This window comes from Bos mutus, chromosome 10 (assembly GCF_027580195.1).
Source record: "Bos mutus isolate GX-2022 chromosome 10, NWIPB_WYAK_1.1, whole genome shotgun sequence".
NCBI lineage: Eukaryota > Metazoa > Chordata > Mammalia > Artiodactyla > Bovidae > Bos > Bos mutus.
In genome coordinates this window covers 22,544,064-22,646,206 of record NC_091626.1, presented here as the reverse complement: position 1 = coordinate 22,646,206, position 102,143 = coordinate 22,544,064, and the positions used below count along the sequence as shown (strand labels likewise).

At 45.9% G+C, this 102,143-nt stretch overlaps 3 protein-coding genes across 7 annotated transcripts; 1 reads left to right on the top strand and 2 right to left on the bottom strand.

The window, feature by feature from the left end:
- Positions 1-22,026: 22,026 nt before the first annotated feature.
- PROX2 (prospero homeobox 2) lies at positions 22,027-52,229 on the bottom strand. The gene is made up of 5 exons (XM_005900982.2): positions 52,092-52,229; positions 29,989-31,442; positions 25,793-25,900; positions 24,535-24,729; positions 22,027-23,062 (listed from the first exon to the last, which is right to left on the bottom strand). Exons 2-5 carry the CDS (start codon positions 31,276-31,278, stop codon positions 22,877-22,879), a joined length of 1,779 nt encoding a protein of 592 aa, XP_005901044.1. The 5' UTR covers positions 31,279-31,442; positions 52,092-52,229; the 3' UTR covers positions 22,027-22,876.
- DLST (dihydrolipoamide S-succinyltransferase) lies at positions 50,714-69,938 on the top strand. Of its 2 annotated transcripts, none has more exons than XM_070377512.1 (15): positions 50,714-50,968; positions 52,191-52,224; positions 55,149-55,197; positions 57,706-57,761; positions 57,897-57,971; positions 58,210-58,265; positions 58,767-58,878; positions 60,391-60,546; positions 60,915-60,991; positions 61,869-61,966; positions 65,234-65,364; positions 66,766-66,839; positions 67,142-67,225; positions 67,622-67,789; positions 68,776-69,938. In XM_070377512.1, exons 1-15 carry the CDS (start codon positions 50,924-50,926, stop codon positions 68,908-68,910), a joined length of 1,350 nt encoding a protein of 449 aa, XP_070233613.1. In that variant the 5' UTR covers positions 50,714-50,923; the 3' UTR covers positions 68,911-69,938. The 2 variants fall into 2 exon arrangements, with proteins under 2 accessions (XP_070233613.1, XP_070233612.1); XM_070377511.1 differs by lacking the exon at positions 50,714-50,968 and adding an exon at positions 51,475-51,597.
- Positions 69,939-71,475: 1,537 nt separating this feature from the next.
- On the bottom strand, positions 71,476-87,369 carry RPS6KL1 (ribosomal protein S6 kinase like 1). Of its 4 annotated transcripts, none has more exons than XM_005900995.3 (11): positions 87,248-87,369; positions 85,578-85,862; positions 84,154-84,278; positions 83,129-83,221; positions 77,557-77,604; positions 77,037-77,169; positions 75,513-76,121; positions 74,997-75,086; positions 74,746-74,828; positions 73,261-73,356; positions 71,476-73,005 (listed from the first exon to the last, which is right to left on the bottom strand). In XM_005900995.3, exons 2-11 carry the CDS (start codon positions 85,840-85,842, stop codon positions 72,895-72,897), a joined length of 1,653 nt encoding a protein of 550 aa, XP_005901057.2. In that variant the 5' UTR covers positions 85,843-85,862; positions 87,248-87,369; the 3' UTR covers positions 71,476-72,894. The 4 variants fall into 4 exon arrangements, 2 of the variants coding, with proteins under 2 accessions (XP_005901057.2, XP_070233611.1); XM_070377510.1 differs by having other exon boundaries at positions 72,906-73,038; XR_011465591.1 differs by having other exon boundaries at positions 72,953-73,005; positions 73,261-74,598.
- Positions 87,370-102,143: the final 14,774 nt, after the last annotated feature.

Sequence of the window (102,143 nt, the reverse complement as noted above, 5' to 3'; positions counted from 1 at the left end):
ACTGGGTTCATGTCCCTTGTGAAAATTCTGATTATTGATTGACCACATCAAAGTAAGCTCCGTTTCATTTGGAGACTAAGTATTACATTCTGAATTGGAGTGACTAAAAATTTATTTCTTTGAAGGCACCTCCACTTCTTTTGTAAAGTATTTTATCTTCTAGCTACGCAAGGTGCAGATATTTTGGTAATAATAGACATCTGGAGTCAGCTTACTACTAGGACTGTAAAAGTAGCAGGTTGTCAGCTATAAAGAGACCATTCAGATGTTTCAGACTGGATTTTAGAATTCAGAGTAACCAAAACTGAGATGAATTTTACTAGGCTAAAGAAAAATGATTCCTCATTTCTAGCCTTGACCGGTCCTAATACACATTCAGGTTCCTTTCTTGAAAGCTGTATGATCTTAAGTTATTAATCAAGTTAGAAAGTAAAAATCAACGAAACTCACTTATCAAAGGTCTCTGTGAGGAGCAAACCAGATAATGCTTATAAAACTGCTTGGCACAGCACCAGGCTCAAAAATTGGTAACTGGCCATCAATCATTATTTTTTTGACTTGTTCTTTCATGTGTGCTTTTAAAATTAAAACTTTTCACTTGGCTTGAAGGTAACTGTCACCTTTTATAGTTAGCTACCGTAACTGAGCTAGGCCATATGAAATAGTGTGGTGAGTGTAGGTTGGAAGAGTAATAATTTAGAAGCATTTTCAGGTAGCCACTGAAACTGATCTTCAGAATCAGTATGGAGATTTGTTTAAAGGAATCACTGAGGTGCAAAGGCTCATTAGTAAGTACCCAGGAGGAAAGTGAAAGTGTAAGTCACTCAGTTGTGTCCAACTCTCCCCAACCCCATGGACCGTACAGTCCATGGATTTCTCCAGGCCAGAGTACTGGAGTGGGTAGCCTTTTCCTTCTCCAGGGGATCGTTCCAACCCAGAAAGGGATGAGTACTAATGGAAAGCTGTTGCCAGACCACACGTGTGAACAAAGGTGAAGGCGCTGAAGCGTTGATTTGCCTTGTCACATATTCAAAAAGCAAATAGTAATTTTTATGAATAAGTAATACAGTCATATGACATAAAATCCAGAAGGTTTAACATCTTTCCATCCCCGTCCTCAGCCTCCCACTATCCTGTCTACAGAGACAACCAATGTTGACTTTCTTTTGTGTCCTTTCAGAAAAATTCTGTGGATAAGCAGTTAATTTCGCTTTACCCAAATGGCAGGGTGCTGCCCGCGCTGCCGTGCCGTTTCTGTTACAGTGTCCAGGAGGGCTTCTGGTCACACGGGAACAGTCCCATTCTCATTCGGCTCCTACTCTCCTCTCCCCCTTCTCCCTCTCTTCCCTTTCTCCTCCTCAATCTTCCAAAGGTACCTTCTAATTATAAGGAGCTTCACTGACAATTTTTAGAAATTTACCTGTATTTCTGTTCTCTACAGGTAAATGGCACAGAATATGTAATTATTGTATGGATCTGTCTGTATACATTTTTATCACATGTAGGTTTTTATATCGACCCCTGTCTTTCTCTGACTCCTGCCGCCGCCTCTGACCCTAGGCAACCACTAATCTGTTCTCCATTTCTGTAATTTTATCATTTAAAGAATGTTCTATAAATGAAATCATATAGTAGGTAACCTTTGGGGATTGGTTTTTTTGGCCTTTTTCACTTGCTGTAATTCCCTTGACGTTTATCCAGGTTGTTATGTGTGTTATCAGTAGTTTGTTCTGTTTATTGCTAGCATTCATAAATGCTGTTAATGGGTGGAATCAATAGCATTCCATCCCATTCTCTTTTCTAGCTGTAGAATGTTTTATGTCTTTATCGTAATGTAGCTCACCAGGTCTCTGTTGATGGATTTAAGCTGTCTTTTGCTGTTATAAATTGTGACTTTTATATACTGTTATCATTACACCACTCCTGTACTTGCCTGATTTCTAGCAATGAAGGAGCACTAGTTACAGCATCATTTACATAGGCATCCTTGAGGGTGACAGGTGCTTAAGAGCCAGCACAGCACATCACAGCGATGAACTGTCAAGGGAACTGACAGTAACGAAATGAAAAAGGCAAATCCTGTTTCCTGGAAAATCCTACAGTATAGAGTTCTGACAGAGTAAAGAACCCCAGTGGGTCTTTGAGGGCTTAGAGTGGCCAGAGACTGATGGGTTCCCGGTCCACACATAACAGAGTTTAGACCTTAGTTCACTCTCTTTTTACCTAGTTATTTATGCTTCTGCATCTCCATGGCTGATCTGAACTCAGTTCTCGGCTCTATTGCCTTCACATCAGACTGTAGTCAGGGAGCATCCTCAGGACTGAGTTATGGACAGCCCTCGGTCTGCCAGCAGGAATTTGCACTTGTGATACTAGGAAAATCCATAGACTTAATGGTTTACTTTGTAGTTGACGAGACTTGACTTTGACTCCTATACCCAAGTTTGAATTTTCTACCAGAGATTCACATTCTTAGGTTTGACAGTACTGATGTAGATTATAGCTCCCTTTCCTATGATATCTGAAGAATTAAAATAATTTCTTCCACTATGACTTGAAATCCCACTCGCAGGTCTATTGTTTCTGACTGAGTTCCTACTTCTTGGCATGTCTAATTTTTTTTTTTTTTTCTTTTACAGCATCTAGCTCAGTACATGGCTCATTTATCTGTAGAGTGAATAAATAGAGGGGATATCTCCTATCTGTATGGCAGTGGTCACTCATTCAGAGTCGGACAGGTAACAGATGTGTGAGGCAGAGGGTGGAGATTGTGGCAAACTGGAGAACAAGGTAGGTCCTGTTACAGGGTACACAGTACCTGCTCGGCCACAGACTGGCCATCTGGGGATTTGGGTCTTGTGTTGCCAGATTTTTCTAGGATTTCCAGAGAAGTGAGAAAACTGGATTTTTTGTGAGATCTTCAATATATTAGCACCAGAAAATTTTGTTTCTTGTTTGGTTTTTTGGTAAGTGCTTCAGCCCACACTGCCTACCTGTCATTTCATACTTGAAGGCTGCCAAGTTGAAATTGTTGATATTTAGATAAGAGGTTGAAGAGGCCTTAAAAGTTCATTCTTGTCAAGTTCCTTCATTTTACAGATGAGGTTTCTGAGGCTGAAAGAAGAGAAGTGACTTGCTCAGTTACTTGATGGCAAAAGAAGGCTAAATCTTAGTTTTCCTGGTCTGTTTCTTATAGGAGTAAGTATGTTTTCTGTACTTTATAATTGCTTACGTAAGGCAACTAGCCTATTTGCTTTGGCTCCGATGACAAGTGTTATTCCTTCACTGAGAAGTTCCCTATTACCTGCCTTATTACGGACAGATGCATTCAGCTTGGCAATGAAGTCTGTCAACAACATCGTCCAAACTACCTCTTTGGCTTCCTTTTCCACTTCTCTTGCCACATGCGCAATAACGGCAGGTGCATTGTGTGGCTTACCCTCAACACTCCGTAAAAATTCTTGGTTTACTGCCTCCTTTTTATCTTATCTTTTAGAAATTGTACCTGTCTTAAGGCCCAGCACACATGCCGCCTTCTTCCTGAAGCTTTCCTGTCTTGCTCCCTCCAGCTCTCATAGGGCTTTGCTTCTGTTGATATTTGTTCTGTGATCTTCTCTTACTTTGCCTTTCTAGGAGAGTAACTTATATACTTCTCTATTCCATTTCCCCCATCTGTTCCCACTCCCAAATGCAAGCTCCTTGAGGGTAAGAGCTGTTTTATTCATCTTCATCCTTATAACACTGAATATGCAGTACCTGTTAGGTATAGTTGGTACTCAGCAAGCATATTTATTTATTTTTTCAGTTAACATATTTAGAATTGATAGCATGGTATATTTTAAATATGAAGTTAATTCAGTAAAAATTTATGTAATTCACAAAACTCCAATTTTTGTTTGCTTCTTCACTGCTTCTCTATCTTTTGGTTGATGACATATGCATAAGTATTATATAAATCAGACATCAGATATTCAAATGCCTACTATGGACAGGAAGATACCATAAGTGAGAGAATTGGCCAATAGTTTCATAGTGGCATGCTAAGTTCTATTCTTTCATCCGAAACACACTGTTTTGTTATTGGACCTGTCAAAATATTCTTATAGAAAAATATCCTCTTTCCCATTTTTCTTGAAACATCGGACATTCTGTATCATTAGCTTTCCCACATTTGGTAGGAATGTAAGTACAAGTATTTTCTTCCTAACCCTATTATGACAAAACCAGCAATGGAAGCAGAGCACTGTGGGCAGCTGACTCTCAGCCTTAGTACTGAAGAGGCAGTAGGGCATGGTGGGGCCTAGGATGTTGCAGAGTGCTTTCCCTGTCTCACTGCGATAGTTCTTCCCCAGCCATGGTTGCCATGAAGTAAGGTAGACCCAGTGTTGCCAGATGAAGGGGAAGTGGAAATCTGGATCTTTGTGTGAAGTAGTCTTTGCAAAGTACCATGAGGACAATACAGTAGATGTAAAACAAATCACATCTGGAAGTGACATACTTCAGCCATCATTTTGGGACATATACCATAAGGGATGGTGAATCCTGGCACTAAAGAAGATATCTATAGGAAAGGAAACATCAAGTTATATCACATAGATGGCATAAAAATATTTTGACAAACACCTTTTGACTGATATTTTGGAGTGAGCAGTTCTGTTTTCCTTGAGCCAGATGGTAACACATACATAATGTACTGATGCTGAATTTGCAGTGGGTTGATTTTTATCCATTTCTTGCTTTGACGTGGAAGCATGTGAATTGCCCCTCTCCTTGGCTAACATCCTTCCAATGACTCCATTTATCAAGATGCAGGTAAGCACCTTATGTGTGCACAGTTAAATAGTGGGCACACACTCCTGTCCCAGAGAAAGAAGATAGCAAGAATTCCCTTTGGTTAAGTGAAACTGCTAAGCAGCCATACTTGGATGCAAATTTGAACCAGAATGTTTTCTTAATTCTCCATTGTGTTCTGTTATTTCCACTGAGGAAAGAGGATGCATGTCATTACAGCTTCTTTGGCACCTATCCATGTCAAGGTGGGTATACTTTTGATATATTTGATTTCTTAAGTATGTTTTGGGGCATTATCTTTTCCAAATTCTCTTCAGCCATAAAATATAAGCTCATTATTTTTAAAAGTGTATCAGAGATAATACTAAAACCCTCCATTGAGCAACAAACACCTTAAAGTCTTAGAAGTAGTTACTGTTATCATTTTGGAATGTGGCTTTCCAAACCATTTTCTGTGCATCTTAATGACCCAGATAACCACGATGGTGTGGTCACTCACCTAGAGCCAGACACCCTGGAATGTGAAGTCAACTGGGCCTTAGGAAGCAATACTGTAAACAAAAAACTAGTGGAGGTGATGGAATTCTAGCTGAGCTATTTCAAGTCCTAAAGATGATGGTGTTAAAGTGCTGCTCTCAGTTTGTCAACAAATTTGGAAAACTCAGCAGTGGCCATAGGACTGGAAAAGGTCAGTTTTCATTCCAGTCCCAAAGAAGAGCAGTGCCAAAGAATGTTCAAACCACTGTACAATTGCGCTCATTTCACATGCTAGCAAGCTAATGCTCAAAATCCTTCAAACTAGGCTTCAACAGTATGTGAACTGAGACCTTCCAGATGTATAAGCTGGATTTAGAAAAGGCAGAGGAACCAGAGATCAAATTGCCAACACCTGTTGAATCATAGAAAAAGCAAGATAATTCCAAAAAAAAAAGTCTACATCTGCATCATTGACTATCCTAGTATTTGACGGTGTGGGTCACAACAAACTGGAAAATTCTTTAAAGAGATGGGAATACCAGGTCCTTCCTTGTCTCCTGAAGAACCTGTATGGGTCAAGAAGCAAGAGTAAGAATCAGACATGGAACAACGGATTGGTTCCAAATTGGGAAAGGTGTACAACAAGGCTATATATGGTCACCCTGCTTATTTAACTTACATGCACAGTACATTGTGAAATGCTGGGCTGGATGAATCACAAGCTGGAATCAAGACTGCTGGAAGAAATATCAAAAACCTCAGATATGCAGATGATTCCACTCTAATGACAGAAAGTGAAGAGGAACTGAAGAGCTTCTTGATGAGGGTGAAAGGAGAGTGAAAAGGCTGGCTTGAAATTCAACATTCAAAAAACTAAGATCATGGCATCCAGCCCCATCACTTCATGGCAGATAAAAGGGGCAAAAGTAGAAGCAGTGACAGATTTTATTTTCTTGGGTTCCGAAATCACTGTGGACAGTGATTGCAGCCATGAAGTTAAAAGACGCCTGCTTCTTGGAAGGAAAGCTATGACAAATCTAGACAGCATATTAAAAGGCAAAGACATCACTTTACTGACAAAGGCCCATATCATCAAAGCTACAGTTTTTCCAGTAGTCCAGTACAGATGTGAGAGTTGGGCCATAAAGAAGGCTGAGCACCAAAGAATTGATGCTTTCAAATTGTAGTGCTGGAGAAGACTCTTGAGAGTCCCTTGACATGCAAGGAGATCAAACCAGTCAATCCTAAATGAAATCAAACCCTGAATATTCATCAGAAGGACTGATGCTGAAGCTGAAACTCCAATATTTGGCCACCTGATGTGAAGAGCCAATTCATCGCAAAAGACCCTGATGCTGGGAAAGATTGAAGGCAAAAGGAGAAGAGGCGGCAGACCCTGAATATTCATCGGAAGGACTGATGCTGAAGCTGAAATTCCAATATTTGGCCACCTGATGTGAAGAGCCAACCCATCGCAAAAGACCCTGATGCTGGGAAAGATTGAAGGCAAAAGGAGAAGAGGCGGCAGAGGATGAGATGGTTAGATAGCATAACCAACTCAATGGACATGAATCTGAGCAAACTCCAGGAGATAGTGTAGGATAGAGGAGCCTGCCTTGCTGCAGTCCATGGGGTTGCAAACAATCAGACATGAATTATTGACTGAACAACAACAAATATACGTGTATCTATAAGGATATATTTTTATTTTTTCAGTGAGTGATATTCTTTACACATTGTTTTGCAGACCCACCTTGTCATATACATGTACACACTTTATGTATGTGTATATCCTATTACATGTATATAACAGATTATTGTATTTTCCCTTATTTGTGACAGTTTTTACTGTCATAACAATGTTGCATTGAACATCCTTGTAAATGCCCATTTCGGGGGTATAATTTCCTATTTTCCAGATAAAAAAGTAATTGAATTACTGGGCTACAAGGAAACAATCTCTTTTTTAATGTCCTCCTAATAATTATATATATGTATGTGTTTTAGAGAAAGTCCTAATTTAATGTCCAGGGTTTCAAAAGAAATGCTTTTGAGGGGTATTTTAGAATTCTAGTTTTATATTACTACTCTCATTTGATGTCTGACTTTTGAATCAATTTGAAATTGATACAGGTAAGCAAAATAGGCTCTAGGAAGTAGCCATGTTCAAAATTAGTAAGCTTTTGAGTGACGTGTTTCAATGGTGGGGAAATGAAATTTTCAATTGAGAAAATAATCTTCCTTAATCATGAAGTTCTTTTTTCCAAATCTTTTTCTGCTCCCTTGGGAATTACAACAACTGGATCCATAGGAGGTGTGAAAATATTTTTTCACATCACACATTTTTAAAAATACTAGTTTGAATAATCCTGGAAAGTGTAGGTTTTTATACTGTGCCCTTACAAATCTTTTTAAAAGAATGTTCTTTAATACAAATTACTAATACCAGAAATGAAAGAGATTCAATGGACATTAAAAGGATAACAAAGGAATACTGTGAACAACCCTTTGCCCACAGGTTTGACATCTAGATGAAACAGATCAATCACTTGAAAGGCACAATCAGCTAAAACTCACACAAGAAGGTATAAATTTGAATAGACCTGTGCAGTATCTATTGGTTTGTCCAAAAAGTTTGTTTGGGTTTTTCCACATGATTGTGCAGAAAAACCCAAAGGAACTTTTTGGCCAACCAGTATTCTAAAAATCAATAAGTATTAGCCTTCCAAACCAGAAAGCACTGGGTTCAGATGAATTCACTGGAAATTTTGTCAAACACTTAAGAAAGAAATTACATCAATTCCTTACGATCTCTTCCAGATGATAGAAACAGAGGGAATGCTTAACATTATGAGGCCAGTTATTCTAATATCAAAACAAAAAACATTACAAGAAAACTGCAGACTACAGCCCTCTCACATGAAATACAGAAATCCTCAACAAAACATTGAGGATCCAACAATGTAGGAAAATAATTATATACTATGACCAAGTGGGAAATATAGCAGCTATGCAAGGCTGGTTCAACACATATGAATAGATGTGGTAGAAGCATCTAACAGAATCCAACACCCATTTAAGATAAAACCCTCAGTTAACAAGGGATAGAGGGAACTTCCTTAACTTTATAAAGAATGTGAAAACCCTACAAACTAACATGTTTCATCGTACTTAATGATGAGAGACTTGAGGCTTTCCCACTAAGATCATGAGCAAGACAAGGATGTCCCCTCATACCAGCACTTTTCAATGTTGTATCTGATGTCCTAGTTAATGCAGTAAGGCAAGGAAACAAAATGTATATACATTGGGAAGGAAGAAAGAAAACTTTGTGTATAGAAGATGTGGTTATTTCTGTAGAAAATCTGAATCAACAAACTCCTGGAACTAAGAAGCAATTATAGCAAGGTTGCAGGGTACACAAGATTGATACATAAAAGTCAGTTGCTTTCCTGTGTACCAGCAATAAACAAGTAGAATTTGAAATTTAAAACAATACCATTTACATTAGCACCCCCCCCCAATGAAGTACGTGGTATAAATCTGATATGACATGTACAAGATCTATATGAAGAAAATGAACTCTGATAAATAAATGCTGATATTCCATGTTCATGGATAGAAAGAGTCAATATTGTCAAGATGTCAATTCTTGGACTTCCCTGTTGTCCAGTGGTTAAGAATCTGCCTGTCAATCCTGGGGACACAGATTTGATCCCTGATCTAGGAAGATTCCACATGTTGTGGGGCAACTAAGCATGTGTGTCTCCAATACTGAGCTGGTGCTCCGGAGCCCGTGAGCCACAACTGCTGAGCCTGTGTACCCTCGAGCCAGTGCTCCGTGAGAAGAGAAGCCTCTGCACTGAGAAGCCCGTGTACTCTTGAGCCAGTGCTCTGCAAGAAGAGAAGCCTCTGCACTGAGAAGCTTGTATACCACACCTAGAGAGTAGCCCCTGCTGCCTGCAACTAGAGAAAAAAGCCTGCTCACAGCAGTGAAGACCTAGTATAGCCAAAAATGAAGAAAAAAATTTTTAATGGATGTCAGTTCTTTCCAAATTGATCTATAGATTCAATGCAATCCCAATCAGAATTCAGCAAATTTTTTTGTGGATGTCAACAAACTGATTCTAAAGTTTATATGGAGAGGCAAAAGATCTAGAATAGCTAACAGTATTGAACAAAAACTCAAGGACTAGTCCTACTTACTTGAAGCTGAACTTCAAGACAGTGTGGTATTTATGAAGGAACAGACAAAAATAAATACATGGAACAGAATTGAGAGCCCTAAGTAGACCCACATGAATATATAATCAGCTGATCTTTGACAAAGGAGCAAAGGCAATGTAACAGAGCAAAGATGGTATTTTCAGCAGACAGTGCTGAAACAGCGTTGACATGCAAATAAGTAAATAGATACAGACTTAAGCCCTTCACAAAAATTAACTCCAAGTGGATCACAGACCTAGTTGTAAAACACAAAACCATAATTCTTCTAGAAGCGAACATAGGAGAAAAGGTAGATGGTCTTGGCTTTGGTGATGACATTTTAGATGAAAGGCATAACCCACAAAAGAAAGAATCAATAAATTAGACTTCATTCAAATTAAAATTTCTGTGAAAGACATGGTCAAGGGAATAAAAAGGCCATAGACTAGTAGAAAATACTTGCAAACTGCATATATCTGATAAAGAACTATTATCCAAAATCAGAAAGAACTTAAAACTCAACAATAAGAAAACAACCCAATTTAAAAATGGACCAAAAACCTTGGCACCTCACCAAAGAAGATAAACATGATAAGCATATGAAAAGATGTTTTACATCTTGTGTCTAGGGAATGCAGGTTACAACAATGAGGTATGTGGGTCAAGAAACAACAATTAGAACCAGACATGGTTCCAAATTGGGAAAGGAGTACAAGGCTGTATATTGTCACCCTGCTTATTTAACTTACATGCGGAGTACATCATAGGAAAAGCCAGAATGAATGAATCACAAGCTGAAATCAGGATTGCCAGGAGAAATATCAACAATCTCAGATACACAGATGATACCACTCTAATGACAGAAAGTGAAGAACTAAAGAGCCTCTTGATGAGGGTGAAAGAGGAGATTAAAAAACTGGCTTGAAGATGATAGTATCTGGTCCCATCACTTCATGGCAACTAGGAGGGGAAAAAGTGGAGCAGTGACAGATTTTATTTTTTTCGGCTCCAGAATCACTGCAGACAGTGACTGCAGCCATGAAATTAAAAGGTGCCTGCTCCTTGAAAGGAAAGCTATGACAAACCTAGAAAGAGTATTATTAATAAAAAGCAGAGATTTTGCTTTGCCAACATAGGTCCATATAGTCAAAGCTCTGGTTTTTCCATAGTGCTATACAGATGTGAGAGTTGAACCATAAAGAAGGGTGAGCACCAAAGAACTGATGCTTTCAAGTCCTGGTGCTGGAGAGTCCCTTGACTGCAAGATCAAACCAGTCAATTCTAAAGAAATCAAACCCTGAATACTCATTTGAAGGACCGTTGCTGAAGCTGAAGCTCCAATACTTTGGCCACCTGATGCTAAGAGCCAACTCCCTGGGACAGACCCTGGGAAAGATCGAAGGCAAAAGGAGACTGGGTGCCAGAGGATGAGATGATTAGAAAGCATCGCTGATGCAATGGACATGAATTTGAGCAAGCTCCAGGAGATAGTGGGGGACAGAGGAACCTGGTGTGCTATAATCCCTGGGGTCGCAAACACGTGTCGCAGACACGTCTTAGTGACTGAAGAACATTCAACAGCACAACTACACATCTATTAGAATGGCCAAAATGGAGAACATTGACAGTATCGAGTGCTGGCAAAGACGTGGAGCAACAGGAACTCTCATTGCTGGTAGCAATGCAAAATGGTATAGCCACTTAGGAAGACCGTTTGGCAGTCTCTTACAAAAGTCAGCATGTTCTTAACCATGCAGTCTAGCAATCACACTCCTTGGTATTTACCCAAAGGAGTTGAAAACTGACCACACAATAATCTTCACATGGTTGTTTATAGCAGTTCTGTTCTATAATTGTCAGAATTTGGGAGCAACCAGATAACTTTCTGTAGGTGAAGGGATAAATAAACTGTGGTACATACGGACAATGGAATGTTGTTTAGCAGTAAAAAGAATTTATCAACCCATCAAAAGACATGGAGGAAACTTAAATGCATATTGCTAATTGAAACAAGCCGGTCTAAAATGCCACACACTGTATTAGTCCAACTATATGACATTCTCAAAAAGGTAAAATTATGGAGGTACTAAAGATAAATGTGATTGCTAGGGGTTAATGGGAAGGGAGGGATTTTTAGGGCAGCAAGACTATTTTGTATGATACAATAATGGTGGATACATGTCATTATATGCTTGTCCAAACCCATGAGATGTACAACACCAAGAGAACGCTTATTAGACTATAATGCAGATACATCAGTGTAGATTCATCATTTGTAACAAATGCACCACCCTGGTGGGAATGTTGATAATGGATATTGAAGCCTGTACTTACATGGAGGTAGGGAGTATATATGGGAAATCTCTGTACCTTCTGCTCTATTTTTCTGTGAGCTCAAAATGGCTTGAAAAAATAAAGTATGTACATATATAGAGTGAGGGATTTCCTAATTTTCATATGAGCCTTCTGCTCATTAGATATGGATCTGAGTGTGGTCAGTAGGGCCTCTAACAAGATCCAAAAGGCAGTCCCAAAGTTTATTGTCAAGGAAGGGTATTGACAATGGAGGCCCTAACCCAAGAATTGGTATGGTTCAAGTTGAATAATTGATAATTGCTTATATTCCATGACCACTGAAGCATATGATTACTCTTTTCGTTATGCATGTTTGGAAGAATGATGAAATATGAGAAGTGTTCTGTGTGAAGAGTTGTGTGCTAAAAGCAGTAGTTACCAAACTGCATGTAAGAATTACCCTAGGGATCTGTTAAAACTCTCGAAGTTCAGGCTAAAGTTCACCAGGTAGTTCCAGTGGGTAGCCAAGTTTGAGAACTGGTGGGCCAAAGGAGATTTTAAACTTTATCTCTGTCTGAAGATAGTTTTATTAATCACAATTCCGAAAGGCCCTTGTCATAACTTTGCAAGTGTGGAAGGATTTGGAGGTGTAGGAATGCCATTTGTTAATAACAAACTCCTAAAGCGAAAAATAAAACCCACCTAGCCTGAAAGAGTTAATGTAGTTTCCAAAAGTGCTTGATACAGCCAAGGAACAGCTTAGGCACAGGAAGAATCTGGCTTATACTGGGAGTAAATAAAGCCAGTGTTTAAAATGTGTTTTAATCTAAAACACATATGTGCCCCTGGGCCTGAAAACAAGCCAAGACTTTCACAGTTGTGGTGAAGGTTCCTAACAACAGATAGAAATGAGTTGCTGTACAGTGTTACTTAAACTTGAAAGTTTAGAGGGGAAATCTGATCTGTGGAGGGGTGTTGTAGACAGGGGCCTCCCAGGTGGCTCAGATGGTAAAGAATCTGCCTACAAGGCAGGAGACCCGAGTAGAGGAGTGAGGTGGGCACGCAGGACAGGTTGTTATTTTGTGACTTCTTTCTGATCCCAAAGAGAACAGAACTAGCTGATAGTTCTAATTATCTGTGTACTCAGAACAAAACCAAATAAACCCTAACAAAATGAAAATTGTGTCCTTTTAGAAGCACTCCAATCTGTGCTGGGTATGAACTTTTATATGTGTCTTCTTTAGAGTATATTACTTCTTCAATAGAACCCTTTCTTAAAGATTCTGATTCTATGTAGTTTTTTTTAAGAATTATATAGATTCATAGGAAGTTAAAAAAAAAAAACGCACAGCGAAGCCCTCATGCATCCTTTACCCAGTCTCCACTATGATAACATCTTACATAAGCAGAGTTTATGTGTCAGAACCAAGAAATCAGCGTTGATATACTCCATGGGGGTTGTTCAGACTTCACCAGTTTTGTAAGCACTCAAGTGCGTAGGTGTACGTAACTCTGCAGTTTTTCAGGTGTAGCTTTGTGTAACACTACCATAGTCATGATATAATACTTCACAAGGGATTCTGAAGAACTGCTAAGGGCTATGGAACGAGTCACTTTGCTCGTAGTCCCATCCCCCACTTGAGTTCAGAACTTTGTATTGCTGGGGGCTGCTACATAGCTTTTGAAACCTCAGATGGCTTTTGGTCTTTTTTTTTTTTTCCCCATGGGATCATCAGTACAGATGTGTCTCAGTTACTGTGCTTTGAGGAGGTAAATTGTGATCACTTTTATTTAAAGAGAGTGAACTGATAAGTATACCCCAAAGCATAAAAATCTGCTAATGATCTTCATTTTGGAGGCAAATTCAACAATTCTGGCACAACAAATGACTGAATGTTTGGAAGTTCTTTTCCTGCCAATTTTTAGAACATGTGAGATTTGCTCAATAAATAGTGTCTTTCTAATTCTTAAAACAGAAGACTGTCTACCTCCCAGAGAAATGCCGGGATATATTTGAAGTGAATAGGCATGATTCTATAACACGTGAAAACTGTCACTTAACAGCATATTCTCAGCATTGTCAAACATATTAAACTCTGCCTCACATTGTTTAGGTAATTACTGTCTCCAGAGCTGAATGATACATAATCATATTTACCATTTACATGGTATGGGAATTTTAATTATCTTTGCATCCAGTATGGCAAAACTAAGGTGTTTAGGAATTTAAGTCCAGTGTTAAGCTTTCTGTTCCCAGGATTTGCAGATAAATCTACAATCTAGCAAAAACTGTTTACATGTGTGCTCTGCACCACATTGTCTTCCATAGAAACTCTTATTTCTGACACTCTTTGGCAAGAGTTCCATAGGAGAGAATAATTCTGGAGTTTGTTCTAGTTGGTTCAGTCAGTGAGCTCAGCCCTGATGAAGTAATGGGATGTATGATGAGGGATGAAGTATCTAAACACCAAGATAGTCATCTTGAATAAAAGCAGCTTTGGGGTATTTATAAAGAATATATTCTGCCCTATAAAATTGTGGGATATTTGTTAGGGATTTGATAGACTGTGAGTTCAGCAAAGCATCAAGTTGATAATCCTGTTGTCATAGAGAAAGCAAGAGAATTCCAGAAAAATACCTACTTTTGGTTCATTGACTATGCTAAAGCCTTTGACTGTGTGGATCACAATAAACTGGAAAATTCTTAAAAGAGATGGGAATATGAGACCCCCTTACCTGTCTCCTGAGAAACCTGTATGTAGGTCAAGAAGCAATAGTTAGAACCTTACATGGAATAACTGGTTCAAAATTGGGAAAGGAGTGCAGCAAGCCTGTATATTGTCACCCTGCTTATTTAACTTAAATGCAGAGCACATCGTGTGAAATGCTGGGCTGGATGAGTCCGAAGCCGGAATTGATTGCTAGGAGACATATCAACAAACTCAGATATGCAGATGATATCACTCTGATGGCAGAAAGTGAAGAGGAACTAAGGGACTTCTTGAAGACGGTAAAAGAGGAGAGTGAAAAAGCTTGGCTAGAAACTCAACATTCAAGAAACTAAGATCATGGCATCCAGTCCCAGCACTTCATGGCCAGTAGATAGGGAGAGGGGGAAGCAATGGCCGATCTTTGGGGGGAAAGGAGGGCTCCAAAATCACTGTGGACAGTGACTGCAGTCATGAAATTAAAAGACACCTGCTTCTTGAAGGAAAACTATGACAAACCTAGACAGTGTATTAGAAAGCAAAGACATCACTTTGCAGACAAGGTCCGTATAGTCAAAGGTGTGGTTTTTCTAGTCACAGATGGGCGAGTTGGACCATAAAAATGGCTGAGCACTGAAGAATTGATGCTTTTGAATCCTGGTGCTGGAGAAGACTCGAGAGTCTGTTGGACTGTAAGGAGATCAAAGCAGTCAATCCTAAAGGAAATCAACCCTGAATAATCATTGGAAGGACTGATGCTGAAGCTGAAGTTCCAATACTTTGCCACCTGATGCAAAAGGCTGACTCTGGAAAAGACCCTGATTCTGGGAAAGAGTGACAGCAAAAGGAGGAGAGGGCAACAGAGGATGAGATGGTTAGATAGCATCACCGACTCAATGGACGTGAACTTGAGCGAACTCCAGGAGATAGTGAAGGACAGAGAAGCCTGGTGTGCTACAGTCCATGGGGTCGCAAAGAGTCAAACATGACTTAGCGACTGAACGACAATAAATTCTCTCATAAAGCTAGATTTGAAAGTCAGTTTATTTAGAAACAGTAGGCAAAAAACATCTAGAGTCTTAAATATTCTGAAAAAAGTAAGCACCAACCCACATTCATAAAAGAGCAGAGGAAGAAAATAATCAAATTTAATGACTAAAATGAGACGTCGGATTATTTTTAATAAAGCAAGCTTATCTTTGTGGAAATGTAGATTTTAAATATTAAGAGAGGAAATATTAAAGAAATATTAATTTCCTCTCAAATACTGAGAGGAAAGCTAGGGTTATGTCAGTAAATGCTCCCTGAACCCACCCACCCAATCAAGAAAGCAGTGAGACAGCCTCTTTAACAAGTGGAACAATTCAAAGATGTTTTGAATAACTGCACAGAAGTTAATTCATAAAATATCAAGCCAAGAACTGTCCAGTGGACACTGATACAGCTTTTAAAAGCAGTTGCTAAAGACAGCAAGTAGGATAATTTTAGAAATGCTATCAGTACATCAGTCACAAAGTTTATGGTTAAAAGGATGTCAAAAAAACAATGTATTGGCCTATAAAAAAGAAAAGCTGGTTGGTGTATTAGCAACCAACTAGCAAATGGCAATGATTGTGTCATATGTCTAGAAAGCAGCACGTCAACATGCAATTTTTACAAAGAGTAAATGAGGATGCATATAAAGTTCATAGCACAAAGCTCTCCTGGAAGAGCTGTTTATTTTTAATTGAAATATAATCAACATAGTGTATTAGTTTCAGATGTATGTCAGAGTGATTTGATATTTGTTAGGTGTTGTGAAATGACCACCATAGTAAGTCTAGGTAACATCCATCACCATACAGTTACACAGTTGTTTCTTATGATAAGAACTTTTAAGATCTATTTTCTTAGCACTTTTCAAATATTCAATATAGTATTATTAATTATAGTCCCCATGCTATACATTACATCTCCGTGACTTACTGTGTAACTGGAAGTTTCTACTGTTTGATCATCTTTACTCATTTTGCCTACCCCAAGTCCTCCATTTTTGGCAACTATCTGTCTGTATCTGTAAGTTAATTGTTTTTGTTTCTGTTTTTTATAGATCGGTTGTTATCCACATATAAGTGAGCATATGGCAAATTGTGTTTCTTTGACAGACATTGCACTTAGCATGATGCCTTCAAGGTCCATCTGCGTTGTCACAAATGCCAAAAAAAAAAAAAAAAAAAAAATAAGTCTGAACAAAAGGATGAAACTTCAGGAAGGGAGACTGGTCTATTCCACACCCAAAGGCAGACACAACTCTACTTCCAGAGGGTGCTCAGTGTGTGCCTGAGGAATAGATCGGTAGCATTGCCCCGGGGAAGTTGTTCTCTGTAATTTTTCTGCAGGACTGGATGGAGGGCCGAGTTCCCCCTTGCCAGGCTCCCCTCAGTGTTCCCCTCCACTGCCCCTGAGGCCTCTTGTGGGGACAGAACTGTCCTTCATGCGGTGAAGTGCATGGGGTCTGAAGGCAGCCTGCCTCTGCCATTTATGCACTTTCCAGCCACGACCATGTGACAAGTCAGTTTCCTCATCTGTAAAATGGGAGTAATAATAGCATCGCCTCTTAAAAAAAAAAAAAAAATAAAGCTGGGTTTTGTTTACCTCTCAGGAGATGCCGCTTTAAAGCTATGTTTTATGCTGTCGTCCCCTAAATCAGTGCGTGTTACTGCATGGTTGTAGTGAAAAGAAAATTTAGAATATGTTTTGTATCACTAATGTCACACATCAGGGCCATTCTTAAGAAATAATTATTTTTCACTGGTGGGAGTACAGATTCATGATTTTGCCAACAGTTTATGACTGCTGAGTAAGAACATAGCTACTGAGCACCTACTGAACACTCGGAGTGTGCCGAGAATTTCATGTGTATGACTTTACCTAAAACTCAGAACAGTTTTACTGAGGTAGTTACTTTTTTATTATCTCTGTTCTACAAATGGGAAAGCTGAAGCCAAGGGAATAAACAGTTTGCAGAGATCATAGCTGGTAGGTGCTTGAGCCAGAAAGGAAAGACACTCTAGAACTCATGCCCCTAACCACAGTACTCTTCTTCAGAAAGGTGTTGGTTGAGGGGGAAAGTGAAGGTAGGGAAACTGCAGATCAGATCACTGGGAATAAAGTGGAGAAAAACGAGACATTCTGACCTTAGACTGCTTTTCTAGCCTAAGCTACCCAGTGCTTGCTTACTTTTCAAACTTAGTTAAGGAGAAGCAGTGATCAAGGAGATAGGAGTCTGGGTGGAAGAAATACGAGGAGAACAATATGAGGGCACAGTAAAGGACAGAAATGGTATAGACCTAACAGAAGCAGAAGATACTAAGAAGAGGTAGCAGGAATACACAGAAGAACTGTACAAAAAAGATCTTTTTCATGACCCGGATAACCAAGATGGTGTGATCACTCCTCTAGAGCCAGACATCCTGGAATGCAAAGTCAAGTGGACCTTAGGAAGCATCCCTACGAACAAAGCTGGTGGAGGTGATGGAATTCCAGTTGAGCTGTTTCAAATCCTTAAAGATGATGCTGCACTCAATATGCCAGCAAATTTGGAAAACTCAGCAGTGGCCACAGGACTGGAAAAGGTCAGTTTTCATTCCAATCCCAAAGAAAGGCAATGCCAAAGAATGCTCAAACTACCTCACAGTTGCACTCATCTCACATGATAGCAAAGTAAAGCTCAAAGTTCTCCAAGCCAGGTTTCAACAGTACGTAAACCGTGAACTTCCAGATGGTCAAGCTGGTTTTAGAAAAGCGAGGAACCAGAGATCAAAGTGCCAACATCCATTGGATCATCAAAAAAGCAAGAGAATACCAGAAAAACAGCTATTTCTGCTTTACTGACTATGCCAAAGCCTTTGACTGTGTGGATCACAACAAACTGGAAAATTCTTAGAGAGATGGGAATACCAGACCACTTGACCTGCCACCTGAGAAATCTGTATGCAGGTCAAAACGCAACAGTTAGAACTGAACATGGAACAACAGACTGATTCCAAATCAGTCAAGGCTATATATTGTCACCCTGCTTATTTAACTTCTATGCAGAGTACATCATGAGAAATGCTGGGCTGGATGAAGCACAAGCTGGAATCAAAATTACCAGGAGAAATATCAATAACCTCAGATATGCAGATAACACCACCCTTATGGCAGAAGGCAAAGAAGAACTAAAGAGCCTCTTGATGAAAGTGAAAGAGGAGAGTAAAAATGTTGGCTTAAAGCTCAACATTCAGAAAACTAAGATCATGGCATCTGGTCCCATCACTTTATGGCAAATAGATGGGGAACAGTGGAAACAGTGTCAGACTTTATTTTTGGGGGGCTCCAAAATCACTGCAGATTGTGACTGCAGCCATGAAATTAAAAGACGCTTGTTCCTTGGAAGAAAAACTATGACCAACCTAGACAGCATATTAAAAAGCAGAGACACTACTTTGCCAACAAAGGTTCATCTAGTTAAAGCTATGGTTTTTCCAGTAGTCATGTAAGGATGTAAGAGTTGGACTATAAAGAAAGCTGAGCCTGAAGAATTGATGCTTTGGAACTGTGGTGTTGGAGAAGACTCTTGAGAGTCCCTTGGACAGCAAGGAGATCCAACCAGTCCATCTTAAAGGAAATCAATCCTGAATAGTCATTGGAAGGACTGATGTTGAAGCTGAAACTCCAATAGTTTGGCCACCTGATGCGAAGAAGTGACTCATTTGAAAAGACCCTGATGCTGGGAAAGATTGAAGGCAGGAGGAGAAGGGGACAAGAGAGGATGAGATGGTTGGATGGCATCATCAACTTGATGGACATGAGTTTGAATAAGCTCCAGGAGTTGGTGATAGGTAGGCCTGGCGTGCTGCAGTTCATGGGGTCGCAAAGAGTTGGACATGACTGAGCGACTGAACTGAAGGAAAGACTAGGATCTGACATTTAAGGGGTGAGTCTGGAGAATTCCAAAGAGGCAAAGCAAGAGTTTATGAGTATGAAGGATAAGATTGTGGGAAACAACCCCAGGGGACTTGGTGAAAGCGAAGGCAGATTCCTCAGGGAATGTATGAACATGTGAAACTGGTGGAGTTTGGAGGTGGGTGGGTGGGTGTTCCTGTACTGTTTTCATTATCTATACCTGTCCTCAGCATTTCCTCAGACATTCCCTTCCTTCTCTGGGGCCTCACATCTGATTTTCTAAAACAACATGATTGAGCATCAACTCCTGGGTACTTGGTTGTACTATTTAAGTTTATATAATCTGAAAGAGCTCCTTCTGGTCTGTAGGAATTGTCTGCCCTTTAGAAATGCCTTTTTCATGAATTATCTTATTCTACAACTGAGCACTTAGTACATCTTTTTAAGTATAGGTACCATGATCGACCTCAGAGATACGGCACACGTTATCAATAATCAATCTCAAATAGGTAACCAGAGCTCATCCCTTACAGTGTGTGTTGTATATACTTAAATCTGACCAGGAGTAATTTGCTGTACACCAGAAACTAACAAACATCAACTATATTTCACTTTTAAAAAGAGATTATGAACAATTTAGAATACACCTCATCTGGGAAACTGATCACCAAAATTTCAGCAAATATTTTAAGGATTTGACTTAAAAAAGATGTATTTTCGTAAAGGTACATGTAAAATTATGGAAGCCTTATTTTAAATTATTAATTTCTCTTAAGATTCTACATCATTGAAAACAAAGACACGTTTTAAAAAGTAGACCTATGTACCTCCATGGGTCTGGGGTATGCAACTTTATTAAAGAGTGGTGTGCTATATCTGCCAGTATGCACTTTCTCTGATGGAAAGAAAATGGTTCAGGTCCCCCTTATATACCTAGGAGATGCCTTTGGCCTCTTTACTGTATGAATCTGGTTTGGAGCTGTGTATACTAAATGCAACCATGTTTGAAATAAAGGGTCCTAATGAACCTCTTTCTGCATGAAATGCCAATTAACTGCCTGCTTTTAATTGATAATTGGACATTAATCCCTAAGTAGTGCCATCATCTTAAACCTTAGTCCAGCCCCTACTGTCCATCAATGAAGGATTGGACAGTTATGCAGTATTTGACTAGACACTGGGCATGTTTACTTTGGGAGAGAATAGTACCCATGTGTACCTTAATGGGAAGAAAAAGGTGAATAGACAATTGACCTTTGACAATATTATGACTGCTAAAAGAACACAATAACCAGCTCAGCTTACAGTCCGAATGTGTTCCCTCCATTCTTGGTAGAAACAGAAAAATATAATAAAACAGAAAATTCTTCTGTTGGCAGAGAATATGTATTTATACATTCTTGTGTGTTTAGCTCAGTGGTTAGAGAACACTTCCTGGAAAGATTGCAGTACACAAGTGTTTTCAATTTGAACTTGTACATTTCAAGGTTCACTGCCCTGGAGGTGGCTTGGCTCAGTGTTTAAAACACACTAATGAATTTCAGGTTTGGGACAGAAAGTGGCTGTTCCACATTGGACAATCATGTGAACTTGGAATTGCTTTCCATGAATGTCTTAAATAACTGTGTAATGTCACTCTGGACAGCAGGTTCTTCTCCTGTCTCCAAACAGATAACTGATTGCCTTTGCTCAGGATACTCAGTGCTTGCTTGCTTTTAAAACGTAGATTTGGCAGAGTCTTTCATGTTTGTAACGGGAACATTGTGGGAGAAAATAGGGCAAAGATCATCTGAGTGCAGTTGGATGTACTGAAGGACACTTACAAATAACCTTGAAACAACCCCAAAAGACTGGTTCAGGCTGAATATTTTTCTTTTTCTTTCTCTCTCTCTCTCTTTTTTTTTTTTAATTTTGTGTTTCCTCTTGGCTGTTTGGAGTAAGAGAAAATTCAAAAGAAGGTCACCTTTCCTACCTTTTTGTGTTGATACATCTATCAATAATTTAGGAACTTCATCCTATCTGATCCAGCTGACGTGAAATGTCAAGGAAGTAGGCTAGTTGGTATAGTAATTTCTGTAGAGGAGAAAGCAGTAAGCTACTGAAATCACAGACACCCCTTAGTCAGAATGAGCTCTGAGTGATGCCCGCCCTGGCCTGTGCACTTTTGGCATGCTTTCAAAGACTTGATTTTCTGACTAGCTGGGCTGCTGCAATTACCCAGCATTCCAGAGGTCTCGCTTATATGCTCAGAGCAAGTCACTGTTTGTGTTGGACCAGCAGGGGGAAAAGAAAAAAAAAGTTGATTTCCTGAATTCCTTTATCTGTGAAAGATTGACCATGGGCGGTAAGGTCCTTATGGAGCAGGGGAGTTTCCATTTCTGTGTGATGCCGTATTTGTCTCAGTTATGCCATTCATCATCTGAGAGGCTGTGTACAAACCTCCCGTCTGAGTTGCAGTTTCCTCCTTTAAGCAAGCTGGGCCAGATGAGCCCCTCAGGCCCTTTCTAGCTTTCATGGCCTGAAGTTCAGTTTCTTCATCACATAGGAGCTTGGGACATTCATTACATTGGTCGACTAGAGACAGTTTGGGTTATTTAACTGCTGATAAACTTCAGCAGATTAACTGTGAATGTATAACAACACTCAAATCCTGCAGAAAGTTTGTGTTGGCTTTGCTGAAAGGATCGGTGGACATCCGGGTAACAAAGCACTCCTAAGTGCCAGGCAAGGGTTGTCAGAAGACAGTGCCCATCAGTGCTGATGCTCACCGGGGACAGTGGCCTGTTTGAGAGCATGGGTGGCAACACAAGGTGGTCCCCATGCAGCCTGGCATCAGAAGGTCGTGGGTGCCTCCATGCTCCTGACCACCCCTCCCAACCCAAATGCCCTGGCTTCATAGCCTTTGGCGACTTACCTCACAGTTCTAAGATTCTGTTTGGTTATTTTTAAAATGAAGATAATATCTACTTTTCAGGATAAATAGCTTAAAGGTAATGTATTTGAAAGTGTCTTGCAAATCAGTAAAATTTGATAAATAGATAACTAAAAACAGCAATTTGTAAAAAAGACTCCAAATAAGATAACTTTATCTGAAAGCTGAAGGGGGGGAAAAAAACATTTGTGTAGTGAGTAATAAACATTTCACAGAGTACTCTCAGACGTATCTCTTTATCCTTACAACCTCGTTTTACAGATGCAGGGATACCTGCAGGTTCCCAGGGTCATGATACCTGAAAACAGTGGAGTGGAGATTCTTCTGGTTCCAAACCGTTGTGTTCCTTTTACAGTATTTTATAGTTAATGTTAAACCTCTGGTAATTCTGGAAAAGGAAATAAATGATCAAAAAGTGGTCATTGTACCTATTTGAGGGATTTCTCCTTATGCCCTCATTATATGACTACAGCTGTACTGACTGCCATTTGAGAACCAAACCCAGGAAAGCCAGACCAGTCACTCCTCACTTTGTGGGATCTTAATTCCGAAACAGTTCCTGGGGATAGCTGGAAGATTTGAATATCTCTGGGATGTCACTGTCCAGTTTTGAAATAATTTTATAAATGGGTTTCTTCCAGGAAGGATCTGCGTCTTTGCCTGAGGAGACAGCCTTGAAGAACTCCTGTAAAGTCAAGCTGGCGATTTCCAAGAAGCAGTCTGGGACCTGCATTCCCAAAGAGACCCACGAGAAAGAAAAAACGTGAGGCCGTGAAGCCTGGCGCCATCCAGACCTCATTGTCTGATGCTGCCATTTCCTTGGGTTGCAGGCTGATCGGAGCACCCCCACTCTACTGGCCCCTGACTTTTGAAGCCCCAGGAATCCCTTGCTCCCTCATCAAATACGGACCTTAAAATGATGATCCTGATGAGACAGCCCTGGGAAAAAACGGATTAGGGACACTTCCTCTGTAGGAGTAGTTGATTCCGTTAATGGGTGACATTTTCAGCAAGTGGGAAATTCTGACTGGTTGAAATGAAATCTGTGGTTCGAAAGAGGTTTTTGGTATTCTTTTCCTTAGTGCCTCACTTGGAAAGAACCACCCCCAAGCTTATGACTGTCGTACCTCATTCCACCTTTTTTGGGGACTAGATTCAAAGGACTTGGAATCACTCCTGCTTCGAAAGCCAACCATTTGGCTTGGGGGTGGAGAGGGCTCAAGACTATGTTCCAGGACCTCACCCAGACTGGCAACATTAATGATGAGACATCCCGCAGGGCCTCCAGATCCAGCCTGGCTGGGGGCTTGCCCCCACTGCCTGCCAGATGACCACCTCCACATGGAAAGACGCAGTGCTGCCCCCCACCCACATGCCTGGACCCCCCACATGTAGGCTTAGGTTTCTAAACATATTCCGATGGGGCATCTGAACAGTGGATGCCAGCAGTTCTTTGCTTCCTTGGAGGTGTCCATACACTGCTCTTCGTGACCGCACAGTCAAGTGAGAAATGTGAGAAGAGCTCGTGACCAGACACACAGGACACCTGCAGAACAAGATGCCAGCCGAACAGAGCTGTTGGCCACACACAAGGAAGATCGCAAGCTCTCACCGCTGACACTTGGGCCACGTGCCCACCCCTCACCGATGCTTGACCTCTAAGGCGCCACCAGTGTGCGTTCACAGGGATCCCCAAGGACTGAGCAGCTTAAGTATCATGTATTACTTCCAGAAAGGGTTTAAGATGACTTGCCATGGAAGGCGCACAGATAAAACTGTTCAAGGGAGAATAAAGGTAAGAACCAAATGATGAACAGCAACTGGTGTAAAGAAAACCTTGGCCAAGAACTAGTGCTGCAGCTAGAGCCCGGCGTTTATCCTGGGCCTCCTGGTGCAAAGGCGAGAAGGTTTTCAGGGTGTACAACCCGGTCATTACAGAGTATTGTCTAAAATGGCCTAACACCTGACCTCTGCCCGTGTTTCTGAATAAAGACTGCCTGGAGATTCAGTTTGGTATCTACCTGTTGCCTACGAGAAGATGCGGAGGCCGTCATCTTTGTGGATGGTACAGAGATGGGTCCCAGGCTGCCCTGCTCTCAGTGATGTAAGGACAGACATGGAAGGGGATCTTTCCTAAAACTGCAATCACAAAGGGAAGGCGCTCATCAGACCTCCTGGGACCCGAGTGCATGGTCTTACCTCAAAGTCGTTTCCCTTGTTATAGTGCATATTGAGAGCTCGAAAAAGTTCTGAGTCACGGAGAATCACCAGCATTTTGGGATTTGTGACACCATCTGAAATCGCTTGCCGGGCAAATTTCTCCATCTGTATGTAATAAAACTCACGGAAGTTGCTGAACCACTTGATCATCTGGGAGGTGATGCAGCGGTTGAACTGTGCAAACAACAGGATCCATGAAGTCAGACGTTTGCCTCGAGGTGCTCAGAGTCAGAACTGCCAGCTTCCAATTCAACACAGGGGTTAGCAAGAGTGGCTTCAATTCACACTAAACAGGGCTTTCTTTAAAAAAGAAGTCACAGCTATTTTCTAAGCCTATACAGTTATACATGGAAAAATCTGAATTAGCTGTAATGCCCAGTAGAAAACAAATGTATTTTATAGCCTAGACTTATAAAGGTTTTTCACTCCTTAAGTGTGACTTTGGGAGGGCCCAAGGTCAAGATCAGTGTGGTTCCAGTGTCTGCAGCACCCAGGTAGATTACATCACAGCCCCAGTGCCCTCTGCCAGGTAGAGCCAAGGGAAGGGGTAATGGTATAGATCAGAGAACTATGTATTGGCAACTCAGAGTTGCAGAATGAATCAAAAATGAGAACTTGGATCAGGGAAGAAGCAAGGGACTGGGTATGAGGGAAATAGCTCAAAAAAAAAAAAAAAAAAAAAAAAAAAAACAAAGGATGATTGAGATACAAAGGATACAAAGTATTAACAGCCCCTAACCCAACACCCAGGGTAAAGGAGGCCCTCTGAAACCATGGAAACTTCCAAGGCCTGGTTCCAACCATTAGAGCTTGATTTTTCTCATTGTCACACTGATTTGTATGGTCCTTCACTCAATTTTGAAACAAAAAAGTTCAAAGGTAAATTTAACAGCCACAGTGTCCAACTCTTGATATATTCTTTCTTTTTTATAGTGTCCCCAGCAAAGACAGAACACTAGGCTAAAGGTGCTGTTTACTCTTGGTTCTGTAAGCCCGCCTCCTTCCCCAAGTGTTTCTGGGTCCTAGCTATAGCTCAGAAGCTTACGTTCAGAGACCCGACCTTCCTTCCCCCAAAGTTACCCCTGTTTGTTCAGTCTCTCAGCCCAGGACAAAAATCCCACAACAAGAAGAGGGGCTAAAGTGCACAGATGATGACCTAGGGTTTGACTCGACGTGGGAAATACCTAGGGCCCCTGGGGAGTTTTGCAGAGACTGAAACTCAGTTGAAGGACTTTACCTGAACATCAGGGAAATAAGCCTTCAGGAGGCTGGAGCTGGGGTAGCGTGTGAAGAAAAACATTAGTTTGGCCTTCTTCAAGTGACCAGGATTGAGGCCCTCCTGGATTTGGCCCAGGGTCAAGGAAAACTAAGACCAGTTTATCAAATGATTTTGTCAAATTATCCAAATGCTAAATTGCCCTGTTCCTTATGGTTTCTATTTAATTTTTTTCCGGTTGAATGATGTATTTGCTTCATTTTTCTGTCTCTAGCAAGTATGATCAGATAAACTTCTTTCTTTCCAGATGCTGAATACCATCTATGTACAGTCAAGTTGCAGAGTTTAAAAAACATTTTGATATGTTAAAGATCTATTGCATATGTGATAGCAAATACAATTTGTTGTACTCAGTGTGAGTGTGCGCGCTTTCACAATAGGGTGGGAAGAGATGGCAGCTGTCCCCCAGATAAACTATGTTAAATCCCCAAGTAGAGACTTGCTTCTCTCTGTCTCAGTTTCCTCGTCTGTAAAATGAGAGGAGTCAACTAGATGGTCCCCTTTCTGGCCCTCATCGTTGAGTTTGTGGTGTTGATGCCAGCAAGCACCTAACCTGACTGAGTACCAGATCATGGTACTCAGTGATCTGGCTTTGGCTCAAGAAGCTTGAATTGCCAGGCTGCACTTCTCTCTGTTTGCCTGGCAGAAGTTCCCCCTCACCCTCCCCATCTCAACTCAGATGCCCCCTCTGCTGTGAAACGCTTCCTTGCCGAGGTAGGCCCTCCTTACCCTGGCTACCAGCGTTCTTTGTATAAGCTGTTTTTGTAAGAATGACGTGATTGGGATCTTTAGTGCACGTTTGTCTCCCCATTTAGACTGTGAGCTCCTTGAGAGCAAGGGCCTTACCCTTTCATCTTTGTATTCCACGTGCCTAGCCCGGTGCTAGGAGCAGAGTAGGTGCTCAATAAATGTTTGGTGAATGAAAGAATGAATGAATTGTCAACTTTAATCCACGATTAACTATGGCGATTCTATTCCAACCCATGCCTCTCACTCTGGGAACAGATCCCTTCCCCTTTAATAAGAGCAGGGGGTTGTGGCCTGAAAACTTAGCACCAGGGTGGTAGGGAAATAAAGAGTCTTACGCTAGAACACTTAGCATTCCCAGGAACAATCCTAGGGCTGAGTGGGAAACGTGCAGGGTAACCTTGGAGCTGAGGCTGAGAGCTGTAGCTTTAGGACAATGAAGACTTCTTAGTAGGACAGGTCAGTTTACCCAAAGGAAACCAGACAACTGATTACAACTATAGCTGGCCCAGGCACCCAGGCCACTGTCCAGGAGGCCCCTGCCCCTTGCCTCATTAGCCCTACTTCTTATCCTTTATAAGTGCTGTGGAAAGAATCCTGGATTGGGAGTTCAAAGACCCAGCTTCAGATAATAGATTTTGCCACCTAGTCGCTATGTGACCCTGGGCAAGCCGCTTACCTTCTCTGGGCCCCATTTCTAAATTGTGGAGTGTAGTGGTTGAAACTTGTGCTTGGAAGTCAGATGCTGGCTTTGAATCCTGGCTCTGCATGTGTTTGTCTTTGAGCAAGTTAGTCTGCTTCTCTGTCCTTCTCAGATACTGATCTAGAGTGGATACTTGAGGGTGGTGAGGTAACTCGGGCTCACAACCCCTTATCTGAAACAGTGGGCCAAATGGACACCAGGTTTCAGAATTTATTTTATCAAGGCAATATGGTGCGTGTATGATGTGTTAGTTACTGCCCACAGCAGGGTCTGTGGCAGCTGTCCAATCAGATAAAGTTGCAACGGCAAAATCAATGACTAATTGTGCTAAGTGAGATAGTCTATAAGAGGCCTCCTATCAGCACAGGGAGGGCTTCCCAGATGCTGCTGGTGGTAAAGAACCTGCCTGCCAATGCAGGAGACACAGGAGATGTGGGTTCCATCCCTGGGTCAGGAAGATCCCCTGGAGGAGGGCATTGCAACTCACTCCAGTATTCTTGCCTGGAGAGTCCCCATGGACACAGGAACCTGGCGGGCTATAGTCCATGGGGTTGCAAGGAGTCGGACACGACTGAAGCAACTTAGCACACGGCACAGGTCAGGTTTTGCAACCAAGAGAATTTCCCATCGACCTTAGGAGAAAGAAATCATAGAGCTTTTCAGAGCATTTTGAGTTTCAGAACTGTGTCTAGGTGGCAGTGCACAGGGGCACTGTCAGTCCCAATGCCCGCTGCCCAGGAGGTGTGCGGTCACCCATCATTGTCTCGTCATCGTACCCTCTCCACCTGTTCACAGGGTGTCATGTGAATGGAAAGTTCATTTATACTTAAGCATCTTGCTCTTCTGGGCTTTGAAGGCCCAGAAGAACAAATTTATAATTCTAGAATGAGGGAATAATTGGGGCCAAGATGCTGCCTGGGGGCCCCAAATCGTTCCAAAGGTAGCCAACTGCATGACCAGGGCAGCCAGGCCCTGTGGGTGGCCCCTGAAAACTCCTGAAGTTCTCGGAGCCCAAGCCTCATTTCACAAGGCAGGGCCAGGCATACAGGAGGTGCTTTTCTGAAACAGCAGAATACCCTTCCCAGGGGAAGATCAGTGGAGAATCTTTGGGGACTGAGTTCTTGAGGTTCTTCCACAATCTGACAGGGAGACTTAACCAGTGGCCTCTTATCAAAGACCCAGACAGATAGCTTCTCTCACAGAGGGCTTTCATCTGACAAGAAAATCTGTCTATGGTGATATCTCCGTGTCTACTGCCTGAAAGGTGTACTGGTGGCCGTCGAGATGCTCTCCGCATTGGGTTTGTTTGTGGCTGTTGCTCCCTGCCTGCTAGGAAAAGAACCCAGGGGTGTCCAAGCTTGGGCAGTGTTGCCAACACTTGTGACCAGCAGGTGGCGCTCATAGCACTTAGGACACAAGAGCCAGCCTGGTGTGGCCGTGAGCTGGTTCCACCCCATCCTGCCGCCTTCACCACAGCCTGCCAGGTAGAAGGGGCAAGACTATTCAACCCTGCTTGTGTGACTCCACAGAACCCAGGAGATGCAATTTAAGGCTGTTCCTGAGAAGCAGCAGCGTGAGCTTGGCTCACTAAAAAAGCCACATCCAAAATATGTTCTCAGGAGCTTTAATCTCATAAGATGCTGGTTGAAAGAGGGTTCTTTGGTTTTATGCGTGTGGGACCGCATACATTCTCCTCTTAGCATTTTTCATCGGACTTCATGTTAAAAAGGCTCTGAGAAGTCCCACAGAAATGGAATTAACCCAGTGTTTACCCAAGCAACTTCTTCTCTTGCTTCAACAACTTTTACATTCCTGAGGGAGGGTTACTCTGGAGAAATGCCTGTTTCTGAGTGGGATCTCCCTACGGCTTGCAGAGGTGATGCAGTAAGATTCAGACCCCCTGCAGACCAGCCTGGGCCCCACAGCCTGCTCGGCAGGGGCCCCCCACCCTGCTCCACACACACACAGCACCCAGCTCTTTCCTCAGCTGCAGCCTAGAAGCTAGTCCTTAAACTGAAGTCTTCTTACCCCTTTCACCTGGCCTCAGGTATTGTCCCTGAAGAAAATCTCCCCTTTTCCCATGGGCCCCACAAGTTTCTGGCCCCTCATGTATTGCCCATGAGTTATCTAGTGTGCAGGTAGAGGGGCATGACTATTCCCCCTGCTAGTGTGACTCCACAGACACAAGGAGATGCAATTTAATGAGATGTCTCAATGAAGCAGATGTCTCTTTTTGCCTGAAGAGACAAGAGGTTCCGGGAGCCACGCCTCAGGTAAGGGCATTCCTTTGACCTGTTCTGCCGAGGTGTCTGAGCAGCTGACGTCTCAGTGATGGGGTTCTTCCTTCCACAAGCTGTTTTTGTCATATTTTGGGAGCCCATTTGGGTTTAAAAATAAACAAAACCCTTCCAGACCCAAAGGACTAAGTCAGTAGTGATAGAATCTATGTTACAGAAGAAGGTAAAGGAACTCTCCCAGACCCTTAGATCTCAGAACGTGGTCACCACTTTCTCAGGAACCTACTAGCTATGAGCCACAGGGGAAGGAAGCCCCAGAACGAACATTAAGAAGACCCGCTCTCCTCTGGAAGGGCAGAGCGGTTCCCTGTGCCAAGCAGTTATTTGTCCCCTAACCTCCCCTCAGCGTCCAGAGTTTCTGTCTCTCTGGGCTGGGACAAACGAGAACCCCGATTGCCCAAAAAGGATATGTGGGCCGCAGAGAAAGGAAGCGCGTCCATGCCGGCCTGCCGGCCACCCGGCTCCATTTTCACCGGGGAAACGAGGGGCAGTCTTTCCAAACAGGTGGACGTGAAGGGCCAGGGGCACTGCTGCTGGCCCAAGGCCAGAGGTCGCAGTTTGGCAGCTCCCCAAGGTCGCAGGGCCACCTTGGAGGAGGGCTGGCTCGGGGCAGATGGGTCCTGAGGAAGATCGCCCCTCCAGCGGCCACCGGGCCCGTGGCCCAGTAGCTGGCCGAGAATCCACTCCTCCTGGATGTGGGCAGGTGTAACCGCCAAGGGACAGTCTGCTGGGGGAGCCTGATAGGGTTTGGGGATCATTCTCGGAGAGACGGGGTACCTGGGAGAATCTAGAGGCTTGGCCAGCGATAAGCTTCCCAGCGGAGCCTCCCCTGGTGGCTGGGCCCGCCTGGGCAAGGCTGCCAGAGGTAGTGGATCTTTACGGGCACTGCCCTCGGGAGGCAAGGGCTCACTTCTCCCGTCTGGCACTGGCCCCTGGAATCTCCCACCCAGCTGAGTCAGGTGCCCCGATGGATCCACCAGTACCTTTTGTAACACCGAGTCCACAGCCTGGGATATGGCCCCCGTCAGTTCTTTCTTCAGACTCTCCAGCAAGGCCCGTGCTCCAGCGGGAAGAAACCTGGGCCCCTCAGACAGGTACTGGACCTCAGACACTCTGTGTTTCTCCACCCTGGAGAGGTCCCCGATGGACCCTTGGCTGTGGTCGCTGTCCGCCCCCCAGGGCCCAGACCTAGAGCCATTCCTCTGGTCTGCCGTTGGAGGGCCCTGAGCTGCGGCCCTGGGCTCCACGGCCCGCAGGATGCGCTGCTGCAGGTGTCTCATCTGCTGCCTCAGCAGGTGGAGCTGTCCTCTCACCCGAGGGCCCCCCTTCCTGCCGCCGCCCCGGTTCCCGGCGGGGCCTGCCTCCAGGGGGTCTTGCTGCATTGGAAGGCTCTGCTTCCTCTTCCGCCCCTGGGCCTTCTCTGGGCGGCTAGGGCTGTCCCCAGTGGGGGCCCTGCCTGGCCCCAGAGAGGTTGGGGAGAGGAACATGCCTTGGACAATGGTCTCTACTCTGGCCCTCTTTGCCTGGATGTGCTCATCCCCAAAGCAGTCAGGGTCGGAGAAGCTGGAGCTGGGGACCTGACTCCAGGCAAAGGGGGAGCATCTGCTCTGCTCTCTGGGGGACAGGCTTCTTCCACCTTCCATACAAGGTTCTGTCGGATACTGGGCTGGTCCCAAAAGCAAGCTGGAGTTTGGATCCATCTCTTGGCTCCACAGATGCCGTAGTCAGGGTTCCGCAAGACAGTTCCTCCTCTGGAGGCTCTCAGCTGGACATGCACCTCCAGGGAGCTGGGGATTTCTCCTCTCCACTTAGAGGAAGGATTCAGACTCTGGGATTCCAGGCGCTCACCCACCACCTGGGCACTCTGAAAATAGAGATGAGAGAAAACAGGACCTGTGACTTTGAGTGGTTCCTTTCAAACTTGACCAGCAGACGAATCAGCTTGAATCTTGTTAAAATGTAGATTCTTAGTCAGCAGGTCTGGTGTGGGGCAGCGATTGAATCTGTATCCCCAGCCAGCTCCCAGGTAATGCCGCTGGTCCTGACCACAGTTTGAAGACATTCCCAAGAACAGGCCTCCCGAGAGAAAGTTCTTGTCCTGCCAGGATATAACAATAAAATAATCCATAATAAAGATTGTGGCAGCCAGTTGCATAACCAGCATTGTGCCAATAACTTTACACCCATTACCTGATGTAATTCTCTTAACAGCTCCGTGGGAATGCTGGCAGTCCTATTTTACAGATAAAGGAAACAGGCTCAGAGGAATTAAGAAGTTACCTCCCTAAGGTCATATAGTTAGTGTCAGACTGGAGTCAGAATAAGATTTATCTTGATTTAGAATGACTTTCTGCAATAGAATCACCCTGGGCACTTGTTAAAAATAGCAGATCCAGTAGGTCGGCCAGTCCTGTTTAACCAGAAGTCCTTGGTGCTGTGTTAGGGCACCTGCCTTTGAAACAAGCAAACTGAAGTCTGAGAACGTGCTGTTTGACCACTATGCAGTCCTGCTCCCGGAAGAGTTGGATCATAATCTTTCAATGTTCTCACCGCTGCTTTTTAAGCATCTACTGTACATCAAGACTTCTTCTGGATGCTTGGAGAGTCTGTAGTGAATAAAGCAGCATAGTCTTGCTCTCATAGAGCAGGACATATAGCAGGGGAAGAGAGAATAAATAAGTACATTTTCAGGTCATGATAACTTCTATGAAGAAAAAAGACAATAAGGGACTGGGATGAAGGTATGGGAGAATGAGGGAGCAATGTTAGAAAAGGCTGCATAAAGCTGTTTTATTCCCATGAATATCAAAGTACACTGCATTTGAACCAGGAGGTAATTCAGGTAGCAGGTATAAGGCACTTCAAGTTTATGAAACATTCATATGTGTAGTCATTACGTCTCGCACCAAACTTGACAGTTGGTGTAATTCTCCCATTTTGTTGATGAGGAAACTGAGGCTCATCAAGGTTAAGAATGGCTCTCGGTTACTAAGATTCCAGTCTTCTAATGCAAACACACTTCAGGTCCTTCCTCAAAGAAGACCTGCATAAGAGACTGACTTCTCTGCCTGTTAAGCAGATTCATCCTTTCTTAGAAAATTTAAATGAATTTGTTTTTTCTCTACAGATTTCCACTCTTGATTGCTTCTCTAGTACAAATGCTGGTGGGAGAGACTTTGCTTTCTTCCCATTTTCCTCTTGAAGCTTGCTTGGAATTCTCTGCTTCAGGAAATCCCAGATCTTCTGCAGCTAATGGATTCTAGTTGGAGACTTGACCACAGCTTCCACCTGGAGCTGGCTGGCAGCTGGCAGACACACAACACAAGCTCTCTGAGGGCAACTTCATGCCAGCACTAGAGTGAAGGGTAGGAGGAAATGGCAACTGCATGCCATTTTGAGGGAAATGCCACTGAAAGAAGGCTAGGATCTCAGGTCAATTAGAAGAGTCTGGTTTTGAATAAGTAAAACATTTGTAAATTACTAAAAATAAAAATCAATGACTTGCCAAATTAATATAAATGAAAGAATTTGCTATTGCCAAGTTTTACCAATAGTTTGGATAGTTTACTGCCTCTTGGAGAGAGAAACATTTAACTTCCTGTGATCATGGCAATGAATATACACTATTTGTATAATATGAAAAAATTATTTTAAAATCATATCATCTAATAAGCATAACTGGATCATTGCATATACATTAGCTGCTTTCTAACCAATAATGATCACTACACTGGCACAATTGATATTTTAACTTAGAGGGAGTAAATAACAATAGTACAAACCATGTATATTTTCAGTTAAAATATACATGGTATATTTCCTGGTAGCTCAGCTGGTAAAGAATCTGCCTGCAATGCAGGAGACCCTGGTTTGATTCCTCGGTTGGGAAGATCCCCTGGAGAAGGGATGGGCTACCTACTCCAGTATTCTTGGGCTTCCCTGGTGGTTCAAACGGTAAAGAATCTGTGCGCAATGCAAGAGACCTGGCTTCAATCCCTGGGTTGGGAAGATCCCCTGGAGGAGGGCATGGCAATCCACTCCAGTATTCTTGCCTAGAGAATCCCCATGGACAGAGGAGCCTGGTGGGCTACAGTCCACGCGGTCGCAGAGTTGGACATGACTCTTTCTTCCCATTTTCCTCTTGAAGCTTGCTTGGAATTCTCTGCTCTGCTCAAGAGTGGAATTCTCTGCTCAAGAGTGGAAAGAGTTGGAAGCCCCTCACAGCTTCCAAACAGAAGAAGGGTTTGGTTAATAGTTATTCTTAGTGACCATTTCCTAAACTCAACATTTTCAAACCCAGACTCTATGGCTGCCCTCTGCCTTACCTCTCTGCCACCTATCTTCTTGTTCAGTCCAGAAGCTGGAGAGCCCCTTTGACCCCTGCCCATCTTCTTATCCTCAACATGTGGCCACTATGGCTGGTAAATTTTGGGAAAAAATGACTCTGAACTGCATTCTGCCATATTGTTCCCATTATGTTTTCCTGACTCCGCATCTCATAATTTTTCACCTGGGCAATTCTAATACCTCATGACTGGTCCCCATCCTCTAGCCTCTTCTCACTCTGGTCCTTTTTCTACATTCATTCATTTATCCATTCAAGAAATATGGGCTGAGTAGTGACAACCAAGAAAATCCTCTGCCCAAGTGGAGCAAACAATCATGCAAATGGAGACAGATGTAATAACTTAGTAAGGAATGGAAGGCCAATATACAGGGCCTTGTTGATAACTGTGAAAATATTGGCCTTCACTCTGAAGGCCAGTAAACGAGGACCCAATGGAAGGCTATGTGCAAAGGTGACCTGACTTAGTTTTAAAAGGCTCGTTCTTTACTGGGTGAGTAATAAACTAGGGGTGGCAAGCAAGGGTTGAAAGGAGAGATGGCTTAGGAGGCTCTGGAGATCATCTAGATGATAATAATTCAGATGAGATGGCTTGCACCAGGGTGACAGCAACAGAAGCGGGAAGTGGTGTCAGATCCTGGATATATGTCAAAGTTGAAACCAGTGAGGTTTACTATTGATAACAGATTGGATGTGAGGCCCAAGAGAAAAAGAAGCATCACTGATGATGGCTCCAAAGTGTTCGGCCTGGAAGGATGGAGTTGCATGAACTGAGATGGGGAGGGCTACAGAAGAAGCAGACTTGGGGAGGAATATCAGGAGCCCAGTTTTGAAAGTGATAAATGTGAAATAATGATCAGGCATCTCAACGAGGATGCTGAGAAAGGAGTTGGATAACTAGGCCTTGGGCTCAATGGGGAGATCTGGGCTAGAAATATACAATTGAGAGTTGCTGGTAAATAGATGGATGTTCTCATCAAGAAGTGAATGTAGACAGAGAGGAGCAGGGGGCTGAAGTCTGAGTCCTGGGACTTAATAGCATGAAGAGGCGGGGCAAGAGGGGACCCAAACAGGAAACACAAAGAACAATCAGTGAAGCAGGAAGAAGTTTAGTCTAGTCTGGTCCAGGGGTGTGTGAGGTCCTGAGAGCCCAGTGAAGGAAGTGTTTCTAGGAGACCGGAGAGGTCAAGTCACATAAGGATTGTGAATTGACCGTTCAAGTTAGTAATTCTAGATGTTACTCAGAGTCACTTGGGGTGTTTATCAGAGCAGTTTTGGTGGAGTGGAGGGCAGGGGAAGCCTGGTTGGACTGAATTTTAAGGAGAGGACAAGAAGAGGAATTGGTGACGTTGACTGTGACAACTTTTTCAAGGTGTTTTGTAAGGAAGAGAGAAATGGGAAAGTAGCTGGAAAGAGAAGTGGGGTCAGAGAGGGTTTCTCAAAGGAACCCTCCCACGCCATTGGTGGGAATGGAAATTGGCACAGCCACTGTGGAAAACAGCAGGGAGGTTCCTAAAAATAGTTACCGTATGATCCAGCAATCCCACTCCTGGGCCTATATCAGCAGAAAACTCTAACTCAAAAAGATACATGCAGGGAATTCCCTCCAGTGGTTAGGGCTCCAAGCTTCCACTGCAGGGGGCACAGATCCCATCCTTGAGTGGGGAACTAAGATCCTGCTTGCTGTGTGGAAAAAAAGATACATGCACCCCTCCCCCCACATCTGTATTACTTACAGTAGCCAAGATATGGAAGCAACCTAAATGTCTATCAACAGATGAATGAATAAAGAGTATGTGGTCCATACATACAATGGAATACAATGAATAAAGAGTATGTGGTCCATACATACAATGGAATACTACTCAGCCATACAAGAGAATGAAATAGTGCCATTTTCAGCAACATGGATGGGCCTGGAGATGATCATACTAAGGGAAGTAAGTCAGAGAAAGACAAATATATGGTATCACTTATAAGTGAAATCTAAAAAAACGATACAAATGAACTTTTTTACGAAACAGAAATAGACTCACAGACATAGAAAGCAAATTTATGATTACCAAAGGGGAGATGGAGGGAGGGATAAATTCGGAGTTTGGGAGTAACATATACACACTACTACATACAAAGCAATTGAGAAACAACAAGGATTTACTACATAGCGTAGGGAACTGTATTCAATATCTTGTAATAACCTATAATGCAAAAGAAGCTGAAAAGGAATAGTCTATACGTATAACTGTACATCAGAAACTAAGACCACATTGTAAATTAATTATACTCCAATAAAAATTAAATTTAAAAAAAGATACTTTCTTGGGATAGGAGGTATCACAGGATGTTTGTAGGCTAATAGCAATGATGTAGTAGACAGATAATGTTTGTTAATATAGGCAAGAGGGGGAGAATTTCTGGAGCTTTGTCTTTGGGTAGGAAGGAGGGGGTGTGATGTGGTGCAGACGAGGAGGGCTGACTTCAGGGAGGAGAACCCTCAGTTCATTGGTGGTAGCATGAGAAAGGCAGGTACGTGGGCAGTGCTGGCAGGTGGGTAGATGCGGTGATGGGAGCTCGGTGGGGGAAGTCCCTTTTGACGGTTTCAGTTTTCTCAGCAACATCGTCATTGACATTAATTTTCTAAAATGTAGGTCTGCTTATGCCCCTCCATGGAATCAAAGCCTTTGCTAGCTTCCTATTTACGGTAAGGTGCAGCTGTCTTGGCTCCTGGTAACCACGGTCTTACTCTAACTCCTCTGGAGCCCCTACCCTCAACCGTTACCTGTGTTGTACTCTCCTGGGCTGTGTTTCCTGAGCTCACCGAACTGCTTCATGTTCCAGATCTTCACACCTGCTGCTCCCTCCACCTGGGAGGCCCTTCTGCTTTCTCACCTGATGAGCCTCTACTCCTCTTTTAAAACTGAACTGAAACGCCTGCTCCTTTCTGAAGCAGTCAGCGTGTCTCCCCCGCACTTCACGCTCTGAGTTCTCCAAGTCGTGCCTGCTCACCAATTGTCACCAAACAGGTTTGTGCTCACATATTCTCTCAGCACTTTATTTGGACTGACTTTTGTCTCCTCATTAGAGGTGCGGTATTTCAGATCCCTCCAACGCCAAGCGCAGAGCCTTGTGCATGAAACAAAACCAACACAGCCAGACCGAGAGACAGAAACAGACAGACAGAAGAGCATAGAGCCACCAACTGCCAAATCTCCCTTGTGGGTTACCGAAGGTATTGTTTCTGGTGTTCGGTGTAGTCCACGTGCCCTGGACGGCACAACCACCAGAGTAAAGGACAGGACTCAGTCTATCTGATGAAGCAAAGATCAGCAAGAATGTTTTGATGTCAGAAACTGGAAGTCCAGCCAGACACTGCCGTGGCCGGTTGCCCAGAGATGGCCACGCCCATCTCTGTAGGACAGCCATGGAAACTCTGCATCCGGGCAGCCAAGAAACAGGAAACCTCTAATGCTGGGCCAGCCTGCTGCCCCAGCCTGCTGCCCCAGCCTGCTGCCCCAGTCCCGGATCTGGGTGTGGCTTGAAGCAGCGATGCTGTCTGTTTGAAAATTAACTAGCAGCACTCTCACACTCACCGATAGAAGTGACCATTGTCACAGCCCTTTAAAAATAGGTTTACTGCTTTTCTTGAAAAGTGAAAGTCATGAAAGTAATACAGGATCATTTTACTTCCCAAATACAGAAATGTGTTAATAGGAGAAGAAAGACACTTATAATGCTGCCTCCCAGAAAAAAAAAAATCACAGCCAACATATTGATGTTCATCATTTTTTCTGTAATTTTTCTCTGTGTATAAAGCTCCATAATTTTCATAATTCTATTTATTTAAAAAATAAAATGGAATCATAAATACATAGTTCTGTAGCTTTCCATTGTTCCTTTTTTGTGTCAAAGAATATTAATCTACAGCAACATTGTAAAAGCCAATAGTAGTCCATTGTATGGATGGACCATAACTTATTTGGTAAATTCTCTTTCTGTGTGTATATGCTTAGTTGCTCAGTCCTGTCCAACTCTTTGCAATCCCATGGACAGTAGCCCACCAGGCTTCTCTGCCCCTTTCTAGGGACAGTTAGGTTCCTTCCTCTGTTTTCATTGTTATAGCTGTAGAGAGGAGTTGAAAGCATGGACCCTGGAGTCTGCTTGGATTTTTTTTTTTTTTTAACTTTTTGCTGGTTGACTTTCCACTTGGTGCCAGGCACAGAGTTATGGGGTGTCGGGAAGGTTCTTGTGTGGCTTGAATAGTAAAGAAGGAGATCCTCTTAACTTCCTTTTTGGCATTCTGCTGCTTTGATATTAAAGAATGGAGCTGCTTCTGCTGGCTACTGCCTGTGAAGTCTTGAGGTGGGGAGCTGGGGGAAGGGGAGGGGTGGGGCAGGGCTCTTAGTGCCTAGAGCCTTGGAAGGAAGCCTGGTGGCTGGAGGTGGCCACTCTGGACGGGGGCCTGGCATTGGTTTTGTTGGGCTGGCCAACAGGCTGCTGCTTCCTCATGGTTTTCCAAGCCAGGTCATGGGTGACCATGCAGTTGGACGCTGGGGGACTGAGGACTTCAACACTGTGGCCATGAATAGGGGTGTGGACTTCTTGAAAAAGAATGTGGCCCATCAGTGCCCAAGTTGACCTTGAGGGGACTGGGGTAGTAGGGGCTGGTGTCCCCAGGGTACTGGGCACCTCTGCAAAAGTTGTTACTGAAAGTGAAACCCAGGGAGCCCTTGTGGTCATGGGTGGCCACCAGCCGAGCTGCTGGAGCGGCTGGCTGCCTTGCTCTTGCTTGTGGGCTGGTGGGAACCTCGACAGAAACCCATGGTCACAGCTGGCAGGGATGAGGGCACTTGATGATGGAGCTCATTTGCAGAGGAGACCACGAGTGGCCACTCCGTGACCCAGACATAGGGCTGCCTGCCCAGATTGAATCCCTAGAGCCACTTACTAGCTTTGGGACCTCTTGGTCCTCAGCCTTCCTCTCACTAAACCAGGAATAACCATAGTGTGCACTGTTATCATAGGGCTGTTGTAAGGATCCAATGAGTTAATGTATGTCGTGGATTTAGAACAGTTCCTGGTACATAGTCAGTTGCTGATGTGTTAGCTATTTTCATTATTATTATTGAGATGGTATTGAGATGAACACTCCTATCTATATCCTTGGAAACATATTATTTTCTTATGTTACATTTCTGGAAGTGGAAATTCTGGGTCAAAAACTAGGTATATGTTAAACTTTCATACTTGTCATCCACCTGCTCTCCAGAAATGTACCAACTGATTGGAAGTAAAGATGAGGGTCTGAAGGAGAATTTTTCATTTTAACTGTATATTTCTGTATTAATTGAAGTTTCATCAGAAGGTACTCATGCATTACTTGTACATATACTTTTAAATAGTTTGCTCTCTTACCAACATATCTTTAAAAGAACACATATGATCTCATCCTCACCAACACTGAGCATGTCAGTTCTTTGTCAGTGTCAGCCTTTTAAATCTTCGCCAACATGATAGGTGAAAATGTTATCTCATAATTTGTATCTCTTGCTCATTTTTCATATATTTGGGGAGAAATAGTTATGTTGCATATATTATGAAACTTAAACATGTTTATGCCATTTGGGTCAATGACTCTACATCTAAGAAGTAAAATCAAGACATTATTAAAAAAATATATATATTTTTAAAACTTAAAAAAGAAAATTGATGTGATACCCACAGATTTATGTAACAATGATTACCTTATTATTATTTATAAGACTAGAGAATGGTTAAATAAATTATAAAGTATGGTATCATCTATGTGATGCTATGTCATGCAGTCATTTAAAAAATCATGTTTAAGAAGAGTTTGTAGGATATTACTTTATAATAAATAGGGGGAGAGAAAAATCACATTAAAAATACAAAGAAAAAAAGCATGAGAAGGAAATATATTAAATTGTTAGCAATACTTCTTTGGGGGTGATGGAACCTTAGGTAATTTTTTTCTCAATTTCTTTTTTTTTTAACTTTTCTGTATTTTCCATATTTTTAATGAGTATGTTCTCACTCTTGTAATTTAAAAAAGGATCCCTTGCCTTGAATAATTAAAAACTTGCATTTATAGGGGATGCTGTGAATATTTAGGGGCAGAGAATATATAGGAAATCTCCGTACTTTCTGGTTAATTTGCCAGGAACCTAAAACTGCTCTAAAAAATAGGATCTATTAAAACAAACAAACAAAACAGGCATTTTTCTTTCCCAGACATACATTTCTGGGCACCAGACAGGAAAAGCCCCACTGGAGAAGCAAATTCAGCCACAAACACAAGCACAGAACTCAGGCCTCATAAGATCACTGCAAAGTTATATAGGATCTTATAACTAGAAAGGGTGAAATGCGGGCGAGGTTGAATTTCAAGTAAATAACAGACATAAGAAAGAAGCTCTGTGTCATTTCTTTTCAGTTGAAGTGTTTGAGGTCATGGGCACCAGCTGAAAAGTCAGTGTCTGGGGTATTCTCAATTACACAGATCACCTCCTGACCTGAGAACCTTTCTCCCTGTGAGTTTGTGCCCTTCCGTGGAATCGCTCTCGAGATCTCCCAAAAGCTCTTCCCCAAGAGGACAAAGGGGAAGAGCTGCCCACAAGGTGGGCTAGGGTGAGACCAGCAGCTCACAGGCTATGTCTCTCCTTCTGTGATGTGTCCACACTTGGCGGAACAGCAAACACTTCTTACAGACTCCAGCAGGGCCACTGAGAACCAGTCAATAAAACAAGGTTGGCCATGGGGAGTCCTTAGATAAGAGGCACCATGTGAAGCCCAAGAGACACTGACTCATTCTCATCCCTGTGACTGATGCTCAGCCCAAGGTTTAGACGAGGTTTATTGTTACTTCCTTGATAATGTTCCTGCCAAGTTTGGGTTGGGAAAATGTAGTGTTTGTCTTTGCAGGATTTTGTTCATTCACTTCCTAGACTCAATTGGATTTCGACTGGACCAGCCTAGTAGATCACTGCCCCAAGATGGTTGGAGAAATATGGAAGGAAGTGCCTTATCCTGAAACAGCCTCTCCTGAGCAGATTATCATGAGATCTAAGGGCCCACCACCAGTGCTTCACAGTAACGATCACTTAATCACACGTTTATATACAAATGCATTTTCGCCTGACCTATGGTATTTCTGAACAGCTTTCCATCCAAGTCCTTAGCAGGCTCAGCAAGCTTTAGCTGCCACCTAAGACCTGTGCTAGGTGGTATATCTCAAGGACATACAGTGTTTTTATATTCTACTAAGGTGTTTTCACACATGACCTCACCTCTCTTCATCTTCTTGGGGCCCCCTGCGTTAGTCTCCTGTGGCTGTGGGCAGGAGCAGAGGCGCCCGTTCATCTCTGGTCCAGCCCTGAGTAGCTCTCCCTGCTGCACTGGCCGATAGTGGAAATGGTGAGAGGAGGTCAGACTGATGGCCCAGTAGGCACAGCCCTGACCATTGACAGACTGAGATACAATCACTTCAGAAGCCCTGGTGGTCCGTGTGACTAGTGCTCATGAATTATGGAGTCATCTACTGGTGCTGGATTCACCAGCTCTCATGCAAGTTAACTTTGCCTCTTTCCTTAGTTTCTTTGTCTGTGAAATGGCGTTGATAACAATGCCATTTCCTAGGGGTTTTGCAGATGTTAACACATGCCCAGTGCCTGAACTTACACTCTCTAGCACTGATCATAGGTGTTTCTTAAATTGAAGCTTCCTTTCCCCCTAGGGCAGGTCTGGGAGGCCCCATAGTCTTAGCACTTTAGCACTGGAATGGGCTTAGGGATGCCCTGGCACAGTGTTTCCAGACTTTTAGATTTCAATCATTAATAAAGTAATAATTAAAAAAAGGATCAGCCTGAGAGTTGCTGACACTTTATTTGCAGGTAAGGGCACAAAAAATAAGTGTACAAAGACTGAAATCTACTCTCATTTTATTTCATAAAAAAAGAATCTTAACCACCCTGTTTTAAAAAAAGAGGACTGGCATAATATCCAGCTTCATTAAAACACACACACACACACACACAACTCTTTACATTGTATTTTCTGAAAATCAGTGAAAACATCACTGACGATCCGTGATCGTCAAGCCAGGCCTTTGCTTTATGGATGAGGCCACTGAAGCCCAGAGAGGTGGCATGACATGCCCAAGGTTACACAGTGGCTGCCATGTGTCAGTGCTGTCTAGAACGACACAGCTCAGCGGGAGAGTCCCTTTCTTGTGGCTGAGATGGGTGCGCTGAGCTGACGGTCAGTAGGTCTGGGCTCCACTCCCAGCCATTTGCCCTCAAGCCACATTTTCTGCCTTGTCTGCTTCTCTAAAATAGGGATGGTCATCACTCCCTCACTCAAGACTGTCTGAGAATCTAATGAAAGAAGTGCTTCAAACCTGCTCGAAGGGACTTTCCTGGTGGTCCAGTGGTTAAGACTTCACTTTCTAATGCAGGGTGTGTGGGTTCGATCCATGGTTGGGAAGCTGAGATCCCACATGCCTCGGGGCCAAAAAACCAAACCATAAAGAAGAAGAAATGTCTTAACAAACTCTAGACTTCCACATCAACAAATCTTAAAAAAATGAAAAAACAAACCCGCTTGGAGATGCATTCCAGGGTATTAGAGAATGAGGTATTAGGAGTGAAAAGTTTCAGGGTCTGTGATTTGCTTAAAAGTGTTTCAGCCAACAAAAGGAGATGAAGCAAATACGGCAACATGTGAACAATGATTAATCTAGGTGAAGGGTGTATAGATGGGTATAGTTACCCTTATCTCTACACTTTTCTGAATACTTGAAATTTTTCATAGCAAGCATTCCATAGTCATCCAAAAAAGTACTTGAGCAAGGTAAACAGAAGAGAGGGTGTTACTCACGGAGAAGATGCCCTCGGGGAGGTCCAGTCCTAGGCTCTTCAGCCAGGTGGGGTTCACCATCCAAGGAGCTGCAGCAGCCCACCCTTTACCAGCCTTGGGCACAGAGCCATGGTCAGGAAGTGATTTTGGTTTCCCTGCTTCCTCCCCAGGCAGGCCAGGTGCCTGTGGCTGGGTGAGGGAAGCCTCCCACCTCTTCTCAGGGCAAGGCACTATCTGACAGACCCAGCTCCGAAGCCAAAGCAGCCGAAGCAGCCGCAGGCACTGGGGACAGTGGGGGCTGACTAGCACAGCCAACCAGTGTGGGGGGGTGGGAGGGGCTGATGAATATGCAGATAGAGGCCGGAGCTGGTTGGCTGCCCCCTGCCATCTCCCATTCCCACCCTAACTCAGATGCGCAGAAGAGCCAGCTCAGAGAGGACCTTCTTGAAATGCCATCTCTTCTGCTGTTGCCTAAGGATCCACAGAGCCTCTTGAAATTTTGAGACTGAATTATCCAGCTTCTCCCATTACATAGCGCTCCCGACCTCTGCTTCCAGGTTCTCCAGGGAGTCAGCACCAAAGGGATCATTTTTCTCCCTGTCCTCAAGTTTCTTGAGGATATGGAAACCAGCTCAGCACCAAAAACATGGCATCTCAGCTCTGCAGGAAAGCTATGTGACTTCTCCCTCCAGCAGAGGTCTGGAAACCGTAGGGGAGGTCATTTGCTGGGCCCAAAGCCCCCTTCTCTGGCAGAGCTGGGGAGAACTCACTGACCAAATCACTTCCCCCAAACATCACTTGAATTTTAGCAACTTCTCCTTCAGTTTGGGAAGTAAAGTGAATGTTGTGAAACGCAGCAATGAAAATCGATGAGCTTAAAGCTCAATTCACCATGGATAAGTCCTCAAAACATAATGTTGAGTGAAAGACTTAAGTCACAGAATGATACAGGTACTGTGATTCCATTTATATTGCATTTAAAAATAGACCAAAATGTCTAGATTATTGCTGAGTACTTATCTATCCATTATTTTTAATTACAAATGAATGAAGAGATAGATGGATGGAATCTGGGTATCATGAGAATACAAAGAGAATATAGATACAGTCTCTATGGACCCCAGGCTCTAGCCCCATCTACCATCTGGTAAATATTAGGAAAAATGTAAGAAAGGATGCGAGTGTGAAGTTCAGGCCACACTTATGAATACTGGAGGATTTCAGTTAAAGAAAAATTAGACTGTGTGTATTATTTAGGCTGAGCTGCCCTCTTTGTGGGGCTTCCCAAGTGGCACAGTGGTAAAGAATCTGCCTATTGATGCAGGAAGACATAGGTTCAATTGCAAAGACCCAACACAACTGAGCATGCATGCACATGTCCTCTCTGCGGTGTTTTTTTTCTTTTTTTAATTAACTGAGCCATTTATTCTTCCTAGAAATACATACTTTTTTCTTGTACAATTTGAAAGTAGATACATGTTTTCCTCAGTTTAAAGAGCCAAAAACATGTACTGAAACTGCGATGAAAACGAGATGGTTAATATATAGTCCAGTATAGCAGGGGTTAACTCTGGGATGACCAGCAAGGAGGGTCACACAGGGCTTTGTCATTTCTTAAGTTGCATGGTGAGCATGGGTATTCTTTTTTATTCCTTTCCTTTAAATCACACACATGTATTTTATATGCCATTTTGAATATATATTTTACCATAAAAATTTAAAAATTTTCTTAGGACCCCTGCCATAAACACAAGTTTATGAACTTGTAGTCATCAACTCCTGTCCCAATAGATGATGCTGTGTCCTGGGAGGCTTTAAATACAGAAGGTGTAAGCTGATTGGGGTGGACCTTGGGCTCCACGGGAGCTTATATGAGAATTTCAAGAAAATTAGTTTCTACCTTTATCCTGTGAGATAAACTTTACATGTTACCACATACGTGTGTACACACACATGTACACTCCTACATGTGTGCAGTATCTGATACTGTAACATCTAATTAACTTGGGTGATGACTGAAACTCCAGGAGAAATGCTTTGCCACATTGTCCAGGCCTGAGCTTCTAATCTGTCAATGAGAATCTCAAAAACTAATTATTGAAAACTGCAAAAATTAAGTAGCTATTAAGAAATATTAACAGCTACCCCTGCAAAGATTGCCACGACTCCTGATTACTGTTTTTGGATTCTTTAGCTGCATCCATCAGTGTTGTCAGCATGGCAGTATGTATTCATTCCATTTGTATTTATTGAGTACCTATGGAATACCAGAGACTGCATCCTGTGCAGAGCATTCAGGAAAACACAGTCAACTCTTTCCTCCTGCTACTCTTCCCAGTTGAGGAGACAGACAGGTAAAAATGTTATTACATTGCAATGTAGAGACACAGGCACATGCTTTGGAAAAACAGAAAAGATGTTAATTCTGCTACATGGGATTCAGAAGGGATTCAAAAGGTATTTAGAGGATGATTAGGAGTGCCTAGGAAAAGGCAATGGCACCCCACTCCAGTACTCTTGCCTGGAAAATCCCATGGACGGAGGAGCTTGGTAGACTGCAGTCCATGGGGTCGCTAAGAGTCGGCCACGACTGAGTGACTTTGCTTTCCCTTTTCACTTTCATGCATTGGAGAAGGAAATGGCAACCCACTCCAGTGTTCTTGCCTGGACAATCCCAGGGACGAGGGAGCCTGGTGGGCTGCCGTCTATGGGGTTGCACAGAGTTGGACACGACTGAAGCAACGCAGCAGCAGCAGCAGCAAGGGAACAGGAGTTGGGAACAGCCCAGGCAAAGGTGTGAAGGAGTGCAATAAAGCTATTAAAGCTCAGAAGCCGTGAGAATGGGGGTGTGCAAGTAGGGAGAGCATTGCAGTATAGCCAGTCAGTTCAGTTCAGTCGCTCAGTCGTGTCTGACTCCTTGCGACCCCCTGAATCACAGCACGCCAGGCCTCCCTGTCCATCACCAACTCCCGGAGTTCACTCAGGCTCACGTCCATCGAGTCAGTGATGCCATCCAGCCATCCATCCTCTGTCCTCCCCTTTTCCTCCTGCCCCCAATCCCTCCCAGCATCACAGTCTTTTCCAATGAGTCAACTCTTTGCATGAGGTGGCCAAAGTACTGGAGTTTCAGCTTTAGCATCATTCCCTCCAAAGAACACCCAGGACTGATCTCCTTTAGAATGGACTGGTTGGATCTCCTTGCAGTCCAAGGAACTCTCAAGAGTTTTCTCCAACACCACAGTTCAAAAGCATCAATTCTTCGGCGCTCAGCCTTCTTCACAGTCCAACTCTCACAGCCATACATGACCACAGGAAAAACCATAGCCTTGACTAGACGGACCTTTGTTGGCAAAGTAATGTCTCTGCTTTTCAGTATGCTATCTAGGTTGGTCATAACTCTCCTTCCAAGGAGTAAGCGTCTTTTAATTTCATGGCTGCAGTCACCATCTGCAGTGATTTTGGAGCCCACAAAAATAAAATCTGACACTGTTTCCACTGTTTCCCCATCTATTTCCCATGAAGTGATGGGACCGGATGCCATGATTTTCGTTTTCTGAATGTTGAGCTTTAAGCCAACTTTTTCACTCTCCACTTTCACTTTCATCAAGAGGCCTTTTAGTTCCTCTTCACTTTCTGCCATAACGGTGGTGTCATCTGCATATCTGAGGTTATTGATATTTCTCCTGGCAATCTTGATTCCAGCTTGTGTTTCTTCCAGCCCAGCGTTTCTCATGATGTACTCTGCATATAAGTTAAATAAGCAGAGTGACAATATACAGCCTTGACGTACTCCTTTTCCTATTTGGAACCAGTCTGTTGTTCCATGTCCAGTCCTAACTGTTGCTTCCTGACCTGCATACAGGTTTCTCAAGAGGCAGGTCAGGTGGTCTGGTATTCCCATCTCTTTCAGAATTTTCCACAGTTTACTGTGATCCACACAGTCAAAGGCTTTGGCATAGTCAATAAAGCAGACATAGATGTTTTTGTGGAGCTCTCTTGCTTTTTCCATGATCCAGCAGATGTTGGCAATTTGATCTCTGGTTCCTCTGCCTTTTCTAAAACCAGCTTGAGCATCAGGAAGTTCATGGTTCACGTATTGGTGAAGCCTGGCTTGGAGAATTTTGAGCATTACTTTACTAGCATGTGAGATGAGTGCAATTGTGTGGTAGTTTGAGCATTCTTTGGCATTGCCTTTCTTTGGGACTGGAATGAAAACTGACCTTTTCCAGTCCTGTGGCCACTGCTGAGTTTTCCAAATTTGTTGGAAATCCTCTCTACTCTAATCTGAACAGGAGATGGCAAGACATTCTAGGAATCAGCAAACTAAAATGGACTGGAATGGGTGAATTTAACTCAGATGACCATCATATCTACTACTACGGGCAGGAATCCCTTAGAAGAAATGGAGTAGCCATCATGGTCAACAAAAGAGTCCGAAATGCAGTACTTGGATGCAGTCTCAAAAATGACAGAATGATCTCTGTTCGTTTCCAAGGCAAACCATTCAATATCACAGTAATCCAAGTCTATGCCCCAACCAGTAACGCTAAAGAAGCTGAAATTGAACAGTTCTATGAAGACCTACAAGACCTTTTAGAACTAACACTCAAAAAAATGTCCTTTTCATTATAGGGGACTGGAATGCAAAAGTAGGAAGTCAAGAAACACCTGGAGTAACAGGCAAATTTGGTCTTGGAGTATGGAATGAAGCAGGGCAAAGGCTAATAGAGTTTTACTAAGAGAACCCACTGGTCATAGCAAACACCCTCTTCCAACAACACAAGAGAAGACTCTACACATGGACATTACCAGATGGTCAATACCGAAATCAGATTGATTATATTCTTTGCAGCCAGAGATGGAGAAGCTCTATACAGTCATCAAAAACAAGACCGAGAGCTGACTGTGGCTCAGATCATGAACTCCTTATTGCCAAATTCAGACTTAAATTGAAGAAAGTAGGGGAAACCACTAGACCATTCAGGTATGACCTAAATCAAATTCCTTATGATTATACAATGGAAGTGAGAAATAGATTTAAGGGACCAGATCTGATAGATAGAGTGCCTGATGAACTATGGACTGAGGTTTGTGACATTGTGTACAGGAGACAGGGATCAAGACTATCCCCATGGAAAAGAAATCCAAAAAAGAAAAATGGCTGTCTGGGGAGGCCTTACAAATAGCTGTGAAAAGAAGAGAAGCGAAAAGCAAAGGAGAAAAGGAAAGATAAAATCATCTGCATGCAGAGTTCCAAAGAATAACAAGAAGAGATAAGAAAGCCTTCCTCAGCGATCAATGCAAAGAAATAGAGGAAAACAACAGAATGGGAAAGACTAGAGATCTCTTCAAGAAAATTAGAGATATCAAGGGAACATTTCATGCAAAGATGGGCTCAATAAAGGACAGAAATGGTATGGACCTAACAGAAGCAGAAGATATTAAGAAGAGGTGGCAAGAATACACAGAAGAACTATACAAAAAAGATCTTCACAACCCAGATAATCACGATGGTGTGATCACTGACCTAGAGCCAGACATCCTGGAATGTGAAGTTAAGTGGGCCTTAGAAAGCATCACTACGAACAAAGCTAGTGGTGGTGATGGAATTCCAGTTGAGCTATTTCAAATGCTGAAAGATGATGCTGTGAAAGTGCTGCACTCAATATGCCAGCAAATTTGGAAAACTCAGCAGTGGCCACTGAGAGACTGAACTGAACTGAACTGAGAGAGGATTACAATATAGCCAGAAGCCAGGTCAAACTGAAGAGTTTGGACTTTATCCCACTGATAGGGAGATGCACCTATGGACTTTAAGCAGGGAAATGACAGGATTAGATTTGCATTTCAAAGACATCTTTGACACAGGTGTGGAGAATAAGTTAAGAGAATTTGGGAGTGGCCTCCTGGGTCCTTTGGGGAAGCCTTTTAAAATAATGCAGGTGAAGGATCGGAGAAGGCAATGGCACCCCACTCCAGTACTCTTGCCTGGAAAACCCCATGGACGGAGGAGCCTGGTAGGCTGCAGTCCATAGGGTCGCTAAGAGTCGGACACGACTGAGGGACTTCACTTTCACTTCTCACTTTCATGCATTGGAGAAGGAAATGGCAACCCACTCCAGTGTTCTTGCCTGGAGAATCCCAGGGACGGGGGAGCCTGGTGGGCTGCCGTCTATGGGGTTGCACAGAGTCGGACACGACTGAAGCGACTTAGCAGCAGCAGCAGCAGGTGAAGGATGCTGAGGACTTGATCGGGGCAGCGGCAGGGCAAGGATGTTTTCTCTATTTCAAGTTAGGGCTTCTGCTCACCCTTCCAGAATTCCAGTGGAAGTGCTTTCAGGGTTTGCATCATTGAAGGCACCAGAAAGTTCCTAAGGACCAGGCAAGTGGACTCAACTAAAGAAACCAACATGAGTAGGCATCAAGCGGCTCATTCATTCATTCTTTTTTTTTACATTCATTCATTCTTAATTCAACCAGAAGCCTATAGAACACCTTTTCTATTAGAAAAGTGAACTATGAAAGTGAATACTCAGGAGCCTGGGGCTTCAAGAGGAGGGGAAGCTAAAGAATAGAGGGAGTGCCATGTGCTTTCACTTTGAAGCAGGGCAGTCCAATTCAGCCCAGAAAATTTTACTGCACATCTTAACTATCACAATCTCTGTTCTAGGTGCTGGGGATACATTATACTTCAAAAACAAACAAACATATGGAGAAATCTGACTTGTGGTTACCAGAGGAAGGGGGATTGGACTTCCAGTTATAAGTACTAGGGATGCAATGTACAATATGATAAATTATGTTGCATGTTATTAATATATATGAATGTTTTAAAGAGCGCAACTGCTAAGAGTTCTCATCACAAGAAAAACTTTTTTTTTAAATTTTCTTTAATTTTGTATCTATATGAGATGATTTGTTGTTTAGTTGCTAAGTCATGTCCGACTCCTTGAGACACCATGGACTGCAGCACTCCAGACTTCCCTGCCCTTCACTATTTCCCAGAGTTTGCTCAAACTCATGTCCATTGAGTCAGTGAGTGATGCTATCTAACCATCTCATCCACTGCTGTGCTCTTCTCCTCCTGCCCTCAATCTGTCCAGCATCAGGGTCTTTCCCAAAGAGTTGGCTCTTGCACCAGGTGTCTAAAGTATTAGAGCTTCGGCATCAGTCATTCCAATGAATATTTGGGGTTGATTTCCTTTAGGATTGACTGGTTTGATCTCCTTGCAGTCCAGGGACTCTCAACAGTCTTCTCCAGCACCACAATTGGAGAGCCTCAGCCCTCTTTATGGTTCAATTCCCACAGCTGTACATGACTCCTGGAAAAACCATGGCATTAACTAGATAGACCTTTATCCGCAAAGCATGTCTCTGCTTTTCAATATGCTGTCTAGGTTTGTCATTGCTTTTCTTCCAAGGAGCAAGTGTCTCTTAATTTCATGGCTGCAATCACCGTCTGCAGTGACTTTGGAGACTTTATTAAGTCTGTCACGGTTTCCATTTTTTCCTCGTCTATTTGCCATAACGTGATAGGAATGGATTGCCAAGATCTTAGTTTTTTGAATGCTGAGATGATGCTCGCTAAACTTTTTGTGATAATCACTTCATGAGATGCATAAATCAAGTTACGCTATCTTAAATTTATACAGTGCTGCTGCTGTGTCGCTTCAGTCGTGTCCGACTCTGTGCGACCCCATAGACGGCAGCCCACCAGGTTCTGCCGTCCCTGAGATTCTCCACGCAAGAACACTGGAGTGGCTTGCCATTTCCTTCTCCAATGCATGACAATGAAAAGTGAAAGTGAAGTCGCTCAGTCGTGTCCGACTCTTAGCGACCCCGTGGACTGCAGCCTACCAGGCTCCTCCGTCCATGGGATTTTCCAGGCAAGCGTACTGGAGTGGGTTGCCATTGCCTTCTCCGTATACAGTGCTACAAGTCAATAATATTTCAACAAAAACTGTAATTTTAATAAATGGCCGGAGATAAAAGAAGTGAACAAGATAGCCCAGGTTCCTAATCTCATGGAGTTTATATTCTAGGGGTAGAATGACAAATGAACAGCCTCCAAAACGCGCAAGAGGTATGAGGAACAACCAGCTTAGCTGGAGAGAGTTTGAGAAGGGACGATGAGGAGACAAGGATGCAGAAGAAGGCTTGGTGAACATCTTCAGGTCAGTTAACGGGCAATGGGAGCTCTTTAGCGGTTCCTCGGTGCTCCGTTTCTTTGTTCCGGGGTTAGGGAGCGAGCGAAGTGATTTTTTTTTTCCCCCCTGCTCTATCTTTGAGGAGGAACCTGAGGCTTAGGGAAGCAACGTCACCTGCCCAAGTCCACACAAAGTGTAAGATCGCACAGACACGTCAGCCAAGGTCCGAGTCCGAAGAAGCCCACGCTACCTTCCGCTTTTTGACCCCCGGGAATGCAGGGGAGGAATGGCGCGGTGCCCTGGGTGGGGGGTGTCCCAAGAGAGATGGGCGCCCAGTTTATCCGAACTCTCCGCGGAGAGATACGGGGAGGATGGGACCCCGGGGCGGGGGCGATCTGTCGCCGGACGGTCTCAGGAGCCTTCGGGAGGCCCGGCCTGAGCCGCAGCAGGACCCCCCGTTCCGCCCGCCAGTGGTTCGGTCCGGACAGCCATCCGCCCCCCTCCCCGAGCAGCGGGTGCCGCGGCCCGCCCCGCTTCCGGTTGCTGCCGGGCCCGATATCCGGTGTCCGCCCGCCCTCGGCTCCGCCGCCGTGATGCTGTCCCGGTCCCGCTGCGCGTCCCGGGCGTTCAGCCGCTCGCTGTCCGCCTTCCAGAAGGTACGGTCCGACCGGGCCGGGACCCCCGGCGGGTGAGAAAGTCGCCGGCGGGCAGACAGGGGTGGGGTGGGGACGACAAGGGGCGTGGCGCGCCGGCCAGGCCGGGCACCAAGGGCACCGGGACGCGGAGGCCGCCGCCGCGGAGCTGGACGGCCCGGAGCCGCTGTCGCCTCCGGGGCGTCTTGCGGAGCCTAGCGGCCGGGCGCCTTTCCCGCGGCCGCAGGCGCCGCGCCCCTGCCCGACCCCACCCTCAGTCCGCGCCGGCCGAGGAGCCGCCCAGAACCGCGCCCGCCCGGACACCAGACTCTATTAGAGCTCGGGGGCGGGGGGCGCCGCGGAAGCCCCCGACTGGATCCGGGGGCCTCTTTTCTAATCTGTTAAAAAGCCAGTGGGTTATCACTCCCGTGGGGGAAGGTTGAGATAGTCTGGCAGGCCCGGCGTCCCGCCCGCGTTGTTGCTGTAGCCTTTGCCTTTGGAAGGAGGCCCGAGGTTACCTGTCACCAGTCCCGGGGGCAGCTTTAAGTCTGTACTTGGAAAAGCTGTTTCCTCCCTCACTTTTCGTCTCGGGTGACCGACGTCTTCTTTCTCAACAGGGGAACTGCCCTCTAGTGAGACGTTCCCTGCCTGGTAAGTTCTGCCCTTTTGCCGTCCCCTAAAAATGCTCTCTCCTCCTCCTGGGCAGAGCCGCGTGTGAGGAAATCGGGTGCCTGTGTTTCTCCGCCTCGTGTTCAGAGAGAGAGAGAGAGGAGCGAAACAAAAGACGCTTTTTTTTTTTTTAATTATTGGTGTATTTGGCTGCACCAGGTCTTAGTTGAGGCACTTGGGAATCTAGTTCCCCGACCAGGGATGGAACGGGGATCGCCGCCCCCCCATCCTCGCCACCCGCCACCCACCCTCCACGCCCCGCATTGGTTGGAAGTGCCGAGTCCTAGCCACTGGAAGCCACCCCAAATGCTATTTAGTAACAGCTGTCGTTTGTTCATTTAGCACATAGTTACTCAGTATCTACTCAGTGTCAGGCACCTGTGCTGCTAGGCACTCACAAGGGATACAGCAGTGAAGGGGGGGCGGGTGGGGGTGGGTTTCTCACCCTCCGGGAGCTTACAGCCTAATTAGGGAAAGACAATATGTAAATTGCTCAACAGATGGACTATCATGAATGCTGAAAAGGAAACAAATGAAGCTGGACACTGAAGCTGTGACCCAGAGGATGTGACAGGACAGGGGCCATCCAGACGAAGAGCAGGAGAAGGAAAGGGAATGACATGTATAAAGTCCTTGAGGAAGGAAAGCGCTCATCAGTATTTTGGAACTAGCATAAGAGGTGATTTGGCCAGAGCATTTTGGTTGAGGGAGAGAGTGGTATGAGATAGAAGATGGTAGAGAGATGAATGGAAAGAATTCAGGTTTTTATCCCAATAATTTTTTATATGCCTGGCATAAATATTCGTTGAATGAGTTGATTTTCTTATGGGCATTCTATGCGCCAAGTATTGTTTTGAGTGCTTTCTGTGCATTTTTTCAGTTACTCATCAAGAAACAGTAAAATAAATATTTTCTCTATTTTACAAATGTATGACTCAAGGCTAAGAGAGGTTAAGTGCCTTGACCAAGGTCACTCTGCCAACTATTGGTCAAGCCGGGTCTGCTCCTCAGCCTGAACTCCTACCCCATCATATTATCATTTACTCATGCTGCTGCTGCCGCCAACTCGCTTCAGTCGTGTCCAACTCTTAGTGACCCCATGGACTGCAGCCTACCAGGCTCCTGCATCCATGGGATTTTCCAGGCAAGAGTTCTGGAGTAGGGTGCCATTGCCTTCTCCAATCATTTACTCATAATGAATAGATTATTTGTTGAATTCTTACTACATAGCCAGACAGTATGCTAGGTGGCAGGGATAGAGGTGGTCTCTACTCTCCAGGAGGGTACATAAGTACCCTTAATTACATAAGTACATAATTACATTGTGATTACTGTGAAAGAGAAGTAGGGGGTGGGATGATATAGCCAGGCTTGGGAGGGTGGAGAGTGAGGTGGCACCATCAGTAAAGGCTTCCCCAGAGAAGTGACATTTATGCCAAGTCTTGGAGAATATATAGGAGTTGGCCAAGAGAACGATATTCTAGGCAAAGGGAATGGCTTATGCAAAGTTTTCAGATAGGAAGAGACATGACCAGTCATAGAAATGGAAAAGAAGCTTGTCTGGAAGGGCTGGACAGAAATGTGTAAAGTTTTTGGACTTTATCCTTACAGTCATGAGATCATAAGAACCTAGCACAGTGTTAGCTCATAGGGGACTCTCAGTAATAAACTCTTTACCCTGGAATTTTGAAAAATGTCAGTAAACATTTTCTCCATTTTATAGACTGGCAGGACAATGAGAAGAGCCTTGTTCTTGCTTTTTGTGCTGTGGTTCAGGGCTTCTCCTTGGGCTAGTCACTTAACCTCCAAAAGCCCTCCTTATATATGAAATGAGAATAATGGCAATGGTCATTCCACTTCAGGGAGTGTTAGATGAAAATCAAAATGAGGTCATTATGTGAAAGCTTTTTATAAATTCTAAAGCACTGTATAAATGAAACTTGCTGTAGGATAAACTCTAAAGTGGAATTAGAGTTCCAAAAATCAGTATGGGCTGCTTGCTTGCTGCAAGCTCATATACATGCTGTGTTTGGGATTTGTACTATAGTCGTTGGCTGTTGGACATAAAGAGGTGACTTACGTGACTGAAACCTTGAGGATGTTTGTGGGAAGCTGGGACAAGAGAGAATTGTCTTCCAGTTGGTATTTCCTGTGCCCATGGTTCAGCAAGAGTTGTTTTTGATCTGAAAAAACAAGACACATGAAAGAATATAATCAGGTGAAGCAGATAGAGTAATTAGTTGTCTGTTGCGGCAGTGCGGTTATTTGTAATAAGGACAATTGGTGGAGCAGAAAGAGGCTCTCACCTTGTTAAGTGTGACCAGAATGGAAGGTCTCAGCAAGAGTGGGAAGGCAATAAACGGAAAGGAGGTGTAATAGTTTGCTTGAGCAAGCTGAAGACCTAGGGCCTGAAGTAGCCTAGTCTTTGCTGTTGGGATTCAGGCAACAAGACTTCCAGCTCAGTGCATTTTAAGTAACCAGGGAAACAAACTCTGGCCAAACGTTCCACTGCTTCACCAGGCTGTGTGTAGTCACAGGATAAGCTATCATGTGTCTCCTTCAGGCTTCAATTGTATTTGAAAACTTGGGAAGTAGAGGCATTCTATCATGAAAACATACAGGGATAATGAAAGTTTATGAATTTCGAGATAAATAAGATTATAGAATTCTCCTTTCTTCTTCAAACCCATTCCCTGCAGTCTCACATACCCGTTATTCTCTGCCATTACGATTACTATGGTGGAAAAGTTTAAGAGACAGGACTCTGTGTGATACAGATTATATTATTGCCTGCTGTTGATCCTGCTCTCTCTGAGTTAGGGGGTGAACAACTTCTTCTCCATTCCCAGCAGGTATCCTGTATGAGATAAAGAGTTGTTGGTTAAGAGTTGTTTTGTTTCTTGCAGGGATCTCCTTATGTCAGGGACCAGGTTACCCTGACAGCAGGAAGACTGTGTAAGTATCACTGGGGAGCACAGATATGTGGACCCGGGGTATTGACACCAGTTTGACCATCTGCTTTCTTTCCTGTCTTTCAAGCCTAGTAATCAAGCTGGTTATATTGAGTCCCTCGACCTGACCTTGATGTTAATTTATGATATGAGCCTGAGCTTCAGCCCCATGTGAAGTATTGGACCAGGAGTGTGTCAGGACCAGGTGTTCAGATTATAGTGAAAGTGGAGCTGGAATCCTCTTTTTATGGAAATTGATAGAAGGGTGCTCCTAAATATTCTGGTTGGATACAAGTGAAGCTGAAGGACTGGAGGTTATGTTTATTGTGGAGGTTAAGAGCATCCTTTTGGTTGCATAGTTACGCATTTTAGAAACAGTAAAAGCAAGAGACTAGTCATTTAAGTCCTGGGACTTTGACTAGTGTAGAGGGAATGAATGCTACTGTTACATAATGCAAAATTTGGAGAGAGGCCACCCATGTGTGTTTCAGATTAACTTCTGCTTATGAATGTTGCTTAATGCTTCTTTGCTTCCAAATATTTTCAGGGTGGTTGTAAGAGGACGCTCTTTAGTTTCCTGTTGAGCAGCCGTCAAGCTATTTTTCTCTATAGGTGGAATCTTCAAAATGAAGGGTCAGCAGATTGCTCCTTCTTCACTGTGCATTACAGTGTCAATTTGGCATTCATAAGTCTTTGAACTGTGTGTACCTTTTGATCTAGCAATCCCATTTCTAGGAATCTGTACTGAACTCCTGGTGTACCTGTGTTTCTCAGAATGGTCAAACAGCAATGGGTTGGTTAGGCTATGCTATGTTATATGTTCATTCTATAAGTGGGAAAAAGCAGGTTATAAAATTATTCCTTTTGTATTGTATGGTATAGTCCCATTGTAAATGTTCTTTTTGTTCTTTCTAAGTTTACTATTGTTAACATCTAATACTTTTGAAAATTAAAAATTATTTAGGGAGTGTCAAACTGTGTTTCTCATCTATAGTTTAAATGAAAATTAGAGCGACCACAAATCCTATGCAATAAATAAAACAAATAACTATTTGAAAGTAAATTATTTTAAAAACCCCTAAACTTTGAATGATGAGGATCACAGATTAGGGTATTACTCTAATCTGGTAACTGTTTTTGTATTGTATTTTGTCTTTTTTCTGTGAATAAGGTACCTGTTTTACTAAAAATCTTTTATTGTAAAACTATGTTTGGTTTTATGTTTTTATTTAATAGGTTACACATTTACATGGTTGAAAAGTAAAAAGAGTGTGCATGAGAAGATTTTATCCTGTTCTCCTGTGCTACTACATTCCTATTCCCAGATATAGCTGATGTGCCAGGTTCTGGGTGTCCTCAGAGAGCAGTCTCTGCATTGACACATTACCCGTTAGTTCTTGCCCATGAACGTGTATCCATACATGGTTGGAAACTTTTATGCAGAACACTTTGTGTTCTGTATTTTTTTTAATAACACATTTTCCCTTGATTTTACACAGAACTTAAAAATACCAAAGGCAACTTAAATCTGTTTCACTTTTTATTGTAAAGGTGCTAGTTGTAGAATATTCAGACAGTCCTGAAGTCCAAATCACTCTTCCAAAATGTGTGTATGTGACAGATAACCACAGATAGCATATATATCAACGTTTTCCCATCTCCAGTGGTAACCATGTTCATGGCTTTATGCATACAAAGTCATATCATTCTCCAGGTTACATTATTTCAAGTTAGTGCCATATCAGAGAATACCTTGCTCTTTTGCGGTTCCTCTTGAATGAGTCCAGAGTGGACTGATGTGCTGCTTTCTGGCAGGAGAACAGGAGATTATGAGGTTTTCAGTGGGGTTTGTTTGTTTGTTTTGTTTTGTTTATTTTGCATATAACACCTTGTTTTACTTTCATCTTGCTGTCTTATCTAAATCTATAATCACATAAACAGAAATTCTGTTTTAAAGTGGCAAGTGGCAAGTACCCTGAGGGCACACAGTTTTATCTTACATGGATTTAGTTAAGAAAAAACCTAATCAGGAAGCTGAGTCCTTTTGTGATTATGCAAAGGACCAAGACGCTGTCTTTTTCTTCAAAGATGCAAATGTAAGTCTGTTCTGGAAGAGCTGGCATTTCACTGCAGCACATTTCACTCACCCAAGGGCCTCACTGCTTGAGGCACCCAAGTAATCCAGGCTTTACTCTAGACCTGCTGAGTCAGGGTCTCTGGGAATGGGGCCTAGACAGGTATGCTTTGAAAAAGTTCCCCAGGTAACTGTGATGGCCACTCCTAGTCAAGAATCACTGGTTTAAAGGGAAGGTGAAAGAATCTAAAAAAGAGTGGATATTTGTATAACTAACTCACTTTGCTGTACAGCAGAAACTAACACAACATTGTAAATCAACTGTACTCTAATAAAAATTAATTAAAAATAAAGGGAAGGTGATTCTCATGCCTTATCTAGACTAAAATGTGAGTGATTCACCTGTTAAAGGAGTTTACTTTTATGTTTGTTTTGTAGCATTAACAGCAGTAATATCTTCAGCGTTCGCTTCTTTAGAACTACAGCTGTGTGCAGTAAGTACCTTCAGCACCCTGCATTCTTGGGAATGGAATTTTAATGAGAAGAATAGCAATTGACTGAATTTAATGGCAGAAAAAAAAGGAGAAATATGGACTGCGTGATTTTCCCCCCCTCCCCTTTTTTCCTAGAGGATGATGTGATTACAGTCAAAACCCCAGCATTTGCAGAATCTGTCACAGAGGGGGATGTCAGGTGGGAGAAAGGTAAGATTTACTGCCTTCTCACTTGTTAAGTTTAAATACTTTTGAAAAGTCCCCTTTACTCCCCTTACCTCCATGATAATCAGTGGAACCTATGGCTCCACTCTTCTTTACATGCAGTGTACTTTCCCCTGGCTTGTAGGAAAGGGGTCCTGTAACACCTGCCAAAGGGGATTTTGTGGCTAGTTTTCTTGTTACTCACTGCTCACCCCTAACAGGTAGCCTTTGACTGTCTTTTCAGCTGTTGGAGACACAGTTGCAGAAGATGAAGTGGTTTGTGAGATTGAAACTGACAAGGTAGGCTTGCCCTATTGGTGCCATCTTTTCATGGTCTCCCCTTGGTGTTTTAACCTAATGAAAGGAACAGGGACTTAGTTGTTGTTTGAAGATAATTGTTAGCTGCCTCAGTAAAATTGTTGGAATAGCTCAGTAAAAAGAAAAAAAAAAGCATTTAACGTTTAATTTTAGATTGTTCTAGGTGTATGTACTATGTACTTTAGTAGCTTTAGTTTTGTAGCTTTTGTGTGTGTATACATGAACTGTTTCCAGTTGTTTTTTATGTATCACTTGGCAACACACTAACTGAATCTTGCTTTAATGTTTCTGAGAAAGGACAGACAAGGTGCATCTTCACAGTAGCATTGATTACTCTTACTCTGAAAGTGTGGCCTTGATGTTTATGCAGGGTCTTGTATATCTGTGTTGCAACTCTTGTGACTCATTTGCGATTCTGTACAATTAATTTTCTAATGCTGAGTAAACATTTGGACTCTTTCTCCATCTGTCTTCCTTTTGAAGACCTCTGTGCAGGTTCCGTCACCAGCAAATGGCGTGATTGAAGCTCTTTTGGTACCTGATGGGGGAAAAGTAGAAGGAGGCACTCCTCTTTTCACACTCAGGAAAACTGGCGGTAAAGAAGTTCTCCTGGTTGTCAAGGTCTCCAGTGTTCCCCCTTGGAATTGGGGCTGAGCATAATATACTAATTCTTGATACATCAAATACCATTTTGCATTCCCTCTGCCTTTAGTGAGGCAGTAAGAGGAGAGAGATATATGTATAGTGTGAACTTTAAATGTCAAGTTTTAGAAGAAAAGGGTATTAAGAAAAGAACCTCACAGTAGTGTTCTTTTTGGTGCTGGACCTTTTCTTAAATAGGAAGGAAGAAGATTCTAGAGAGAGTGTTTTTTTTCCTGTCCCCTTCCCTGACCCTGGCAGCAGAGTCACATGGGGGCTTTAAAAATAACACAAATGTCCAGATTCTGAGGCCAAGGGATTCTAATATATTAAATCTGGGGTTTTCAGATCCTGGTTATCTATCATAGTTTTTGTTATTGTCTTTAACACTCTCCAAGTGATTCTGATACATAGCCAGGGCTGGCAGCCACTGTTCTAAAGTGAGAAGAAGCAGTGTTTCATCATGTCTATTAGGGAGAATTTTGGAGTAGTTTTTTCACATCTGTTCTGTCACAACATTTTTAGGGAGGGTTGAATTTTTCTTGGGAAGAAATAAGGAAATGAATTTATATTGGATCTTATAGTCAGTGTATTAGAGATTAGGGAAGAAAACTTTTGATTCTTAGTTAAATGCTGTAACTACTAAAGTCTATTTCATGGTTAAGATAGTTAAGCAGAAAGATTGTAGATGGCCTCATTATGTTTGATCAGGTTAAGATCAGAAGCCCAGAATGGAAAGAACATACACTTGTGTACACTTCTACACAAGTAGAAGACTAGGGAATAAGATTGATTCTTCTAGTTGGAGAATTTCATCTTCTGACCATTCCTTAAGAGGGTGTTCTTCTGATTTAAATATAAACCCAGATGGTGATATTCAAATGGGTAAAATAAAAAAATATTTAAAGTTGTGAATTTCATTGCTTGATCACCTCATTGGTTTCTGAGAGTTATTCTAGATAAAATGCTTTGAACTCTTAAGTCTAAATGTGTCCTTGATTATTTAAGTGTTTATTTTTTAATAGTTAAGAGTTTTTCCACATGTGATGTTAAAATAGGAGACATAGGAGACAATCAGTATTACTGTACCTGGAAAGTTGTTACTTTTATGTGTGTGTTTCAACATCTTAAATTGCTGGGGTTTTTTTGCTTTGAAGTCTATTACCATTGACTTAGGTGCTTTGAAAGTACTGGCTGAATTTGATGACTAATAGACATTTATGCAATCAGGAAGGCAGCTGAATTCAGCCAGTTATCTTATGTAGGATGTTTAGGAGTCCTGGGGAAAGAACAGTGCCTTAAGTCACTCTGTGTATCTCATAGCCTTACACGTATAGAAGGTACTCAGGAAGCATTTGTTAACTGATGAGAAAGAGAGCTTTTGCTGCTAAATTCTACTTAGTATCTGCAGTTTGGTTGCTTTCCATTCCACATAGTGCCAATGGCATCTATTTTTCTTGTTTTCCAGCTGCTCCTGCTAAGGCCAAGCCAGCTGCAGCCCCTGCTGCCGCAGCCCCAAAAGCAGAACCCACAGTGTCTGCTGTTCCTCCTCCCCCTGCAGCACCTATACCCACCCAGATGCCACCTGTGCCCTCGCCCTCACAGCCGCTCACTAGCAAACCAGGTAAGCCTCTGCCTCCCATGTGTCTTTCTACGGGAGACCATCTCATCTAATGCCACATTCCCTCAGAGGGCAAAGTCTAAGACTAATTATGGCTCTGGACAGGTTTCATTGGCTGCATTGTAAAAGAAACTTTAGACTTTGTATCAGAAGACCTGAGTTTGCATCTCAGCTTTCTGTGTATAGCTGTGTGACCTTAGACTAGTTATTTAACTTCTCTGACCAGATTGTTTATTTGTGAAGTAGGAGTGATACTGATGTATCTCAGCATACCTTGACACTTAAGTGACAAGTGCAGTGTGAAAGCACGGGCATATACTCGAGTAAATGTTTCTCATTGTCTGATGCAGTGTACCTGCTCTCATTTACAGTGTCTGCTGTAAAACCCACCGCTGCCCCTCCAAGAGCTGAGGCAGGAGCTGGTGTAGGTCTGCGTTCAGAACATCGGGTAAGCCTCTAAGGACCACTTCCAAGAAAGAAGCTGAGGAGCAGTGTTGAGATTAATAAAATATGGGTATGCTCTGCCTGCCTTTGAGTGGCCGGCAGCTGATTCCCTTGGCGTGGCAAGGAAATTCATTTTAGGAAGTGACTTGTTCATTCACGTGACCGTCAAATGAAAAGACTGGAACTGGAGGTCTTCTGAACACTTGTCCACTGGTTTTTTCCCTCTCTCGTGCTACCACTGAAGTGCTGTGGGTGAGAAAGGTGCATACAGGGGATGGTAGCCTAGTAACGCGTCTCCTCCCTCCCACACTTCAGAGAGGTGGTTTAGCGAGCTCTATTCCTGTTCTTCCGGGATGCTTAGCTGAGGGCTGCCCAGTGGCAGTCAGGGGCAGACATAAAACCTCAAGGAAGTATGGTCAAGAGTGTGGGTTCCTCTGCCTGAGAATACCTCATAAAAATACGATAGCCTGAAAAATGTGTTGCTTCTGAGTTTCCATTCCACAAGTAGCTATTCTCATGCAAGTCTTTATCACCAGAAATTGCCTTGTCTATAATGACTCTTGGGCTGGCTAGCCCTACACCACACACTCTTCCTTTCCATAAGTTGGTTTTGGTTTATAAACCAAACCATTTCCTGGGCCTCTATTCTTCATCAGACTTCAGGGCACATCAGAGTGAGTAGTTTTTAATCTGTATTTCCTTGTTTTTGCTCAGAGGAGCAAGCCACCACAGGAAAGAGGAAGCCTGGATCTCTTCCTGTATTTAGATACTACAGTCCTTAATTATCCCCTCCCAGCAAGCCCAGTGCTCCTGCAGACTAAGTGGGAGGGCTAGGCCCAAAGACACCAGGTTGGCAATACTTGTCGCACTCTCCCTTTCAGGAGAAAATGAACAGGATGCGGCAACGCATCGCCCAGCGTCTGAAGGAGGCTCAGAACACCTGCGCGATGCTCACCACTTTCAATGAGATTGACATGAGGTGAGAGCTCTAGTCCTCCTCCTCCCTGTGCTCTTTTTCTTGTAAAATACTTGAACTTGCCCAAAACTAACTTAACAGGAAAGAAGTACTTCTTTGCACTGTTTCTTGACTTACACAGAGTGACCCACTGGTTTCATTCTCTGATTGACTTTCTAATACTATGCCTGCCTCCTCTGTGACTTAAAAAACTTAGCCTTGTAGATTTATACCTGAATCTTGTGATTTCTGATAAACGAGGCTGGTAATAGTCTTAAACTCTAATGATCACTGTTAACAAGTAGAGAGAGGGGAGTCAGGCCAACAAGGCTCCCATTCAGGATGGAGAATCATTTGACAGCATGCCCAGAGTCAGGGGGCCATATCCTGCTTCCTCCTCACTGTGACTGCTCCTTATGTGTGTTCCTAAGCGACTCAGGATTGAGTGGGTAGAAAGGCACAGGCTTTTCATATCTTTCACCTTTTCCAACTTCGATAATGAAATGGGAAGCAAGTTTTGCTTTTAAAGACAGAAACCTCAGAATATTAACCAAAGGTGCTGATTCAGTAAGCCCATTTCTATAGTAAGATAATTGTTGACTCACTTTTCTTCTGCAAGACTTTGTTTACAGGTATAGGGAAGAGATTGTAGTTAAAGTCAACAGATGGTTTTTGAGTGCTTACTGTGCACAATATATTACACTATATTTTGGTGGGATGCAAAGATGAGTGATAAAGAACGCTTAGCCTGGAGCTACCATCTTGTTGGATAAATGCAAAGTAAAATCTAGAAAAACAAGTATCAGAAAAATACAAAAAGTGTGAGGTGGAGGAGAGAATGAGATTGTTTTTGAGGTGGAGGTAGGAGTCAGAAAAGGGTTCCTGGAGAAAAAGATCTTTAAGGGGCCTTAACGATTCACATTTTGATGTAATGGAGGAAGGTCATTCCAGAAGATGTTAACAGTATGGACCTGGCACAGATAGGAAAGTACAGGACACATCTGAGAAACAATCACTGTGAGGAAGATGTGTAGGAAAGAATGGTAAAGAAAGTTGCATCCATATTTCAGAATGTTTTAAGGGCCAGGTTAAGAGTTCATATCTAATACAGGAAGTAAAGTCATCAAGTCTTTAGGTCATCTCTTTGCGTCTTTTTATCCCAAGTGCTTAGTCTGCTAATCTGCATTTCACTAGGGTAAATGGTTTCCTTTGGAAAGGGTCTGAAAAATGTAGAGAGGGAGATGGTTTAATGACAGCATGCTGTAGCATTGTTCACAGAGCAGGGTTCTGTGGTCCATTTCACTGGATGTCATCCATTCTATTGTGAAGCTTCCCCAAAAGACTAGATGTCATCCAAGCCAAAGATTTCTCTTGTATCCATAGGATGCAGGGAAGGACCTTGACTAATGAGTCACAAAGGCTGCAGCTTATGTTTCAGTGCATTAGGGCCAAATTGTACACAAATTGAATTGGATTTTGAAATTCTACCCAATTCCTTAAGACAAAACATGTAAATATTTGTGGCCTTGAAAGATGCAGTTGGCCCAACAGCTTTGATTGGAAAGTAAGTACAGTAGTTGGATCTCCTTTCAGCAGCTAATCGAGGTGTCACTTACTGATGGCTTGGGGTCCCTCTGCAGTCAGTAATCTGGTTTAGATTGAGTGCCCTTTGGGTCTTGTGCTGATCAGCTAACCCATAAGGGGCCTTTCTGAGACCTCCTCCTCTCCCCTGTTGTCCCAGCCTCTGCCTCCAAGGACAGAACTCTGAAATAGAAACTACTTAATGACCAGACAATAGCATTTGGGCAGTTTTGAGAGCAGAGATGTTTATCGCTTCTCTTTCTGTCTTCTGCAGCTCTTGTGTCTTGGGAACCAGTAATGTCTTTAGGGTGGTAATCCTAGCACTAAATGTAGTTAGACTCAGGAAAACAAACATTTTAAACCCAATCAGTCCCCCTAGGAAAACTTCCGTTTTAAAAAACAAGAGGTCTAAAGAGGGGAGTTAAAGTTATACCATCTTATCTTTCGTGCTAATGTCAGATTAAGCCATTATAGGGAGAAAGAGAAAACTGAGCATTTGGGCCTGAGATAAAGTTAAATTCAATTTCCATCATGCAACTGTCTTCCCATAAATACGGAGATTTCTGCAGCAAAATGATGGGAAAGCCATTTCCCGCTAACTCCAGTACATGTGTTGTATGTTCGCGAAAAACCAGCCCCAAAAGAACAAAGACTGGTCACACTGCAAAGGTTTCCCAGTAGCCTTGCTGCTTATACTTTAAAAAGCTTAGGTCCACACATGTTTCTAATTACCAAGGAAACTATGTCCATTAAATTAATTTTAAGGGCAAGAACTGTGTATTAGCTATGTCTTGGTGTCTTGCATTGACCACCATGTGTGGTGGGTATTAGTGCCCATTTGAAGGAACCAAGCAGATGGAACTGCTCACTCTGGGGAGATCCATGAATATACTGACTTCCTCATGAGCCTAACACAACACTGGATTGTATCCATCCATAGATAGTCAAGACTGCTTTTGCTCACATGAAACCTGTGCACCTGTGTGGTTTGGGGTTTTATTTGTTTTCATTTGTTAGGAATGTCACAAGGAAGTCATAATTAGGTTTGGTGGTATTTTGAAAATAAACAAGAAATATTTAATGAGAAAGTTCGTTGCTCAGTCATGTCCAACTCTTTGTGACCCCAAGGACTGTAGCTTGCCAATCTCCTCAGTCCATGGACTTCTCCAGGCAAGAATACTGAAGTGGGTTGCCATGCCCTTATCCAGGGGATCTTCTCAACCAAAGGATTGAACTTGGGTATCCTGAATTGCAGGCGGATTCTTTACCATCTGAACCACCAGGGAAGCCTGTTTAATAAAAAGAATGGTGCTTATTTTGTGGACTTTATGCTTTTAAGAAAAAAAACACCAAAACTATTTTCAGAGTAGATAGCTCATGAATTCAGTGTAGCTAGAAGTCACTTTCTTGTCCAGGGTGAAGCTGTTGATGTGCTGTATGAACTCATTCATTTTGTCTGTCACATAATCTCTGACTTCTGGAGCATTAAAATGTGCTTACATAGAGTGGATCTGATTCCCTTGGATCTAGGTTTTTAAAGGAATGAAGTAATTGTGTTAACCTCTAGTGGACTATTTCAAAACTTGAACTTAGATGGTCCAGAATAAGGGAAAACTTTACCCAGTTGTATGCCTGGAGTTAGAAACCAGTGTGAAAGTCAGAATTGAGGTGTCTTTTGTGGTCAGTTTGTTTTGTAATGTGTTCTTGCAGTAATATCCAGGAGATGCGGGCTCGGCACAAAGATGCTTTTCTGAAGAAACATAACCTCAAACTAGGCTTCATGTCAGCATTTGTGAAGGCCTCAGCCTTTGCCTTGCAGGAGCAGCCTGTGGTAAATGCAGGTGAGTTTGTGGTGGCCAGAATCAACAGAGGTCCTGGAGGTATGTGTATAAATACAGAAATTCTCCCCCACGCTCAAGACACAAAGCCGATGGTCCTCCAACTGAGGCTTCTTATTTCAGATGTGTGAGAACTTGAGTACCTTTCTTAGGGATTTCTGGACTGACCTTCCTGAATGGGCATCAAGAGTGCTTCCTCCCCACCAGCTGGACAGAACAGGTTCCCTTCCCAGTGCAGAGCTTGGCAGCTGCTCTGGCGACAGGCAGTTCTGAGCCAGTCCATTTCTCCAAGTTTCTCATGTCAGTGTGGAAACTTCATGTTGTGGCTGGTGCCCACCCTCCCACAATGGGACCTGACTTCTATATTTGGCATAGCTCCAGGGTGACCTTTGATTTCTGGTCAGTGGACTTCATTGGAAGGCCTTGGGCTTGGCCCCTCTTTTGTGGGCTTGATGCTCATTTTCCTTACTTTTTCCTCACCTACATCGTTGAAATGTTGACTTAACAAGCAGTTCTCTTCTCCACTGAGACAATTCTCTGTGTCCTTGGAAGATTAGAGGACATGGGTACTTTTGCAACCCTCAGCGTGCAGGGTCCCGAAAGGTCTAGAAATAGAAGTCCTAATCCCTTCCGCCAAGTGGTGCACCCTCAGGTAGGGGAGGGGCTTCGTTTCATCCAAATGTGAAACCTCTGCACTTCTTCCGTTCTTAGGCTTCCTGATGACTCTCTCCACCTCTTCTGCCTGCCCATACATGTAGGCGTTTCTTAGAGTTCCCTTGGCCTCTTTCTCACTTTATTTGCTTTTCCGGGATGTCTTATCTACAAAACAACATAGAATTCCTATGGAAAAGATTCTCAAGCCTGTATTTTCTCATGAGCATCAGACCTAAATTCTTAGCTATTGATTTGCTCTCTCAGGCTAGCATATTAAAGACAGACTACACCACTTCCTACTGAGTCTTCTGGAAAGAGGCTTCCCTCGCTCCTTGTTGCGACTGAGCAGCAGAATGGGTGACATCCCCCCACTTCCACTTCCTTTACTAACTTGCCCTTTCTGGGGGGCACTTTTAAACCTGCCATTAGCTGAGGGAGGGCTGGAGTAGAGCTGGTGAACGAGAACTTGGGCACATACTTACCCTGTGTTAGCCCGTGTACCGATCCTTCTCAGGGCTGCCGAGGAGACGGATGCTCCTGTGCTTAGTCAGGACACTTGGGAGAAGTTAGGCTTGGTTGGCGCGGGAGTAAGAGGGGTGCTGGCTGCCACTTGTAATGCGGTGGTTTTTGTGCTGGCTGGTCAGTCCACACCGTACGAAGCCTCTCGGACTTTTACTCTATTAATGCAAATGTTGCCTCGCTAGCCTCGGGCTGGGGAGTTGTATGTAACGTGTGTCTTCTCTCTCATAGTGATTGACGATGCAACCAAAGAGGTGGTGTACAGGGATTATATTGACATCAGCGTTGCGGTGGCCACCCCTCGGGTATGTTGGAGCAAGAAGTGGGGAGCTCTGGTCTTTGACTCTTACCCATTTGAAGAAGCAGACCTCTTGAGAGACTTTTTTCTGTACTTTCGTTTTTCTAGAAGGGAGTTGTTTGAAGAATAAATCTGTTTTTGACCATACCACATTCTTCTATCTTTTGCAAGTCTAAATATTTTAGACTACGTTAATCACGTTGAGTAAGATACTCTGGGGCGGGGAGACCTTTGGCTTGAATCAAGAGAGTTGTAACTATAATGGGTACTGTTAATTTACACCTGAAAAGAACTTTTTACTCTCATCAGGGTCTGGTTGTTCCCGTCATCAGGAATGTGGAAACAATGAATTATGCCGATATTGAGCGAACCATCAGTGAACTGGGAGAGAAGGTAAAATGGACGGGTGTATGTGAGCTGCAGGGCAGGTCATGGAAGAGAGCCTGGGAAGGCTGGGCCAGTGAGCGGTGCTCAGGGAGCTAGAGCCTCCCTTTGTTGTGAAAGGAGAACGTGGCCCCTGAGAACGGCAGTCACGTGCGAGAGCTGAAGTACGGCTCTGGTGGAGCTTATGGTGCTCTTGTGAGTGAAGATCTCATCTCATCCAGTTAAACCTGCTTGGAAAAGCAAAGGTCCCGGAGTCCTTTCCTCTGGCCTGTAACTAGTCACAGGCATCTATCTCAGTTAAAGCTAGAACTTGGACCGTTGATCTCAGATGTGAGCCTTCTGGACTTCCTTTAGGTGGAGGGAGCTGAGTTGACATTACCTTTCAATTATAAAATCTGTTTTTAGGCCCGGAAGAATGAACTTGCCATTGAAGATATGGATGGTGGTACTTTTACCATCAGCAATGGAGGTGTTTTTGGCTCGCTCTTTGGAACACCCATCATCAACCCCCCTCAGTCTGCCATCCTGGGCATGCATGCCATCGTTGATAGGCCAGTGGTCATAGGAGGCAAGGTATGAACCATCACCATTAATGTCCCAGCAGCTACATGATGAGGTGAGGGAAGTCTTAACTAAATGCTCCTTAAAGATTTGCTATAATTTCAGGCATAAGTTGAATCTCTTTATTTCTAATTAATAGCTAAGGCATTGGTTCTCAAATTGTGTGTGGAACAGCAGCACCTGGGAACTTGTTGGAAATGCAAACTCTTGGCCCCTTCCCAGACCTAGTAAAGCAGAGAGTACAGATGGTTCTGAGGCACGTTAAGGTTTGAGCACCATGGAGCTGAGAAAACTTGCTCCTTCATCTGGGACTAGTCAGCAGGCTTCCTTCTCTAGGGAGTGTGGGGGTGCCATCGAAGGCGTGGTCCTTGCCTCGGGAAGTGGAGGGCAGCAGTGCAGAGCCACTGCCAGCCTGCCCGCTTGTCGTGACGAGGCTCAGAGCTTTCCTGGGAATCAGGGAATGAGGCCAGAGGGTCTTGAGCTGGCCCCGCGAGCTATGCTGGTAGGAAAATGTTTTCTGGGACCCCTGTGTTTAGAACCTTTTGAAGTCCCTAACTCCTTGAACCCCAAAATTGTAGATATCTGCTGAAAATGCTCATATACCCAACCTTGCATAGAGTTTCAGAGAATTTGTGGACCCCAAGTTAAAAAAAATTATTATATCTTTAAAGAAAAAACTGCAGGTAGCCAAAATTGAAGAGGAACTTTTCCTTGTAGATGGCAGACAAGTGAGAGGGCAGAGCATGGTTTTTATTTAAAGACGGTTGTAAGGAGACTCCTGTTTTCTTGGGTTAAGCTTTTTGTTTTTGAGTATGTGAGTTTTGCACTCAGGGTCTGGCTTGGTCTTTGAACACATTGTATCTAGAACCAACAAAGCAAAGTAGGAAAGTCTCTGGACCTGGGGACTTACCTGTGGGCTGTGCTTAGTCATCTTCCCCCTTCATCAGGGCTTTCTCTGCACCACTGCAGACAAACCTGTTGACCTCTCTCCTCTGTAGGTGGAGGTGCGGCCCATGATGTACGTGGCCCTGACGTATGATCACCGGCTGATCGACGGCAGAGAGGCTGTGACTTTCCTCCGCAAAATTAAGGCAGCGGTAGAGGATCCCAGAGTCCTCCTACTGGACCTTTAGGAGGAAGCCTTGTGCCCTACACATCAACCATGCAGGAACTGAAAACCGGTCTTCTCCCTGTCCCCTCACAGGCCCCAGGTTAGCCTGGTGACAGGCACATGCTGTTGGCCTCAAGCAAGGAAACCAGGGCACTATGTAACCAGCAGTCGCAGGTCTCTCTTGGTGTTCTGCCAGGCTCTCTCCCTCTCTGCACCCTCTCCTACGCGCAAATATCTGATTTCCTTAGGCTTGAGGGAGAGAGAGAGCCTTAATGGATGCTCCTTATTATTCCTGCCTTTCCTCCCATTAGCCCTCCACAGAGATGATTTCGCTTTCTTCCTGTCCAGTACACTATAGGGAACCTGCCGGGGACCATGTGATTAAGTTTCTATCTTTTGAACGTCTGTTCTTCAGAGACGCCTAGGAGGGTGCTCTGCCTCCCAGGCTTGGAGCAGCCTCTGTCCTGGCTGTGCATGTCCTCACTCCATTCCACCCGTGTGGAGGTACCACAGGCCACGGGGTGCTGCTTTGCTTAAGTGGCACCTGCATTCTCAGCTGTCATTGTCTAAAAGCTGCCTCTTCTACCTCTTCCAGGAAGCACATGCTGGGGGATCTGGAGGGGCAGAGCTGGGGAGTAGGCAGCGTTGAGGTGGGAGAGGGCAGATTCTGAGGTCATGTGTTATTAACGAGATTGGAGCAGAGCCCAGGCCTGCCCTCACACTCTCCGTCATAACTCCACCACGAAGACCCATTTTGGCCCAAGCACACACAGCTGTGGTGGTGCTGACCTTTCCCAGCTGCTAGGAGCAGTTTATCCCATCTTGTCCTCACTTAGATGCTAGCACCTCTTGGTAGGGAGACAAGAGCGTGTCCCAACCTCGGGCTCACACGGCTCCTGGTAGAGACTGGCATGAAGGTGACTTCCTGTGGACTGGCTCGGATTGTCTTGAGCTTTTAAATTCCGTTGGTATAAACCTGTGGGCTGCAGAGGCGGTTCTGTTCCTTTCTGTGTCAATGCCCTTCGGGAGTGGCGCCTCGGCTCTTCTTCCATAGAACACAGGTCTGGTGCAGGACGGATTGTGGTGGAAACCAGCCCAAGATGCTCGTACACAGTGGGGAAAAGGCCAGTGTCACCTCGGAGGTACTGCCTTGGGTCTGGGCACGACATTGGAATTCTTTGGAGCATGGTTAAATGCACACATCTTGTCAGAGTTACTGGGCTTCATCACATTGTATCCAACTGTATCCAGGCCTGAGGCTGCTGACCCTTGACAACCAGGAGCCATTGACTTAGTGTGGAATGACCATTTGTACCTTGAGCGAAGAAGCAAGGCCTGGGGGTTGGGGGGGGAGGGGTGGGAGCCAGTACTGAGTGCCTGCAGCAGCTACTACGTCTTCACTATTCAGAACGTAACTAAAATATTTAAAAACTGATTTTAAATGCAAATTAAAGGGCAAATGTTCGCAAACGGTGTTTCTGCTTCTATACTTCTTTTGAGGTTGTACTGATGAAGAAAAACTTGTTCCCCCCTGCTTGAGGCCCCTTCAAATGCCAGCATTTACATTTTGGTGGGGCCTCGTGTTATTTCTGGGGTGGACTGGGGAGAGGTGGAGCGACCCATAATTTCATATTTTGCAGTTGATGGCCACGTGGGTACCCAGACGCTCAAGGTTGGTCAGAACAGATGAGGGTAGATCACTCCTCGGGGCAGTGGTCTGTGAGGGCCAGCGGATGGGGCTGAGAGCTGATCTGTGCGGCGTACGTGGGACATACATTGGTAGTGTCCAGGCTGAAGCAGCCTGGCTGTTGCCCACGCAGTCCCCACCTGCTGACCTTGCTCACAGTGGTACCATCTTCATATGAAGGTCTGTCACAGGAACAGAGTGGCTCCTAGAGGGCAGAACTAGAGCTGGTAGGGAGAAGAAACTTGGGTTCAGTGAAAGAATTTTAGAATGATCAGGTCTGGGGCATGGAGCTACAAGCCTTCATGTCTTTAGCAAACCTACAGAGGAGGAATATTTAGCCCCGTTTTTGTCAAATGGAGACAGACTGTAAGCCCCGCTGGGACCACAGTTCTAAACCCAAGGCCTAGCAGAGTGCCAGATGTGCAGTGCTTATTGCACAAATGAGGCCAGAAGCTCGGAGGCAGCTGGCGCTTCGTAGGGTGATTGGAGGTTCTGGCCTGACAGGGGTGTAGTAGAAGGAACAGACTTGGAATGGACTCCACCAGGCTCTGGCCAGGTCCTCTAATTTACCCCCCTGAGTTCCAGCCTTCTCAGGAGCCACCATGTGTTTAAGGGATCTCTGTGAGGATGGACCCCCACCCGCAAGCACCATGACCCTCTTTGAAGACTTTCCTGTTTCGTGTCCCACAGAGCCCAGTGTCCCCTACATGCTGGGACTTTTCTGTGGGTTCACAGCTGCTCTGTGGGGTATAGGCTGGCATGCTGTTCACTACCAGCCCTGCTTCCTCCCTTCTAGCAGGTTCCAAACACACTCTTGGTTATCATGGAGCTCCTCTGGGGGAACCCTCCTTTATTCCCATTCTAGCAGGGCCCCTCTCATTGCGTTGATGAGGCAAGGACACCAGAGGTAAGAGCAGGCTTTATTGGAGTGATGGTGGAGGAGGTGGGCAAGCCCCAGGGAGAGCCAGCACCTCCTTGCGTCCTTTGCCTCAGACTCATCCCAAGGACTCCCCACAGCACAGGTCCCCAGCCCTTCACAGCCAGGACTGGAGGGTGGTGTCAGAGATGCCCCCTGGTGGTGATGGAGACAGGCGAGAAAGGGTTGAGGGCAGAGGTCTATGGAAATTTCTGTCTTGGATGCCACACCCCAGTGACAGTCCTGAGAGGAAGAAGAGGGCTCCCAAATCTGGGAAGGGAATTATCTTTGGGGGTAACTACTTATGCTAGCTCTTCAGAGACCAGAAACTTCTTGCTTCTGGCTAGAAGCTTGGGCAATCATTCTGGGTGTTGCGTGGTTTCATTTCAAAAGGAAATGAAGTCACAGTGGGCAGTGGATTGAGTGGACCCTCAACACTGAAATGCAAAATGGTAAACAAGACAGAAGTCCAAGAAGGGAATCCTAGTGGAGACAACTTTCCTTCAAGCGGCTTCAGGCTGGCGACGGAATCATGGTCCCCCAGCTCAGACCCACGGGCCAGGGTTTGCTTTGTCTCCACGTGGGTGGGCTAGCTGGGGAAGGGAGCCCTTTATTCTGTTTTCAAAACTTCTGTAAGTGGCAGAGCTGTGCCTTCCCCTCTTTCTCCCCCTCCCTCCTTATCCTTATTTTCCTCCCCTCCTTTCCTTTTGCTCTCAAAGGTCTGTAATTACAAGATAAGCGGCATGGTCAGGAGGGGGTGGGTTGTCCCGTCCCTCCCGCTCCACCACATATCTGCTACAGACTTCTTCCCTGCTTCCCCGCCTCCCCCATCCCCTGGGGAAGTAGCCTTTGGTAGAAGGGGCACACTGGTTGTGTGGCTAAGATGACCAGCTAGGACAGCCCTGGTTTGGAGCCAGGAAGCCAGGGGACTAGTAACCTGAGATGAGTCTCCAGAGCCATCCTGAGTGGGGCACATGTCAGATCACGAGTCAAGATTTCTCGGCTCAGCAGGTGGTGGTCAGTAGCTCAGAGCTAATGCCAAGGAAGGCACCTTTTAACAGGGCAGGTCCCAGTTCAAGGTACAGGGTGTAGACACAGAAGGTGACTTGACTGATGGGCGGAGGATGGACAGGTGGAGACGTTCAAGCTGCCTAACAGGCTGAGATCTCTGCCCCTCAGCACCAACTAGAAAGCATTTCTCCAAGAGGTGGCTGGGGGAGTCCACAAGGCCCTTCCTGGTCAGTGGTGATGAGACTTCTGAGGCCCAAGGGTGGGGTCCTGACCAGGAAAGGCAAGCTGCCTTGCATTCTTTGCCCACGGGCCACTGCTGGGAGGTGGCAGGCAAAGAGACATGAGGAGATCCAGACCAGTCCAGCCACTCCCTTTGCCGATACCACGCCCTCCTATCCCCCCAGTTTGCTCCACTGGATGGAACTGAAAAAGGGGTGGGCCTTGAGCTCGTGGACGCCGCCTCCTCCAGCGCCCAGGCGCCGGGCAGGGTCGAACTGCAGGAGCTGCGGAGAAAAGCCCAGTCAGCCCTGGACAGGCTGGCCAGGCCCCCGGAACCCCGTGTTACCCTGGTGGGGGGGCAGGGGGCGGACATTGGTGTTTGGCCACCGAGGTAGAGAAATTTGTTGGCCCTGTGACCCTCCTGCACCCGTGCCGGACACCTAGCACATGGGGTGGCTTGTTCACACACACGGCTCTGCCCTCCCTTCTGTCCACCCTCAGGCCAAGAAGGCACCACCGGGAGGCCACCTGCACCTCACCTCAGTCAGCAGGGAGGCCGCCGGGCCACTGAGCCACTCGGGCAGCTGCAGCTGGGTGTGGGGCTGGATTCCTGAGGGGTGGCTCTGGGACAGCGCCTGGGAAGACACGGGGAGGCGGCCCCCAGGAGTCTGTACACTCCAATGGCGCCCGAGATTTTATGTCTTCCCCCTGTGTCACACCTCACGGGCACGGCCATGACTCCATCGCCTTCTGCTTTGGATCTGCTGCCTGCCGGGCTGAGGAAGGTGCCTGCACCTGTGATCCCTAGTTTCCGCAACAACCTTCAAAGTAAGCAATTGGCACCCCCATTTTAAGGGCAAGAAGCAGGTCGACGGATTTGTGCTGAGTTCAGGGTTTGAACCCAGGCCCCTGTGGCTCCAAGCTTGCTAGAAGCACCGGTCTTGGGTTGCCATCGGGGCAAGCACTCTGTCAGGAATAGCACTGAAACCTGTCTCCTTACAGAAAGCAAATCTCCACGGGCGGCTCCTTTGCCATGGCATGCTCCTGCCAGGGTCAAGGCAGGGCTGTGGTGGGAGAAAGCAGGACCTATCTGTGTTCCAGAAGGGTGCAGCTGTGGGGGAGCAGAGGAGTGTGTCTGGAGGTCAAGAAGACAGGCAAGAAGCCACCTGGAGGAAGGCCAGGAGCCCTGAGCTGGAGAGGTGGGAGGGCCCTGGCTAATAGGAGAGAACCACTCTGGGCGGCTGTTTGCAGCCAGGGCTCTCAGAGGCCCTGGCCTCGGGACCAAAGCAGGAGGGAGCCAGGAGAGACCAGTCAGCTCTGAACTTCCGGTTACACCACATCCACTCAGGACACTTCCTGCTCAAATGGTGCTTGGCTTCTCCCTGCTGCCTGACTTAACCAGCCCCAGGTGGAGCACTGAGCTCATGGGGGAGGACAGAGAGCTGAGCCCACCACCCTGAGCAAGGTGCTTGCGAGGGGAACTTCAAGCTCTGGGTCGACCCAGGCGGGACAGGGAAGCTGCTGGCCTGGGATGATGGAAACCCTCTCTCTGGTCTTCCAGCCAAAGTCTGGGGGCCACAGCTCTGAAGGGTGTGGATGGGGGGACATGGTGTGAGCAGTGGGGAGAGGAGGCCTGTGGGGGATGATCTGAGGAAAGGGGCTGTGTCACACTCAGCCTCCCTCCAGAGCCAGGCCCAAGCGCCCTCTTCCAGGAAACTTCCTTGAGCACCTCAGCTCAACTCTCCCTCATCTAAGTTGACAGTCTCCCTAGCTATCGCCACTTGCCTGACGAGGGTCGGGGTGCAAAGTGTGGCCAAGGTCTGGGTGGGAATTGCTTCCTCCTCCTCTCACGGTCTCCGAGCTGGGGCAGAGGGGGCCTGTGCCGACAAGACATTGGGCCCAATGGCCAGGTCTTGAGCAATCAGGTAGGCTCAGCCCCCAACACTGACTGTTGGACTAACCCCAGCCCATCCTATGCTCAGTGACACCCGCCAGGCTCCACACCCTGCCCACACAGAGCTCACCGTCCCGGTCAGCAGTTCATACAGGAGAGACCCAAAGCTCCACCAGTCGCAGGCGTCGGTCAGCTCTGAAATCCCACCGACCTCTGCGGGAGCCAGAACAGTCCTCAGTCTCGCTGAGAGGGCAGGTCTCCCCTCAACCCCTTCCCCACCACCCCCACCCCCAGAATGGGCCTGTTGCCTCTCTCATCCTCAGTCCCCCGGCCCACCCCACACACAGACACTCAGGGGCTGCCCCGCCCCTCCCTTCTTGCCTGGGGCACTGTAGAGGTTGTGCGAAGCCTCCCTGCAACACTGGGGCTCCACCTCTGACCACTGGCCAAAATACGTGAGCCGGATGTGGCCTTGTCATGCCGTGTGTGTTCAGGGAGGAGCCAGAGGGGACGAGAACTGCAGTTAGTCATCTTGGAACCTTTGACGTAGGGCAGGGGACCCCAGGAGCCAGTGGGCCTTGCTGGGCAGAGGTTCCCTAGGGGCTCGGCCCCTTGAGGCCCCCGGGACAACCTGGTCGTCAAAGGAGCGGCTGCCCCAGAGCTCAGGGTGGGGAAAGGGTCTGCTTTCCAAGCTTAACCACAGCCGGCCAGCTTGGCCGAGGCCTTCCAGAAAAGGCAGGGGACACGGGTGGCCCAGGGGAACAGTCAGATACCGTCCGCCTTCTCTGGGCTCTGGGGAAATCTTGAGGCTGTGGGGGCCTCCCTCCTGAGGGGGGGGTGGGGTTAGGGCCCACTCATCTGCCCCCAGCACCACCCCCCCCCGCCTGGGGCTCCTACCGGCCTGGTCCAGGAGCAGATTCCGGGGATTAAGGTCCCGGCACAGCACCCCTTGCTGGTGCAGCGCCTCCAGGGCCAGCAGCGTCTCGGCCGCCCACTGCCTCACCTGCTCCTCCTTCAGACTCCAGGCGCCCTCGCCGGACACTGGGCTGGCCCCTCCAGAGGCCAAGGGGCGGCTTGGGCCTGTGCCTCGGCTGCAGCCCCCCAGCACCCGGCCAGCCCCGGCCCGAACCCAAGGGAGCCCCCACGGGGGCGCGGGCTCTGAGCTCTGGCTAGGCCCTCGCCCAGCGTGGGAGTGCAGGCAGCCACCTGGGGCCTTTGGAAGGTCCCAGAAGCGGGCAGTGCTCGTCCTGGCTGAGGCTTCACCCCCAGCCTCTCTCTGGGCTTTAACGGACGCCACCCCTCTGGCTGGGGTGAGGCTCTGAGAAGTCCATGGAGGCTCCAGAGGGATTCCGTCCTGCAGGCGGGTGTATCCCAGGGGCACCGAGCTGGTCCTGAGGCTGAGGTGGGAGTTTAGCGGAGCCTTCATCCTCTCCAGGCTGGAGCCGGACCCGGTCCCAGACTGCTGGGGGCACGGCTGGGAGAGCAGGTGGGACCAGAGCGTACCTCCTGGGCCAAGCAGAGGGAGCCGCAAGCATGGGGACAGGAGAGGAAATGAGTGTGGACGTGTCTTTGTCCCACGCCTGCTCCCCCTCTGTCATAGGCACAGACCCTCTGCCTTCAGGTCCTCACTCGGCTCCCTCCCCTCCCGAAGCCCAGGATGCCCTCTCTCCTCTCCACCCACCCATGACGGGGCCCCAGCCTCACAAAATATGTGCTTAACCCCTAAGGAGATATAAATTATTCTCTAATGTCCTTGGTCTAGGTGGCGGGTTCTCCAGTGTCTGATATATATTTGTCAAAGGGAGAATCCTGGAAAAGGGCATGGCAACCCACTCCAGTATTCTTGCCTGGAGAATCTCATGGACAGAGGAGCCTGGAGGGCTGCAGTCCACGGGGTCACAAAGAGTCGGACACGACTGAGCGACTAAGCACAGCACAAAGGGAGAATAGTGTCATGAACTTAAGTAAAATAAAAGAAGGCTAGGCATGGATCTGTGATGACTATATGTCATGATCCAGAGAGATGTACCTCATTGAAAACAAACAAACAAAAAATCCTAGCTGATCAATAAATATCTGCTGTGGCCCAGTTCCTGTCCTTATAGCTTCGGCACCATCATCGCATGTGGCCACTCGGAGGGGTGGGCACGGACTAGAAAAGTGAAAAGAGCCAAGACTGGGGGAGATGGCGACAAAGGGGACACCTGCATACATGCCCTCGTTCACCCAAGACGTGAACGTCCTCCCTGGACGTCCCCTGCCCCCTGGCATCACTGAGAAGCGCACAGCAGGCTAGTCCTGCCTTCACCCTCGAGGAAGGCTGGGCCTGTGGCTGGGGAACGAGTTCCGAATTTTAAGGGGATGAGACAGGACAACCTCCCGAGGCCTGAGGAGCTGACGGGGCCCCCAGGGCCCACTCACCTTTCACGTGCTCCAGGTGTAGGAAGATGGAGTCCTCGGTCACAAAGTACCGCAGCAGCTGGGTCATGTAGGGGACGCCGTGCGGGATGATGGTCAGCCGCTCTCGGCTCGTCACGTGGCACCTGGACAGGCCCTGAGGAGGGGGCAGGCCGGGCAGATCAGCTGGGGACTGGCCAGAGGCCACTCTGCTCTTCAGGGGCAACCAGATGAAGTGTGGGAGCCCCTCTGAGGAGCAGCTGCCTCCCCCCAGTTTCTGTCCTGACCCTCAACCCTCTTTCCACCATGGAAGGCAGGCCATCCCCTCCCTGTCTGGGCCAAGGGTAAGGCAGTATATGTGCGTGTGTTTCTGGGAAGTCGGGCACATGCCCGGGGTGCAGAACTAGCAGCTGTGGGATCTGGAGGGAATGTGGGCTTCCCATACGGGTTCTGGGTAGAGGTTCCCCAGAGGGCAGGGGTTTCCAAGAACTCCAAGAAGGTCCCAAGGGGAAGGAGGAATGGCAGGGGGTGGGGTGGCACCTGCCTTCACCACGAAGGTCCCTCCAGTCGCTAGGTCCTGGACGAGCTGTACCTGCAGAGGTCCAAGAGGCACTAGTCAAGGCACAAGTTAGTTCCCGGGGCTCCACGCCCCCACCCCCCGCCCCCCCAGGCCCCACGCTCCTCCACCCAGGCTAGGCAGGGACGTCAGGCTTTGGTGGTACAGAGTATATCCCCTCCTCCACCAACATGACATTGAACCTATCCGATTCATCCACTCTCGTTAGACCTGCAGGTCTTATCAGGTACCACCTCCTCCAGGGAGGCTTCCCAACCTCAGATCAGGCCGGACTCCTAACCTGTCTGCAGTGCTCTCTGGGCTCACCCCCAGCACACCGTGTGTGATTTCCTGTTGTTCCACTGGGCTGTGAGCTCCAAGAGCGCAGGGACCATGCTGTCCAGCTCTGTATTCCCAGAGCCCTGCACCTCACAGGGAAGTAGTCAGAGCTTTCCACACATGAGGTGAATGGTCCATTCCGTAGGATCTGAGGGTGTCGTGGCTGGAAGGGACCTCAGGGCCAGTCACCTTCTCTCAACTCTTATTTTACAGGTGAAGAAGCCCAGGCTCTGAGAATGTGGCCCCAATGGTGCCCCAAACCACATGGGCTTGCTCCTTCAGGTCGCACCGCCTGCCCCCCACTCCCTGTGCTGCGATGGTCTTTTTCTTTTTTTAAATGGTCTTTTTCTCTGGACTCTGGCAAGCAACCTATTCCTTCTCCTGTTGGTTTTGTTTGGAGGCAGTGGTCTGCCAATTGCTGGGTCAGAGCCTTGTTTGGAGCTGGGCCCTAGACTCATCTCCATTATGGGCAGGGTGAACCCCAGCCATAGGAAGGTGGAAGATTCAGCCCAGACAGGGGGGCACGTGAGGACAAGACCTGCACCCTGGGTCATAGGAGTACCTGCTTCAGGGGCCATTAAGAGGATGCTGTTGAGTCAGACAACTCAAGTATGGCGGCAGCTCGAGCCTGCTGTAAAACATGCTCTCTATAGTCTTTGCTGATGACTATTAATATCGGCACAGGGAAACCTGTGTATAGTATTACTGTATAGTACTACTCTGTATAGTATTACTATAGTATAGTAGAGTATTATACTGTATACTGTATAGTACTACTCTGTGCTAAGGGCCTTATCTAGTTTACTTCATTTTATTCTTAAAGCCCTACCAGGTGAGTATTTCTATGCTGCTGTGCTGTGCTCAGTCGTGTCTGACTCTCTGAGACCTGCCAGGCTCCTCTGTCCATGCGATTCTCCAGGCAAGAAGACTGGAGTGGGTTGCCATTTCCTCCTCCAGGAGATCTTCCCGACCCAGGGACCAAACTCACATCTTTTACATCTCCTGCATTGGCAGGCGAATTCTTTACCACTGTGCCACCTGGGCAGCCCCAAGTATTACTAGTGACTCATTTCATAGATGAAGCAATCGAGGTTCAGAGAGGTAATGTTGCCTGCGGTCCCACAGAGCCGGGATGCGAATTCAGATGGGCTGACCCGGGAGCCTTGAAGACATAACTGAAAACAGGGGCACAGCTAGGCGACCTGGCACATGCCTTCCCCTCTGGGCCTCAGTTTCCCTGTCATCAGTGAGATGAAGGTGGTGGATTCTGAGGGCTGGGGCATCAGGAGTGAGGTACCCCTTATGACCACTAGAGGTCTCTCCTCCAACAGCCAGAGATGGAGTCCAGCCTGGTCCCCGCTCCTCTGCCCAGTGAGTTTGAAAGAGAGAACTTTGGGGTCATTAAGGATAACACGGTTTCCCACAAGTGCTGACACCCCGGATAATTCCCCACTGCCTCTTGCCAAGTGGGATTCCCCACCACCTTGTCCTGGGCAAGGCTTCTCGTTTACAGATTCAGAAAAAATAAAAACCAGCAGGGAGGGTCAGGGAGGCCAGAAACAAAACTTAATCAGTACACTGAAACAATGTGTTAAAAAAGAAAAGAAAAAATACATACACACACACACACACACAAGAATCAAGAAATAATTAGGCCAAACCATCAATGCTGATTATCTTGGAATGAGGTAGTATGGTGGACAATCTTTGTTGTCAGTGTTGTTTCTGGCCCCACTGAATGGCTTGCGGGATCTTAGTTCTCCAACCAGGCATCAAACCTGTGCCCCTCTGCAGTGGAACTGCACAGTCCTAACCGCTGGACAACCAGGAAATTCCCACTTACTGTTTCAAACTCTTTTCTTTTACACCATATTTCAAAAGGGTAGCAAAGGGGGCATCTCCCCCCACCATTAAACCAAGCAAACAAAACAAAAAAAATCCCTCCCTCTTTTGTTCTGTGCTGTGGGAGACAGAGCACTGGCTTGTCACTTGACCTCTATGAGCCTCAGTTACATTCTCTGTAAAACAATGATTAAAATGCAGCACTTCCCAGGAGGACTTTCTGCTGTGACAGAAATATTGTCTATTTGTCCAATATAGAAGCCGTGAACCACATGTAGCTATCAAGCCTTTGAAATATAGTGGGTGCCACTGAGAGAATATTTAATTTTTATTAAAACTGGACTTCCCTGGTGGTCCAGTGGTTACAACTCTGCGCTTGTACTGTGGAAGGTGTGAATTCAATCCCCACTCGGGGAAGTTCTGCATGTCACGTGGTGTTATCCAAAAAAAATTTTTAATAGTATTATGGGCTTCCCAGGTGGCACTAGTGGTAAAGAACCAGCCTGCCAATACAGGAGGCGTAAGAGACTTGGGTTCAATCCCTGGGTTGGGAAGATCCCCTGGAGGAGGGCATGGCAACCCACTCCAGTACTCTTGCCTGGAGAATCCCATGGACAGAGGAGCCTGGCGGGCTGCAGTCCGTGGAGTCGCAAACAGTCGGACTGTGGCTGGTGACTGCTATATCTCCTTCTTCCCCCGCAGGGAGACTGAGTGGGTTTAATGCAACAGCTGTGCCAACTACAATGGGCCTTACAGATGCCAGGTGAGATTGCTATCCAGAAAGTGTAAGGCAGTTCTGAGTGCCAGCTCCCATCTTTTTAAAAAAGGAAGTCTCTTTAAAAAAAAATAAAACGCACTGAGCTCTCGGGATGTATGGACAATTAAAACTTTGGTAAAACACATTAACCCTTTATTTTAAAATGTCCACAGTGTCAAGGCCAGGAGGACTCCCTCCTGGAGCAAACAAATCCAGAAGTTTCAAATAGATTCTCAAGCACGAAGGTCCCCAGGGGCTGTTCATGTGTGCCAGTGGGCAGGACAGGAAAGGGTAGGCCGAGCACCTCATTAAAGCGGGCAGCCCTTCATCTGCCCAGGGTTGACCGGCAGGAATGTGAGCCTGCATTTCCAGATCCTCTCATTTCTCAGGAAAAGTAGGAAACTTGGACTTTCTCTATGAAACCTGCCAATTTTTAAATGCTGATAAACAGTAACAATTTTAAAAACACCCTCATGTTTGAGCCAAAAACACAGAAGGGATTTGTCTGTCCTTCTCTTTCTTCTCCATCCCTGCCTCAGGGCCTAGCTCCCGGACAAAGCTCAGCAAATAGCCAGTGTTGTCTTCTAAGCCTCCAAGGCTCCCTGAGAGCAGACCCTGGGCATCCTGGCCAGCTGCCCACCTAGTCCCTGACCCACCACCTCACTGTTCTCTGCCGCCCCCTACCCCTGCAGGTATCTCTTCTGGCCCCGAGGAAACCCTCTTCAGCCCCATGAACTCTCACAGTGGGACTTCTCTGGGGGCTCTCAAGGCTTCCTGAGTGGGGCCTTTTGCTGCCCTAAGGCTGGGGGTTGCTGCAGACTGGCACTGCTCTGCCAACAACCCGCCCTGGGCTGTCTGGGCACAGCTATGGATGAAAGACAGTGACATCCATCCAGGCGTGGCTGCAGGGACCTGGGCCCAGTGGCCCTAACATCTCTCCTAATTTGGGCGACTGATTTTCCTGGCTTGCGAATGACACAGGAAAAGGCCACAGGATTTTAGGAGGGATGTGGAGTGGCTAAGTCGAGTGTCCAAGAAAGGGTAATAAAGGAAAAAAGAGGGCACTTGTAAGACAGAATGGTTGGGCTTGGCCTGAATCTGTTTTTCCCATATGTACAGGCCTCGGAACACAGGATTCCAAAAATGCTTTGCACATGTGCGTCTGGGGTTAAACAAATTCAAATTCGGGGAATTCTGTCATAGACCTCCCTCTTAGAGATTCACTGTGTACATTTGCATCCTTAAAGCCTGAAACTTCCTAGAATTAAAGCAATGAAGTAATGTAACTTTAACTCACTGTTTCTAAAGCTTATTTGACCCAGAACCCCTCTCTCCATAACACCATCGGTTCAGTGGGATCCCACATGGGCAAACAGTGGTGGCTGTCGCCTCCTTGGCCTGCCCGTGGGGGCGGCTGAGCCACGTGGACGAACGCAGTGGGCGAGAAGGGCTGGGCAGATGGAAGCTGGCTGGGCCTTGGCTGACAAACCGGGAGCCTGCTCCAGGGACTGGGGAGCAGCCGCTGGAGCGAGGCCAGGGATGGTAAGCCTGCTTCCTGCTGACCCACTCTTGTCATCAGCCTTCAGCCATCGAACTTGTATCAAATGCTTTAGCGTGTGCCAGGCCTTTCCCAAAAATTATTTCACTTTAGTTCCCACATCCCCCTGGGTGGGAGGGTGCGGGTGGGTGGGAGAATCCCTTCCCCACTTCCAGAGGAGGAAACTGGTGCCCAGAGAGGGCAAAGAGCTTGCCTGGGGCCATGTAGTGCCCGTCCAGACAGCACTTCATCCTCGGCGGCGTGTGAAGGAGCACACACCAGTCCTCTTTTCTCTGCTGGCTCCCACACCCGCCCGAATCCCCCATGAGTGTCTTAAATGACAGATGCCTGGGTTCAACCCTAGAAATTCTCACTCGGTGGGTTTGGGATGGGGCCCAGGCATCTGTGTGGTTAGGAAGCTCCCCCAGGTGATTCTGATGAACGGTTCAGTTTGAAAAAAAAAAAATAAAAACACTTAAGCAAATACTCCAGCTATCTCTGGGTCCAGGTGGAGAGCAATTGATTATTGGCTCAAACCTCATTTGACTCAACCTGTCTGTCCTTCTGCTGAGTGTCCAGGTCCAGTTTGCACTGTCGACTCCTGTCTGCCCTGAATTAAGGGAGCCGATCCTGGATGGGGGCACCGCGGGAGAAGCCAGGAGACAGGGCAGAGCTGCCAAGGCCCTGGACAAGGCAGGTTTCTAGCGATGAGCACATTCCTGCCCCAGGAACTTCTGGGCTGGGCTTGGCAGGGGAGATTCTTGGCTGCAGCCCCTGGAGGAAGCGGGAAGTGGGGGCACGCAAGGGAGCGCAGGCTGGCGGGGTGCCCCTGTGGCTGCTGTCCTGAACTGCCGAGGGAGCGGCTCTGTGTCTGAGCCGGAGGGTCTGTGGGGAGGCGCTGTCTGCCTCTGTGGCTTCCTCACTTTTTCCTTTCCGGGGCTGGTGTGTGCTGGGCGGCAGGAGGGGTGGGGCACCCCTGGACCCGGCTGCCCTTCTCCGCTTGAACCCCCTGACGCCTTTCTAGCACTGGCCACTCCTGGTCACACATGCTGTGTCCTCCCACACCTTGGGCGTCGCTCACTCACCTTCTCGATGACTCCGACCACCTTGCAGCCCCTCAGCTGCTCCAGGGCAGAGCTCAGCGTGCGGATGGGCCGGAGCCTCAGGCTGCTGAAACCCTGCGGTAGCGGGAGAGAGCCCCACGGCGGCCTCAGGGTCATGGCCTCCTCACCCAGCGGAGGGCAGGGCTTGGCTTGCCAGGAGACCAATGGCCACAGAGGGCAGGACAGGGGTACAGGCAGACCCCCACCTCACAGAGACAGACCCAGCCTCAGTCCAGGGTGGCCAGGCCACCCTCTCAGCTCAGCCCCAACCCGGGCTTCTTCCCAGGCCCAAGGAATCTTCCGAAACCCCCTCTCAAAAGCGGCATCCACAGAAGGCAGATGCGCCCAGGGGTGGGGAAATAACCCGGGCAACAGGCTTCAAAGACCAAGGCAGGCCCAGGTACCTGCACTGGGGGAAGCATCTTACAAGGTGCACCAGACCTAGAAGGAGTGTGTATGCGCACACCTAGGGGTTGAGGAGTGGGCGTGCATTCTCAACCCTCTCTGAGGGGCCCGCTGGGTCAGGATGTGGGGAGAGGCTTTGTGCATATTTGTATATGCACGTATTCACGTGTGTGTATATGCACGTGGGTATTCATGTCTGTGAATATGCATGTGGGTATTCATGTCTGCTCCAAACACTCACTGCAGCCCAGCCAAAAAGCACTCTGGGAGCCTGAGTGTGTACACAGGTGAGCATGAGTATGGGCTGTGTGGGAAGGTGAGGAGCTGCCTCTGTGTGTGTGTCTCCTCTATGAGGGTGCGAGACTGGACTGGAGATGATTCACCAAGTGTTAGAATGTGAATGAGCTATGGAGAGTGTGGGAGAGAGAGGGAGGAAGCCAGGAGGAGGAGGGCAGGGCGGCAGCCCCAGGACACGCGCCAGCCTGCCTGTGCTCTCCACCATCTGCCCCGCCAGGGATGGCAAGGCGACAGCTCCCTGGCCTGGCGGGTGGGGGCCTTAGCTCTCTTCCCCCGGAGCCCTCAGGCCTCTGGGGGCTCCTCACCTCATCAGGGCTGGCTCCGCTGCCCAGCGTCCTCTGCAGGTGGCAATTAAAGATCTCCTCCGCCCGCCGCAGGTACTTGGTTATCTTCAGCTTGACAGCCTCACACCTCTCCTTGTTGGGGTCAACTGTGGGGAGAAGGAGTCAAGAGGACCCCGCCAGCCATGGGAGGAGCGGGGGTTTGGGCTCCCATTGCCCATGCTCTGCCCCCCACAGGAGGGCAAGGCCTATTTCTGAGGCTGGTCAGTGGATTCTGGCTCCGCATCTGTTCTTGGGTCCTCTTCTGGGTGGGAGACCAGCAGGGGAGGAGGACGAAGGATGGTGGCGGGAGAGCCTGGGAGCCGGGGAGGCTCCTCGGACTACAGCACCTTACAGTTGGCGCCCACCACCTCCTGGCCACCGTCACAGCCTGGGAAGGGATGGAATGGAGATTTCCTGTCTGTTTTTTCAGGAAGAAAGGGAAGTCCCCCAGAGAGCACACTTTCTGCTATCTTTGATGCCCAGTATGAAAGAGGCCAGAACAGCATTGGGCCTGGAGGGTAAAGGTGTTCATGGGACAGGCATGAAGCCAGCTGTTGAGAGGCATCATCAGTGCAGGGACTGGAAGCGTGAACTGGGGCCTGACTCTTACCCTCCAGGCTGGCCATCAAGGCCCTCGGGTGTCTCCAACTGGCCTCAGGGCCAGCCTCTCCTACAACTTGGAAATGCCTGCCTTTGCCCTGAACAGGCCTCCCCTCTTACCTTCAGGCCTTTGCCTGTGTTCTCTGCCTGTCCCTTCTCTCTCCCTCTCCAGGCTCTTCAGCTGGACAGCATTCTTCAGTGCTCAGATTAGGGTTTTGACTTTTAGAAAATGCCCTTTGCCAGGCTTGCCTGGCCTCAGTCTCCTTCTTCCCTCCCTTTACTTCCTCCCCATTGTCCTTGCCACCTGGGACTTTAATTGTCCATCATCAACTCATCAATCTTCTGCCATTAGAATGCAAGTACCCAGAGGGCAGGACCCTAGCCCAGCTCTAGGGGCAGGAGGGCTTAGTGGGCCAAGCTCACAGCCTCTGGAGCCCAAACTGTTCAAATCTCAGCTTTGTCACTTGATAGCTGTGGCGTCTTAAGCAATCTATGTAACTGCCCTGTGCCTCAATTTCCTCATCTGGAAAATGGGAATAAAAATCATTCTTGTATATTTGGAAGTACATGCCAGAACATACACAGTGGTTTGTATTACTGTGAATCAGAAATGAATTGATACAGGTAAAGCCCTTAGACCAGCGCCTAGTGTAAAGGAACTGCTTTATAAGTGAAGGCTATTATTATCAATACTACTGTTCTTCTCATAGGTCCTGCAGGGTCAGCGCAGAGCCCTGCTCACCCAGCACAAATGGACAGATGATGGGATGAGCCCTTCCTCGGCCCCTGCCCAGCCCCAGCCTCACCGTGCATGCCTCGGAGGAGAACGTCCACGCCGTTCTGGTAGTGGTTGAAGGCGGCCTCGTAGTCCTCACTGACGTCACGCTCCAGGGCCAGCCGGATCTGAGAGGCTGCGTCCACCAGGTAGTCATGCTTAGTCATGTCAGGTGCTCCCGGAGCCACCCGGTTGCGAATCTGCTCCAGGTACACTCGAGCCTGGGACCGTGCTCGAGAGCAGGGTTCGGGCTCCGGGCCAGGGCCAGGAGGGCACTCACAGGCCACCAGGCTCATGGCTGCCCTCAGTCAGGGACCTGGAATGAGCAGAGGCATTAGGAAGAACCCAGTTGGGGACAACGTCCCATCTGTACCCTGGTTTCTTCCACTCAGTATTGTGGAGACTGACACTCACCTCCAAGAGCTGGAGGGATCAGAGCTAATGGGGGTAATATCCCTCACTAAGCCAGATCTTTCCTAAGTGGTGGTCATAACAGAATAAAAACATGCTTTGGGCTCTGAGTTGTTTTTACCATTCTTTCCATTCAAATTCAGTTCAACAAGTATTTCTGGAGCACCTACAACGTGCTGAGTATCGGAGAGAGCTGAAGATATTCATGATTCAGAGCTGCCTTCAAAGGGCCTCTGTGCACATTAAACATATGCAGGTCACCATACTTTGAGGCTGAAGCAAAAGCCGGGGCCCCACAGGCCATTCCTTATACTGTGCCCTGTCTACCCCTCCCACCTCCTCCCATGGGAATCTCACTTATCCTTCAGGGTTCAGCTCCATGGTACCTCCCGGAACAGGAGGGATTGCCCCGGCTTTATTTCATTTCCCTTGGTCCCAAGATCAGTGAGGACCCCCAAGGAGCCAGGCGGAGAGCTGGGCACAGGGCTTGGCCTTAAAGACTGAAGGCAAATGAAATGACTGGCAGATTCAGTACCACTCTGGATGGAATTAGATGAATGAGGTCAGAGCCCAACCAGCCCTGGGGAGGGGATGGCTCTGTCCCCCTGGCTCTGCTCTGAGAAGTCCAGGAGGCCACGTGGCCTCCAAGGACCGGACAGCAGCTCCACCCTGAGCAGCAAGTGATACAAGTGGCCACCAGGGTTAGCGCAGTGGCAGAAGGAAAGGAAAGACCTCAGAGAGAGGCCAGAAAGCTGCCTCTATCCTTCACTGCAGCCTCTGCACCTTTGCTCTCTCAGGCCTCATTGCGAAAGGGCAGGGCCCAAACCCCAGGTCATTTCTACTTCTGTGGAGACAGGGAAGAGAGAACAGGATGGGGAATGGGGCGGGGAGGAAAACCCACATTTCCAAGGCAGCGGGCAGCTGAGCCCCGGCCAGGATGCGGCCAGGAGGTGGAGGAGGGGAGGAAGGGAAGCCGCGCCCTTCCCATTCGGCCCAGTCACCAGGGCATGCAGCTCGGAGGCCTGTGATCAGAGGCACCCAGGTCGGCAGTGTGTGCTGCTCTGAGTCAGGGCCTAGCTTCAGGGTCCACCTGCCGAGCCAGGTCCTCCCAGGCAGAGCTGCAAAGCTGCGTCTGGACCCAGAAAGACGTGCATCCAGCCCGCGAGTCCCCTGCACGCAAGGTGCACTGTCCCGTGAGGGTCGCCAAGGAAGGGGACTGGGGGAATGAGAGGTGAGGGCATCCTCTCCTGGGGAAGAGGGGATGGAGGAGGAGCCAGGCTAACACCGTACCTGCCCGAGCCAGGAGCTCGGTCCGCGCGGCCGGACTCAGCCCTGCGGCCACCTGCCCTTCGCCCCCGGACATAGCACCGCGGGCGGCTGCTTTCCGCCCTCCTCCCAGGTACAGGGGTCTGGCCGATGCAGCCTGGTCATTGGTTGCAGATGAGCTCATCCGCTAGCGTTAGAATAAACCACCAATCAGCGCCCGGCTCAGCTTGTGCTGGCTCTTAAAGCAGCAGCGCCGGGAAAGCGGAGCTATGCGAGAGGGCATGCGGAGGGGATGGGGATGGGCAGGGAATGCTATGGGGATAGGGATGGGGATGAGGGTGGAGATGGAGCTGGGGACGGGCGGGTGGGTAGGAGCTGCAGAGAGTGGAGGTCCAGACTCTCTCAGGTATGCGGAAGGAGTTGCTTCGGAAGTTTAGGCCGAATAAAAGCACACGCGCCACTTTGGGGACTTTTCTCATTCGTTATTTCATGCATTTATTCAACTACTTGAATATGATTGAAGATGGTGACTGCAGCCATGAAATTAAAAGACGCTTACTCCTTGGAAGAAAAGTTATGACCAACCTGCTGCTGCTGCTGCTAAGTCGCTTCAGTCGTGTCCGATTCTGTGCGACCCCATAGACGGCAGCCCACCAAGTTCCGCCGTCCCTGGGATTCTCCAGGCAAGAACACTGGAGTGGGTTGCCTTTTCCTTCTCCAATGCATGAAAGTGAAAAGTGAAAGTGAAGCCGCTCAGTCGTGTCCAACTCTTCAAGACCCCATGAACTGCAGCCTACCAGGCTCCTCCGTCTATGGGATTTTCCAGGCAAGAGTACTGGAGTGGGGTGCCACTGCCTTCTCCGTATGACCAACCTAGACAGCATATTAAAAAGCAGAGACATTACTTTGCCAACAAAGGTCCGTCTAGTCAGGGCTATGGTTTTTCCAATAGTCGTGTATGGATGTGAGAGTTGGACTATAAAGAAAGCTGAGCGCCCAAGAATTGATGCTTTTGAACTATGTTGTTGGAGAAAACTCTTGAGAGTCCCTTGGACTGCAAGGAGATCCAACCAGTCCATCCTAAGGGAAATCAGTCCTGAATATGCATTGAAAGGACTGATGCTGAAGCTGAAACTCCAATACTTTGGCCACCTGATTCGAAGATCTGACTCAATGGAAAAGACCCTGATGCTGGGAAAGATTGAAGGTGGGAGGAGAAGGGGACGACAGAGGATGGCATCACAGTTGGGTGGCATCACAGACTCAATGGACATGAGTTTGAGTAAACTCTGGGAATTGGTGATGGACAGGGAGGCCTGGCGTGCTGCAGTCCATGGGGTTGCAAGGAGTTGGACACAACTAAGCGACTGAACTGAACTGATTCAACTATTTAAGTATTATGTATTTAGAGAATACTGTGTGGGAGGAGCTAGATGGCAAGATACAGCGACTGAGTAGACAGTCTCTGCTAATGTCTTCGTGGGGGTTACAGTCTAAGTAACAGGGATTAAAGAACTAAAGAATACCATTGATATTTCATTCCAGGTGTGATCAGAGTTGTAAGAGAGAAGCACCATAGCAGCCGTGAGACTCACAGCAAGGGGAGTGACCTAGTTTGGGGGTCAGAAGTCCTTTGGGAGGGGGTGATTTCTGAACTGGACACACAGACTTCACCTGCACCCTAGAGCTGCCTGGACTTATACTATCCTTCCTTAGTACACTTGCTCCCTGCTAGATATCATTCCATTCCCTTCTGATTCCCAGCGCCTTCCCCCAATCCTTACTCTCAGTCAAAAAGCATGCTTCTTCCATCCCTCAAAAACATGGGAACACAGACCCCTACTCTGCCTGCTGGCCAAGTCTGCATCCACATACCGTCTCCCCATCTCTTTCTGTAGATGACCTACCTGTCTGTGCCGCATCAAAGGCCAGCCTTCCCCTCGGGGTCAATCTTGTGCCATCACCTACTCAAGGAACTTCCTCCAGCAATTCTCCCCTCTCTTTCCTCCACCATTAATTTTTGGCTTCTACTGCATCCTTCTTTCCCATCTGAAACAAACATCATGCTGATTCTTGCATCTTGAAAACCACACAAAAACCAGTCTTGGCCTCACTTCTCCCCTCTCTATCACCCCAGGGGAGAAGAGAAATTGGAGAAGAGAAACTTGCCACTGGAGAAGAGAAACTACTTCCTGTCCTCAGCTTCTTTTCTCCCGGTCTTTCTTGAACTCTTTCTATGAGGCTTTCTTCCCCGGCATTAGTCTGAAATAGCTCTTTGTCATGTTACCATGACCTCCTGGTTACTAAACCCAATGGTCATTTCTTGGTCCTCGTCTTACTTGACCTCTTAGGAGCCTCTGAGACCCAGGGATCACAGCCTTCTCTCCATGCGGTTTTCCCTAGGCTTTCAGGACCCCCACTCGCTGTTGCAGCCCCTTCTCAGTCTCCTGTGATGGCTTCGTCTCTTCCAGATGTTTGAGGGTCCCAGGGCTCAGGTGTCCCAGATGCTTGACATCTTTGTTCTCTCTGTGCTTACTTTCTTGATGATGGATTGCAGTTCATCTCATGATTTGAAATAGTGTTATTCTATATGTTAATGATTCTGTGCATCTATTTATAGATATCATATATCTTTTGTATTCCTTAGCCCTCACCTCTCTACTACTGCTGCTGCTACTAAGTCGCTTCAGTCATGTCCAACTCTGTGCGACCCCATAGATGGCAGCCCACCAGGCTCTGCCATCCCTGGGATTCTCCAGGCAAGAACACTGGAGTGGGTTGCCATTTCCTTCTCCAAAGCATGAAACTGAAAAGTGAAAGTGAAGTCGCTCAGTTGTGTCCAACGCTTAGTGACCCCATGGACTGCAGCCTTCCAGGCTCCTCCATCCATGGGATTTTCCAGGCAAGAGTACTGGAGTGGGGTGCCATCGCCTTCTCCTCACCTCTCTACTAGACTTAAATATTTAGAAGTCTAATAAAACACCTCAAATTCAACAAGTCCGGAACCTTGAAAACAGAATGCTGAGTGAAAGAAGCCAGACACAAAAGGCCACATGTTCTATGATTCTATCTACATATAATTTTCAGAAATAGGGAAATTCATAAAGACAGAAAGTAGATGTCAAGGAGTGGGGAATGGGGAGTGGATAGTGGGTATAGGTCTTTGGAGGGAGTCAATGGATTTTCTGGAATTAGATAGTGTGGTGGATACACAACTCATGAATATACTGAGAAGCATCGAAGCCACATTTTAAAGAGGTGAAGTTTATGATATGTGAATTATAGTCAATAAAAAAAATCATCATAATGAAAAAGAAAAACAACTGAATTCTTGATCTTCCCTCACCTGAAACCTTATCCACCTAAAGCCTCTTACGCTCTTCCAGCCCCATCCTTCCCATCACTCAGGCCAAAGTTTTGAGGCCACGTTGGCTTATTTTCTCACACTCTACTCTAATCCATTAGAATACCATTATGGTAGTTTCCTTCAAAATATACCCAGAATCTGACCACTGCTCAGCATCTCCACTGCTGTGACATCATCTCATACCTGATTTACCATAGGGGATTCTGCCTAGCTTTTTGTTTCTGCCCTTACCAGCCTACAGGCAGTTTTCAACACGGCATCGGGGGATCCTTTCGAAGCACAGTAGACTCTGTACCTCTTCTGCTCCAAACTCTTCCAGAGCTCAAAACTCATCAGCCCAAGAAAAACTCTTAAGTTTTTGCTATGACCTCCTCCAAGGCCCTCACGGTCAGCCTCCTCTACTATTTCTCCAGCTTCATTGCTTGCCAGGGCCATTCACTCAGTTTCAGCTCCCGAGCTTCCTCACTGATTCTAGAACCCACATGGCAACTCCCACCCTAGGGCCTTTAGCTCGCAGCTGCCCTCTGCCTGAAACAGTCTGCCTTTGGATACCTACCTAGTAAACTTTGCCCCTGTTTTGAGTCATTTCCCTGATGTCACCTCTTCGAGAGACTTACTCTGACTGCACCCTCCCTATACCTCCATTTCTCCCTTGCCCTGCTCTGCTTCTCTTCTGCTGTGTCCAAAACTATGGACAGGGACTTCCCTGGTGCTCTACTTGTTAAGAATCTGCCTGCCAATGCAGGGAACATGGGTTCAGTCCTTGGTCCGGGAAGATCCCACATGCCACAGAGGAACTAAGCCCTTGCACCATGATTACTGAACCTGAGCTCTAGAGCCCAAGAGCCACAACTACTAAGCCCATATGCTGCAACTACTGAAGCCCATGTGCCCTAGAGCCTGTGCTCTGCAACAAGAGAAGCCACCGCAATGAGAAGCCCTTGTACCACAACCAGGAGTAGCCCCAGCTTGCCACAACTGGAGAAAGCCCGTGCGCAGCAACGAAGACCCAGCACAGCCATCAGTTCAGTTCAGTTCAGTCGCTCAGTCATGTCCGACTCTTTGCGACCCCATGAATCGCAGCACGCCAGGCCTCCCTGTCCATCACAACTCCTGGAGTTCATTCAGACTCACGTCCATCGAGTCAGTGATGCCATCCAGCCATCTCATCCTCTGTCGTCCCCTTCTCCTCCTGCCCCCAATCCCTCCCAGCATCACAGTCTTTTCCAATGAGTCAACTCTTTGCATGAGGTGGCCAAAGTACTGGAGTTTCAGCTTTAGCATCATTCCTTCCAAAGAAATCCCAGGGCTGATCTCCTTCAGAATGGACTGGTTGGATCTCCTTGCAGTCCAAGGGACTCTCAAGAGTCTTCTCCAACACCACAGTTCAAAAGCATCAATTCTTCGGTGCTCAGCTTTCTTCACAGTCCAACTCTCAAATCCATATATGACCACTGGAAAAACCATAGCCTTGACTAGACGAACCTTTGTTGGCAAAGTAATGTCTCTGCTTTTCAATAGGCTATCTAGATTGGTTGTAACTTTTCTTCCAAGGAGTAAGCATCTTTTAATTTCATGGCTGCAGTCACTATCTGCAGTGATTTTGGAGCCCCAAAAAATAAAGTCTGACACTGTTTCCACTGTTTCCCCCTCTATTTCCCATGAAGTGATGGGACCAGATGCCATGATCTTAGTTTTCTGAATGTTGAGCTTTAGGCCAACTTTTTCAGTCTCCTCTTTCACTTTCATCAAGAGGCTTTTTAGTTCCTCTTCACTTTCTGCCATAAGGGTGGTGTCATCTGCACATCTGAGGTTATTGATATTTCTCCCAGCAGTCTTGATTCCAGCTTGTGCTTCTTCCAGCCCAGCATTTCTCATGATGTACTCTGCATATAAGTTAAATAAGCAGGGTGACAATCTACAGCCTTGACGTACTCCTTTTCCTATTTGGAACCAGTCTGTTGTTCCATGTTCAGTTCTAACTGTTGCTTCCTGACCTGCATACAGGTTTCTCAAGAGGCAGGTCAGGTGGTCTTGTATTCCCATCTCTTGAAGATTTTCCACAGTTTATTGTGATCCATACAGTCAAAGGCTTTGGCATAGTCAGTAAAGCAGAAGTAGATGTTTTTCTGGAACTCTCTTGCTTTTTTGATGATCCAGCAGATGTTGGCAATTTGATCTCTGGTTCCTCTGCCTTTTCTAAAACCATAAATAAACAAATGCTGCTGCTGCTGCTAAGTCGCTTCAGTCGTGTCCGACTCTGTGCGACCCCATAGACGGCAGCCCACCAGGCTCCCCCCATCCCTGGGATTCTCCAGGCAGGAACACTGGAGTGGGTTGCCATTTCCTTCTCCAATGCATGAAAATGAAAAGTGAAAGTAAGTAAAAGTAAAAAAGACTATTGGTATGCATCTAATTTACTTATTTGTTTCGTATGTTTATTTCTTTCCGCCCCCAGTGTAAGGTAGATCCACATGGGCAAGGCTGTCATCTGCTTTGTTCACTGCTGTCCTAAGTGCCTAGAATAACATCTGGCACATAGCATTGCTCAATCAGTATTGATTGGATGAATGAATGAGGTTTAAAGAATGAGAAAGAATTAACAAGGAAAGTGTTTGAAGAGGACTGTGGAGGAGAATGTTTTAGGCAGAGAATCATCATGTATAAATGCCTTAACAAATTAAGACAGAAAAACAATATTTATACATAAAACAGATGGCATAAAACCAGTTGATAAAATTTAACACTCATTCACGATAAGGATACATTCTTTGCTTAACAAATTCTAAACAAACTCATGAACTTGCTTCTAAACTTGATAAAAGGCTATCTACCAGAAACTTAGAGCAAATACCATATATGACGATGGAGCATGAGGCACATTCCCGTGGCTCAGCTGTCTTTCTGACACATGGCAGGATCACACCTTCCTACTTCTCTGGAAGTTAGACTTGGCCATGGGCCTTGCCTTGAAATGCTAGTGGACAGAATATGGGTTACTTCAGGGCAGAGGCTTCCAAAGCCAGTGTGCAATTCCTTCTGTCATAGCAACTGTGGAAGCGCACATCCACGGAGGACAAGAGCCTCCATCAGCTTGAGGCTTTGAGAAAGAACAGTAAGGAATGCCTCCCTTACCCACGACTTGTGTTGACTATGAGGTGCAAGTGAGAAATAAATTTTGATTGTGTTGAGCCACTAGATTTTGGAGCTGTTTGTTATTGCAGCAAACCTTGACCTTTTTGGAATGATACCCCCAATGCAGTCAGAAATGAACGAATACCTCTACTCGTCAATAGTATACTGGAAATTACAACCAACACAATAAGGAAGTAAAGACAAAGAAGAGGTTTAAGACTGGAAAGGAAGAAGCCATACTGCCATTATTTGTGGTAATGTGATTACCCACCTTGAAAACCCAGAGCAACAACTGATGTGTTCACCAGATCAATATTTAAAATCAAGAGACCAATTTGATGGGACTTCCCTGGTGGTCTAGTGTTTTAGGAATCTGACTGCCAATGCATGCAGGTTCAGTCCCTGGTCTGGGAAGATCCCACATGCCAAGGAGCAACTAAGCTCCTGCACCAGAACTACTGAACCCTCATGCCTAGAGTCCCTGCTCTGCAATAAGAGAAGCCACTGCAATGAGCAACACCCTCATTGCCATGAAGAGTAGCCCCCTCTTGCTACAACTAAAGAAAGCCCATGCATAGCAATGAGGACCCAGTGCATCCAAAAATAAAGAAAGAAATAAATAAAAAATTTTAAAGAGGTTTAAAAAATAGTAATTTGAAAATGTAATATAACTTTAAAATTTCATTCATCAGAGTAACAAAAACTAGAAAATACTTAGGAATAAGCTAATTAGAATTATATAAGACCTTCTGCAATGCGGGAGACCCAGGTTCAACCCCTGAGTCTGGAAGTTCCCCTGAAGGAGGAAATGGCAACCCACTCCACTATTCTTGCCTGGAGAATCCCATAGACAGAGCATCTTGACCCACTATAGTCCATGAGGTCGCAAAGAGTCAGAGTCGACTGAATGATAACACTTGAGGATACACTTGCACTTTCCTGGAGAAAATAATAAAATTGAAAGTCACCAAAAAGGGAAGAGATGTGTTGTGTTGGGAAGATTCCCTGAAGAAGGAAATGGAAACCCATTCCAGTATTCTTGCCTGGAAAATCCCATGGGCGGAGGAGCCTGGTGGGCTACAGTCCATGGGGTCGCAAAAAATCAGACATGACTGAGTGACTAATGCTGGACAGCTGTTGTGTTCAATAATGGGATAACTATCATCATTAAAATGTCAATTCTCCTCAAAGTAATTGAAAACTTCAATGCAATCTCAAACAAGATACTAAAAAGACTCTCTGTAGAACTTGATAGGATGCTTCTAAAATCCATATGTTTCTTCATTTCCTTAACAAAAACTTAGGGAGGGCCTACTTCGGGCCTAACCTTGTTCTAAGTACTGAGGATACAGTGGTAAATAAAACAAAACAAAACAAAAAAAGGCTTCCTGGAGCTCTTATTCTAATGCAGAAAAAACAGTAGTAAACACACAGACATAGATACCTAATATCTCATGATGATTTTATGCAGTAGATATAAATGTTACATTAGCCCCCTAAAAAAAAAAAGACAAATGATGGGAGTTTGGATCCACTTTACCAGATCTAAAGACTTACTATAAAGCTGCAGTTTTAAAAACAGGTGGCTACTGAGACCGTGTGCCACAACCACTGAAGACCCCAAGTCCTAGACGGAGCCTGTGCTCCACAAGAGAAGCTACCGCAGTGAAAAGCCTGTGCTGCAACAAAGAGTAGCCCTCCACCCCTGCTCATTGCAAATAGAGGAAGGGTTCAGCAACAAAGACCCGTGTGGCCAAAAACAAATAAATAAATTTGAAAAAAGCAGTTGGCATCAGTGCACATAAAAACTGTGTTGGCTAAAAAGTTCCTTTGGTTTTTAAGCTTAAAAACAAAAAGACATATTTTTCATTTCCACCGAGAATGTTATTGAACAATATATTCACCGTTTTGTTCCACTACTTCCTGCCATTTTCCAGGCAATGTCACAATTTCATCTTCTCAAAACCGATTCTTTTTGAGCAAAGAACTATTCCAGGTGACTTTTAGTTTTCCAGAGAATTGAAATTTTTTCCACTTAAGAGAATTTTGTAAAGACTGAAAAATAATGGAAATCTGAAGGTGCAATGTCTGGTGAATACGGTCGATGAATCAGAACTCCCCAGACAAGCTGTGACAGTTTTTGCCTGGTCATCAAAGAAACAGGGTCCTGTGTTCCCCTGATGGAAGATTACGTGTTTTCTGTTAACTAATTCTGGATGCTTTTTGTTCAAGTGCTGCTTTCAGTTGGTCTAATTGGGAGAAATACTTGTTGGAATGAATTATTTGGTTTTCCGGAAGGAACTCATAATAGAGGACTCCCTTCCAATTCCACCATAAACATAACATCACCTTTGGATGAAGACCAGCCTTTGATGTGGTTGGTGGTGGTTCATTTCACTTGACTCTTCTATTCTAAATTATTTTACAGTATCCACTTTTCATCTCCAGTCACAGTTGTTTTAAAAATGGAAGTTTTTGTTACGTTTAAGTGGAGAATTGCTTGTGGAAATATGGTCAAGAAGGTTTTTTCCGCTTAACTTGTGTGGAACCCAAACTTCCATGCAATTAACAAACCAAGCTGGTGCAGATGGTTTACAAGGCTTGATTTGGATATTTTGAGTGTGTTAGTTAGCTTGCATGGTATAACATTGATCATTCTCAATGAATGTCTAGGTTTGATTGCTATCAACTTCAACTGGTCTACCTGACAGCTGAGCATCATTCAGTGAGACATAATCAGCACAAAACTTTGCAAACCATTTTTGACTCTGATCAGTCACAGTAGCTTCTTCATATGCTGCACAAACTTTTCTTTTTTTCCTTTGCATTTTAATTGCATTTTTACCTTTCTTGTGATAATAAAGCATATGCTGAAATGTTCCTTCTTTTTCCATCTTCACTATTAAAATGGCTACACAAAAATTCACCAATTTTGATAAGTTTTTTTTTAAAAACACATGCTCATATAACAGCTGTCACAATACAATCCAACAAAATTGTTTTGAATGAAATTAAAGACAAGTATGTACTATAAGAGGCTGCTTATGGAAAAAAATGTTTTTGGTCAACCAATTCTGTAAGAAAAGACTAGAGTCCAGAAAAAAAAAATTGATAAAAGCACTTCATGCATCTGAGGGGAATTTGACTTAGGATAAAGAAGGCATTTTGAACCAGTAGGGTAAGGACAACTCTTCATGAGAGGTGTCAGGACAATTGACTTAAGGAAAAAAAATCGATCCCTTCCTCACAATGTATACAAAAATAAATTCATGTTTAAAATTCTAAATTAAAAAAAAGAGAACAACCTCACAATTTTATAAGAATTAAAGAATATCAGCAAAATCTTCAGGTAGAAAATACCTTTAAATATTCTTGGTGGAGAGGGATATATAAATTAATGCATTTTGGAGGGTGATTTATCAGAACTATTTAAGTGGAAATACAATTAACCTAAATTATCTATAACCTATCAATTCTACTTCCAGATATTTAAGGAAAAAAAAACACCAGCCCAGATTCATAAGGATATATGTGGATATTCATTGCAGCATTGCCTGCAATATTAAAAAAATTGGGAAAAATTCCAAATTTCATGTATTGTGGAATATCAGTGTAGACTAGAATTAATAAAATGAGGTATATTTATATACTGATTTGTTATTATTCGGCATTTTAAAAGAATGAACTAGGACTAAATCTGTATGTACAAACATGCAAGATCTCAAAAATGTTTTGTTGAGTAAAAACAGTCAGTTCCTAAAAGCTACCTACAATTTGATGCCATTTATATTTATATTTTTAAAGTACACACCAAGACAATACTAAATGCTATCCATATTTTGCAGACTGTTAGGATTCTCCAGAGAAACAGAATCAATAGGGTGGATAGATGGTAGGTAGATAGATACTCTTACTGTAAGACATTGACTCGTGCAATTATGGAGGCAATTATCCCATGATCTGCTGCTCTGTCTGCATGCTGTAGACCTAGAAAAGCCTGGCACAGTTCCAGTCTGAGTCTGAAGACCTGAGAACCAGGCGCAATGATGGTCTAAGTCTCAGATCAGTGTCCCAGCTCAGTCAGGCAGAGAGAGTAAATTCTCCCCCTTCCACTTTATTGTTCTATTCAGGCCCTCAGTGGATTGAATGATGCTCATCCGCTTTGAGGGCTTCCCAGGTGCTCAGGGGTAAAGAACCCACATACCAATGCTGGAGATGCAGGAGACGGAAGACATGAATTCAATCCCTGGATCAGGAAGATCCCTTGGAACAGGCAATGGCAACCCACTCCAGTATTCTTGCCTGGAGAATCCCCTGGACAGAGGAGCCTGGTGGCCTACAGTCCACAGGGTTGCAAAGAGTTGGATACAACTGAGCGACTGAGCGTGCACACATGCATCCATGTTGGGAAAGGCCATCTGCTTTACGTAGTCTACCAATTCAAATGCGAATCTCATCCGGAAACCCTCTCACAGACAGATCCAGACATAGTGTTTAACCAAATATCTGGGTACTCCATGACCCAGTCAAGTTGACACGTAAAATTAACTATCATCGACAGCAATAGCTAACATCTATCTACTACAAGCTTGGCACTATCCCAATTATTTAATAAGGAACACCTTATGTGAATCCTAATCCTACACTATTAGTTACTATTATTAATCCTTACTTTACAGATGATAGAACTGAGGTTAAGTAACTTGCTTAATCTTACCCACTTAGGAAGGAGGAGCACTGGGAATCAAATCTAAGCAGTTTGGCTCCAGAACCAAGCTGGAACCTTATGCTGATCATATTAAGCTTCTAACAGTGGAGTTATCCAGGGGAGGCAGGGACCGAGACTTGGGAGAGGAGATGGTCAGTGGGCAAATAAAGCTCTACAATACTGTAATGTTCTATGTTTTTAAAGGGCAAAGTAAACTGGTATATTATTTGTGATAATAAATTAATTTTAAATATAGGTATTTAAAATTATATTAACTGTTATATTGGGTGGGCCAAAAATTTTTCTCTTACCAACGCAATACATGAAATTAAAGAATTACTTTTTGGAACATGGTGATTCACAGGACTTCCTTGGTGCCTTCCAATGTATGGGGATGTAGGTTCAATTTCTGATCAGGGAACTAACATCCTACATGCCACAGGGCAACTGAGCCTGTGCACTGCAGCTAGAGAGAAGCCTGTGTGCTGCAACAAAGACCCAATGCAGCCAAATAAATAATCAAATATTTCTAAAAGAAGAATATAGTGGTTAATGCTAGTAGGCGGTGCTCCATAAGCCTCTAATGGTGGGCTTGACCCGGTTTGATGGGGAGTGGTGTTTGGGAAACTTTGCCGAGGAAGTGTCTTTGAGCTGAGCGGTGGATGATGTGTGTGTGTTAGTCAGCAAGGGAGTAGGGTGTGGGCAGGGGGAGGGGAAGCGGGGCGTAGATTTCCTGGCAGAGGAAACAGCATGAGCAAGAGCCCTGAGGCCGTCACCACACACCCCCGGAACAAAGACAAGTGTGTTGGGCTCTAGAGAAAGAGGGAACATGGCTTGAAGTAAGGCTGCAGAGGTGGGCAGGCATCCAATCTCATGGAGGCTGGTAGGCTGAGGAAAGGCCTGGGAATTTAATTCTCAGAATAGTGTGTGCTGTTGGGTAAGGTGAAAACTGGACACTGATGGCACCACCGAAATCCCTGGAGTCATTTTTGCAGGGCTGTGTCTTGGTAGTGGGTAGAAACACCAAGAAAGAGGCTGAAGATGTAGTGGTGTTGCGGTTATTAAGTCACGTCTGAGTCTTGCGACCCTATGGACCAATGAGTCTTGCGACCCTGTGGACCAACCAGGCTCCTCAATCCATGGGACTGTCCAGACAAGAATACTGGAGTGGGTTGACCTCGACAACTCTCAAAACATGTGGATCTGAAGGATGAGGCTGGGATAGAGAGGCACCTGGAGGGTGAACAAGCCATTGAAAGCTGAGGTTAACTTGGGCTGGCTGTCATTATCTTTATGATGAGAAAGATTTACACCCAAAGACACGTCCACAAGAATGTTCACCATAGCACGGTTTATTACAACAACAAAAAGAACTTAAATATCCAACAAAAGTTCAATTAACCGAATAATGGAGTATCTAAGTGATGCAAAGCAAACAACAGTATACTCAGACTCTTGTTTCCGACAGTGAGTGGTCACATCTTCCTCTAAAGCAATTCAGTGCTTAAAAAATCATTTTGTAGAAGAATGTCTATTGTTGTGGGGGAACATATAAAGTTCTATAGCATATTAAGTTTAAGAAGCCAGTTATAACATAATGAGTATATTATGATCTCATTTTGGTATCAGGACGTCTCCTCCATCTCTACCTTTCTCCCCATCTTCATGCTTGGTGGGTTGAGAGGAGGGGGTCTTTTGACATAACGCACCATGGCAAAAATTATGCCAAGGGAAGTGATCCACTTTATCAAACGAGAGATCTATTTGTCTTGTGGATGCTCCATGTAGGTTCAGAATGGAGCTGGGATGTTGTGGGGAGGGCAGAGGGGTAAGAAGGAAGGTCCTTCTGGCCCCAGCTTAGGCCAACTTTATACCAAAGCTGGAAAAAAAAAAAAGGTATTGTTCATTCTCTAGACTTTGGAGGAATATGTGATAGGTTATAAGAAAGATTTAGAGGTGGGGGGTAGTTTTAAAGGAAACTGTGACTACTCACTTCCTGAAACAAAAGTCTGTGAGTCCACTGCTTGCTGTGGACAGCAACAGAGAGCTGTTCTTGCAAGGCAGTCTCTGAGCAAGGCAGAGGGGTCATCTCACACAGACTTTGGGGAAGGGAGGCGTGCGGCACTGGGTCAGCTTTCAGAGAATTTAGGGCTGGTTGACCCTCTAGAAGCACGGTCAACGGAATAGGCTGCTGATACCTGGTTGTTCTCAGAAGGGTGGGTTATTACTGGTTCAGCATGAGATTCCAGGTTACTGAAGCAAGTGCTCACAGAAGTGAGGTTTATCCCTGGTGTTAAGAGTTCAGTTCAGTTCAGTCGCTCAGCTGTGTCCGACTCTTTGCGACCCCATGGACTGCAGCATACCAGGCCTCCCTGTCCATCACCAACTCCCAGAGCTTGCTCAAACTCAGGTCCATCGAGTCAGTAATGCCATCGGTGTTGAGTCACTTGCTACCTAACAATTTATCTTTGTGTGTATGTGTGTGTGTGGCTTTGCTGCCGTGGCTTGTGAGACCTTAGTCCCCTGACCAGGGATCAAACCCAGGTCCCTGGCAGTGAGAGCATTGAGCCTTAACCACTGGACTGCCAAGGATTCCCAGCAATTCATCTCTTCCTAAGAGGATGGGAAATGTTATTTCCTTAGGGAAGAAGGACTGAGACGGCAGGACAATCTACATGTACATGAAGATGAATGGTCTCAGTGAAATAGCCCAGGTGGGGCCTTTGTGCTGGAGCTAATCCCGATTAGCCAGGACTAGTTTCTAAAGAAGGATCCCAAAGACACCCAGGGTTTCCTGGATTTGGACTCAGGACATGGTCGTGAGGGAAGAGTCCTACCCGTTCCTTACCTCCCCCAGTCTGGTGAGAGGGTGTATTTCACGTTGATGGTGGGGGTGGTGGGGAGTAGCCCCTGGGCACCCCCCACCCTCAGGTTCTGACTGGGCCCTCCTCCCTCCTGAGTGATGCCCTCCACGACCCCACAGGGCCGGCCCCCCAGTCCGCAAGCAGATCAGAGCCTGCGAGGCCTCGGCCTCTGCCTTACCCTGCATGGCAGCCGCAGCCAGCTGTCGGGCCCCCCTGACCCTCCAGAGACTCTGGGGCTGGAATTCCCTGGGCAGATTTCTCACCCTCTCAGTACTTCCTTCCAGCTTGTCTGGCAAATGAGAAGACTTCACAGGCTTCAGAAAGAGGGCTGTGGCAGAGACAGCTTTGAGAGGGATCAAGAGCTCAAGGAGGGGAGGATATCACCGTTACAGTCTAAACCTCAGGCCCCGCTGGGGGCGTCAGACGATCACATGTCTGTAAACAACCAGCGCTGCTGGCCTGCGTTTCCGAGTGGCCCACATGGTGACTCACGGGGGTCCCCGGCTGACGGCTGGGTGGGTGGGACAGGGGCCTTAGAGGGGAGAGAAGGGGGAGACTTCGAGGGTCGGGAGTGGGGTGGGGGTGGGGGGGTCTCTCCTATTCTGAGCCCAGTGAGAACAGGGGGCTGGACCTTCTGCCTGTCATCCAGGTGACACTCTCTCGAGTGAGAGAAATGGAGGTGGTGGAGGCAGGGGCGCCCAGCTCTGTGGGGAAGCCCTCACCCTCCTCCCTGCCTGGTGGTTTCTATGGTAACAAAGTTACCTCAGGAACTAGAAACACACCATCTTGTTTGCCTGGAGCACCATGGCCTATGAGGTGGGGCCCACAGACAGCTAGCAGGGACCA

What these genes read in the sequence shown, in the direction of transcription:
- DLST (XM_070377511.1), top strand. Translation starts at nt 51,535, where the DNA reads ATGCTGTCCCGGTCCCGCTGCGCGTCCCGGGCGTTCAGCCGCTCGCTG. An exon ending in GTGAGATTGAAACTGACAAG is followed by an intron (nt 58,266 to 58,766) that starts GTAGGCTTGCCC and finishes TTCCTTTTGAAG; the next exon opens with ACCTCTGTGCAGGTTCCGTC. An exon ending in GCAGCCTGTGGTAAATGCAG is followed by an intron (nt 65,365 to 66,765) that starts GTGAGTTTGTGG and finishes TCTCTCTCATAG; the next exon opens with TGATTGACGATGCAACCAAA.
- RPS6KL1 (XM_005900995.3), bottom strand. Translation starts at nt 85,842, where the DNA reads ATGAGCCTGGTGGCCTGTGAGTGCCCTCCTGGCCCTGGCCCGGAGCCC. An exon ending in TGGTCGGAGTCATCGAGAAG is followed by an intron (nt 77,605 to 83,128) that starts GTGAGTGAGCGA and finishes GGACCTCTGCAG; the next exon opens with GTACAGCTCGTCCAGGACCT. An exon ending in CAACCTCTACAGTGCCCCAG is followed by an intron (nt 74,829 to 74,996) that starts GCAAGAAGGGAG and finishes TGGCTCCCGCAG; the next exon opens with AGGTCGGTGGGATTTCAGAG.
- PROX2 (XM_005900982.2), bottom strand. Translation starts at nt 31,278, where the DNA reads ATGGATCCAAACTCCAGCTTGCTTTTGGGACCAGCCCAGTATCCGACA. An exon ending in TTCCTTTCTCTGCGGCCCAC is followed by an intron (nt 25,901 to 29,988) that starts ATATCCTTTTTG and finishes ACCCTGGGCCAA; the next exon opens with ATCCAGGAGGGCCTCAATCC. An exon ending in ACAAGGGAAACGACTTTGAG is followed by an intron (nt 23,063 to 24,534) that starts GTAAGACCATGC and finishes TTGGGAATGCAG; the next exon opens with GTCCCAGACTGCTTCTTGGA.